At 38.5% G+C, this 144,179-nt stretch overlaps 5 protein-coding genes, 3 long non-coding RNA genes and 1 pseudogene across 10 annotated transcripts; 3 read left to right on the top strand and 6 right to left on the bottom strand.

Moving 5' to 3' along the window:
* The first annotated feature begins 26,343 nt into the window (after window positions 1-26,343).
* Window positions 26,344-36,491, top strand: LOC112186064 (protein ZINC INDUCED FACILITATOR-LIKE 1). Of its 2 annotated transcripts, XM_024324414.2 has the most exons (18): window positions 26,344-26,914; window positions 27,488-27,528; window positions 28,345-28,405; window positions 28,509-28,611; window positions 28,718-28,820; window positions 28,916-28,969; window positions 29,051-29,113; window positions 29,895-29,944; window positions 30,083-30,158; window positions 31,454-31,663; window positions 32,309-32,396; window positions 34,132-34,217; window positions 34,360-34,467; window positions 34,625-34,669; window positions 34,782-34,870; window positions 35,168-35,211; window positions 35,924-36,024; window positions 36,249-36,491. In XM_024324414.2, exons 1-17 carry the CDS (start codon window positions 26,761-26,763, stop codon window positions 36,022-36,024), a joined length of 1,476 nt encoding a protein of 491 aa, XP_024180182.1. In that variant the 5' UTR covers window positions 26,344-26,760; the 3' UTR covers window positions 36,249-36,491. The 2 variants fall into 2 exon arrangements, with proteins under 2 accessions (XP_024180182.1, XP_040365374.1); XM_040509440.1 differs by having other exon boundaries at window positions 26,346-26,914; window positions 35,924-36,491.
* A 687-nt stretch (window positions 36,492-37,178) lies between these two features.
* On the bottom strand, window positions 37,179-37,744 carry LOC121050164. The gene is made up of 3 exons (XR_005802213.1): window positions 37,616-37,744; window positions 37,408-37,446; window positions 37,179-37,317 (listed from the first exon to the last, which is right to left on the bottom strand). It is a non-coding gene; the product is annotated as an uncharacterized LOC121050164 (long non-coding RNA).
* Window positions 37,745-51,710: 13,966 nt separating this feature from the next.
* LOC121048981 lies at window positions 51,711-69,079 on the bottom strand (annotated as a pseudogene).
* A 588-nt stretch (window positions 69,080-69,667) lies between these two features.
* On the bottom strand, window positions 69,668-72,536 carry LOC112194774 (histone-lysine N-methyltransferase, H3 lysine-9 specific SUVH1). Of its 2 annotated transcripts, none has more exons than XM_024335007.2 (2): window positions 72,411-72,536; window positions 69,668-72,169 (listed from the first exon to the last, which is right to left on the bottom strand). In XM_024335007.2, exon 2 carries the CDS (start codon window positions 71,987-71,989, stop codon window positions 69,857-69,859), a length of 2,133 nt encoding a protein of 710 aa, XP_024190775.1. In that variant the 5' UTR covers window positions 71,990-72,169; window positions 72,411-72,536; the 3' UTR covers window positions 69,668-69,856. The 2 variants fall into 2 exon arrangements, with proteins under 2 accessions (XP_024190775.1, XP_040374684.1); XM_040518750.1 differs by having other exon boundaries at window positions 72,402-72,487.
* Window positions 72,537-92,719: 20,183 nt separating this feature from the next.
* On the top strand, window positions 92,720-95,681 carry LOC112180724. The gene is made up of 3 exons (XR_002928444.2): window positions 92,720-93,016; window positions 94,491-94,722; window positions 95,383-95,681. It is a non-coding gene; the product is annotated as an uncharacterized LOC112180724 (long non-coding RNA).
* Window positions 95,682-99,118: 3,437 nt separating this feature from the next.
* LOC112203269 (zinc finger BED domain-containing protein DAYSLEEPER) lies at window positions 99,119-100,636 on the top strand. Its single transcript, XM_024344261.2, has 3 exons — window positions 99,119-99,907; window positions 100,029-100,338; window positions 100,427-100,636. Exons 1-3 carry the CDS (start codon window positions 99,302-99,304, stop codon window positions 100,516-100,518), a joined length of 1,008 nt encoding a protein of 335 aa, XP_024200029.2. The 5' UTR covers window positions 99,119-99,301; the 3' UTR covers window positions 100,519-100,636.
* A 636-nt stretch (window positions 100,637-101,272) lies between these two features.
* On the bottom strand, window positions 101,273-102,227 carry LOC112203258 (ubiquitin C-terminal hydrolase 12). Its single transcript, XM_024344252.1, has 3 exons — window positions 102,106-102,227; window positions 101,851-102,011; window positions 101,273-101,433 (listed from the first exon to the last, which is right to left on the bottom strand). The coding sequence occupies exons 1-3, from the start codon at window positions 102,225-102,227 to the stop codon at window positions 101,273-101,275; spliced, it is 444 nt and encodes a 147-aa protein (XP_024200020.1).
* Window positions 102,228-111,936: 9,709 nt separating this feature from the next.
* Window positions 111,937-114,290, bottom strand: LOC112203252. The gene is made up of 2 exons (XM_040512971.1): window positions 114,174-114,290; window positions 111,937-112,713 (listed from the first exon to the last, which is right to left on the bottom strand). The coding sequence occupies exons 1-2, from the start codon at window positions 114,220-114,222 to the stop codon at window positions 112,052-112,054; spliced, it is 711 nt and encodes a 236-aa protein (XP_040368905.1). The 5' UTR covers window positions 114,223-114,290; the 3' UTR covers window positions 111,937-112,051.
* Window positions 114,291-121,435: 7,145 nt separating this feature from the next.
* LOC121051641 lies at window positions 121,436-122,033 on the bottom strand. Its single transcript, XR_005806318.1, has 3 exons — window positions 121,975-122,033; window positions 121,778-121,876; window positions 121,436-121,631 (listed from the first exon to the last, which is right to left on the bottom strand). It is a non-coding gene; the product is annotated as an uncharacterized LOC121051641 (long non-coding RNA).
* Between the last annotated feature and the right edge of the window lie 22,146 nt (window positions 122,034-144,179).

The raw sequence follows: 144,179 nt of genomic DNA, 5'->3' as shown, positions 1-144,179 counted from the left end.
TAAGAACTGTACTGAAATTCCTCTAAGTGTAATTAAACAAATGGGATAAATAATTATGGGCTAATTACTGTTTAGTACCCTGTGGTTTAGGTCCAACATCGATTCAGTCCCTCGACTTTCAATTTCATCAAAAACACCCTCTGCATTATCAAATCTCATCTAATAGGTCATTTCGTCAATAATCTGTCAATTGGAACCGTTAACTCGTTGACGAGGCATGCCATGTCAGATCATGTGGGCCCCACCTTTCAGGCAAAATTTTAAAATTGCCCCTGCCTCTATTTTACCTCCAGATCCAGCGCCAGCTCCATAGTTGCAGGGGCTTCCCGAAAATTAGATAAACAAAAGGAATACCGACTATATCCAATACATCATAATAGCGCAATCTTTTACTTGCGGTGGAGATAAACATCAATGGTACTGGGGCTCCAAAAATCCCCAGGGAAAGCAGATAAATGTTGGTGCCTAAAACAAAAAGAGTAGCAATGTCAAAAACAAAAGACAATAACATCACATTACAAAACACAGATTACAGCAAAACTTTCAAAAGTAACAAATGACCAGGGAGAACAAAAACATCGACAATCACTACTTCCAAAACATTGTTCAAGGACAAGAAATTCTTCTTGTAAATGGAATCAATAGTCACAGTGTTCGAAAGCTTCCTTCGCTTATACTTCTCTCGCAATTGCTTTACACATTCCGACATTTTCTTCATAGGCTTGTCCCTATTTTGCTCATGCCACGCCTCATCAAATCAACACAATTCCGATCAATTTTTATCATCCCTAATTTTCTCAACAACCAAACACAAACTGAAAGCGAGAACCTAGATCGGCTAAAAACCCATACCCGGGACAGATCGGAGAGCAAAATCACTGCCAGAACGCAACTGGATTAGGCGCTACAGGTCTTGAGAATCCGAGAGGCAATCCAGTTCCAGTTGGGCCAGGCTATCTTCCTCTCATTTCTATTGGAATCCGAGAATGATGGCATCGGTGCCTCGAACTTCGATGGTGGTGTTACCCTCTGCGTTGGGACCCATGCCGGAAAGGACATCGCTAATTCAATTGGAATCTCAGACAACGCTTCTCCGCCGTTGATCCTCCCCGGTGTCCCCCACCGCGCCTTTCAATGTAGCCACTTTTGACTTCGAGAACGAGGTCTGCCGGACCCTCAATCTTCTCGATTTGTTCAATTGCTGCAGAGTGCAGACTCATCTGCACCCACGATGTCAACGACATCGATACAACGTTGGTTATCGATACAACGTTGGTTCACGAGGTCGTGCTGAGAAAAGAGAGCTCTTGGATTCAAAATCTCTTCGCTGTCAAATCATCAAGACCATGAACAAAATTGCATCAACACCAAATATGTAGAGAGAAATTGAAAAGTAAAATGTAAAAGAAGGTTTAGAGAGAGAGAGAGAGAGAGAGAGAGAGAGAGAGAGAGAGAGAGAGAGAGAGTGTGTGTGTGTGTGTTAACTCGGAACAGAGGATCTATGAAGAAATAATTGAAACAAAGAGAGCATTGCATTTTCAAAGAGTTTCGACCCAAATTATGCAGAAACAGAGAGAAGACTCAGAGTTTCAAGCCAAAGCCGAGTTATTCTAGAGCTGGGAGAGAGGCAGGGACAATTTTGGAATTTTGCCTGAAAGGTGGGGCCCACATGATCTGACATGGCATGCCTCGTCAACGAGTTAACGGTTTCAATTAACGGATTATTGATGGAATGACCTATTGGATGAGATTTGATAATGCATGGGTGTTTTTGATGAAATTGAAAATCGAGGGATTGAATCGATGTTGGACTAAAACCACAGGATACTAAATAGTAATTAGCCCAATAATTATAGTACCTTGCTGGGTTCATAAACAATTGTTCCACAGTTGTTGGAGGATATTTATTGTTGAAGAAGACTAATAAAATAACTCAATCATGTCTTTCCTCCTACTAGGCTACTAGAGATGTTCCATCTTATCAGGTACAAAGTTAATTTATAATCTAGAAGATTCCCATAATTCACCAAGAAAGCAAAGATTCCATTTTAAAAAGTTAAAACCAAAGTGATCAGATCATCTCATTTTTTTGTTAGTTACATACCATGCCTTCTTGAATAGAATCCAAAGTGGAGCCTTTATGCAACAAAGAGAGGCGCAAAGAAAGCCAGATCTTTCGTTTCCCTTTCTCTTTCTTATCCTCATCCAACTGCAATACAATGCAAGATACGAGCTGTCCTATCTGCTAAGACCTGTTAAAGATTAAGATTGGATTGCTCACAGCACTGAAATTGTTGTAATTGATACCTGCTTAATTAAAAATGAATACATTTATATTAACAGCAATGGGTTGATTATCACCTCAGTTTCATCATCCAAAATATGATCAAAAGCATCAGAAGCTCAAACTAGTCCACTCAATCCCCTTGGAAGACTAATTACAAGGCTCTTTTTATTGACTTCGGGAAAAACTCACCAAACCTTCATCCTAGGAGATATATTCTGACCATAGGAAAAGCAATTATAAGTACATCAACATCAAAACGCATTTCAGCCAAACACAACTCCAATTAGTCCTAAATGAATAAACAAATAACATGCCAACATCCAAACACATCATTCCCAAATCTCTGCGGCATTATTCTTAAATGAATGAGACCATTTTACTTGCTCAAGCAAAGTAGCTGCATCTACCAAATCTCTACATGAGATTTCCCTTCTAGAATTTCAGTTTGAAAAAAATAACAAAATGGAAACATTAAATATAAGAAACAATGATTATCAAATTGCAATGCAAATTATACGAAACCTTAACCTGCAATCATCAATCACAATTAAATCAAACACTAACCAATTCCTAAAAACTAACGCAAAATCAGAACCCAAAGCCAAAGAGAGAATTTTACCACATCATTCATGCTCCTCAGCTATGAGCTCCTAATCGGCATCACTCATATCATCCGACCTGTAGGCCATGTCGAAGAGCCAGAGAGACTTTCCAGTTGGGGATTTTCGATTGGAGATGAAGAGGCCTGGGCCTTGTCGTTGTTGTCGGAGAATCAGTGCTCGTTTAGGGTTCTGATGTAGGTGAGGTGGAGGAAGAGGCGATGGCGGCGGTGGAGGGCCTCGTCGAAGAGCCGGAGACCATGACGACTTTGTTGTGTAGATCGCGCCATGTCTCCAAGTCGTCACTGGCGATTGTGAGGTATGCAACAACATCGGTTTATCAGTCGTGCCTTTGCCACTAGGTCGTCAGCGGCGAGCAACGAAATCGATTTGGTTTGCTAGGGAGAGTGGCGCCATGCCTCCAGGTCATCGCCAGTAAGCTCGTGAGGTTTGCAACGATATCTCAGTTTGTGAGAGAGAGAGAGAGAGAGAGAGAGAGAGAGAGAGAGAGAGAGGTTTTTTTTTTTTGAAACCAGAGAGAGATATTATAAATTGAGAGGTCAAAAATTGTGGAAGGGTACAATTGTCATAGACTAAAAGTTTGAAGGATTAATTTCATTTTACCCCCCTGAGGTTTGGGGGTGTCATCATTTCACCCCCTCTACTTTCAATTTTGAATTTTTACCCCCTAAACTTTCCAATTTCAATCAGTTGTGTCCAATTTCTACTATTCCTTTGAAATTGGACGTTAAGTTTGACTTTTGAGGGCTAAAATGGTCATTTCAACATAAAAAATTTTTAAAAATTAAAAAATTGTTTAAGGATATCTCTATTTGTGTTTGATCCAAACTCTAGGTTACTTGACCTAGTGATAGTAGGGTTCAATTAGAAGAATCTAGAGATTATATTTCCTTGTATGATTCTAACTCTATGCATTGTAATCCTCTATATAAAGAGGCCCCTATTATCAATGAGAATACACAGCGAATTTCTCTCAATTTCTGATTCCCTAAAACACGTTATCAGCACGAAGCCCTAGCCCTGAAACAAATAGCCAAACCCTGATTCAAGAAGCTAAAAACCTTGAATCCGAATACAAAACCTTGACCCCTTTTCTGCCTCCACCTCACACATTGAAGAACTTGATCCCAGGAGTCCAGAACCGATGGCCCTACCCCAAGAACCGACCGGAAACTTACCGAACCGGCCACCGGAAGCTCCATACAACTCGCAGCAAATATTCCACCAGTTCACCATCTTCCGGACCTCCAATTTCCACCAAATTTTGGTAGCAGAAGCCCATTGATCTGAAGTTTCAGGAACCGGAAGAAAAAGTACAAAAACAGGCCTAAAAAGGCGTGAACCGGACACCTGAGCTGCTGCATCTTGAACCGGCAGAAAAGAAGAAGAAAAAAAAATAGAGAGCAAAAGAAGCCCAGAAGGCCAGAAGCCCAAGCCCACTGACGCAGACCTCACCGCCACGTCAGCACCCTGACCCACTGCCACGTCAGCAAACAGAGACCCACTGCCACATCAGCAAACAGGGACCTACTGCCATGTCAGCAAACAGGGACCCACTGACACGTCAGCGGTCAACAGTCAACCTCCGGTCAACACTTTTCCTGCCGATTTCCGGTGATTTTTCCGGCCACTTTTCGGGCAATTTTTTCCTACCAAATTTTCCAGCGACCTATTTCGAGGTATTTTTTATTAAAACATTCCCGTTTTTAGAGTTTTTAAATTCAATTTCTCTTCTTTTTCGGGGACTTGCAACCTCCCTTCGTCTACCCCCCTTTCTTCTTCATAGGGGAGACCAAAAGCCGAACTGTGGGGGTTCGTGCTCACTCCAAGCTTGGAGCTTGTAGAGTACTCCAAGCTTGGAGTTTGTTGAGAAGAAAACGATCGACCACTTACATCGTTGTTTCGACAAAACCACTCTTGGAATCGGATTTTCTTGGAAGCGACTACGTTCAGAAAATTCCTAATTTCTTGGAAGCGACTACGCTCATAAATTTAATAGTTTTTCGTGGTAGCCTTTTTCGCTCGCGAAACTCACCCTAATCTTGTGTTGTTTTTCAGGATGAGTTATCTGAACAAGTTGAACTTTGTTCCACTAGAGACAACTGGTGCAGGATACCATAGATGGGTCCGAGATGTGCGCCAACATCTTAAGGCTGATGGACTTCTGGAATCCATCCAAGACCCTAGTCAGAACGTGCTCTCCATTGAGCAAGCTACTGCTTTTGAAGCAAAACAAGCTAAAGCCATAATTCTCATGACAAGGCACATGAATGACGCGCTCCAAAATGAATACCTCAATGAGGAAGACCCAAGAAAGCTATGGGTAGAACTTGAGCAGCGATTTGGCAACGTTCGTGACTGCCCGCTTCTTGATTTAGGAGTGCGATGGCATAGCCTCCGCTTTTGTGATTTCAAGTCTGTGCTTGATTATAACTCGGAAGCTCTTCGTATCAAGTCTCTGATGGAGTTTTGTGGCCAAGCCATAACTGATACGATGTTGATCGAGAAGACTCTCTCTACCTTCCCCGTCTCTGCACTGATGATTTCAAAGAATTATCGGATTGATGTAAATGCAGGACGTATCACAAGGTTTCATGAGCTCATTGGCGCCATGAACATAGTTGAAAAGCACGACAATATTCTTGTGAAGAACTATAATGCTAGACCCGTGGGAACTAAGCCTATTCCAGAGTCTAACTATAGTCGCGCCCCCAATGGAGGACGCAAGGAGCGAAACCCTAAGAGTAGGGACAATTCTGGACATTCTGGTCCATATGTTCGCCCTAAAGAGGAAGGAAATCGCCGAGAGAGGCGTGCACGGAACCGTGGAGGTCAACGTGTGAAAAGAGAGAGAGGCGGAGCCTCCGACCATGGTGGTAATGCCACCAAGAGGATAAGTCGTCCAAATCGCGCCCCACTGGAGCCTCAATCAAGGGAGCCTGACCATAATGATGTTTGTTTTCGATGTGGATCAAATCAACATTGGGCCAAAGCATGTACAGCACCCCAGAATGTTGCAAACGCATACAAGACGTATCGTGAAGCAAGGGAAGCAAATTACATGGAACAAGAAGATCAAGATGGCGATCTCGATCTAAGGGTGGAAGACTACAAGGATCAAGACCTAGAAATTGGCGATTTTGATTAAGTCTTTTTATTTTCCAAGAGATGTAGGCAATTGCCATATTACTTTTATAGTAAATGCCAATGATGTTAGTCATTCTTTAAAGTAGGCGTACTCAATGTAAGTGTGATGTCTAGGAAGATTTTGAGATAAGTGGTACTTAAGCGAGCTTTGCTCCACCGACATCTCTCTACTCACCTGGTCACATTTACATTGGAAATACCGAAAGAAGTTAGACGACTACCATTGTTTTGCATTAACTATTTTATTGGATTAGATTTTCTTTGATCAAAGAAACAATGATGTACTCCGTTGGCTTATGAATAAAATTTCTAGTTCCTTTCATCATGACTCAATTTTGATTCTGAGTATATTACTTTGTGATTACGATGGCTGGGCCATTAGTATTAATTCAAGGACATGGAATAGCCCAAGTTCCACTTGCCAAATGGCACCTTGATTACAGCTGTCACAGAAACTCTCTACGCTCTTAGCGCAAATCGTACCCTATGAATAGCTAACGAATTCCATGCGAAAATGCATGTAGAGAACGGAAATGAGTTCCTTTGCAATACCTTTAATGATTGCGAACAAAAGCGCATCTTAGAGAAGTTTATGTGTCTCTCTAGTGGACTCTATGTCACTATTCGAGCTATTAAATCCAATAAAGTTATGAGAGAAGATCTCTTGGATTTAGACACATATTGGCTTTGTCACGACAGGATAGGTCATCCTGGTCATGATATGATGATCCGTCTACTAAAGACTTCACTTGGACATCCATCCTTTTGAACAAAACGAAGCAAGAATCTGATGACGCCATAAAAGGCGCCAACCATGAGCATAACGCCATGGTTGTTCCTCCTTGTGGCCATGACGCCATACATGCTAATTTCCATGGCTCCAACGCCATGATGGGAGATGTAGTCACACATTTTGCTTCTAATAGCGCTACAGACGCTGACGCTCAGGGCCAACCAAAATCCTCATTGGTCGCTTCTAAGGCCTCTCGCTCATTTTGCAAAGCCAGTTCCTTCGGGAAATTAGGACTGAGACCGTCCTACGCAAAGGATATGCAAATACTCATTCTGTTCTTACATCAAATCCATGGGGATTCTATGGACTGATTCAACCAACTTGCGGATGTTTAAATATCTCATGATGTTGGTTGACACGCAAACACGCTGGTCACGTGTCGTGCCATTTTCCACTTGTAATGCTGCTTATGCTACACTTCTAGCACATATCATATGACAACGGGCTCACTCCCCAAATCATCATATTCAGTCAATTGGATTTGACTATGCTGGAGAGTTTACATTGAAGACTTTCGATGGTTATTGTATTAGGACTGATGTTGGACATCATATTTCCATGTACACACCCAATTGGTCTCGCGGAAACGGCTACGATGATAGTCTTGACATTGGTAATGCGCACCACTCTCCTTATATCAGCTTGAGGTGATGCAATATAGCATGCAGCTATGCTAATTCGTCTATGACTTACCGCCACTCAATGTACCTCTGCGTTACAGCTAGTGACAGGGTACACTTATTTTGTACTTACGCACATTTGAGTGAGCCATTTATGTGCCCATTGCGCCGCCACAGCGCACTATGATAGGTCCTTACTGACGAATGGGCCACTCAGTTGGATTTGAGACTCCAACAATCGTCCGCCACTTAATGCCCTTGCAAGGCGATCTCATTACTGCTAGATTTGTGGGTTGTCACTTTAATGAGACAGTCTTCCTGTCGTTAGGGGGAGATAAGAACACGGATTTTCAGTAGGAACAACAGAAATTGTCGTGGCCTGTCCCCACTATGTCTCATCTCGATCCCTATTAAAGTGACGAGATCACACAAATATGCTGCAAACATGCCTGCAAGGAAGGACATCCTTACGAGAGAACGTAGCGCTACCCTACACTGAGGTAGGCATGGCGCCAACGCCAAAGAGAGTGGCACTCTGGCGTTATAGGTCATGGCCCCAGCTATGATGCATGGGAAGCCCGTGGGTTCGAAGGATACATTGGCACAAACTAATCCTTGAATCATCGACACTCAAAATCGGTCTCATGAGAATCTTCCAGGTTATGGTTATCGTTGGGGGACGCCTCAATGTCAGAATCTATCCCTGAGAATATAGAGCTCTGTAAAAATTACACTAGTGTACTTGAGACATGGGATAGAAACTCCATCATAATTGATGATGTAGTTGCACATTTTGTTGCGCATGAGTTTGTTGAGTCAGATGATATCGAACCATGCTCTGTTGATGAATGAATGCTAACGTAGAGAGATTTGGCCTAAATGGAAAGATGTGATCCAGGTTAAGATGAATTCTCTAACGAAGAGGAAGGTTTTCGAGCTAGAGATGCCAACACCTCCTACCATAAAACCTGTTGACTAATGGGTCTTCATTAGAAAGCGTAGTGAGAAAAAGATATAGTAATCTCGCCTTATGGCGCAAGGCTTCTCATAAGACGCCCTTAAATATACTACGATGAGACAAATTCTCTCGTATTGGATGTCATTGCACTCAACTATCCTATCAGTTTGGTAGTTTCCAAATAACTGAACATGCAGCTTACAAATGTGGTCACTACGTATCTCTATAGAGATCTAGATACGGAATATATATGAAGGTTCATGGTGAACTTCATTTACCCAAATCAAGTGGCTCTAGACCATGGAATGCGTTTACAGAGAGGTTGAAACGCTCGCTAAAATGACTACTTGATTGGAAGGGGATATGCCCACGCGTTCCCATAATAAGTCTCGGATTCCATCGCGGTTCATGTTGGACATGATCTTCATTAAAAGCCCTTAAAGACTTAAGGGAAACTGCTGAACACTTGAAATCCGAGTTTTAGATGAAGGATTTTGGGAGAACACGATTATGTCTCGGTTTGAAACTTGAGCATCGTGTCGATAGATGCTTAGGCATTTGACAAGGTCAAGCCTTCAAGCACCCCCATGATCGTCCGTAGTCTTGATCCTGAAAATGATCCTCTTCGTCTAAAGGATGATGACGAAGATGTGCTAGAGGCAGAAGTGCCTTACTTGAGTACAATAGGTGCATTATTGTACTTAGCTCAATGCATAAGACCGGACATCTCATTTGCAGTGAACTTGTTAGCTAGATATAGATCTGTGCCAACGCGACGCCATTGGATTGGTGTAAAAGATATTTTTCGATACTTGAGATGTATGATTGATATGGGCTTATTCTATCCCTACAAAGAGATGATGGATTCGGACCCATCACACACCAGGAACGACGCCAACACTGGCCTGCGTTCTCTATCCCCATCCTAAAACGATATAAGTGTTTTGGAAGGTTTTGCTGATGTTGGGTATCTCTCTGACCCACACAAAGGTCATTCCCAATCCGGTTAAGTGTTCACCATGGGAAAAGACCGTGACATCTTGGAGGTCTACAGAATAGACCCTAGTCACTATATCTTCGAACAATGCAGAGATCATTGCTCTTCACAAACTGGTTCGTGAATGTATATGGATTGGATCCATAATCACGCATGTTCGAACAATTGTGGTATGAAGTCTACCACAAGATGAGCCTACAAGCATTTAGGATAATGCTGTTCGTTTTGAACAAATGAAGCTAGGCTACATCAAAAGCGACAACACCAAGTATAATCAGCAACAACAGACTCTCCTTGAGATCAAAGTGAACTAGATTCAATCTGAGGACAGTGAGGCAGACTTGTTTACTAAGGGGGGTGTATTGTATATGGAATTACTGGCACTTTTAAAGAAATCCATGGAATTTAAAAGTTTGGGTGTATTCAATAGAGACTTTTAACAGTCCATAAAAGTCTGGGTGTATTCAATTAGGATTTTAAAAAATCTTTATGAATTCTACCAAAGTCTAGGGGTATTCAATTAGGACTTTTAAAAATGAATAGAAGTTTAGGGGTATTCAAAATATCATTCATACATACGGAATTAGAAAATCATGGAAAATCATGGACTTTGTAGTGTTAAGTATAAATACCAAATTCCAATATTTTTCCAGCCACCAGAGCAAAGATTTTGAGCGTGGAAAAGTCTGTCAAAGTTCTTCTCTCTGCGCGTTCAAGGTTGGTCCTCCATCATCTCTCTTTCATGATTTCTTTTTTCTTTTCTCTATTATTTTGTGATATCAACCTCTAATACCTAACATGTTCATTGTTGTTGTTGAATTTGATTTTTTTTTTTTTTTCAATTGTGATGCTTGGAACCCTAATATTATCATCAACTCCTAAAACAAAGCCAAATAATGTATATGCCTAATGCTTTTACGGTTCGATCATAGTCCTGCATACTATTGCGGTTATTGCTATTGTCGTCGCTTGTTTGCTGCGTATGTTTCTTCTTCTTTGTTTTTCTCGCTAGGTTTTCTGTTTCTTTTGTATTTGTTGCTGTCCTATATGGCATGGTTCTCTTTTTTTTTGCTACTGCTTTGCCCTTGTGGCTCTTAAGTTCGGGTAGATTAGCCAAACGGTGGGTGGTTTTTTTTTTTTTTCCTTCATGCCAGAACTTCTTTTCTATACCTAATAGTGTGTGTGATTTTACCCTGCATTGAGATGGGACTTATGTTGACAATCTCATGTCAACTTTCTTAAAATGATAGTAATGTCAAAGGTGCGATTTGGTTCAAGCTTTGGGTGAATCTATACAGAGTTATTAATTTTCATTCAAATTTTGCTTTAACCCTTCAATTTGAAGCCAATGTTGGCCACCACTAAAGTCGGCAATGGCTGATAAAATTATGTCAGGTTATTTATTTTCTTTTTCTAAAATTTTAGTGTTCTTTTTTATGCTTTGAGAATATTATATGTATGTTGAGCAGAGCTTTAATGTTAGAAATTTTACTTTGGGATTACAGAGTAGTAGGTTGAGTAAATAGGATCACTGAATGTTCAAAGAGTTAATTCAGCTAAGTTTGTAGTCAGCTGAGAGATAGGAATATTGTTCTGGAGTTTTGATTCATGTTGGTTGGGCAAATTGCCATGATGACAGTTGTCTGGTACCTTGATTCAGTTTTGTCATCTTTATGGACCTCAATTTCTTTAGGATTCAGATTCTTTTTATTTTCTCCTTCAAATTCCCATGGAAACAGATCGTGATCAAGTTTTGGGGTTATGAGAGTCTGATTTGTGCAATTTATGAGTACTGTTTATAATCATATTGTCTGGCATGCTATAAAAAACAAACAAGTGTGGATCAAAATGTAATTGAATGAATTATGAAACAAAGAAAAATTAATCAAAGAGAAGTTGGCTAGGTAATAATCAATATGAACAATGTATCAAAATTTGCTATTTTTGTCTCTGCACCCAATTGTCTGAGTTGGTTCCTTTTGTATGCTTAATGCATGTTTAAAGAAAAGAAGAAAAAAAAAAAAAACCTTGCATACGTTTTGAAGTAATGCTTCTTACCAGAATGATTCCTTATCCCTAGTAGCCAAAATCATTGCTCTTAATATGAATAGATTCAAGCTGATGAAGGATACCAGCAACTCTTCTTTACTTTATTATTTGTTGTGTCAGAAAGCAATTTAGGAGAGTATGAAAACAGGACATTGGTGCATGTTTATATTGATATACACACCTGATAGTTGTGCGTCTTGATAACAGAAGGGTTGTCATTTGTCGGCCAAAATAATCGATACAGTGAAGCTCGGCTGATATTTGAGCGATCCCATTTTGCTGTTAGCAGAAGTTTCAACAAAGTCTTGAAGACCTTGAATACAATAGCACCACAGTTTATGGCTAAACCTGAATCCATACCACCTAACATAAGAGAAAGTACAAGGTTCTATCCTTACTTTAAGGTAAGCAATGCAACTTTTATGGATGGTTAATTATTTATTTCATTGTACAGTAATGAAGATATTATTTCATTTTTTCTTTTCAGCTATTGATATCTTTTTTCATTATTTTAGGATTGTGTCGGAGCTATAGATGGCACGCATATTCCTGCAACGGTAGTTGGACGTGAGGTAAGCAGATATCGAAATCGCCATGGGAAGATATCACAAAATGTATTAGCAGCTTGTAACTTTGATTTACAGTTCATATATGTGATTAGTGGATGAGAGGGTTCCGCTCATGATTCAAAAGTGTTGAATGATGCGATTTCTAGACGAAATGGACTCAAAGTGCCACCAGGTATAGTTTTACGTGCATAAAAAAAATTCAAAGTACTTATTACAATTTATGTCATATAACATATATATAACATACTAATTGCACATGTTTTTTATTATTAGGTAAATATTACTTAGGGGACTACGGATTCCCAAATCGACGTCGGTTCCTAGCTCCATTTCGAGGTACTCGATATCACCTCAAAGATTTTGGTGGTGAAGGAAATCATCCTGTCAATGCAATTGAGTTATTCAATCTTCGCCATGCTTCCTTGAGGAACGTAATTGAGAGAATATTTGGAATATTTAAGTCGCGTTTCACAATCTTCAAATCAGCACCACCATTTTTATATAAGACACAAGCAGAACTAGTTTTGGCTTGTGCAGGACTGCACAATTTTCTTCGACAGGAATGTCGTTCAGATGAATTTCCTCCTGAACCAGAAGAAGATCCGATAGACAATCACGAAGATAATTTTGAATGGGATGATTTTCAAACCCAAGATCAGCAAAGAGAGAATGCTAATGAATGGAGAATGAGTATTGCTACTCATATGTGGACAGATGCCCAACCAAATGCCAACAATGAAAACAATGACAATCAAGAAAGTGAAAATGAGGGAGAAGAATAAATCATATCATTATTTCAAAGACGTCTGCTTATTTGGCATGAAACTTCATCAATGTGTTTTTTTTTCCCTTCTCTTTTTTGGATATCTTTTGGTTTGGTTGATTATATTTGGAGGCTTTTCCTTTATTTTCTTATATGTTTGTTTCATGACATTATTTGAGCTTCTCTGATTCCTACGCTAATGGTCATTAGTTAACATAGCTATGGCATCGTATTTTATTCTCTGACTAATAAACTAGCTTGGTTTTTCTTTTTTATAAGTATTGTGAAATCTACATAAGTCATTCATATAAAGTCTATAGATTTTTACAAATCAGTAAAAATCTGTGCTAAAAATCAGTAAAAGTCAATGGTTTTTAAAAAATCAATAAAAGTCTATGAACTTTTTATAGAATCCATGGACTTTTGAAAAAGTCTATCATTTAAAAAAACTCCACACAAATCCAAATACAATACACCCCCCTAAGTCATTGCCCAAATCCACGTTCGAGAAACATGTGGCAAGAATTGGCTTGCGGAAATTATCTGAACTCCCATGATCGTAGCCATCAGGGGGAGGCGCAGACATCAGGGGGAGATGTCTATATGTTCACCTCGAAACGTGAAGGGTGTGTTGTGCTCTTTTTCCCCTTCGACTGAGGTTATTTTTGCCCACTGTGTTTTTGTTACTCGGCAAGGTTTTTAACGAGGCAACGAGAGAAGCACCGCGTTTGGACAACACAAGGGGGAGTGTTTAAGGATATCTCTATTTGTGTTTGATCCTTACTCTAGGTTACTTGACCTAGTGGTAATAGTGTTCAATTAGAAGAATCTAGAGATTATCTTTCCTTGTATGATTCTAACTCTATGCATTGTAATCCTCTATATAAAGAGGCCCCTATTATCAATGAGAATACACAGCGAATTTCTCTCAATTTCTGATTCCCTAAAACAAAAATAAATTTTTTTTTTCTGTTTTTTATTATTTTTTTTTCTGTTTCTTCGTTTTGTTTTTGTTTTTGTTTTGTATTTTGTCTTCAACCGATACACCACAAGTTATAATAGGTTTATAAAAAAAAAAAAAAATACTCTAGGTGGTTGAAAGCCGCTCACTGGTCTACGATATTTGTGATATATCTCCGATAAAGTGAAGAATTTTAGGATATATCCCCAATAAAGTGAAGAAATATTTGTAAAAAATAATTTTACACTTTATCTGTAAATAAATATATGTATATCCCCAATAAAGTGAAGAAATATCTATGTAAAAATCATTTTTTACAGATATTTATTTACAGATAAAGTGTAAAATTATTTTTTACAGATATTTATTCACTTTATGGGGATATATCATAAATTCTTCACTTTATCGGAGATATGTTACAAATATCGTAGACCAGTGAGCTGCTTTCAACTACCTAGAGTATTTTTTTTTTTATAAACCTATTATAACTTGTGGTGTATAGGTTGAAGACAAAATAAAAAATAAAAAAACGAAGAAACAAAAAAAAAAAAAATTAATTTTTTATAATTTTTTTATGTTGAAACGACCATTTTAGCCCTCAAAAGTCAAACTTAACGTCTAATTTGGACGGAATAGTAGAAATTGGACACGGCTGATTGAAATTGGAAAGTTTAGGGGGTAAAAATTCAAAATTGAAAGTAGAGGGGGTGAAATAATGACACCCCCAAACCTCATGGAGGTAAATTGAAATTAATCCAAGTTTGAATATAGAAGTGGACTTATGCGTACAAGAAAACTTAGGTGGCCTTATGGCTAACGTATTTAAGCTACTACTTGAGTCTTGGAAATAACTATCCTACAAATTAACCTTTTAGTTTCTACTCATTCCTTGATTATTAGACAAGTAGACCTATGTAGATGCAAGCTTAGATTACTTGATTATCGGAAATCTAATCCACACCCACATGATAAGCCCAATTGTAAGGAACCCAAGCAACCTCATTTGATTATCACAAGATTACCATTTCTACATTTGCAACATGCTTTAGTTTACTAAGTTTGTCAAGCCTAGCATACTTCCATGAAATTATCAACATTTACCAACCTTAAGTGACAAATCTAAGATGCATAAATGATGAACAATTAAACTAGCAAATTAGAAATTCATGGCATGATCCACATTAAATTTAACCACATAGTTTGTATATAAATTCGGCTAGGACTAAACCATAGCCCCAAATTTATTCTACTCACAACTCATAATTGCACAAATCTAAGCCACAAACATGTGAAATATCTAAATAAATAAGAAGTAGAGTGGGGAAGTTGAATGTTACCCACGGCTTTGGTGTTTTTGGTACAAAACCGAAAGCACAAAAGCTCAATCTAGCCTCCTAGATGCAATACAAGGTGAGAAATGTTTCAAAGTATGTTGGTGACGAAAAATTCAGTAGAGGAGTCTGACTCACCAATGAATGCGGACTGGAGCGGGATCTGACCGAGAAAGATCTAGAAGCTTCCTTTGAGTGTTGACTCGAAATTTGACCGTTGGCTCAAGGAGGAGGGGGTACCTACAAAAAACCCTCTGATGCCTAAGTCAGTACGTTTCTCAGTAGTGGAGTAGAGAGAATTGGAATCAGATGGATTACTGTTAGCAAAATAGCCACCCTCAAGTATAAGGGCCAAGTTATAGTGTAGGGGATTATGAGTAGGGGATATCATACCCAAGAGATTGGAAAACCCACTCTAGCTAAGGAAAACCTAAAGGGTGCTAGATGAATATGCAAATGTGCAAGTCATAAACAAGAGTTCACAAGTAAACCAAAGTTCATGGTGAATATATGCAAGATGGTGTAGTGGTTTGATTTTTGGCTTTGAAAATGGTTTCGAATCAAATTAACACAAAATGAAACTTGAAATGTAAACTAGGCTATGTTAAAATAGATGAGATAAAATGGATGGAAGTTAGAGCTTTAGGTTGTTCACCATAGCCTCCCTTCCATGCATTGATGTTCAAACTATAAGTAATGCAATCCCACATATCCAATTACCCTCTTAGTATCAATTCCTTACTCCTAGATGCATAAAGATTTGAGTTTAGATAATCAAGCAAGCAAACCAATCCTAAATCTAGGTGATTTTAACTCACTACCCTCACATACACACCTAGTGTGCTATCATGCTTTCAATGTCTAAAGCTAGCTATATATTCTCTAAACATTGTTCATGTAATGACAAATACAAAGTATTCAAATTAGCTAGATTCAAATACAAGCATTCACTTCTTGAATTAGCATGTGAAGATGATCATGGAGAATGCATCAAATAAGACTCAAACATCAATTCATTACAAGTTTGGCTAGGGCTTTCAACCCTAGCTCCAACAAACTAACTACTCACTCATAATCAAATACATAAGCTTCAACATGTTTATGAACATCAAACTAAAAAGTAGGGATAGAGAAGGGACTAGTGATAATCAAGTTGAGGATGATGTAGATGAACTCATGTGATGCTAGACTCCTCTCCTTCTTCTTCAAAGGTTGATGATGGAATATAAGATGTAGAGATGATCAAGTGGTGAAATAATGGAGTAGTGAAGCTTTTTGTCTATGAAATGGAATGGGTAGATGGAAAATATGATGAAGATTGTGGTGGTGGTAATTGAGGTTTTATGAAGGAGATGAAGAGAGAAAAAAGATGTTATGGATTCAGGAATTGGTCATATATGAGTGTAATGAAGGGATGTTTATATAGAGAAGAGAAAGAGGAGTATGATAGTGGAAATAATAATGAAAGTGAATAAATGAGATAGAATATGATAGTGGAAGTATGGAGGTGGAGTATGGATATTATGGGTTGACTTTCTGCTCTTTTATTCCTTCAATTATATATCCACCAAGAATTTGGAATGGGCCTCTGACTTCTTCATATAAAATGTTCCTTCATGAGTTGAGATCATCCTGGTAAAATTTCAGAGTTAAATTCACTGTGGTACATGATTCTGAAATACGTACAGGTCAGGTTCTCCAGTTTTCATTTTTTCAGAAAATTGGACTGACTGTTTGAAAGTTTTCCACTCAAAACTAGCTCTGGAACTCTTCATAACCAATGATCCTTGGGATGTCTAGGATGAAACTGGAAAGTTTCAACTCATTCGGAGTTCGTTCGGTCAAGCGGCTACCCCTCCTTTCTTGTCTAGCTCACTTTCTCCTAGCTGGAGTAAGAAAATGTGCTAAGGTTGACTTTTTAGTGCATTTCCATTCTTCTCCATCATTTCCTAGCATGATAAGGAAAACATAATAAATATATATAAATAAACACAAAGATTAAGCAAAACTACAAGATTAGGGAAATAATGAAATTGGATTAGTCAACATTAAATTTGGACTTTAGAACAAGTAATTTCCATGTTTTAGGGGACAAATTAATATGTATATGAATTATGATCCAACAATTACCTGGACGTCGAGCCTCCTTTATATAGGCAATGACTTAGTTAGGGAACAAACCGCCATTCTTTATGCTTTTATGGCTGCATTTACTACATTTATTTACACATTTATGATGACAAGTATTGATGCACTAATAACAATTAATTATTGCGCATTTATGACCATCATTCATTACGCACTTATAATCGTAATCATTGTGCTTAATTATTGTCGAAATAATCGCCGAATTCATGACTGAAATTTAACGCCATACTAACTACGGAGTTAATTGCCTTAATCGCAAACCCAGCAGAATTTGACCACTCCCACAATGCCCTCAAATTTTCTCTTTCGACACTCGTCCTAAGAGGTAATTTCCATTCTCTGGCTGTTTCGAATCTTGCCTTGAATATTTCCTCGAGCCCTGGCAGTCCCGATTATTTCCCCGAGCCCTGGCTGCCCAGATTCTTCCTCAGGCCCTGGCCGCCCCAATTATTTCCTTAGTTCCTAGCAGCCCCGATTCTGTCCTCGGGCCCTGGCCATCCTAGCCACCCAGAATCTTTCTTCGGGCCCTAGCCGCCTCGATTCTTTCCTCAAGGCAAAGATTCATTTTCAGCATGAGACATGGATTTGCCCCCATTTCCCTTTGGATTTGTTAAACAGTATTTTATTCTCCTTGGCCACCGGCCTTGGGTATTTACTCTGGCCACCAGCCTTACACATACATTTCAACAACACTAACCACATATATTTCAAATATAAAAGGAAAAAATCATAATATAATTACTAAAGGAAAGAACACTAGTCTACGTTACCCAGACTTGTATCACTTCGGGGCTTGTATTACATCACTCCCAATCCTTAGTGACAGAAATGAGATTTCTAATGGTGCAGCTCCCGCCATCACTTTTTAGGGAAAAATACTTCCCACAGATGACGCCACTTGTTGGTGACGAAAAATTCAGTAGAGGAGTTTGACTCACCAATGAATGCGGACTAGAGCGGGAGCTGACCGGGAAAGATCTAGAAGTTTCCTTTGAGCGTTGACTTGAAATTTGACAGTCGGCTAAAGGAGGAGGGGGTACCTGCAAAAAACCCTCCGATACCTAAGTCAGTACGTTTCTCAGTAGTGGAGTAGAGAGAATTGAAATAAGATGGTTTACTTGGACGTCGAGCCTCCTTTATATAGGCGATGATTTACTTGGGGAACAAATCGCCATTATTTCTGCTTTTATGGCTACATTTATTTACACACTTATGATGACAATTATTGTTGCACTAATAATAGTTAATCATTGCGTACTTACGACCGTCATTCATTGCGTATTTATGATAGTCATTCATTGCGCACTTATAATTGTAATCATTGTGCGTAGTTATTGTTGTAATAATCGCCGCATTCATCACTGAAATTTAACGCCATACTAACTACGGAGTTAATTGCCTTAATTGCGGGCCCAACAGAGTTTGACATTCCCACAAATTAAAGTATGGTAATTTCGGTTTCTACAACCCCAAATCACCATACAAATCCACAAAACTCTTAGAAACTATGAAGAACAAGGCTTGAATCTATGAAAGCTAGAGTATGATTGATCAAAGATGTATAGATTCTTCGGTTTTAGAGCTAACCCAAGAAGCTATGCACTTTTCTCTACACCAAAATTGTAAGAACTAACTAAAAGATGAAGAACTAAGAAGAATGGAGAGGAAATAGATAGAGAAAGGAGATGAAAATGGATGAAGGAAGATATGAAAAACGTCCAAAGTGAGGGGAGGGTCTATATATATAGTCCAAAAGTGATAAATGAAGGGTGGAGATTAAAGAAAATGAAGGGTTAGATGTAATGGACAAATGTGTAAGCATGAAATGTGGATCTAGTATTTAATTCTACATAAAAATGACTTAAAAACCTATAGATATTTTGGTGGATGAGATAAAATAAGGGTAGGAGGATCATTGTGTAAGGGAATAAGGCAATAAATGGAAGAAAAAGATATAAGATGTAAGAAGGAGACCACTTGTCATCTTTCAAATTTTGAATTTCAAAACAACCTAAACCATATCTTCCCACCTAAAGTCTCTAAGCCTAGTTAACAGCTCTTCCTTGCCCTCCACGGATGCTATTGGCATGCCAACTTGGCCGGAATCTGGTGTTGACCAGGGTTGACTTATTTTCGTCCTTTTGCGCATTTTCGTCAAATTTACCCCTTCAATTAAATGTCCATCAAGACTTTGGAATTGGCCTTTACTTTCTTCATACTAAATGTTCCTCTATAAGCGTAGATCATCTTGATAAAATTTCAAGGCTTAGTTCATCTTGTTTTGTCCTGAAATTCTGCTGGAATCCGTACAGGTCCGGTTTTTGCAGTTTTCATCTTCTAGTGCAGAAAATTGTACTGATCTTTTGATGGTTTTCTATTCTGAACTAACTTTTGTACTCTTCATAAGAAATGATCCTTAGGATGTCTAAAATGTCTCTGTAAAATTTCAACTCATTTAGAGTTCATTTGGTTAGGCCATCGTTTCTCTTTCCTTGCTTAGCTCGGTTTTACCTAGTGAGAGTAGTAAAAGGTGCTAAGGTTGACTTTTTAGGGCATTTCTAAGCTTCTCTGTCATTTCCTAGCATGATTAAAAAAAAATGTATATAAATAAACACAAAGGTTAAGCAAAAGTGCAAGATTTGGGGAATAATTACTCGGTAATTATGGACCTAACACTGTATAATGTGTGAATAAAACACGTATTGATTTTTTTTACTTTCGTATTTCGTACTTTTAAAAGAAACTCGTTGAATTTCCTGTATTGAAGTCAAAAGTATTATACACATACTATAAACAACTTTTAAATTTTTTCTTTTTCATATTTTACACATATTTTTGAAAAAAAAAAAAGTATATAAATGAATATTTTAATTAATTAATTAAAAATATTTTGTTGAACTTTTCAACAAACTATTTGATGAAATAATCAAATAATATATGTAGGTGTTTTTTGTGTGTTATACGTGTTTCTTGTTTTACTAACTATAGTAAATGGCATTGAAACACAATTTTTGATATTAAGTTCTTTTAAGATGGTGTGCTCCTCCAAGTTGGAACAATATTTAAACTTACTATTGAAGGCTCTAGATTGTCTACTCATGGTTCTATAACAGCGGGGGGTTTTTTTCGCAATAGCCATGGTGATTGGAAATGTGATTTTGCTGTAGGTAAATTTTTGCAGTAGACCTTTGGACTTTATTTTTGTATTGAAGATGGCTTTAAGGCATTAACTCATTGCATCGATATCTGGTAAAAGGAACACCCAGAAATTTTCACTACAAAAGTTTTAGAGAGGAAAAGTCACCCTACTAGTATGCATGGCGAAATAGTGATCCGACTCTATTGTTTAGAGACATATAGCCTAAACAAAAGAGAGTATTCAGTGCATTGACGTGTACTTGCACCAACAAGAATGGACGGTTGGATAACATTAAGTATATTTTTTATTATTAAAAAAAAATTGCCTACAAATATCCAGGGCGTTGTGAGAAACCTTGCGCCACAAGGCGAGCGTTGTACCTAAGGACTTCATTCTTCTCATTATGCTTTCTGACAAAGACCCATTTTATGTCCTACACGCTTTACACTTGGTGGGGTTAGCATTACTGGACCAAATACCTGTCTCTTTGCCAGAGAATCTAGTTCTACCTCGATTACTTCTTTCCATTTAGACCAATCTGCTCTTTGTTGACATTCTACAACAAAGCGTGGTTCGATATCATCGTGCTCTATGATTTCTTGAGCAACAGTGTATGCAAATACATCATCAATGTGTATGGAATCTTTCTATCAACTCATACGCACTCTCAAAATCCTTTGAGATTTCTTTGTTCTCTGGAATCATTTCAAACATCGGAGCGTCCTCCAGTAATGATTCATGGACATAACTATAATAAGAGACAATCTCATGATAGGGATTCTCTACATTGATGATTAATGGATCGGTTTGTGCCTTACTCCCCTCTTCTTCCTTGGGTGAGTGTCAATTGAACCAAGTGGCCTCCCCCTTTTCCTTTGGGGAGCCACGGCCTCAACCACACCTCCACTAAAGTATGGTTGCAGTGCCTCTATCTAGGGCACTGTGCCCTTTGTTGGGGACTTCTAACCTTGCAGGCACATTTGCAGCTAGTATATGTGATCTCGTCACTTTTGCGATATCAGTAAACACATCAGGCATCGAATCTTCTACGTTCTGAAAATCGATTATTCTTTTCACTTCACTTTCACTTTGTGAAGTGCGGGGATCAAAATGAGACACAGTGAGGACAAACCACGAAAATTCCTGTCGTTCCCTTGGAAAATCTTTTTTCCTATCTCCCCCTAACGACGAGAAGACTGTCTCATCAAAGTGACAATCCGCAAATCTAGCAAAAAGTCTTCTTAGGGTTTTGATTTTTTTTTTCGACGGGAAGAAGAAAGAAACTAGAACATTAAGTTTTTTTTTCTTTTGGCTATTTGCTCTGAGCATGTTGATAACGTGTAAAAGTAAATTGAGATTGGAATTGGTCTACTCATTTCATTTCATAACCCCTTTATATAGGGAGATAATTACAACGGAAATATCAATTATAATGATGACATTAATGTTGATTGATCCGTAATCCTTATTGATTGATGGTAATTGCTAATTCCTTGATTTCCTCTCCGTCAATCACTTTGACGAAGGCACATAATGTGTTTTTCCTTTAACAATCACATCACTGTACTGACTAATGGTTCATTTTTATCTAATGTAAGCTACAACCCAGATTAAATATTCCCAGCTCCAAAATGTGGAACGCTTTAAAGTTTAAACAGGGCAAAGTTAAACTAATGGAGGCCCAGGACCCAAACCTCAGAGCCCAGTCCTTCCAATCCCAGCCCACCAGCCAGAATAAAGCCCAGATGACCCAAGTAGAGAATGCTAAGGGCACTCCGCCTTGTTCCTGTTCACCACCTTCACTGATCCACACCCCGCCGCCGCAGCAAACTCCTTCTCTAGGTCGAGTGACTTCACCAGCAAATCCGTCATCTCTAGTACGTCCTCTAACGACCCCTAGCATGTCACCCTTCTTGTGATCTCCTTCTCCATTGCCAAGCATACACCCACCATCGGCACAAGAATCCCAGTGCCAGATCCGTGGTTGAAAATCGATGAAACGCCCACCCCAGATTCGTTGCAAACCACCAGCCCTCAACCAACTCGCCCGCGCTAGATCTGCAAATCGCCAGCCCTCCCTGGATTGCGGCAAAGAGCCCAAAGGCAAGTACTGCACTCCACCACCCATTATCAAAGGAGTCCCAAAGCAAGGCGACCTCCCAAACACCAGAAAAGGATTAACCGTGAAAGTAGAGGCCTTGGCCATTGAAGTTTTGAAATTTTGAGAATTTTATCGACGGCGGGAGGCTGACGATAACCCCCTAGAAGAGCTAGTCAAAGATTAACGATCGACTTTTAAGGTTTTTGAAGCCCAAGTTAACTGGAAGGTTCAGCCGCATATCCGAAATATGTGTACAAAAAAACTTTGGTGGCCTTATGGCTAATTTAAGTTTCAAAATGACAGTTGTGTATAATTTTCTATTAACTAACATAATTAGTCCTTTGGAGATATCCTATAATAGATTACGAGGTATCCCATACGCCATACCCCTCATGATTGAGACACCAAAACAAACAAAAAAGAGCAAGTTAAATTGATAAAATACTCATCACATCACTGTACTGACTAACAATTCATTTTTATTTAATGTACGCTACAGCCAGGATTAAATATTTCCAGGTGCAAAACGTGGAATGCTTTAAAGTTCAAACAGGGCAAAGTTAATGAGTCCCATCCCCGGACTCCAAATCTGACCACAATTATTTGGGTGAAGATGTACAAAAAAACTTTGGTGGCCTTAGAGCAAGTTCACCCGTAGTCAAGAAAAGTCGAGGTCGAAAAGTTGACCAGTCAAGTTACTGTTTACTACCACTGGACATGAGTTTCCACCCGTTTTTTTTTCTTGACCAGTCAAGACTGTTCATTGTTTTTTTTTTTTTTTTTTTTCAAAAAATTTTAAAATTAAAATATATTTGATGTAAATAGATGATAATAATGGAGATTTATGGATAATTAATGTGAGCCCTAGAAAAGTTTAATGAGCTAAATTGAGATCGTTCGATAAACTACTTAACGATCTCGGTAATCATTAAAGTGCTCGAGAATATTTTTAGAAATTTTCACAAAGTGAAATCCTTGATTTAAGGAGTTGGATAACAAAGTACACGACACGACGAGTTCGTGAAAATTTTCGGGGAATTTTTCGGATACCCGAGCTATAAGTTATGATTTTCGGAAGTTTTGGATTGAGGAAAATCTTTTGGAAAAGAAAAGGAATTTTATGATGCAATCTGGACCGTTGAATCTAGCACCACTTCATCAGAGCCGTCCAAATTAATAAAGAAGGCAGTATAAATAGAGGCGGGATCAGATCAGAGGCTCAGATTATTCGAGACTCTCCCAGAAGCTTCGACCCGTTTCGGTAGCTAGATGACCCGCGACTGGGTCCGACCACTGCTCCTCCCTCCAACCACGTCAGGCCGGCGCACCGCCACCAATCTCTTCCTCTCGTCATCGCCGTCACATCTGCGGTCTCAGATCGTCCATGCACTCGATGAGAAAGAAGAATTGACGGTGAGAATGTCTGACTGCTCCGGCGAGTTTCTGCAAATTCCGGCAACTAATTGGGTTGTATGTGGTATGAAAATCGCTCTTCTCGTCATGCTCTACAAGTCTGTGTAATTAGTTTTTCAATTTGATCAAGTTTTGACAAATCGATTTTTGGGTTGTTTAGGGTTCGGCGGTCGTTGCTACCGCAGACAGCTGTTTTGACTTCCTTGGTTCATTTCGGACGTAGTCGAGTATCAATTGAAGTCCAAGGAAGCCCAGTTTATTGAGTTGGCTGAAGTGAGGAGCTTGGGTATGTCCTGCCTCCATCGTAGTTTGAATTTCTTTTGGGTTTAATTTCGATCACAGTGTGTCGACATCAGCCACGATAGGTAGCTGCTGAGCTGGCAGTCGGCGAGCGTGGTCATGAAATATGTCAAGGCTTTGCCCTTTTTCTTGGCCTCGGTCAAGGAAAGCCAAACCTTGGCTGGGCAAAACTACACCGGTAGAGGGATTATTTTCCCCTTGCCCGGTCACCACATCAGTTTTCCTTGCTGCAGCCCGGGCAAAAGAGAACCGCTGGACTTGCTCTTATGACTAATTTAAGTTTAACTCCTAACAATAACATACAGCTAACAGATTCCTTATGTTAATAAAAATGCTCTCTCTCTCTAGAAGCTCTCTCCTAGGGTTTCTCGGCGGCGGCAACAATTTGATTCCTTTGACTCGAACGGGTGGCTACCCTCCCTCTCTGGTCTCTGATGAAGGTGGTCTCAATGCTGTTGTGCGTTGGATCCTCTTGGCATTGGGAGGTCTCGGCTTCCTTTTTCTTGTTTCTGGCGCTCGGTGCTCCTCTGAGTCTCCGGCGATGGGTTATGGTGGCCTTCCTCCGGCTTGGAGTGTTGTGGGTCGAGATCTAGCATGGTTTATGGAGCGCTCTGGTGGTTGGGCTGTGGGGGATCGACTTGCTTCCCTACTATGTCCGCCGGCGTTAGATCTGGAGCTTTATTTGATGTGCGGCGGCCAGGTGATGATGGGGGTATAATCAGCGCCGGGGGGGGGGGGGGGGGGGGGGCGTCGGTTCTGATGCATATTCCTCTCATGGAGGGTTGCAGATATGCGGCTGCACGCATGATGGCTCAGGTGCGATTAGGGTCAAGGTCGCTGGAAGCGGCATGTTTGCTCCCAGCGGTAGCGGTATTTTTTTGGGTGGTGACCGCCGCATGACGGAGGCGACGACAGGATGCATGGCCTTGTGAGCATCTCTAGGGTGCCGGCGACGACGGGAGGTACGACCACTGATGGCAATAGGTTTGAAGTGAATCAAGGGCTGGTTCTGGAACATGGGCTTGTTGGTGCTTGGGCTCGGACATTGGTTCAATATTGGTCTTTTGGGCCTAGAGCTTTTATTTTCATTTTTTACTTGTTCATTGAGCCCGGAGAAGCCCCCTCTACGTAGGGTTATTCTTTGGGAACATGAATAAAATTAGGGAGGGGTCTTGGCTACTTTCGGAGTCTTCCCTAGTTGTGTCAAGGTTACTTGAATCATTGGAGCTTAATCCTATGGTTACATTATGTTTGAGTAGTCTAGGGCTTGCTTTAGACCATTCATTCATGACTCTTTTCTGTCGTTGCCCGGAGTCTGGGTGAGTCATATTTGTAATGTTTCCTACTTTACTATAATGGACTGACACCTCACGCGTTCAAAAAAAAATGACTAATTTAAGTTTCAAAATGACAGTTGTGTATAATTTTCTATTAACTAACATAATTAGTCCTTTGGAAATATCTTATAATAGATTACGATTTATCCCATACGTCATCCCCCTCATGATTGAGACACCAAAACAAACAAAAAAGAGAGCAAGTTAAATTGATAAAATACTCATCACATCACTGTACTAATTAACGCTACAGCCAGGATTAAATATTTCCAGGTGCAAAACGTGGAATGCTTTAAAGTTCAAACAGGGCAAAGTTAAATGAGTCCCATCCCCGGACTCCAGATCTGACCACAATTATTTGGGTGAAGACACCCCCCCCCTCCGCATCATGAGTTTGACAAATCATTCAATTTTGTCTACATCCACATGCGACTCTTTGTAGTTTTGCAAATTAGTATTTATGTCTGCAATCCACTGGATCTGTTGGATTGCTCCAATTACAACAGCCACATAGTCCAAATGCAATTCTTGGTTGAAAAACGCAGAAACATTTTCAAGAAAAAAAGGTTGCGTTTACAAAAAATAATTGATAAGACGGACGAGAGTTATGTTACATGTTACTTCGTGCCTTTTTTTGTCTCTCATGAATATAACGTTGTCTATTGAGTATTGACTAGAGCATTCCCATCGTCCTAGTTGTAGAGAAATTCGGTTTGGCCACGTCGTGGCGTTCTAATCCAACAGAGCACTTGTTTTTGTTGTTACTTGCTAGTCTATTGTTGCAGTCCCATTTGGGTTTTGCTTTCTTTTGTATTCATCACTTCATCGCATACGTAACTTCCAGATTCTTACGAGAGAAAAATAGAAAATTGGCAGAATATATTATTTCCTAAATTGGATTGGTAAATTTGGTCAGGTCCCTCCTGCCCCTGCATTTTGTTAAAAGTAGAGGCTGGAGGAGCATCTGATTCGGTCCCCCTAACTTTGTCGTTCATATTTCTCTTCAAATCATTGTCATGATAACATGATTGTTTCACTCTGCTGTGTCTTCTTTTGCTGACGCATGCAATGAGGCATGCGCCGATGCTGGCAATCATATATGCAGCAGCGCAACATCATTTATTTGAGTGAAAACCCATCGAATATTTTCAGTTCTTCATTGGGTTGAGCTGAGGATATAATCAAACAGGGGGTGGTGGGTGTTTCTTGAATCAAAAGAAAGCAAGGATGGCGGCAGAGAATGAGGAGCAGAGGGAGAGCTTGTTGAAGAAGGTATACAATGAAAACTGCCCGGGTTGTAAGGTGGAAGAGGAGAAGGCGTTGCAACGAGGCCTTCCTGTTCGAAAGCTTGTGGCTATCTGGGGGATCGTGCTCTCTGCTGGTAATTGGTCTTTCATTTCTCAGTTTGTGATGAATCAAATGCAAAATGGCATGGCATATATTTTCTCTTTAATTCAAGCTCCATTGCCTGTTTGGAGAAACTTATGTATTTTGAGATTTGAGATTAAAATCATGGGAAGAACAATGCTTTTAGTATAAGCTTCAATGACAATTTGCAAGCACTCAAAGCTGTTAGCTGTGTCATTACTGGTGACTAAACGACTATAGATCAAGGTTCTACTAAAATTTCTGTTTGTAATTGACTCAGGAGCCATCAATGGGGTGAATATCTGGGTTGTTTGCATATTAAGAACGTGTTGCAAGTGTTGATCTGTGACTGTTTCAATTGGTTTGTCATTCTAGAAATGATCGATTCTTCAGTTTTTTAAGTATCTACATCTGATATATAGTAGATTGTCTGGTCCTTCACTATTCTGTATTTATGTTTTGTATCATCTCATACTTTTCTATGTCTTCTTCTTTTCTTCTTTTTATTTTTTTGGCAAAGTTTCTATGTCTTCTAATTTATTGCAAATTTTCTGATCCTGATTCATTATTTTTTGATATTTTTCAGCGCTGCCAATATCATCTCTATTTCCATTTCTTTATTTTATGGTGAGTGTATACTTATATCCGACTCTTGTTATTTCAGTTGGATTTCTAATGACATGGAAATAAAATGAATGTTAGCTGTCTATTTGAAGATTTGGATTCCTTCCACACAGTCCAATTTTAGTGCAGAGGGTCTATTTATTGTATGCCTTATTAGAATCTGGATAGTGGATATAATTAGTGGCCACTGCGTATTAGATTCATTCATTATTCTTTTCCTGATAGTGAAGCATGCAAAAAATCTTGACTTGTGTTTGGGCTTGTCTTGCCAAACAGGATCTAGAATGCTTCTGACAAATGAAAGAAGTCCTAATCTTGTTTGCTGAATATGTACGGTGACATAACACATCGACTTGGCCCTCAAATATTTATCATCTTGTCATGTTGGTCCCCGAGGCATATATAGGCATATATAGGCTTTAGCTTTCATAATTATAGGAGATGATACAATGCAGTGGTTAGGATATGCACTTGACAACTTAGAATTACCATGGAATACACCAGCTAACATATTCAAACAGATGTCCAGACCAAACAATTTCAAAAACAGTGAACTTAACAGACAGCTGCAAATCCAATATGACTGAAGTGCATAAGCATTACAGCACATCTGCCCAAACCAATCATTTCCCTCTCTAGAAATGTGATGAACTCTGTTTTGTAACAACATGAAAGTTGCTTCTCTATGCTCACTTCTTGTTCTGTGTTCTGTCCTTCTTGCGTTTTATAAACGCTCTGTAACATGCATCCTTCAGAACCCATTTAGTTTTATTGGATACCCTCAAGATTCCAGAACACTAAGTGTTGTTTGCATCACAGATTAGGGATTTTCATATTGCAAAAAGAGATGAAGATATTGGCTTCTATGCTGGGTATGTAGGTAAGATGATTGTCATCAATTTTTCATAGTGACCAAATTTGTTTACTTATCACATTTGAGTTCTTTAACTGGTGTTCTTGACACACTTCCATATATTGTGAAGGGTCTTCGTATATGCTTGGAAGAGTACTGACTTCAGTTTTCTGGGGAATAGTGGCTGATCGCTACGGTCGAAAACCTGTCATAATAATAGGGACTATTTCAGTGTTAGTAAATGCAATTTTAGAAATGAGTTTCTACATAATTCTTCTGCAGTTATTAGGCATGGATGTTTTCAGGCAGACATTTGATATGTGCACATTATTGTCTCAGGGTTGTTTGCAATACTCTCTTTGGACTCAGTGTAAATTTTTGGATGGCCATCATTACAAGATTTCTTCTTGGAAGTTTAAATGGTTTGCTTGGACCAATAAAGGTATCACATTGTGCTATATACTATTAACAATGTGGTTGCAGACTCGTCTATATGCATGGGGTTACTTTCCTTATTTGATTTACCTGCATGACCAGGCATATGCAAGTGAAGTCTTTCGGGAAGAACATCAAGCTTTAGGAATGTCAACAGTAAGTCACGTTGGTTTTTTTTATATACAAGTTTTAAAATTGTACAATTACTACACCAGAGTTAAGACTATTTGTTTTCAGGTTAGCACAGCATGGGGTATCGGATTGATCATTGGCCCAGCTTTGGGAGGATTCTTTGCTCAGGTAATTCTACTTCTTGTAATTTCTTGCGAGGAAATACACTTAAAAATACTATACTCTTTATGTGTGTGTATTTGGCCTACTAATTGCTTAATATGTCCTTGCTTGTGTTGAATTTTGGTGAACTTATTTTGACAGATTCCATAAGGATAAGCATCCTGTAATTATTCTCTTACCTATAATGAAGTGTTGTGATTCCACATTAGTAACTCTGTATGAGTCAAACAGCGGTAGATTGTCTCCTCAATTTGTTTATTAAAAGCCTACTTTGGTTTTGTAAGTTTTTAAACATAGGGTGGCAGAGTTGATGGAGGACAGGTCACAAATTTCCAAAATATGTTTTTAGTTTAATTGAATATCAGAAAGGTGGTATTTAGAAAGAGTATGATAAAAGGAGCAAGTAATAACTGATTGTCTTTTGCTCGCCATCATTCTCAATTGATGTGGGAAAGTTAGATAATTTTCGTAACATATGTTTTTTCTGTCAAACCCAAGAATTATATATGTTTATGCCTACACTTCAAGATGTTTAGATTTTGAAAGAGTATGTTAAAAGGTGCAAATCATAACCTTTTTTTATTTTCTTTCCCATACTGGGTCTTGCAACAAGCACTTTCTTTAAATATGATGACTTTTTAGAGCTATTAGAAAACCAAAGAAGAGATGTGCTCTATTTTTTTTTTCCTATTTGACTCTCTCCCTCTCTCTCTCTATTTGACTCTCTCCCTCCCTCCCTTTTCTTGATTATCAATCAAATGTTTCTAATTTTTCTTTTTAAATTCAGCCAGCAGAGAAATATCCCACTATATTTTCTGCAGACTCTGTATTTGGGAGGTAAGTGAGTTTCAAACTCTTTTCTTAAGTGAAGTGAAGTGAAGTGAAGTGAAGTGAAGTGAGACAGTCAAATATCCTCATTTTTGTTTTGTTTGACTGTTGTACCATGATATTCCAACATGTCAAACTGTGATGCAGGTTTCCATACTTCTTGCCTTGCCTTTGTATATCGCTTTTTGCACTTGGAATAACCATTGCATGTTTCTGGCTTCCGGTACATATCTTCTATCTATTTCTTTGACTACGTTATAATGTTAAATGCACCTGTATCTGACAGACATAACTTTTGCTTACTTTTGCTTATAAGGCCATTTTTCTAATTTCTCATGAGTCATGAACTTTCAATTTTATTTTTCAATTTGTAGTTTGATTTTTAGGTATCACGTTTGAAATGTTCTAAAGAACTAAAAGTATTAACATTTTATTTTCTTGAATAAATTGGGGGCTTCATTTATGTGAAACAAATTAGTATTGGTGTTTGGGTGAGATTTGGGAGCTTCATTTATATGGAAAAAGTTACTTTTGAAATACTAGATGTAGTAAAATCTTGGCTGGCTACTGTATTATGTATTAGTCCAGGGAAATGGACTTTCCATCTAATTGAGTCGGGCTCAAAGCCTTTTTCATTTAAAGTCAATCAATTATATTCAGTATTTTTAGCTTTTATCATTACAGGCGAGTGGGTTGAGTTTTTTTGGCATAACACATATCCTTTTCTTCTTAGTTGCAACCTATACTCTTGAGATGCTTGTGCATTTTATCCTTTTTATTCTTCTGTGGTGGGTTGGGGTTCAGAAGAAGTCTTGATTTGTCAAAATACTGGAGGCAGTTTCTGATTTTTCGGGTGGTTTTAGTTGATTTGAGGGCCTAGCGATATAGGAAAACTGGGGATGTTAGGGCTTAGTTTGGAATAGGTTTTGGTATGGGAATCCACGGCAGTATGAAAGGAGGACATTAATTGCTGTTCTAGACTATAAACAGTAGCACAGAATAATAGAGAACAGAGAAAGAAGAACAAAGTCACACATGCCTGTAATAACCTAACTCAATTAACCAATAAGAACTTACTGACCTAGATAGCTACAGAATGCTCACTGATATTCTTGGTGTCGTGAAAGATTTGGACTAAGATGCCCAATTGAATAAGAAACCAGAAAAAATGCTTCATATAAGTCCCGTAACTTAGTTAGACTAATACATTAGAACTGATTTGTAATAAATGAATATGTCATGAATCCCTTTCTATTTCCACTAGCTTCATATTCTTTATTTAAATCAAACTTCTCGAGGCTCTCCTAAGGATAGACAAACTAAAATCACTTGATTCATCGTAGTTATAGATTGTAATATATATATATATATATATATATATACAAATATATATATATATATATATATATATATATTCACTTATATATACATATAAATATATTGTGTGGCACGTGCTTTGCATAAGACCTGTTGAAACTCCAAGGACTAGCTACTTATTTCTTATTTGGATGGTTGCAGGAAACTTTACACAATCACAATGAAAATGACAGATTACATGATGATTCCTTTGAAGCATTGGAAACTGCATCATGTGGGTCAGATTCAAATGAAATAAAACAAAAAACTGAAGAACAAATACCTAAACAAAGCCTCATGAAGAATTGGCCGTTAATGTCATCGATCATTGTTTATTGTTTTTTCTCACTCCATGACATGGCTTATACAGAGGTAACTTTAATACCTTTTTATGATAGCAAAGCATTGATCTTTTCACAATTTTTTTTTTTTCATTTGGTTTCTTTCCTTTGAATTGTTTCTTGCCATATCATTTGTTTTAGTAAGATGAGAATAGTCAAATATTTAAAAACCAATTTAGTCTGATTGGTTTAAACTTATAATGCATACAATATTTAACATTCCTTTTCATGCTGAGACATCGAACTCTATTTGCTGCATTTAATCAAAATATGTTGGAGTTGTTATATTGGTATGAATGGTAGTTTTGACTTTAGCGGCATACTACAGAACATGGTTAGGTCTTACCTCTGTGGAACAAAACTGCAGAGAAAAACAATATCAGAGCTTGAACTGTAGTTTAAGAACTTGTAGGATTTTGGTGCTACTGTATAACACTTTTAGCATGACAACAACTTCAAATTATCATACAAAATGCTTGTGTCATGATTATTGTGAAATCTTTTTAACTTTATGGTCTCTTAGCATTTCCACCTGGTTAAGTTAAGCTACATGGAAGAGAATTTTGATTATTTCCTATAATTCACTCATGTATTCATCTTTTCTTCTTCAACCACTCATCTCTATCCAACCAAGTATGGCTAATAAGTGACACTTTTTTTTTTTTTTTTAAATTAGATATTCTCATTATGGGCCGAGAGTCCTCGAAAGTTAGGGGGTTTGAGCTATTCAACTGAGGATGTTGGTGAAGTTCTTGCAATTTCAGGTAATATTTAATATTTCCTTATGCTTATCAATTGATCCACATTTTGCATCGCCTACAATGTGATCACATGACATCTATCGTCGTTTGTATTCAATGTCATATTATCTTTTCTGATTTTATATGAGTTATAAAAGATAAGGGTTTTAGTATTAACCAGGAAACATTTAGCAAATAATTTAGCAATCAGTTGATATGTCATTATCATTTGACATTTTGAGGACAAATTTTATATAAAACAAGCATGTACAGACTCTCAGGGATTTCTGGAATAAGATAGGGAACATGATACACCCTTTCAGTCACCTAGATCAGAACTGAAATTTCATTGGTTCTGAAGGACTCAAACCCCTAAATTGATTGAACTGAATTGGATGTTAATAATATAAGATTCTTTTAGAGTGGCTCTTTAATTACATGCCAAACCAGAAGAATATGTATCAAATTTGTGAGAATGGAAAATGGGAGGATAATTTGTTCTGGTTTAGATATTGAGGGACCCTTAAAAATGAAAAAAAGAAAAAAAAAAAAAAAAACTACATGCATCAGGATCCAACTTTAGGGGCTTTACCTAAACTTTAAAGTGAGCTTAATGTGCACTTTCAGAATTCAGGTTTGGGTTACTGGGACATAGAGGAGCTCTAGGTTATATACCATCTGCATAAAGTTATTCCGTTTGAAGGGACTAGTATAAACCAATAGGGTTGAATCTCTAATGGGATCAGTAAGTTAGCCTCCAGGTAAATGGGGTATTTGATTTTTACACCGGGTGAATGGTGTCCAGTAGAGGAATGGAAGGTATTGTAAGCAGTCACAAATGTGCTATGAAGTTGAATAGCAGATGATTACTGTTCCGTGGAGGATGGTTAACATTGTTTTCAAGAATGGAGGAGAACGTTACTGGTTCTTGGACTGCATGTGTTTGGGTAGAGTGGACTTGCCCAAGAAACTGTTGCTCTTTGTTGGCTCAAGATCTCAGAGTCGGGGTCAAAATGAAGGCTATTATTTGTGCCATATATGACACCTATCTGGATTATTTAGTTGCCCCTTGTGAAGGCTTCTAGTGTAGACGTTTTAAGATCCCTGTTAATGTAAATTACCTTCATTGGCCGTGATTATTTTGCTGATTATAGTAACTACCGGTACTGCTTTGAATCATATACATCCCCACGATCCCTGTTAATGTACATTATCTTCATTGGCTGTGATTATTTTCTTGATTATAGTAACTACTGTTAATGCTTTAAAGTCGGTTGGTTTTAATGGATTGCTTGTATAGTATCCCTTGTTATATCGTTGCAAGACCTTCTGAAGCCAATCATGGACAGTATCTTTCTATTAGTTTATTCATATAACAACAAAAAGAATTTTTAAAAAAAAATAACGAGTTGTGTAGCCAATGACGTGACAGATGAAATTGATCAACGCCGAGCTAAATATTAACTGCCGGAGATTGAAACTTTTGTCTTTTTGAATTCTAATTGGAGGAGCCTAAAATCTATGCAAGCTTATGATATTTCTTAGGATGGTAATAAGTTGTAGCTATTACCTGATATGGTTATAAGCCTGAAATTACATTGTAATATTTAGTCACATTGAATTAAATTACATTTATAGTTTATGTCAATTATGAGTTTTTGTTTCCATATATACTATTTACTATAATTGATTATTCCATTTACAACTCACCAGTTACTACATAGTCGGAATAATCGCTGACAACTTAATCAACTTGTAGGTTTTGGTCTTTTTGTCTTTCAAATTACTCTGTACCCGTATGTGGAAAAGATGCTGGGTCCTGTAAGAATTGCTCGCATTGGAGGGGTAATCCTTAGCTCTTTCCTCCCTTCATTTGTTGGACCTTCTGTATTTTATAGTTTGATAAATATCCTTTCACCACCCAATTTCTGGTGGCAGTTATAGGTCACCATCTTTAAGATCTTTTGGCACATGTTTCTGTATGCAGGTTTTGACTATACCTCTTTTGTCAAGCTACCCATTTATAGCATTGTTATCCGGGTTCTCCCTCTCCGTGCTGTTAAATATTGCATCTCTGCTGAAAAATGTCATGTCTGTAAGTACATATATGAGTTCAAGTATCCATTTAGCTAAACCACTGAATCACAAACTTTACTGATGCATCCTAGAAGCTGATATGTGTGGACTACTTGTCCACAGTATGAACTAGTTTTGTATGTTCTTCTGACATCTAAATTTTTCTTTGTAACTAGATCACGATCGTCACTGGTCTGTTCATTCTCCAAAACAGAGCTGTGGTAATTTTATTATTAACTTAATTAATTTTACAGTTTTTTTCCCTTTCCTTTTCGTCTTGAATTGTTCTTCAACTAAAGAACGTATCTTAACATGACCTTACTTGCACAATAGGACCAACATCAAAGAGGTGCTGCTAATGGAATTGCTATGACTGCAATGTCTTTGTTCAAGGCAGTTGGTCCAGCTGCTGGTGGTGCAGTGTAAGTCTTGGATTTTCTTTAATTATATTTGATGTTTGAGTCCATAATTTGGTTAGTAATGATACCCGGGAGCTGGAGTGATTCAATTATACCGTCTCTTATTTATGTGATTATTATACAAAACAGATGGTTGGGTTTGTTTCAGTCTCTAGTCAGATGATAATCCTTGAAATATAGTTACTTATAATTTGTCTTATTCATTTCTTCAATATTTTTTGAGATTACTAGTGTTGTGACGCGAAGAAATCACACAGAATTACCTTTTAAGTTATAAGCACTATGATTTCGTTTCAACAGGTTTTCTTGGGCACAAAAACGCCTGGATGCTTCCATTCTACCTGGTACATACTCGAGTAACTCCTTATCATGCAGTTCTGTTAGCTAGAGTACCATAGGATGTTAGGTGAAATTCCAGCAGAGTACCAAGGTTAAGAGAATTGAGTAAATGATATTTGTCCAAGTTAACTGTTGGATTTTCATCCATTGACTTGGAGAATATTATACTAAATAAAGTACTTGAATATAATGTTTGTTTGGATACTCCTAGGTATTATTAGGCCGAGCTAATTTGAAATAACGAGAGATAACATAGTACCAATGAAGCTCACATTTACCCCAACTCCAAGATATCTGCATGCTTGCACTATATCTAAAGTTTGTATTATATATATATATATATATATATATATATATATTGTGCATTATTGTAGAATGGAGATAATAACTACTTGAGATCTCCTGCTGAACCCTACAATCTTTAAGAGCTAGGAAACTCTAGAAAATAACTAGATAGGTATCCTGAGGGAATAATGGTTGATTAAAAATGAAAGAGATTAGAGAGGTTAATCACTTAAATGAGAATAACCTAGAGGCGGTCAGATATTGCTGTGAATTCTCAGATGTCATTTATTATCAGACTCGGAAATAAATGTACCTTGATTTACATTTTCTCATTTGGATTTCGTATGTGCCTTGTTTCTCAAATTCACTGGAGTATCTGTTTCTTCACCAGACTAGCAATAAATATCGGCTGCTTCATTTATTTGCTTGCAGGTATCTCGATGGTTTTCTTCATCTTGAATCTGGTGGAATTAATTGCAGTTCTCATGACATTTAAACCATTTCTTACTGTACGTGATGATAGACAGGGATGAAACCCCTGTTGTGCGGAAGCGGCAAATGAGTCCCACACACACGGATCCAATAATACCGATACTCCCCCCACTTTAGCCACCCGGTGCAGAACGGGTATGGGGTTTTAATATAAAAGGCCTCGGCATTAGTGTGTGTGGTACCATTCCTTATAACCTAAGGATGACTCTTCACCTTTCTGATGTGGGATTCCAAATGGCTTTAATCTAAGCCACACTTTTCCAACAACCCCATGGTGGAAGTTCAATCCATGTCTAGAAAACAAAAAATGAACATTATTATGGACTCAATGAATGCCTTATTTGTAGTTGTAGTTGTCCCGACATCTATAACAAGATTTTAGAGTAATTTGGAAGCAGTGCTGTATTCATTCAATCGGGAAAAAAAATCCGAGGATTTTATGTTGTATGTGATTGAATATTCCACTTGGGAAAATTTCTATAGTATTATGGCAATATGGTCAAAGTTATGTGGTTGCAGACTTGCAGTAATGGTGGGAAGTGGCTTTATTTGGGGTTGTGTAGTTGAAGTGGACTGTTTAGTCTCTGAAGGTCCCAGAACCCTGTATCAAAGCCGGGAAAAATCCTTGATCATAAATTTCAAAAACAATGACAATCACCCTTACAACATATACTTCCTGCTAGATTTCAAAGAAAGTGGTACTTGAAGAGTTGAAGTGATAGATTCGATTAAATAGATCTAGCTAGTGACTGTTTAACTTCTCGATTATCAGCTTGTTAAGCCCGGTATTTAGAATTTGGCATGAGATCCTGTTGATCTCACTACATTTCCTAGCCTGCCTTGTGGAGGGTGATGGACAATGGCTGGCTAAGGGGCACGACTATGAAGGTTTCTACCTAATCTTCTCTAGATTTTGATTTGGATCTGTTGGCATAAGTATTCTCTTTGTAAGTAGGATGTCATGAGTTGATGAATGACTAGTTGTAAAATTTAGTTATTAATGTAATCAAAAACCCAAAACACTGTGTGCATAGTAGAAGACGCTCCTTAGTTCACCTAGGTGATCATCTAAATATACATGCCAGCCAATTGAAAGACCAGTGTTGCTAAAGTGGCTGTTGAGGGTGTTTCAGGCTATAGCCTATAGGGAGCCAAGATGGAGACCGGGAATCATCCAGTCACGTATTAAGATGAGCTGCCGAGCAGGTTCAAAATAGGACCGATGCTCAGTCTCTATGGTCATGACCCTCTAGAGATAGGACAGCGCCAAGAATTGTTGAGGGCGAACTGTGTTGGCAGTGCCACAAAGGCTTGATGTCCGAGTGATTAGTTTCCTACAGGAAAGAACTGAGACGTGAACACTTTGCCAAAATAACACCGCTCGATCAAACCAAAATAAATGTCTTTTTCTCAAGATTGCATACCTGTAGATGTCAGCTTTAGCAGGGTTTTCCAGAGGGCAACTGCAATTCAGGGAGTAGATTACACTAGCAGTAATAGGTGATAGAAGAGAACTTGAAAGCAACATGCATGTGTTTAAACAAAGTAATGAAACCTTGAAGACCAGGAAGCTGAGGAAAGTCGAGAGGGAAAACAAATGGCATCAAAGGCAAATGAGTGGCATGGTCTTACATGAAGTGATGAGTTTGCTCCTCATCGACACGGTTCCGCTTATTTGCAATTGGTTCTGATGAAGTCGAAGACGTACAACACCAGTGCTGCTGATCTTGATGATCTTCGCCTGCTACTCCGCGAGGTCTCTTCGCTAGCGATGAAGAAAGCCACTGCTCTTGCTCTTCCTTTTGTTGATCTAAGATTCAAAATTAACATCATCGGGACTCGGGAGTCATAACGCCACAATTTTCGACAATGTGAAATCCGCAGCTTTTAAACGACAATCTGGCATCACCATTACTGTGAAAAAATATCAATTGACATATACCACTGCTCTCTGCTCCATTGAAGGACATAAGGAAATAATTCAGGGACACATGGGTCGACTCTGTCTCTATATTAGTCATGTCAAATTGTCAATACATGTCCTATAACCCGTGAATCTCCCGTTATGCATAATATCGACATCTATAGAAAAACGACCACCATTATTTTGGGTAACTTCGAAAACAGCACAGAGAGCCAATCCAAGCTTCACTGAATTTGGAGGAACTGCAATAGAAACTTCACATATATTGAAAACACTAGATGGAACAATGATGCAATATAATTGAAAAGAAGCTCAATCTTTTGCTGACGCAGTGTAAACCTCACCTCTGAGGAAACTTCACTGCGTGGCTTTTATCGTAGCCAACACGGAAAAATCAATCCAATATTAATCAAAGGAGTTTACAATATACAAGTAGTGTTGTTCATAACAACCACTTTCACTTAGCAACAAATGCTAACTTGATTTATAATTGTTCTAACTCCTAAATAGATCAATACAACTTTCTAGACAATCTATCTTCAATCCTTCCTTGCACTTGATCGTATCACTGATCTTGAGAACGATTTATGAGCATGATAGATTTATGCAAGAGAATACATGAAACACAGAATGAGAGTTTTCAAAAACCAATTAAACAAGAACTCAAGTAGTTCAAGAGAAAACAATTTGTGCAACGAAAAACTCTCTTTTTCAGAATAGTTTCAAAACCTTTTTATAGGGAAGCAAGACTCCCCCTCAATCAAATCTTACCTTAACTACAAAATAAGATAAATATGGAAAGGTTGTTTAAAACGTTTTGAACAAGTAATCATGGATATGCATTCAAAGATATTTTGAGATCAATTAAAATCAATGCATATCAATTTAGAATCATGCTAAGATGATATGTATTAAAGACACCTCTATTCTCAAGATCAGTGTATTAACTTGAGTCTCTCTTCATGATTTGATTCTGCGATCTTCTTTCACTTGCTTTAAGTCACCGAACAAAAAGGAGAGATACCCTCCTAATTCTTTGCATGTCTATTATCCTTGAGATCTTGGGAAAGTCATGTGTTAAAGGGAGTAGTCCAATATACTTACAATCTCCCCCTTTGGGCATTCCCATTCAACACATGACTTTTCCATCTTTTTGCCCCCTGCATGTTAGAAGTTTCAGATATGCACTAATCATAAATAAGAGGTTTGCTTGGATTCAAGGAATCAGTTTCCATCCTTTTCCAGATCCAAGCCGAGTATCCACAATATAGTAGTAATAGTAATCATCCAAAAATAAGCATCCCACGAGGTCTGTGCTTATGCACTTACAAACCCAAAACATAAATAACTATTGTCCATGAAAAATTTAAATGCAGAAACATAAATAAAGAGATGGAAATTTTACTTCTCCCCCTTTGAATGGGAAGGAACATCAAACTCCTCCAGCATGTTGGTCACTGTGTCTCGAAACTCCTCGGTGTCCATGGAACCTTTGCTTTCCTCTTGTTCATCGACCTCAGGGACATGCATGGACGGACCAGGAGCGTCAAACCCGGGAGGGTGGCGCTGCATGTTGCGGATTTCCGTGAGGACTTCCCTGAGAGTATGATTGGTGCGAACGAGGAGAGACTGCATGTCATCCATATCCGTTGTGAGACAGGCTATTCTCCAATCAGCCACGAGGATAGCATCCCGAAGAGAGGAGAAGCGAGAGGGATCAGGGGATGGAGATCGACGAAGAGGAGGAGGAGGAGTGCGACTTCGTTCACGTTGCATGCCAGGATGGAGAATGTCGGCCCTCACAGCGGCCTGACGCCCTTCCTCTAGAGGAGGACGTCGCCGGTGTCCACCAAGGCGAGTAGTGATTTGTGTGCGAACCATGGTGATAGAAACAGTATGTGAAAGAACATGCACACAGAGACAACCAAGAGTAAAATCCGAGGGAGACAAGAGAGGCTATATATATTGAGGCAGTAGGTGTAGGGAAAACCAAAGAACACACCGATTGGGATAGCGTCTCAAGAGGAAGAGAAATTATGACAATTTAATTTTCCGAGATACACGCATGCAAATTATTTCTCCCCCTCAGCATAGGCTTAATCAATAAGTAATTTAAGTGCAACCATATGGCAATCAAGGAAGGAAAACGAAGAGACAACAATATTTCAAAACTCAACAGTTATATCACATGATCTTTTCTTTTGCTAAGTATCAGGGCAATGAATGTAGTTGTCATATTGAAGAGAGAAAATATAGCATAGTTTAATCACAGAGAGCACAAATCATGTAGTGAGGTGAACATAGTTCAAAGTATGGAACATGATGTATTCTATCAACAAAGAGAATTGGTACTCATATTCAGACCTTAAAGAGTAACTCCTGTGATAAAGTTGATTAGAACCAGTATGTGGGGCTTAGAAACAAGTTTAGTGAAAAAGAGAAGGAGTGAAATAAGAGAACTAACCATGTGAACTAAGCTCTATATATCTCCTTTAGAAGGAGTAGGAAACATTGTTTCCAAGCACGTATTGTGTTTGAGTCATATACTTCTTTTATTTAGTGACAATTAGAACTCATGTAACGAGACTCTTCTCAGCAACTCCCAGAACAGATGTTCTTAGGGTACTAAACATAACAAGGATGCTCCATGGAGAGAGTCTCGAGTAGATGTCTGCATAATTTTTATTTTACGTGCAAAGATCACTCACCAACTCGTTTCTTGCAAACCTTAGAAAGTTCACCACAACTAAAGCCTGATTACTAGGAGAGATGGGATAGAATTATCCTTTCTCGTTTCTTACAAATACTAGAAAGTTCACCACAACTAGGACCTGATTACTTTGAGAAGAGGAAACGAAACATTAGAGCATTTTAAGCAGTTTGCCTATTTCACTGAATCTCTTTTGATAGTAAACAAGGAGCATGCCACCACATAGGCTATAGGTGAAAGTGCATATGAGAATTAACTGAATAAGATACTAAACATGAGTACACAATTTTTGTCCAGAATAAGACATGACAACAATTGACATAACTGAACATATGTACAAGTCACTAATGACAGTGGTCAAGGTACACTAAGATCACAATGTTCTCTCTCAACAGTGGACATACATTAGAGTACCTTAATACTTAGAACATATCCCCAATGCATTTCTTAACATCTCAAACCTAGCAGTATCAAGAGGCTTGGTGAACAAATCAGCAAGTTGACTTTCAGTGGGCACAAAACTTAACTCAAGTATATTCTGCTCAACCAAATCTCGAATAAAGTGATAGCGAAGATCAATGTGTTTTGTTCGAGAGTGTTGAACAGGATTTTTTGTGATGTTGATAGCACTTGTATTATCACAGAAAATAGACAACTTACCTTGAGAGATGCCATAATCATGAAGCATTTGCTTCATCCAAAGCATTTGCGTACAGCAACTCCCAGCTGCAACATACTCAGCTTCTGCAATGGATAGAGAGATGCAATTTTGTTTGAGAGAGAAACAAGCCTGTGTCCATCTGCTTTACTTGCAATCCAAGGAAAAAGGTTAGTTCACCGCACATGCTCATTTCAAATTCACTTTCCATGATAGATTGGAACTCTTTGACAAGGTATCTGGAGGTGGAGCCAAAAACAATGTCATCAACATATACTTGGGCAATGATAATGTCATTTTTGGTTCGTTTTACAAACAGTGTTTTATCAATAGACCCTCTAGCATACCATTTTCCCACAAGATAAGTGGAGAGCCTCTCATACCAGGCTCGGGGAGCCTGCTTTAGCCCATACAGAGCTTTCTTAAGTCGGTAGACATGATTTAAGTTGTGTGGATCTTTGAAGCCTGGAGGCTGTTCCACATAAACTTCTTCCTGAAGGTTCCCATTCAGAAAAGCAGTTTTGACATCCATTTGAAACAATTTAAACCTGAGATGACATGCTACAGATAGAAGTAATCTAACTGATTCTAATCTGGCTACAGGAGCAAATGTCTCGTCAAAGTCAAGTCCTTCAACCTGAGAGTATCCCTGAGCAACTAGTCTAGCTTTGTTCCTAATCACATTCCCTTTTTCATCACTTTTGTTTCTGAAAATCCACTTGGTTCCTATAACATTGCATTTACTAGGTCGAGGTACCAAGTACCACACATCATTCCTAGTAAACTGATTAAGCTCATCCTGCATGGCACTAATCCAGTTATCTTCCAATAAGGCTTCCTTAATATTTTTTGGTTCAACGATCGACACAAACCCAAAATGAGAAATAATGTTCATGCTTAGCAGATTTTCAGTAATAAAGCATAGTAATACATTCCCTTCACTTACCTCAGAAGTACTTACCTGAGCTGTAGCTTTTCTTCTTGTTGTCGGTCCATCTGTTAGATTTCCGATGATATCTTGAGAGGAGTGGTCCTTTTGAACTTGCTTGAATCCTTTCCTTTGGATGGGAGCTGGTTCAAAAATGCTGTCAGTGACTTCCTCTTCCTTTTCATCAGTTGAAGTTTCTGCGTTTAGTGGTAATGTGATAGAGGAGGGTGATGGATCAGCAAATGATTCTTCCTGTTTTACACATTGATCATCAATAGAGACATTAATGGATTCCATAACAACTCGAGTTCTTTTATTGTAAACCCTATAAGCTCTACTGTTTAGAGAATATCCCAGGAACACACCCTCATCACTTCTAGTATCAAATTTACCAAGATGCTCTCTATCTCGTAAGATGTAGCAAGGACTGCCAAAGATATGAAAGTGTCCAACATTTGGTTTTTTGCCTTTCCACAGCTCATAAGCTGTTTGAACAGTACCTGGTCTGAAAAATACTTTGTTTATTGTATAACAAGCAGTGCTGATAGCCTCAGCCCAAAAGTTTGTGCTTAAACCTGCAACATGTAACATTACTCGAGCCATGTCCAGCAATACCCGATTTTTCCTTTCCACAATGCCATTTTGCTGAGGAGTGATTGGAGCTGAGAACTCATGCGACACACCAAGCTCATGAAAATAGTTAGAGAATGAGGCATTTTTAAATTCAGTACCATTATCTGATCTTACTCTCACTATGCTAGTACTTGATGATTGCTTTTCAATGATCAATTTTTGACTCAAGTTTTTAAAGGACTCAAACGTTTCAGTCTTGTCCTTTAGGAAATTTACCCAGATGTATCTTGAGAAATCATCTACAACTACTAGCATATAGCTCTTACCTCCAATACTTTCAGATTGAGCTGGTCCCATGAGATCCATGTGTAACAGTTCCAATACATTTGTGGTTGTAGTAGAATTCGCCACCCTGTGAGGAGCCTTAGTTTGCTTTCCAACTTTGCAGTCTCCACATATCTTATCAGTTTTGCCCTTTAAATTCGGTAAGCCTCGGACACATTGCTTGGAAGATAATTTCAGCAAGTCCTGATAGTTTACATGTCCCATCTTTTTGTGCCAAAGTTCAAAGGTCTCCTCTGTGGTTTTTACAGATAAGCATGGCTGCAAGCTGGAAGATTCATTAGCTTGAATATGATAACAATTATCAAAAGATCTCTTACCTCCCATGACACCTTCTCCTTTCTGATTTAAGACCAAACATCTTTGTTTGTTAAACCACACATCTTCATAGTCATCAGCCAAATGGCTTACGCTAATCAGATTTGCAGTTAAGCCTTCAACGAATAACACATTTTTAAGATTAGGTATACCTGGGGTGTTCACTGTACCTCGAGCTAGAATATTTGCTTTCCTTCCATCTCCAAACGTGACTGATCTAGTTGTGTTTTCATCTTCAAAGGAAGCAAACCAGGTTTTGTCTCCAGTCATGTGTCTTGAGCAGCCACTGTCGACATACCAGAAATCTCGTCTCTTGTCAGCTAATGCAGTCAAGGCTACCAAACAAATTGCCTCAATGTGAGAGCCTTGTTGAGTTTTTCTTGCACAGGCGAAAAGGCATGTATCATTAGTTTTATCAACACAAGACTGAAGACATTTACTTTCATTTTTCTTGGTCCAGATGACTTTTCTTCTTTCAGTTGGTAGGTCTTTCTTTGAAACAATTTCAGTTAATCTGTTAATGATTTCTTTTTGTTCTTTAAGTTCAAGGCTTAGAGATTCAACAGTGTATTTTTCTTGAGAAAGCTGTGAGTTAGAAAATCTTACATTACATCTAGGTCTGATATGGCCTATCTTACCACAGTGATGACAAGTAGGAATAAAAGTTCTAGAGTTTGTGTACCTGTTCTGACCAGTGAGAGATTCCTGGTCAAGTTTTACCTAAAGGTTTTGATTTGGTTGACCTTCCTTCACAATTTTGACAGAATCATCAGTGGAGACTTCTTTCTTTTCTACAGATGGTCTTGATGCTCTTACGAACCTGGTACATTTTGAAATCTCTCTAGTGTATCCTAATCCACAAGTGTCACGAGGGGCCTTTCCTGATCCGAGCAATTTAGACATGGCAATAGAACTGACATCGAACTTGGTGAACCTTTCTTGAGTTGATTTTAGCTCCTCTTGCAGGGCCTCATTTTTAGCCAACAGTTCCAAGTTCAATGCTTGTTGTCCTTTAACATCCAGTTCCAGCAATTTGATCTTGTTGAGATACTCATTCTTTTCAGTCTTCCATGTCATTATTCCTTGGTCACCTTGTAGATCAGCTGATTCACTTGCGTGTTTGCCTTTCTTCAGTTTCCATGTAGATTGTGAGGATTCCAATAAATGCTCCATTTTTTCTTTTTCGGTTCTTAGAAAATCTACTTCTTTTTCCAAACTCAAGTTTCTCAGCAGGCTTGCCTTTGAAGCTTTGTAGAGTTGTTTGCAACGGACATTTGTTTCATCATCAGAGAAAAACTCGTCACTATCCGAATCAGGTAGAAGTGATGATACAAGAGCCACGTTTTCAATTTCTTGAGACTCATCATCACTCCAAGTTGAAAGAAGAGACTTGTTGTTGCTATTTTCATGCTTTCTATTTCCACAATCAGTAGAGATGTGACCGTAGCCACCACATTCATAGCATTTAGGTTTTCCTGAGTGATTTCCTTTGAAGTTTCCTTTTCCACTCTTGTTGGTGTAGTCGTTATTGCTACCACTGCCAGTATAAGTATTCTTTCTAGGAGCATTCGAATTTCTAGAAGAGTTCTTGCTTTTGAGAAATTTTTTAAATTCCTTTGTCAGTAGAGTAAGATCTAGTGTTTCCTCTTCCTCTTCTGCTCCTTTCACCGCCTTGAAGGCTACACCCTTGTTTTTCTTCTCAGGTTTTAACCTCATCTCATAGGTTTTGAGATTTCCAATGAGCTCATCGAGTGGATACTCGTCAATATCAAAAGAGTCCTCTATGCTGGTGACTTTTGAATGAAATTTTTCTGGCAGGGCCCTGAGTATCTTTTTAACTATCTTATCTTCATCAAAAGGTGCTCCCAGATTACGACACTGACCAGAAATTTTAAGAATTCTACCATGAAAATCATCCACGGTTTCATCATCTCCCATAGTCATGGTTTCGAATTCAAATATCAGTGCTTGCAGTTTTTGTTCACGTACCTTTTTATTTCCTTCATACGTAGTTTGTAGAAGATCCCATGCTTGCTTGGCAGTGTCACAATGACTAATTCTCAATTTTTCTCGTTCAGATAGGGCTGTGAAAATGTTATTCTTAGCCTTGAAATCTGCTTGCAAATCACGAACTTCTTCTTCAGTCCAATCTTTCCTTGGTTTAGGAGTGGCAGTGGAAGAGCTTTCTCCTTTTGCTTTTACCATAGGTATAGTCCAACCATTTTCTACAATATTCCACACGTGTTCATCTTGAGCATAGAGATATGATTTCATGTATATTTTCCACTGAGTATATTTTTCACATCCACCATCGAACCATGGGGGACTATTTATAGATTCGCCAGCAGCCCTATCACGTGAATGTTCCATCTTCCCTGGGATCACTAGAAAGTTCTAGAGCCCGCTCTAATGCCAATTGAAAACACTAGATGGAACAATGATGCAATATAATTGAAAAGAAGCTCAATCTTTTGCTGACGCAGTGTAAACCTCACCTCTGAGGAAACTTCACTGCGTGGCCTTTATCGTAGCCAACACGGAAAAATCAATCCAATATTAATCAAAGGAGTTTACAATATACAAGTAGTGTTGTTCATAACAACCACTTTCACTTAGCAACAAATGCTAACTTGATTTATAATTGTTCTAACTCCTAAATAGATCAATACAACTTTCTAGACAATCTATCTTCAATCCTTCCTTGCACTTGATCGTATCACTGATCTTGAGAACGATTTATGAGCATGATAGATTTATGCAAGAGAATACATGAAACACAGAATGAGAGTTTTCAAAAACCAATTAAACAAGAACTCAAGTAGTTCAAGAGAAAACAATTTGTGCAACGAAAAACTCTCTTTTTCAGAATAGTTTCAAAACCTTTTTATAGGGAAGCAAGACTCCCCCTCAATCAAATCTTATCTTAACTACAAAATAAGATAAATATGGAAAGGTTGTTTAAAACGTTTTGAACAAGTAATCATGGATATGCATTCAAAGATATTTTGAGATCAATTAAAATCAATGCATATCAATTTAGAATCATGCTAAGATGATATGTATTAAAGACACCTCTATTCTCAAGATCAGTGTATTAACTTCCTTGAGTCTCTCTTCATGATTTGATTCTGCGATCTTCTTTCACTTGCTTTAAGTCACCGAACAAAAAGGAGAGATACCCTCCTAATTCTTTGCATGTCTGTTATCCTTGAGATCTTGGGAAAGTCATTTGTTAAAGGGAGTAGTCCAATATACTTACATATATCAAACTTCTCAACATCTTCCTCTGAAGTTGAAGGTATATATATGTAATTTGGATGCTCACGATACTTGAACCACTTTGGAACTTGATTGCATGGGAGTACAATTTCGAAGTCCTCATCACGACAACAAACCAGCTGCAATAATTGACATATTTAGCTAACTACAACTTTGTCATGTTAAAAACAATTGAACACAAATTATACATACATAAATGTGTGTGTGTAAATGTGTAATGTATGTGTAGGGAGACCTGATTCATTAAAAAGCATTCCATCTTTGCCTCGTCAAAGCCATGATTACCACATAGTGTTCGGCAATTCGTCAGCTGCAGCTCCCTTAAGCCCCGGAAGACATTTTGTTCCAATATAATTTACACATTCGGACAACTTTTCAGTGCTGTGCAGCCATACACGTTTACAACTTCTACATTTGGTGGAAGTTCTAGAATATCTCGGAGCTTCTTGCAACCAGACAATTTAAGGGTACGCAAATTGACAAATTTGGTAATGCATGACGGAATACTTTCAAAATTGTTTCCTACGAGATCTAGTGTCTTTATTCGTTAATGTCCACAAGCAATCAAGAGGCACAAGGAAATCACTTTCTGATAGATTGAATTGTGTCATTCTAAGAGATCTCAGGTTGGGAAGTGCGAATAAGTGAGACTTCTCTTGCGAAATAGCTGAGCTAGTTGAAAGTAGCTGGGATTCAGAGTTCATCGTATTTCCAAATGTCAAGAGTTTTGAGCACCCACTTGTCCAAAAATTTTCCAGATGTTGCAACTTATAAACACCACTTAATGATATAGTTGTGAGTTTCACACACCTTTCTGCATGCATATATACAAACTTTCAAGCCCAGTGAGAAATGAAATGGATGAAGACAATTCTCTTATGCCACTCCCTCCCACTTGCAATGTTCTCATCGATTCCATCTTTCCCATTATGTCTGAGAATCTCTCAAGCTTTCTGCAATCTTTGAGACAAAAGGTTGTCAGAGATTTCAAGTAGATTCTTGTTGGAAATATTTCAAGATTAGAGCACCCTTGAAGATCCAAGGTAACAAGTTTGTCAAGCCATCCAACAGAAGGATCAACCTCAACTAAACTCTTACATTCCCCTAGGTCCAGGTGCTTGAGTTTTGGGCTTCCAGACAAGTCAGGTATCTTTGTTAGGACTTCACAATCATATAACTGTAGAGATATCAACTTTGACGAATTCTGTCACAATAAAAAACATAGAAAGGAAGGGATTAAAACTCAGATGGTTGGTAAATTTCAACCAAAAAAAAAAAATCAACATATTAATCAAATTAATAACGATGCAAATCATCTAGAGTACCTGAAATCCTATTCCCAATTGGGTGATTAGACTGCGAGGCATTTTGAAAACAACAAGTTCCTTTCGATGAAAATTGGATGGCAAAGATTGTAACTCACATTCATCCCAATCAAGCAAACTCAATCTGTTGGGGAGATAATCCACTTCTCAAGAAAGGCATGCATTGCGGCTTATAAGAAGTTCAAGATTCTTCGTCTTTGAGAAGCATTTTGCATGCAACTGTATCTTATATGGTTTGGGGAGCCATTTTAAGATGATGCCTTTAACTTTTTCACTTCCCTAATAAGAAAAATGGTATTTTTAAATGTACCCAGCAAATTTCTATGTAGACCCAGCAAATTTTTTACTTTCAGTAAAAAAATAGAATTTGTAATTACACCCAGCAACTTTTCCAACAATACCCTTATTTTTAACTCACACCCAGCAAATCTCACGCTCAAAACTCACACCCAGCAATTTCACACCCAACAAAACCCTGATTATCTCGGCAACAATGAGGGTCGCACCAAGCTCGTTCCTTAATTGAGAGGAACTCGTGCAAAGCATCATTATAGAGGAAAGACTCGGTGGCGAGTCGAGGAAAAAAAGCGCAGTCTCAAACTCAAGAATATCTCCATCTTGTACTGATATTCGGTGGTTGTTGGCCGAATATAGCAATCATGTTCGGTGGTTGTGTTCCGAATATTTTGCTAAATTTCGGTGGTTATCTACCGAACTTTTCTACTTGGTTTGGTGGTTTCCTGCCGAATATTCTAATGACTTTTGGCGTTTCTTGACCGATTGAAGTGCTATAAACTACAATAATTTTTTTTTTTTGGTTCTATGATAAACAAAATACACAAACCTTATTTGACGCCTCCGAAATCATAATTGCAGTCACAACTTGGTCAATATCATGAGTATTAAACCCTTGAACCAATAATAAAGGAAGGAAAGTGAAATTTGAGTTTAAAGTTTTGCTCGAAGAAACAACGTGACAATGTAAACACAATGAAATGATGGGTACAAATACAAAAAAGAGTTGTAAACTTTTTGTTTTCTTTTGTTGTTATTTTTATTGACCATGACTATTATTGTCATTTCGTATGAGGATATAAATGTCTTTTCATACAAAATTGATTTACTGGGCCTACTTAGAAATTTGTTGGGTACATTTAGAAAGACCCTAAGAAAAAACAATAATAAAATTAAAAAAAACCAATTCATTTAACGAAAGAGTGTAGCCTATATTGTTTTGAATTCTGTTTTCTTCAAGATTTCAAACGAAAGTTATATACTTTCTTGACAAATATATGGAATGTAATTATATATTGTAATTTGTACTTACCGTGTTTTTTGTTAAAACCCGGCTGACATAGTCGTGCAACCACAATCGGCTATGTCTCCCAGGATCTATAGGAGATTCTTGATGAACAATATCCTTACCCATTTGTTCTAATAAGTCATGCTTCCGAATGGTATTGTTTTCAATAGTTATGATGGCTTTTTGTACGAGTTCATGAATGCAATCCTCAGGCCTCTTGAGGTTACTATCTTGTAGTATTTGTATCACATAGCTCGTGTTTTCACCATTGAAGAAACATGCAATGTCCAAAAAAACTTGTTGCATGTGGTATGCCAATGCATCATAACTTATTTTGAGTATCTTTTGAATACTTTCATAAGGATCTCCTTCATAACAATATTCTAATGTAGATATCCAACAGTCCATACTCAGGGCCGTCCCAATGGTAAGTGAGGCCTAAGGCGAAAATCATTACCTGTTTTTTATTTTTCTGTATTTTTAGCATATTCTTGCTACTTTACAAACAAAGTATTTGGTACAAGAATTTTGGGTCTCTACTATGAATATAAGAATAACATAACCTATAAATGGAGCCTAATTTCAATTAGTTAACTACTTAAGTTCAAACAAATCGAGTATATATGCATTAGTTAAAGATAGACAAGTACAAAATATACAAGAAACTTTGTAGTAGAAAGAGAGAAAAATTGACGCAAAGGTACGAAGCCTAGTTCTACAAGATCTAGATAAGTTCAAATGACTTGGTAATATGTTGGATAATTTAGAAGTTGTATTCAATTTTTGTTGGGCTTTAAATAGTATAAAGTACAAAAACTTGTTTCAAAGTGAGGCCTAACGCAGTTGCCTTGTCTGCCTTGGGCTAGGACCTGCCCTGTCCATGCTTTCATTTTGAAGATGAGAACTTAAAAGTGTCAATGCCAACGGGAGGTGTTGAGCATGGGATATTGCACGATTTGCGAGTTCCTAGTAATTATTTGGAGGTTCATTCATTTCAAAGGCACTCCAACTAAAAAGCTCAAGAGCCTTTTGGTAATCCAATTTCTTGACCACATAGATTAACTTAGGGCTGGGCACGGGCCGGGTTTAATATATCATTTGCTGGGCCTGGGACCTGCCCGTTTTTTACTGTTCGGGCCCAAAGCCCGTTTTACCTCTAATAGGGATAGGCCCGGGATTGGCCTGTTTCATTTCGAGCTAGGTTTCAAGGCTTTCGGGCCCAAAATACCTTCTTCTTTTTTTTTTCTTTCTTTTTTTCTTTTTCCCTTTCCAGATCGCAGCTTCCAGCCTTCCTCTTGCTCTTTGGTGGTCTGGGAGGACAAGGACGACGGAGTCGGCCTCCCCATTAGCAGCCAGGTATAATCACGATGATCCAACGGCCGAGAACAACAGAAATCCTTCCTCCACCGTCCTCGATCTCACCAGCTTCCAACTCCACGACCTCGACTCGATCAAGTTACCGCCGAGTCTCACCGAGTTAGACCTCACGGCCAACCGCCTCTCCTCCTTGGACACTCGCATTGGAACACTCTCCAACATCACCAAGCTCTCCTTCCTCCATAACCTCATCGACAACGCTGCCGTCCAACCGATCTCCGCCTGGACTGCCCTCTCCGGCCTCGAGGTTCCTCCTCAATCAAATCCTTTTGGAATCAAATTGAATTTGATTGTGCAGGAGTTGGTGTTGAGGGATAATAAGCTGAATAAAATTCCAGATGTGAGCATCTTCAAGAAGCTTCTGGTTTTCGACGTACCTCAAGTCAGTGTCTTCGAATTGGGAATTTGGGATTTGAGTCGTAGGTTTTGGTGTGGGAGCTGAGTGGATGTTGTATGAAACTTAGATTCAGTGTGATCAAGTATATGGAAAGGGTTTTAAGCCCTTAACTACTGCCAATCATATAAAGACACATGGCTCTTTCTATTAATACGGGCCTGATGGGCTTTTCTGTTTTTGAATATCAAGGCCCGGGCCCTGGCCCGAACCGTTTAGCAAAAAAAAAATTTGAGCCCGGACCGTACAAGCCTAGTCTTGACGGGTCGGTGCGGGCTTTCGGGCTAAAATGACGAGTTAGTAATCCCCTGTCTATTGTAGTTATGATAACTCTACTGGTCTCACCAAACCAACTTGGTGCTCTAGCTAACTTGTTTAATTGGTCCAGTTGATTCACATAATCAAGAATTAAGAGAACCTTCTTAAATCCCAGACGTTGCTTTATGACATTTATTCCTCCATCGACACTGACCAAATTCACATATTTTCCTCCTAAAGTCCCTTTAAGAAGAGACTCTTGTAGTTGCAGCAAGCCTCCATGTGGCATTGAACGTTCTCTAACATCTGCTAGAAAACAACTACCTTCAAAGATATGGTTAATTGAAGTGTGAACAGCTTTGGCAATCGTTGTCTTGCCTATTCCTGCTGTGCCCCATATTTCGACCATGCGACAACCACCTTCACCCAGACCTAAATACCGGTGCACTTCTTCCATGCAAGATTGTATTCCAACAGGGTGTTTAGCCACATTCAAGCATGAGCTATTTAGTACTTGGACTGAGATCTGCTCCACTATGTCGTTGATGAACTTAGATCCATACCTTGAAAAAGGAAGTCGTAATTTCAGTGACTCAGCACTATGCAATTTTTACAATGAAAACAATGCGGTAAGTATACAAACATAATCTTTCTGTACAAATTCTTCATTTCAATGATCTAGAACATAACACGTTTTTTTTTAAAATGATTTCAATCATTAAATTAGGTAGCAAAGTAATCTAATTGTTGAAAAATTCAGAACACGTGATGCTCTAAACTATGATCAGAGTTGTCTTCCACATGTAGACCTCTTAATGGCTGGGATTTGGATATTGATCCCATCTGAATCCGTCATTATTGTCACACCCCGAATTTTGAAATAAGGATTCAAATCCGGAACATGACTAATAACAATACAAATAACGTTCTGAATTTTTCTCTCAGAAACAACCACTAGTTTACACCTCTTAATATTACATAAACCAAATCCTCGAGCTACTTATTACAGCACACTCTCACCAAATCAAATTGTAAAACTCAAATGAGTATAATTCTCCTCACAAAACAAATGCTGTAAATCTAATACTAATACTCTAAACTGCACGATCACTGCCCTGATTCTCCTGACCTGTGAGATTACCCGCTACACAATTTGAATAGTGTACCGGGATTGCAACAACACAAAACCCGGTAAGCTTTTTGCAAAGCTTGTGAGTAAACAAGAAAGAACTGTTGATTTATTATGTTACAATTCTTATAACTCAAGTAAACAATCAACAAGTATTGCAGCATTAATATGTGAAATAACATTTGAGCAACACATGCTTGATCACAACCAACAAATATTGAAACATTAATATGTGAAATAACATTAAAGCAATGCATGCTTGATTTTCTTTTTACCAACACCTACACATATTCAAAATATATCATGGATAGATATTTGATCAATTTCACTAACACCATCACATATTCAAATATATCATAGATAGATATTTGATCAACATAACATAAGTCTTTTTAGTGAATTTTCAGATTAACTGGTATCAGATCATAAATCCACGTGTTAGGGTCCATAATACCAAAACACGGGAAAACCAGGTTGACTGGTATCAAATCATAAATCCACGTGCTAGGGCCATAATCCCAAAGCACGGGTAATCCGCAGCATACCAAGGCCACCACCAAGGCATGTATACTCAAAGTAAGCACCCTTCCTAAGAGTATAATAGTGCACTATCTGAAAGGACTAGGGCCCACAGCTTAACAACCACGAAGCATAACCACGAAGCACAACCACGAAGCACCACGAAGCACATTTACCAGTAATTCACTTAAGCACGGGGTTGTTGTAATCACCCGGCTTCATAATTATATTTTTCAGACATAATCAATTTCACAACATACAATCTTTATAATTTTTAGATTGTATAAATGTATATGTACACCCACATAAAGAGACATATTATTTCAAGACAAATCTTTACTTCTTAAAATAATTTCCACATATTCATAATTGGCCATATAAAATAGCTTTCACATCACATGATCAACATTTCATTATTCAACAATTAAATGGGAGATTAATAGCTTGAATAATATCCAATCAATTCTCAATCATTTCATCATGCTAATCACACGCCAATCAACATATATATTTCACGTAAATATATATATACGTAATCATTCGCTCAGGAATGACTACTAATACCAACTATAATTCAAGTATAAAAACCGTGAAATTCATTTGTATAATAAAATTATTTTACTTACCTATGGACCGTAGTTGATCAAGTCCATATGATTTAAAACAAATATTTATTCTATAAATATTTTCACACAATTACCACAAAAATAAAGTAATTAAATTTATTCGGTTCGTAATATGAACCATGTGAGGTTTACTCACCTCTAATCCAGCTGCGTCTTCTAAAAAGTCGAATATATCAATATTCCGAACGCTCGTCAACTCAAACCGTCAAGTACCTAATCAAGTACGGTCTTTGCTTAGTAAACGAAACACGAAATAACCTTAAACGACGATCCAACGGTCGGATTCAAAAATAAAGGTGATCCAACGGTCGGATTCGAAAATAAAGACGATCCAACGGTCGGATCGAAATTATATGATGATCCAACGGTCGGATCCTCACGGATCGCCCTTAGGATCATCCTCCAAAATTATCACGAAGATCCAACGGTCGGATCTTCCTGAATCGTCCTTATAAACATCTCCACAAAATTTCATGAAAATCCGACGGTCGGATTCTCACGAATCGCCTTCCGAATCACTATTTCACAATTATACGAAGATCCAACGGTCGGATCTTCGCCCGTGACCACACAAAGTCATCGGGACAGTCATACGATCATCATATTAAAATTTGAAGTAAAACCGATGGTCTGATCTTCACAGATCGTAAACCGAAGATAAAACGTAAAAACGTTAAATAGTAACGTCAAAACGTAAATCCACTATTTATCAACTTTTTCTAAAATAATCATATAATATATCAAAACGCTCGTATGGATGCATAGATGAATAAACTGAAAACAGAACACAAAAATACGGCCGGACGCGCCGCCACGCGCCGCCACAAGCGGCGGTCAAACCGGCGGTCAACGCCGGGCCAACCACCTCCGATGCAAAAGTCGTCAACTACAAACTTCTTCAAAATAAAAGGGTGATCAACTTTCATACCTGGAGCTAAGCGAGATTCGGTCTAGATCGCCCTAGATCAAGCTTTGAAGTTTGGATTAATCTCAGCCGTCTGATCACATTCCAGATCCAATCAGAGCCGTTAAAAAGGTCAACCTTTGATCTACCGACCTTCACTCCAAATCGTCAAGCATGGAGGATATGAGGATGATCAGCAAGAGGAGGCGATCAAGAAAAAGGGGAGGATCGGTCGTGGGGACGCCGGAAATCCGGCCGGGTCACCGATCGGAGGCTGTGGCTCCTTCGATCCAGCTTTCGGGGCAGCGGCGGAGCAAAGCGACACCAGCGGGAGGCTGGACGTGCGGAGGCGAGTCCAGTGAGGGCCGGTTCCGGGGCCGGAGAACGCCGGAGGAGGAAGAACAGGCCGGGTCGGGTCGAGCTTGACCCGTCGGGTCTGAAGGTCGAGAGAGAGAGATCGGAGGGACTATTCCGCAAAATCTGAAATGTTTCGTCCTTAATGAAAAATTCCGGATTTTCCTCTATTTATAGAAAATTCCCAAATTTCAAATATTCATAACTTATTCATACGAACTCCGAATATTGCGTTCCACATATGCACGCGATTGTATCGACGAGCTCTACAACTTTCATGAAGGAAATTTTCTCAAATTCGGTACGCATAAAAAGTCACTTTTTGAGACCCCCCTAAATAACGTTCGATTTCGAAATAAAACCGTTCGAACTACTTCCACAACTTCTCCAAGCTTCGTACTCGCTCCTAATACCGCGAAATCAAATATACAAATCCACGGAATTTAATTTGGATTTTTCGGGGTATTACAATTATTGCTTTATTGGATGAGCTTGGATTTAATAATTCGATCATTTAGTCTGTTAATAGTCCGGATCCATTATTATGTTAGCGATCTAAATTCATTAATCTGTTAACTTAACGGATCCGTTAATCTTTTAACTTAACAGAACAAACAAGGATCTACGTTGATCCGCGATCCGATAATAACCCGGTCCGTCTTTTCAATATTAAAATATTTATTTGTTTCTATATAATTATTCATTTCAAATAAAAAAATAATTATTATATACAATTTAAACAAAATATTGGCTGAAGTTTTTTTTTTAATTGAAAAGGTCATCAATTATACAATTCAGCAAGCAGTACAATAATGACTTGCCCAGAGGGCTGTCAGAAAGAGCCATTACATAAAGCACATTATACTAGCACACCTCTTACACGAGCATACTACTCAACACACCCCTAACACGCCACCTTTTTTGGTTAAGTGCAAGAACAAGAAACATAGCTGTAATGCCCCGTACCTTAAAGTTTTTACTAGTTACTTTTTACCGTGGTTGATCGAGGAGTGACTTTTTCTTTAGTCCGGTAAATTAGAAAATTTATTTGAGATTGTCGTAGAATACGAAAAATCGAGTTCGTGGACACGTAGTTTGTTTAAATTGGATTTATATCGGAAAAGTTATGACCAAAAATAGAAATTTCTATTTTTGGCATGGTTTTCTTTTTTTTTGTGAGCTTCTATTTGTGGAAGGAAGGGTTAAAAATCAGATGGAAGAGAGAGAAAGGGAAAGAATCAAAAAAAAAAAAGGGAAAGAGAGAGAGCACGGGTAGAACCCGAGTCACCCCCCCCCCCCCCCCCCTTTCTTTTTTTTCTTTCTTCCGTCGCTGCTCTCCCTCTCTCCGGCGATTCCGTCGCCGTCCGGCCACCCCAGGACTAAAGCTTGGGCAAGGCGTGATCCTCGCTTCCTTCTCCTTCTAGCCATGTAAGTATTTCACCTTGGGTAGCTTTGGTTTTGGAAATATGAGGAGAATTGCAGAAATGGAAAAAAATGGATTTTTGCTTTGATGTCCGGTTTCCGGCGATTTCCGGCCTGATTCTTTGGGGGTTTTGGTTGTTGGGGAAGTACTGAACGTGTTCCTAACCTTGTTGCAGCTCGTTTTGATCGGTGGAAGAAGATTTGAGGGTGTTTGAGACTGTGAACAGTACCGTGAACAGTAACTCTCGAATTCTTGGGTTCTTATTTGATTTTTCTGGTTATTTCTACTTGAATTTGGTTGTTGTTTCAGGTATAGGAACTGTTAGTTGTAGTCTATGAATTGTTGTGTTAGATTTAAGGTTGTTGGTTAATGAGTTTCCTTGGAGTTTGATGTTGGTTGTGGTTCTAAGGTGGTTAAGATTATTATCTTGGGTTGAGAATTTGTTGTCACGTTTTTGGTGTTGAGTTGAGAGTGTTGAGAGGTTGAAGAAGTATATTGGGTTTGGAATGTCAAAGAGAAATTTGGAATTTTTGGATGTTTTAAATGTTTTAGTTGATGAATCTTTTGACTTAATCTCTTGGTAATTTATTGTCAATGTTATTGTGGGATTGGTCTATTTTGTTGAGGAATTTGATGTTGAGATTGTGGTTTGGAAAAGAAAATTTAGAGAGGATTTGAGATTTAGAGTTGGATTTGTGAATGGAAATAAGGAAAGTTAAGAAAGAATGTGGAAATTTTGGAAAAGGATTTATATATTATAAAGTGGTGGTAATTTGTGATGAAGGAAGTGAAATTAAATTGATTAAGTTATCGAACGGTCCTTGTGAAGATTTAGATTAAGTGAAGTCTTTGAACGATTGAGAAATCGAATTAAAAATCGGTTGAGCTGTTATGAGTTGGAGGGCATTGAGATTGTAAGGAATTATAGAATTTAATTCCGAATTGAAGAGTGGGGGTTGTATAACAATTTAGGATTAACGGATGTTTATTCCGAGGGGAATGAGTTGTTTTTGAGAGTATTTCATTATATGGTTAATTATATCCTATTCTATTGTGACAGGACGTACTGAGCCCTCGAGCGAGGAGGACACAGGCAGGCAGCAGGGTTAGCTGCGGGACTCACTAGTGAGTGGACCTTTATTTTATTTAAATAATGCATGCAGCATGGTATTAAGTTTTGAAATGGATTGTTATTCGAGTAAATGTGACTTTGTGGAAAATAAAGGATTTAAAAAGGAAGCAGTTGACAAGGAGGCCAGTTTTGGCGCATGCGTATCTTACCTAGTTGGCAGTCCCTTCTAGGTAATAGTCTGGTTGGCAGTCCCTTCCAGACTACAGCTCGGTTGGCAGTTCCATCCGATGCGTCATCTGGTTGGCAGTCCCTTCCAGACTAAGAAGCACCGATACGGATACGAGTATCCGGATACGATACGATCGGATATGTGGATACGGCAAATCTTAAATATAATAGGATACGGGTACGTGAAGGATACGTCAATTATATATATTTATATATATATATATATATATATAATAAAAAAAATCAGAAAAGAAAATATGAAAATACACAATTTACAATTTAATTTTATACATTATCACAATGGGTGTGGATCCTCTATGAGAAAGCAACATGTGTATACCTACTGATCTAAATAATCCCTGCTCGAGGCAAAAAGGAAAAAAAAGTCACAGACTCACGGTCCCCCGCACCCTTTCTCAGTCCCCCCCCCCCTCTTTCATCTGTTTCTTCTTCTTTGCTAGTTTGAGTTTCCAGATCTCGTCTCTCCCTTGTTATGCTTGAACTTTGCTATCGATCTATTATATATATTCGGGAGAGGATCTGTTTATACCAGTTTCCATCAACATTTGGTTTCCAATATGAGCTCAAGTTGATTGATTAAGAGAAGAAGAAAGGAATGATATATAAGAGAGCGAGAGAGAGAAGCAGTGGGCTACGAGGAGAAGAAAGGAGAGAGGAAAGCAGAGGGCTGTGGAGTTTTTCAGGGCAAGGAACTGGCTAAAGAGAGGAGCTCTGATCTGGGTTTGGTTTTTTGTTTTTTTTGTTTTTTTTGTTTTCAGCGTAAAAAGTCACTATTACCCCCGCGTATCCAATTTAATTACAAAAATTCGTATCCTATTCAGATACGGACGTATCCAAACCGTATCCAAATCCGGATCCGCGTATCCGAGCGTATCCGCGCGTATCGTACCCGTATCCCGGATCGATACGGGATACGAGGCCAAAATGGCGTATCCGTGCTTCATAGCTTCCAGATGACTTGAGGTAGTTAGTCGGCAGTCCCGTCTACTACCTGTGGCTAGTTGGCAGTCCCAACTAATCACCGCCTCCTACTCCGGTTGGCAGTCCCTTCCGATGCGTCATCGGGTGGCAGTCCCTCCCCGATGGCATGAGATGCCTAGGAAGCAGTCCTTCCTAGTCATCAAATGAGTTTCTTGGAAAAGGATTGAGTTGGAACTTCGTTGGGTTTAGCTGCATAATGGTTTTGTTAAAAAGAGAAATGGGGAAGCATACCATAAATTGTTTTGATTCTAGTTTCGGTTTTGTCCACTCACTCTAATGGATTTTATATGTTTTCCCCTGGGCCCTTCGTTTTCAAATGCCCAGATTTCAGATTAGCAGAGATCGCGTCTAGGCTCAAGGACTTGGAAATCAGCGCTTCCGTTTTTTGTCCGTAGGTTATTACTTAACCTACCTTGTATGATATCGGCTTAGTTTTAGTGTTGCTCTGATAAGCCTTTTCTTTTGAATTTGATGGATGTTGTTGTTCGGATTGTGGTTGCTTACGGAGGTTATGTTGGGATTTGAACTTTCCGAATGTAATATATGTGCTTGGATTGTAAATATGATATCGTAGGTTGAGTAGAAGTTAATGTTGTAATCATATCCAGGTTTGTGAAATTTTTGGGTAGCCCATATTTAGGGGAGGTTCTGCCGAATTTTCGGTAGGATTTCGCTTAACGTGGGCCCCGCAGGCTCGTATCCAGGTAATTGGGGTGATTCCTGGGTCGGGTCCTGTCAATAGCTACCCTAAGAACAAATGAAATTAACCAAGAAGTAGCTTGTTTCTTGTCTATCTTTCCCACTAAAAAAAAAACAAAAATGACCTAGTCTCCTTTTGTAAAAAAAAGAAGGCAGGCCCAAAACTAAAACCAACAAAGAAAAAACAGAAAACCAAAAAAACCCAAACCCATACAAGGAAGGCCCAATCTCTATCTTGAGGAAGACCGGTGTCCCCTCCCTTGGAAAACCCTAGCCTGCATCATGTTCCCTACAACAGCTTCTCCACCATCAGCAGCATCACCGCGGGCGCCGCTACCATCGTCGCCGGTATCAATCCCAATACATGCAAATCCACCAACACAACCACGTCATCGGAAAAGCTACCGTTTGGGAAGTTGTCAAACTTCACAGCAGAGCCACCAATGCCATAATTGCCACCATCACCGACAGAATGAACCAGACCAACACCAACATCGTCCAGTTCCATCAGGCTGCCAATCCGAACACCAAAATGAAATTTTGGCTGACCACCATCAGATCACTACACCATCACCGCAGCAGATTGTTTCACGGTAGCAGCCCTTTGACCCAAATCTGAAATCAAAACCACAAACCTACCATCAACATGTCTCCAAACCCGAAGTCAGAAGTCGGCCGGAGTTCGCCGGAGGTCTGCCGGAGATCCGCCGGAGGTCGGCCGGAGATCCGCCGGAGTTGACCGGAGACCTCTCCGGAGAGGAATGTTGATTTTGTACTCTAGTGGCATTTATGTAAATATATTAGTTTTTAATATCCAAAATATAACATCTTTTTAAATCTAGTGGCCTTATGAAGGAAAAAACTAGTTGGTGGCTTTATGGCTAAAAAAACATTCTAAGATGCACTTTTATGTAATTAACCCTATTTAAAAATGTAATAATACTAAACTGTTCAAGTAAACCCTAATTTGTGTTTGACCCACACTCTAGGTTACTTGCCCTAATGGTAATAGGGTTAAATTAGAAGGATTTAGATTCCTATTCAATGTACGATTACTTACCTTGTATGATTGAGATTGTATGCATTGTAATCCTCTATATAAAGAGGCCCCTATTATCAATGAGAATACACAGCGAATTTCTCTCAATTTCAGTTTCTCTACAACACGTTATCAGCACGAAGCCCTAACCCTGAAAACCCTAATTTCGTAACCTTCAAAATCCTGCAACCACCGCCCACATATCGAAGCCCTAGTCCTAAGGAGCCCAGAACCGGCAGCGGAACCACCAGAACCGGCCGGAAAACCCCTAAACCGGCCTTCGGAAAAATCAGACCGGCCCTTGCCTTGTGCGGTTGTGCCTGCCATGTGCCTGCCCTTGCAAGCCTATGCCTGCATCTACCGAGACCTGCCGACAACCTCTGCAAGCCTCCTGCCGAGATCTGCCGAGACCTGCCGACAACTGCCGAAAGCCCTGCACAAGCCCCTGCCGAGCCCTGCCGAGACCTGCCGACAGCCCCTGCACGAGCCCTGCATAGCCTTCTCATAGCTTCTGCACATCCCCTGCAACAGCCCCTCATAAGCCCTGCAGCAACCCTGCACCGTCCTGCCTAGCTCCGGCCACCACCTCCTGCCACTTTTCCGACAACCTTTTTCCAGCCACCTCCGTCTTCTTTTCCGGTCAAGAATTCCAGCATCTTTTCAAGGTAAACTTTTCTAAAAGTTCCCATTTTTGAAGTTTTTCAATTTCTTCTTCTTTTCTCGAGGACTTCCAACATACCTTATTCTACCCCCGTTTCTTCTTCATAGGGGAGACCAATAGCCGAACTGTGGGGTTTCGTGCTCACTCCAAGCTTGGAGCTTGTAGAGTCCTCTAAACTTAAAGTTTGTTGAGAAGAAAAACGATTGACTACATACATCATTGTTTCGATCTAATCCAAAACCCCTCTTGGAATCAGATTTTCTTGGAAGCGACTACGCTAAGAAATTTTATAGTTTTTCGTGGTAGCCCTTTTCGCTCCAAAACTAACCCTATTTTCTTGTTGTTTTTCAGGATGAGTAACCTGAACAAGTTGAGCTTCGCTCCACTAGAGACAACAGGCGCAGGATACCACAAGTGGGTCCGTGATGTACGCCAGCATCTTAAGGCTAATGGGATCCTGAGTACGATCCAAGAGCCAACTCAGGACATGCTTACTCCCCAACAAGGGCTGCTTTTGAAGCAAATAGAGCTAAGAGAGAGGTGAATAAAGCTAAAGTCATCATTCTCATGACAAGGCACATGAATGACGCGCTCGAAAATGAGTACCTCAATGAGGAAGACCCAAGAAAACTATGGGTAGAACTCAAGCAGCGTTTTGGCAACGTCCGTGATTCCCTACTTCCAGACTTAGAAGTGAGATGGTATAGCCTCCGCTTCTGTGATTTCAAGTCTGTACTTGACTACAATTCAGAAGCACTTCGTATAAAGTCTATGATGGAATTCTATGGACAGAAAATCACTGATACGATGTTGATCGAGAAGACTTTCTCCACCTTCCCCATCTCTGCATTGATGATAGCCAAAAACTATCGGATTGATGTCAATGCTAGACGCATCACAAGATTTCATAAGCTAATTGGTGCCATGAACGGAGCTGAAAAGCATGACAACATACTTGTGTAGAACTATAACTCTAGACCTGTGGGAACCAAGTCAAATCCGGAGTCTAATTATAGTAGCGCCTCCAAGGGATGACGCAAGGAGCGAAACCCTAAGCATAGGGATAATTCTGGACTTTCTGGTCCATATTCTCGCCCTAAAGAGGAAGGAAACCACCAAGATAGGCGTGCACGGAACCGTGGAGGTAAACGTGTGAAGAGAGAGAGAGGCCAAGCCTCTAGTTATGGTGGTGACGCCACCAAAGGCAATAACCGTCCTCCTAGCACTCCCAAAGCGCCTCGATCAAGGGAACCTGACCATAATAGTGCAATAGGCGCATTATTGTACAGAGAGAAGATGGATTCGGACCCATCTAGTGTCAGGGACGCCACATATGGTGGACTACGTTCCCTCTCCCCATCCCAAAACAATATAAGTGTTTTGGAAGGTTTTGCTGATGCTGGGTACCTCTCTGACCCACACAAATGTCGCTCCCAAACTGGTTATGTTTTCACCATGGGAAAGACCGTGATATCTTGAAGGTCTACAAAGCAGACCTTAGTCACTACCTCTTCAAATCATGCAGAGATTATTGCTCTTCACGAAGCAGTTCGTGAATGTATATGGCTTAGGTCCATAGTTACGCATGTTCGAAGCAATTGTGGTCTGAAGTCTACCACAGATGAGTCAACAAGCATTTATGAGGATAATGTTGCTTGCATTGCACAAATGAAGCAAGGCTACATCAAAGGCGACAACACCAAGCATATATCGCCTAAATTCTTCTACAATCAGCAACAACAAAAGCTCCTCAAGATCAAAGTGAATTAGGTTCGATCTGAGGACAATGTGGCAAACTTGTTTACTAAGTCATTGCCCAAATCCACGTTCGAGAAACATGTGGCAAGAATTGGCTTGCGGAAATTATCTGAACTCCCATGATCGTAGTCATCAGGGGGAGGCACAGACATCAGGGGGAGATGTCTACATGTTCACCTCGAAACGTGAAGGGTGTGTTGTGCTCTTTTTCCCCTTCGACCGAGGTTATTTTTGTCCCACTGGGATTTTGTTACTCGGCAAGGTTTTTAACGAGGCAACGAGAGAAGCACCGCGTTTGGGCAACACAAGGGGGAGTGTTCAAGTAAACCCTAATTTGTGTTTGGCCCAACTCTAGGTTACTTGCTCTAGTGGTAATAGGGTTAAATTAGAAGGATCTAGATTCCTATTCAATGTACAATTACTTACCTTACCTTGTATGATTGAGATTCTATGCATTGTAATCCTCTATATAAAGAGGCCCCTATTATCAATGAGAATACACAGCGAATTTCTCTCAATTTCAGTTTCTCTACAACATAAACGGATATCAAATTATAGAATCGGGTCAATCCGCTCCAGATCTAGTCCATTGACAAGTCACAAGTCTATCTATGTGCTCAGCTTAACAAAACAAGTACACACGGGCAAAGCAAATAATGAAACAATTCGGATAGATTAGTTTGACAATAACAAAAAATCGATAGGAATCATGCGACTTACTCTCCCTTCTTGAAAGTCCATCCAGACAAATTTGCTGCTTGCACAAGAGCTTCTCTCCAAAGGAGCACTCTTTCCGTGTAGTCCTTGTATTTGCATTCTTGAACCACAAATACACCACCAAAAGTACTAGTTTGATGTCTCACATGTGAGGGATCCACCTTGTAAAAAAGTGGCCAAACCATTTGATGGTTTGAATTTTTACACTCAAGAATTTTGACAAGCTCATCCTGTTAGTATAGGTTTGATGTATGTTGGCATTCCTAATACAAAAGCTAGAATCATAGGTCTACTAGAGTTATCAAGTGTAAATTGGAAGAGATATATGGTCATACAATGCTCTAGCTGACTCTTTGAAGCACTCCAAGTAAGAGCATATGCATTTGCATTTCATAAAGGTCAACCTAAATGCATACTGGGATTGCAATTTGTTCTGCAATCCCTGTCAGTGATACACTCTTAGCAAGCATATAATTTAACCCTAAAAATATCATTAGTAGTATAAGCAAGTAGGGATCGTTCTATTCCGGGGATTGAGATGACAAATAAAGAACTAAAATAAGTACAAAGTAAATTATTTACAAAAATAAAACAAAGTATGAACATATTTACGAAATTAAGGGGGGGGTTTTGATTTAGGGTTCCAAAAATTAACTAAGTAAAGAAAATAAATAAAATACAAAAAAATAATTACAAGAATGAAATGAGAGAATCAAAGATCAAAACCAAAGTCATAATCAAATTCGATTCAACCCTAATATATATTGTTCATCTAAGTCATGAGAAAGAGTCGATCATGTGAAATATTTGAAGCAAACGATTTCCCATTTTTTACTTTCCTTCACTAATTAACCTAAGTGAAAGCACAAAGATTAATCCTATCAAACATGCATTCAAGTTCTAGAAAGCTAGGCAATCATAACATGTTAGACGCATGAAGAACACAAGAAAGGATATCAACTCAAGTGTACAACTTAGTATGAAAAAGTTCATCTAATTGCAATCCTTTTCAATTAAATTCGGTTTTTGTCCAAAACCTTTACTACTTTTGATTCAAGTTCACAAAACAATAAGTTGAATCATGTTCTTAAATCTAGCAACAAATATATATAAACCCTATATGTTTCGAACCACATAAGATAAATACATAAAAGATTTCAATCAAACAAATTTAATTAAACAATCTCACAAAAGCAACCAAGAATCACAATATAGGAATCTGGAAATCTCATTCAATCATATAAAATTCGGAATTCGGAATTAAGAACTTTGTTCTAACATCAACGTCAACTAGAAACAACCCAACGAAAATCAAAACAAGGTTACAAAGAAGAGGTTGAATTACACCGTGGATGGAAGATGAGGATGAATGATTTATGTTGTTGGTTTCTTGAATCTCGAAAGCAAGCTCCAAGGATGGTGATTGGTGAATTACTTCACGGCTCCTTCTTCTTTGTTCGGCCTTGCTTGAAATCCGTGGGTGCACTAGAGGATGGAGAGAGGAGGAGAGGCTAGACGTTAACTATGTGATTTTTTTCTGAAAATTGTCAAGTGTGGCACTCCAAACGTCCAATGAGGGAGGATATTTATAAGGGAAATCAAGGCTTCATGACACAGCTCCATCCAATCAGTTAATGCCACGTCAGCTTGTCATGTCACTCAACCAATCAAAAATTTCCACGTAAGCCTTGTTGTGTTGTCTAAAAACTCACCAAAATAATTCCCTAATATTAAGTTGCCGAAATTCCATGAATAAATTATGATTTTCTGATTTATTTTCGGCCACAATATCTGTATGGATGAACCTAGGCTTGATTTTAGCATCTCCTTGTTGTCTACACTTTTTATTTCCTTAAAAACTCTCCCCAATTCTCCTCCAACGCCATCTTCCATATATTCTCTTGATTTCTACATTATTCTCTCTTGATTTTCACGGCAACCACACAATTATCTTTCAAGAATATCTCTTTTCCCTTAAAACTCTCTCCCATAAAATCTCCAAGGCAATCCTTCCTTTTGTGGCGTCAATCTCCTTAATATTTTCTTATTTTCACATTATTTTCTCCATTCCTCCTTGGCATTTAACGGCAAAGCACAATTAAATCTCTAAGAATATCTCTCATGCATCACAAAACCCTAATTTGTTGGGCTTTCATCCATTTTGCCGAAATCCATAATACTCTAGAAGATTCTTGGGCCTCCTTGCATCATATTCAAGCCTTATAGTTTCCTAGTGCCTCCAGGAATCTTCCTCCAACGTCAACTTCCTTTATTTTTCTGCTCATGCTTCCTTGTTTGCTCAGGAGTCTTGCTCTGACAAAGTTTCCTTTTTTGGACAAGGTTTCCTGGTTGAAACAGGATTTCCTGGTTGGACCAGGAAAACTTCATTTCTTCGTTTCAGCTCACTTAGGCAGTCCTTGAGCTCTCTCCAGCGTTCTCCAGCTTTTCTTTCCCTTTTGAGCTTATTTCAGCTTATTTGCTCCAGTGACCTGAAAATATAAACTATTACTACAAATGACAACTTTCTAAAAATAGTAACTTTCCTAAACAAGAAAGATTCATTTAAGGAAATAACTAAGTAAATATGAGGAAATTATATTTAAAACGTCGCATTAAAAATGCTCCTATCAGTCAGGTCAAGTCGTGGGATATTGTTTCTTTTTTTTCACGTTTTGTGCACATTCATTAGTTGCGTCTTAAAAAGATATTTCACTACATAATTTGTTCTGTTAAGTCGTATCGTCTTCATTAAGAATAGAATCATGTTTACTTGTTGAATATCTTTTAAGGATAAAAAATCTTTTTATGATGTGTTCCTTCCATATTAGGAGTCAATTAGGTTTTGGAGTCTTTATTGCCCAAGGTTTTAGGGGGAGTCTAAAATATATATACAACGTGTATAACCATTCATCATGGGACTTTTGAGCATATAAGTTTTGTGCATCTATTGAGTCAAAGTTTTCTCCATTAGCGTAGTGAGAAACCATGTGCTTCAAATTCGAGTCTATGAACTACTTGTTCCATGTTTAAGTAGATCACTGAGTCAAACACATTCATCATTCATTACATTCTTCACATCAAGTGCTCTCGAGGTCAGTTGGAGTCGTTGATGTGCGTGCAAGGTTGAAGGTTGAGGTCAGCACCTATCAACAAGTGAAGAAAGTTCAAAGGTGGTGAAGATCTACAAGAACATGATCAGACAATCTACTAGTGTGTCTAGTAAGTAAGACGAGGTCAGAGCTTTGAGTTGTTTGTAAAGAACTTGTATTCTTTCATCTAGTGATTTGTTTTCATTAGGGTCTTTAACCTTAAAGGCCCTGCAGTTGTTTTCCTCATTTTTGAGGTTTTTATTGCGCAAACAATTCTGCTCTCTTGGTTGCTTGTGTGTTTGTGATTATCTTGGTTTGCCTAGTTAACTTACTGCTGTTTTGGGATCCACACCTGTGTTTCAATCCTGAGTATTGTCTGTTACATTTTGAATTGAAAGAAAGTGTGATTTATGCGAGAATAGCCTATTCAAACCCACCCCCCCCCCCCCCCCCCCCCCCCCCAAGGCATATTTGTTCCATCCTAGTATTTTCACATCCAAGCACCACCTTGATGATGCGTAGTTCTTAGAGAAAATGATGATGGAAATTCTCGACTCTTCAATTGCTTTCTGAAGCTGGGGTGAGATCCCCTCTCCTCTAGGAAGGTCATCATCAATGAAGGTGTGGATTCCCCTAGAGAGCAGAGTATCCTTGCCTCTAAAGCTAGCTCAGAAAAACATCATACGACCATGAATGATCAATGGATCAGGAAGAGGAAGCCATTATATGTTTCTGGTATGGATCACAAGATAGATGAGCAACCTCAAAGAGCTGAGCATTGATATATATACTTGTCTCTCCAAGCTTATTGCTGCAGTTTCCTACTAATTACAATTGTGAGTTGAAAGTTGAGTACTATTTAAAGAAAAGGCCATGAACTTGGGGGGAAGTTTTGCTCTCTTTTGTTGATAAAATTTATTAGTAACACTCATCTATATTATAGTTAAGGACCTGGCTGTGGAGTTTTTATTTTTTATTTTTTTTTATTTAGGTGTTGATCGGTAAAATATATGTCTGCATCTCATATGTCGTCATAAACGCTGGCTGTAAGTTTTAATAGCGGCACCAAAAATTTAATTATGGAGACCACAATAATGGTTTGTCACTTGGAGTACTGACCATTTCAGAAGGTGATGGAGAATTGAGAGAAAATAAAAGTTGATAACATCGTAAACCAGAGAAAAATTACAGTGTATACACATGATTGGACTTTCAAGGAAGATCAGAAATCAATTTCCTATAACATTCACTGTGAATGTGAAAGGTTTAGAAAAACCTTCCGAGAAAAACTACTCAGTTGCCTAAACTTCCCAAAGCAGCAAAAATTAGAAGTCCATAAACAGTCGTATATCTATTCCTTACGAGAAATAAATAATTCAGTTATTCAGACCCCTGTTTCAAGCTTCACTCTAAATATCATACAAATCAGCTACCAATAAAGAATCAATCAGTAATAACTTAATGTACCGTAGCCATGGAGTAATAACTATATATAGTCCCTAAAAAACAAATGTATTGTGTATGTGTCTGTTTTGGATACTCAAGTTGTTAATACTATTACAAGTATCAATATATCTTGTTTTGATATTGAGGATCCTAATGGTAAATTTTCTATTAAGTTAGCTACCTGGTTGTAGTGTAATTTTTAGTCCCATGCTCAGACCAAGAATCTGTTAAATATCTAGAATAAATATGAAGTATATTCATGAATGAAATTTTGGGTCCCCACAATAAATTTATGAGGGACAACATTCATTGGTTCTAGAATAATGTATTATAGTTTCCCACAAGTGTATGTACCAAGATGAATGTGGAAGATTCATGAATGAGCATTTATTGAAGTGGTTGAATGGAGCATTAATGAAGCCATCTAGAGGTTTACTCCTTAGCCAATATAAGGAGAGGTCATTTGCTCATTCCAATCTTATCTAAGAGAAACATATTCATCCAAGTAGAGAGTGAAGAGTGTCCACTTCACGTTGAGAGTGTTGTAGTTGTTAGGTAGCAAAACAAGTGTGAGAGAGTTTCCTTCAAGTAGTGTTCTTGAAGCTGTGTATCTCTTGTACTCACCTATTATTTCATAGTGAAAGTTTCTGTTGTTGCTGCCCCGTGGAGGTAGGCACTTTGCCAAACCACGTTATATCTGGTGTTCCATTTCCTTTACTCTTTTACCAATTTGAATGTTGAAGAACATTTTTAATTTTTAAAATTCGTTTAGAATTTGTTTGTTTTTGAGTTGTCTGCTTTGCCAAAAACATTTATAAATAAAAAATAAAAAAAAAACAAATTCAGCTCCTGGCAAGTCCACCTAACAAATTTGCAACTTCCTTGAGAGCTCCTCTCCATTTGGGCACTTTCTCCATGTTATCCTTGAAATTGCATTCACAACCAGCTAACAATGAAGAATCAATCAGTAATAACTTCAGTACTGTAGCGATTGAACAAGTATCAATATGTTCAAACTCCGGAATGAAACTCACAAGCCATCGGATAGAGGACCACTCCACACTTTGACACAAGTATTCAACATACAAGTTTCCCCTAATGCACTTTCAGGACATACAAAAATCCATACATCTATTCAACTATATTTAGAAAACGACGGATCCACATTAAAACAAGTTTTGGTGAACCAAGTGCTTGGCTTGTAACCTAAGTCAATGCGAGCAATCAATTTGGTTTAGCAAAGCTAGCATGCAACAAAAGGAACTTTGCTATGACATGTATCAGGATAACATTTAAAAAAAAAAAAAAAAGGATTAAAACTTTTAAACTGTGCTAAATGAACCCCAAAAATTCAATAAATTAAATAGATTAGAACCAACTGTATGAGCTTAGGTAAATTCTTCTCACATCTCAATACCAGATAGCTTTCATACAGTTGCAGGCAACAAGCTTTTAAGATGAAGCGAAAGGCTAAATTAGATAGAACTAAGCAAGCATGACTTCCATGAAGGTGGAAAGATTAAGAGTTCAAAAACTTACAGACTTGATGAAGAGTCCAAGTTTCTAACCAGGACAGGTTTACAGGTACAATGATTATTAGCTAATAGACCCTAAAAACATCAAAGTTGGAAAGATACAACAACAAAATCAAAAAGTTAAGCTAAGTTTCAATACATATAAACATGGTGCAGATTGCAAACTAAACAATCAAAGATTGAAAGATACAAACATATAAAGATGGGAAAGATTCCAAACATTTTAACCAGTGTCAAGTTTGCTGGCACCATGCTCCTCTGTTGGTAGAAACTACACAAACCATCAGCCAAAATAACCCCGGCATTTTGAGGATCCACACAAACATTTCTTTTTCCTATGGAGGCCATTGTTATTGGCCGCTTCATCAGACATTGAAATCCCATAATCATATGTCAGTTCTGTCAAAGGGGGAATGTGTCTGATGGCAAAAAAAGCAATATGGAGAAAAGACTGATTGTTCTGTTCATATAGAACTGGTTGCCAAAAAACATTTGGTGAACAACCGTGATTGATGAATCGAGCTACATTCCCAGCATTCTTGGCACTTATGATAAGGGGATATGGGATGCTATAATCCTCAACAGAATCATTAGGACTATCCTCATCTAGTAAGCCAGGTTCATAATTCCACTTAAAGGAGTCATAATCGCGCCTTGTATCAAAAATATAGTCATCAGTTTCACCTTCATCCCCTTTATTTTTGAATTTCACTTCATCTATAACTTCACCAGCATACTCACAAATAAAAGTACCAGCACGAATAGAATCCCATGACCGTAGGCCCCAGCCCCTATCCTTTGTCCTAAACACTTCCAAGCGCACTTTTACACCACTTTGGGATACCCGGTTTTTGCAGTTAGGAGGGCATGAACATGTAGCACCACATTCATGCACCAACTGTTTACGGCTGACTAGAATCCCATTACCAGTGTAAGGAAATTCACCTTCATTTTTCTGAATGCAAGAGCAATTCATATCACCTGGGAGGCATGCACTACGGCATTTGCAACCGAGAGAAGGCTGTGTTAAAGTGAAAGATTTAGAATACTTGAGCGAAGGGAAATACGTGAAATAAGCAGGCCCCTTTTCATTATCAACTTCATTTACAAGGGAAACAGGTATACGTTCAGCCCCTGAAGTGAGGTCTGGAAGAACAAGTCCAGCCCTCGATGATAAACCGTCCTTCCACTTTCGGATTGTTTGCAGAACTGAAAAGGCATCAGGCTGTCCAGGCACCCTCACTAACTTGTACTTGAACATATTGCCACCAGATTTTCCCCTCTCCGTCCATGACTCTTGGATTTTGTAGAGGCCATCATAGACATAGACCTTGGAATTAAGAGTAGTATCATCTTTCAACCCTCGAATCACTCTTACTTCATTGCCACGTTGCAAGCTTCTCTCAAGAGCAAGATTACCCCTTTCAAGCTTCTGATCAGAGACAGCCACCTGCTTATCTTTGTTGTTGGTATTCCCACCCTGACCACTATATATCAAGACATCGCTGCTATCTGTTTCATCCTCGTAGCCTCCTGAAGAAACAATGCTCAAGGCTATGGGATCTTTTTCCAAATCACCCTTGAGAGTCATGTAATCAATACCAGCCATTGATGGAGCATGTAATCCCACCACACACATTTCCATTCTGAAAAAGAAAATGTCCCCAATCTCAACTCCAGGGACAACTCCAATTCTCCTCCTCATGTTTGTTCGAACCTTTTTGGTCATTGCAATATTACCAGCTTTTAAATCTGCACGCTTAATGGTGTCGGTGTTCTTTTCCTTGGTATCTTCAATCTGGCAGATCCTTCTCCGGAGTGCATCAAAATTCACGAGTACATAATTAACCAACTCCCTGTTACCATCTTCTAGTTGAACTGGACTGATCAAAGAAACAAAGTTCACGCTCGATCCTTTGTTTCCAACAAAGATCAATGCATCAGCATCTCCACTTTTCTTAACCTTCTTTCGAGATGAACTAGCTCTGTTGGTCTTCTTTCGAGATGAACTAGAACCACGATGAGGAGCCACGTCCTTATGACCATCAAAATACCCATCTTCATTGGCCGTCCCACCCATTGACGACTCCCCGTCTCCGTTGGAATCCTCCGGAAAGTCATGGGGCAGTGCTCCAGATGGGTTCGGGGCTCTGTACGACCGAAGTGGAGCCGGCATGTGACCAGCTGGTGTTTGCATTCCGGGAGGACTCACATGATTGAGATCAGGTGACTGTTGAGTGGCCTGTGGTGGTGCACTAAATGGGAAAAATGGAGAGAACCCATTAGGAGTATGCCCAAAGGGAGGCATGCAGCCAAAGTTAGGGGCCTGAGCGCCGGTTGGGAACACCGGCATCAAAGTACGCAGAGGTTTAACATCCAAAACCCTTGACTTATCAATACCATTCAGAGATTCCATAATTACAAACCCTTCAATTTTCTACAAACCAACACAAACTCTTGAGTTTCCTCACTTTCCCCACAAACCCAAAAAGCCCATTTCTTTTGTCTTAAACATCCTGGTAGGTTCTCTAAATCTCAATTCACAACCATATAATCACAGACACACAAATTCCTTTTCCGCTTTAGACATGTTTCTCTGCATGAAAAGATTGCACACTACTAAGCTACGAATTATTCAAACAGATACATAAGTTGAACACAGGAACCAAAACAGAACCGAAAATCCTCAGATAATGAGATCTAGAAAACACAGTAATCAAGGGGGTGTTTGGTCAGAAAACTAAAACATTAGTTGGAAAGATTCAAACATAAGAAGCAGCAGATTCAACATGCAAAGAAAATTCAGCAGGAGAGAAAGAGAAGCAAACCCGGTTTACCTCTCATCGATTTCTGGGCTTGCCTTGGAGTGTTTCAGAGAGAGAGAGAGAGAGGCCAGCGCACTAGCACAGTTGCGGTGTTTTACTCTCAGGACCAACAAAGCTTTTTAAAATATACCCAGTTTTAATTTTTGCGTCAGGCTTTTATTTTAATTTTTTATTTTGGGTAAGTTACTGTCTCGCTGTGGTCGAAAATAGTAACGCGACGTGTAAGCCTATTCTTGGGTGGTAATAAAATGGGGTCATGTCATCAAGGCTAAAGGGCTGTTTCTCATTCTGAAAGGGTCCCACCCTTTATTCCCATTTTGACGTAAATAGCGTCTTGGATCCTTGGTTTGGATCAGTCGAATGTGCAGTGAAATTCGGCGTGCTACTACATCAGCAAAATTCCTAGAATAATTGAATTTAATTTGCAGTAGAATACAGCTTCAGGCCTTCAAGTCTTCAATAGAATGTCTAAAACTAGAAGGAAAACACACATAGTATTTAATCTTAAAAAACAAAAGAAATTTTAATAAAATTATTTTTGAGCATTTAATTGGAGGAACTGTTAAAGTGACTGCATGGCAGTTTTGGAGAGCAAATGGATAGTGTTTATTTTCAATTTTTTTATCTTTTTTTTTTGTTTTTGCAATTTACAGTTTAATTCTTAAAGATTTAAACTTTCTCAAAGTTTTTTAATATTTGAAGGTTATTTCAGTAAAAAAAAAAAGTGTTTTAACTGACAAGTCCTATTCTCTTAATAATAATAGAAAGTGAAGATAATGTTAATTTTGACTCTTTTTTCTTCAAAGTAGATAATTTCATTAAAGAAAAATATCTCAAAAGTCTTTTAAGAATAAAGGATGCAAAGGGAAAGTAGAGATTATTTGTATATCATTAAATGAATATGAGCTTCCATAAGTACATGATTACATGATACAACATGGTAGGTATCAGATTCCTATTCCTATATATCCTAAGTCTAATATCATAATCTAGAGGGAAAATGACTCAAACAGTGTCCCACTTTTTTGTCATTCTAAACTTTCGTACCTCAGCTTCCAAAACTATCTGATTGGTGTCTGAGGTTCTCATCCCGACCCAATTTCGGTATCTTGAGCCGTTAGCTTAGTTACGGTGTGTGCCACAGGGCATATTTTGAAGGGTATTTTCGTCCCTTCATATTTTAATCTATTATTCCTTTTTTTCTTTTCTATAAGCTTTTCTTTTTCTTCTCTCTCTGTCCGAAACTCGTCACTACTCTAATCATGGTTTAATTTCTGCTTCTCTACATTTTCGTTCCCATCTGAATCTCTTGCTTCTCTGCCACACTCTTTTTCTCTCTCGTTTCTAATCATAATGAAGGAAATTGTGGGAAACCCTCTTCATCTAAAATGTCTGTTCCGGGGTTTGTCCCAATCAGAAAGCCTGGATCATTTGATTTTGATGGGGCACCCGTCCACCGCTTTTTCTTCCTCTTCTTCTCTGGCTGTTGCCAAAAGTGATACTAGAGTCGTCATGGGCAATCTTCCGAAGACGACAAGCAGGCTAAGAAGGTCGATTCCGTCAAGCCCAAGGTTGAGGAAGACATGCGCATGATTTCATCAAGTCCAAGATTTTCAACCTCAGCAGGCCGACAATCGTGATTGCATACATAGAATAGACATTATGTTAGATTGATATTTATGAAAAGATTGAAAAGAGATAGAGGTCTGGAAATCAAGGGACTAAGAAAATTCAAAGAATACAGGTCGTCGGCAAATTTTATGGTTCACAGGCTTTAATCTGGGCTCTCTGTGATCTTGTAAGCCCAGAAAGCAGTCTTCAATGCAGTGAATGGATTGAGTTTGGTGAAGATTGTGGACCTTCAAAATTTAGTGTCGATGTTAGAAGTCGTCGCTAGAGCCTCAGAATCCAATTTGGTTGTTACCGATTGTAGTGGTGGGCGGGTTGGACTAAGGCGAGACAGTTGTGGCGGCGTCGGTGACGAGTTCGGGTTACGGGTCAGGTTCTGGAGCCTTGGCGGAGCCTTTCTCGGAGGGTTGGGTGGTGGCCATTTGGGGAGGGAAGGGTTACGGTTAAAGGTAAACAGTGACAGATGGGAGAAAATGAGAAAGGGGTTTTGGTGAAGCCCAATATTGCAGAAGAAAAGATTACCCACAACCTCTCACTTTTAAATCTGGTCTCATCACTAAACTTTTAATTCTGCCTAGATTGTGGGTTGCATCTAATATCAGAGAACGATGCTGCAGAATTTGTTCAAAATTTAATAAACCTGATTGTTATTCAACACCTGGATTTCAATTTTGATCGACATTATGAGGAAATTTTAGTGTTCTTTTTTCTTATAATCTGATGATTGATATAACGATGAAAATTAAAATTGATCTTTGTTTGTTTTAGTATTGAAATAGAGAGAATTGGGGAATATGAAAATTAGAATAATTTTTTTTTCTTTAATGTGGGAGTAAATGATGAGATTTCTTTGTTCTTACATATATGATGAACAAAGGGGAGGAAGGGAGGGAGGGAGAGAGAGAGAGTTCTTGCATCTGTATACGATGAACAAGGGGAGAGAGAGAGAGAGAAAGAATGGGAATGGGGAATAACGGGGGAGGGTTAGATGGTTACAGACATAAGGTTGAATAGACGAGATTGCCCTTGCACATTTGAATTTTGGATGGCACCGTAACGGAGTTAACGGCTCCAGATACTGAAATTGGATCTGGGTGAGAACCTCATATACGAATCTGATATTTTTAGGAGCTGAGGTATGAAAGTTTAGAATGGTAAAAAGGCAGGATATTGTTTGGGCCATTTTCCCTAATCTAGAAGGATTCAATTTCCTTATTCTATACTAGATATGATTACTTCTAGTTTGACTAGGCACACACAACAGGGTTTCCTTGAATACTCCTCCTTGTGCCACCAATACTAGGTGATGCTCCTCTCGTTGCCTCGTTAAAAATCTTGTCAAGTAACAAAAACCCAGTGGGACAAAAATAACTTTGGTCGAAGAAAAGAGTACAACACACCCTTCACATTTGGAAACTAGCATGTGGACGTCAGACTCCCTCTGATTCCTACAATCATAAGATCTCAGATAACTTAAGCAAACCAATACTTTTTACATGCTTCTCAAATGTGGATTCAGGCAAAGACTTAGTAAATAAATCTGCCACGTTATCCTAAGATCTAACTTGATTTACTCTGATCTTGAGGAGCGTCTATTGTTGTTGATTATAAAAGTAATTAGGTGAAATATACTTGGTGTTGTCGCCCTTAATGAAACCTTGGTTCATTTGTTCATTACATGCAACATTATCCTTAAATGCTCGTAGGTCCATTTGTGATAGACCTTAAACCGTATGTACTTCGCATATGCATAATTATGGACCTTAACCATATACATCCATATACATTCACGAACATATTCATGAAGAGCAATAAGTTATGCATGATTTGAAGAAGTAGCAACAAGGATCTGTTTTGTAGACCTCCAAGATACCGCAGTGTTTCCCTTGGTAAAGACATACCCAGTTTGGGAATGACCTTTATGTGGGTCAGAGAGATATCCAGCATCAGCAAAACCAACCAAAACATCACAGGGATTTTGGTGGTAAGAGACGAAGGTGACAGCTGATTTATGGCCACTGGCGGTGACGGTAGGGATGGGGTCCAAACCCATCTTGCCATAATTTCTTACCTCTCTATAGTACAAGCATCAATCGTACCTTTCAAGTATTGAAAAATAGTCTTTATACTAATCTAAGGGCGTTGCGTGGGCACAGAGTTATACCTAGCTAACAAGTTCACAGAAAAGCAGATATCGGGTCATGTGCACGGTGCCAAGTACAATAATGCGCATATTGCCCTTAGATAAGTCACCTCAACATCTAAAATGTATTCATTATCATCCTTAGGATGAAACGGATTCTTCATTAGGCCTAGGCTACGACCAATCACTAGAGTGCTAGCAGGGTGGACTTTATCCATATTAAAAAGCCTGAGCATCTTTTGGGTGTAAGCTGATTGATGAATTAGGATCCCACTATCATGGTGCTCAAGTTCCAATCTAAGGCAAAACCATGTATTCTCAAGATCTTTCATCTCGAATTCGGATTTCAAGTATTCAGTAGTTTCTTTCAACTCATCAAGAGTCCCAATAATATTCATGTCATCAATATAGACCGTGACAATTGCAAATTTGGAACTTGTCTTCTTAATGAACACGCATTGGCATAATTCATTGTTGACATATCCCCTTCCAATCAAGTAGTCACTTCGATGGTTATACCATATCCGCTCAGATTGTTTTAAACCAGATAGTGAGTATTACAATTTAATGGCGAACGCGCTCTGTGGTTCAGGGTCATTTGACTTGGGTAATTTAAGTCATTCGGGGCCTTCGTATAAATATCCGTATATTGATCCTAATAAAGTATAGAGATACGCAGTAACCACATCCATAAGCTACATATTCAGTTTTTCAGAAAGTATCAAACTGACAAGGTAGCGAAATGTTATAACGTCCATTACGGGAGAATATGTCTCCTCATAGTCAATTCCAGAGCTTTGTATCTTACAATCTTGTTTTTCTCATTATGCTTTCTATCAAAGACCCATTTGTATCCAACAGATTTTATTCCAGAAGGTATCGGCGCCACCAGTCCAAATATTGTTCTCTGTGCTAGTGAGTCCAACTCAACCAGGATCACATCTTTCCATTTAAGTCAATTAGCTCTACATTGGAATTCCTCAACGGAGCGAGGTCCAATATCTTCGGTCTCAATTAACTCTCGTGTAATAGAATATGCAAACACATCATCTACTATGATGGAGCTTTTATCCCACGTCTTACGAACATTAACACAGAGATCTCTATATTCTCATAAATATGTTCTAACGATGGAGCGTCCTCCAAAGATGTCTCTTGGACATAACCCAAAATGTTCTCATGAGACGGATTTTAAGTATCGATGGTCAAAGGATCTGTATGTGCCAACGCAACCCTCTTTCCTTGGGTGCGTATCCTTCGAACCTTGGAGCCTCCCATGCTTTCTCGGCGAAGCCATGGCCTGGGCCACTTCACCATCAAGATTGGCGGAGGCGCAGATGGCCAGTCCTCTTATAGAGGTAGCGGTGGCGGCTTCAAGTTCTCTTTCAGGGACTTCCATCCTTGCAGGCATGTATGTAGCATGTATATGTGATCTAATCACTTTAGCAAGATCTGAGAAAGCATCAGGAAGAGAATCGGCTACTTTCTGAAGGTCAATGATTCTACGCACTTCTATTTCAGTATGTGCAGTAGGGGGATCATTATGGGACAGAGTGGGGACATGTCATGACAATTCCTATCATTTTTGCTTAACGTTGGCGTTCTTATCTCACCCCAATGATGGGAAGACTATCTCGTCAAAGTGACATCAGCAAATCTTGCAGTAAATAGATCGCCTATCAAGGGTTCTACATAGCGGATAATAGTTGGAGACTAAAATCCAATATAAATACTCATTCGTCGTTAATGACTCATTTTAATATGCAGTGGTGGGGTAATAGGCATATAAATAGTGCACCCAAATATGCATAAGTGCGAAATATTTGGATCATACCCAGTCACTAGCTGTAACGCAGAAAATGATTAGGTGGCAATAGGCCTCAAATGAATAAGCATGACTGCATGTAATACTGCGTGACCCCAGGCAGAAAGAGGGAGGTTGGTGCGCATTACCAACATCCTAGTAACCATTTGTAACCTTTTAATGGCAGCTTCTGCGAGAACATTCTGGGCTTACATATGGGGGACTAGATGCTCAGCATCAATCTTAATAGATATGCAGTAATCATTGAAAATTTTTGATGTAAACTCTCCAGTATTATCAAGCCTTATTGATTTAATAGGATGATCCGGGCAGTAAGCCCACAGGCAAATTATCTGTTCTAGGAGTTTAGCATAAGCAGCATTATGAGTGGACAATAGCGCGACATGTGACCAGCATGTCAATGCGTAAACCAACACCATAAAATAGTTAAATAGTCCGCTAGGTGGTTGAATAGATCCATAGAAATCCCCTTGGACTCTATGTAAGAATGGAAGAAGTATTTTAAAATCCTTTGCATAAGACGGTCTCGGTCCTTATTTCCCGAAGGAACAGGCTTTGCAGAACAAGCAATGAGCCTTTAAGGCATTAGAAACATAGGAGGCATCTTGATTCAAACCTGAATCAGGGTTAGGCCATGAGGAATTTCCCATGGCATAAGGGGATGGCTAGTTGACAATGACATTCCGGATGCATCGATGTTGCCAGCAGCGATCTTCTCTCCTTGAATCAATTTTTTATTCTTGTTTCTATTAGCTCGATAGAATGGATGTTTGTGTGAAGTTTTCAATATACAGATCATCATATCATGACCATGATGACCTAACTTGTTGTGCAAAAGCAATATATGTCAGAATCTAAGAGATCATCCCATATGATATTAATATATTCAATAGCTAGAATAGTGGACAACCCACTAGAAAGACACATAAGTTTTTCTAAGATTCACTTCCTCCCACAATCATTAGAAGTAATGCAAATGAATTCTTTTCCATTTTCATCATGCATTTTAGCATGAAATACGTTGCCTCTTATATCCTTAAAGCTCAAAAGAGTTCTATTTCCTCTTGGAGCATAGAGAGCATTTGTGACATTAAGTAAAGTGCCATTGGGCAAGAGGAATTGGGCAGTTCCTCTTCCTTGCACAAGTTTCGATGGTCCTGCGATCATAGTCACAGAGGAATGTGTAGGCACCATGTCTAAAAATAATTGCCTATGATGCAATATGGTGTGCATAGTTCCACTATCTACGAGACATTCAAGTTCTCCAGAATCCATTCCTAAAAGCTCAGAATTAAAGTCAAGTTTGGGAAGAAAAACTCAAATTTTATTAACATAATAGCCAACGCTTTACATCAAAGTTCCAATTGATCCTGAATCAACTAAATCTAAAAATAAACTAGTTAATGCAAAAACAATGGCCATCAGTTAACTTCTTTCAGTAACTCCAAAATAAACATAACTAAATAAATTAGAAGAGAGGTCAGTGGAGCGAGGCTCTTTTAAGTACCACTAATCTCAACAGCTTATTTAGGATTACATCTCTTTTGGGTGAGCCTATTTAAAGAGAAATTTAGGCCAAAGTGCATCTACTAAAGTTTGGCAAATTTGCCTTATTACAATACTTGAAAAAATATAAAGACCTAAGTAAGCAAAAACTTTAAAGTCTTGAATCCTCTATTCTTGAATCTTGATCATCGATCTTTGCGGCTACCTCCTTATGTGCGTTGCAGACTCAGGCTCATTGATCAATATCTCCATGTCAGTTATAGACACCATGAATAAGATCTTCCTTTGATTGAGACGTACTGGCATAAGGTATATAGATCCAGGAACTGAAAGGTGCATAGGGTACTCATACTAGACACCGGCGGTAGTAGCGTTAGCATCAGCAACGCCGCCATAGATGGTAGCAATTTGGTAGTGGCCGGTAGCATCCCTCCTATAGAGGTGTCGGTCCCTCCTTTCTCTTCTCTCACGGGATCTATGCTCACGTGGTTGCCTATCTTCACGGTGATTACCTTTCTTAGCACTGCTATCATGGGAATGATACCTATGATGAAAATCTATTTCCTTAGGAGGTGCTCTTGGTGACTATCGTCACTAAAATCTGAAAAGTTTATCAATAGGCTAGCCCTGCATTGTTCAGCTTCATTCATCTCAACAATGAGATGATGAAATTTTGTTATCCATCCTGAGTTTACTAAGGATATAAAACTCACAGCATCGGCGGGAAAGGTGGAGAGTGTCTTTTCATAGTAGAACATCATGGTCTAGATTTGGAGAATTTTTGAGTTGTAGTCTAGGACCTTTTCAGAATTGGAGAAGCGAAGACTGTCCCATTTTGCTTCTAATTTTGGGATGAGATCATTGCAGAAGTTCTCAAAACGTTTGCGTAGCGTCACGTTTGACATCATGAAATAATGGAGAATAAGAATAGGATTGGTTTCGGAGTCTAGGTACTTCCAAGAAAACAATTAGGGTTTCTTAGCAATCTTTGCTCCTAAGAAATGATTTTCCAAGTAGTTGGATTTAGATGAAACTTTGACCTAGATGGTCGTTTCAAATCTCTTCTCTATATTGATTCCCCTTTCGGACATAGCTCGAACCCCCACAGTTTGGCTATAAAGATCCCACATTACAGAAAGGTAGGAGGAAGAAGAAGGAAAGTTGCAAGTCCCTGGAGAAAAGAAGGATAAATTGAAAGTACGGAAAGTAGCAACTTTAATCTTAAAACTTACTTGTAATTTGAAGCTTTGTGGAGATTGTAGTAGGGTTTTTTTTATTGTAGTTGTATAGGATTGCAGACGGTGCTTCTATCCTGACGAGCAGGCGATACTTCGATCCTTGTTATGCATGCGTACGGTGCTACACTGGTAAGCACAGGCGGCGGTGTAGAGGGGAGCCCTAGGTGATCCTAGAGAAGGTTTCTAGGGTTTTGCGCAGTCGGATGCTTTGCAGAATAAAATTTGGGTTTTTATTTAGGGTTAGAGCTTGTGTTGATGATGTGTGTTAAGAATAAAGGATACAAAGAGAAAGTAAAGAGAATAGGTGTATATCATTGAATAAATAGTGGCCTCTATATATAGATCGAGGATTACATGATACAATACGGTAGGTATCAGGATTCCTATTCATATTCTAAATCTAATACCATAATCTAGAAGGATTCACTTTCCTTATTCTATACTAGATATGATAGTCCTAGTTTGACTAGGCACACACAAATGGGTTCTCCTTGAACAAAAGTCTAATTATACCAGTTTGTTCCTCTCAAGTTGTACTTAAATAAGGTTTTCTCAATAAGTCTATATTTTTTTTTTTCATTTTGTTTCCTCAGAAGCTGTTTTTTTTTCCCCAGTTTTTCTTTATTGTTTTGCCCTCCCTCATTTATCTCTTAGATATTGTATGTGGTGCTTTGGTCTACCCAAAGAGATAGAGACCTTGAAACTTCTCTGTAATGGAGTTCCAGCTCTGGACTCTGAAACTTGTACTGATCCTCAATATTTTATTAAGGGTCAATAAAATTTTTAGTGAAGATCAGTAACAGTTTTACTAATCTAAAATAACTCTTTACCAACAAGAAACATTAGGTCGAACACCAAGCATGAAGAAACACACCAAGGAAACTGTTGATGTTTCAGACCATCAATAAAAACTTTTATGGATTTTATTGGCCCTTAATAAAATTTTTATTAAGGGTCAATAAAATTTATGATTCACCTTAACCATCTCTGCTTCTCTCTTCCTCTACAGTTGTTAGGGCATCATTGATCATAATTAAACAATCAAATATGCGTGCAATGTGGCCTACTTCCAAGCGTAGAAGGCCAAGTTTTAATATGGGAAAGTGAAGAGTGTCATATCCAAAGGATTGTGGGAAATTGAAACCTACCTAAATTTCCACAAGAAAACCTAGAAAAACATGTAATCTAACTTTTAGAAGTTCACAACTTTAGCCCTTTGGAAGCTAAAAATTGTAAGGATGGTATTAAACGGCTTGGTTGATTTTAATTTTAAGATAAACTAAGTTGCACAAGAAATTAAACTAAGCTAATAAAAGTATGGAGAGTTGGAGACTAAATCAATGAGAGGAGTAGGACTTAGGTATCATACCTAACCTTACTTATGCACAAAATGTAACCCATATTTGATGTAATAACATGCTTTGACAAATATCTCCTTAGTGCTTTGGTGAAGCTACCAAGAAACCAACTAATCATGCAATTCAACAAACTTTGGTAAAGCTAAATTAAATCACACAACCTTAATCCCATTGATATTTCATTAAAACACAAGTGGGCTATAAAACGCAAGCCTAACACCCCCTTAGAGCAATTAAACTAACGATTCATGCATTAAGTTTAAAGTAAGAAATTCAAGCAACTTAACAGTTACCATAGGAATCATTAAGCCACCACCTAAAGGCTACTCATGCTCACGGATTCAAGAAGTGGTCAAGTTCAAGTTTCTAATTAATTAGTTTTCTAAATATGCTTTCTAGGTGACTAAGCTAGCAAACACATTTAGCAACATTAAAGTTTAGAAGCCCATAGTGTAGATACCTCTACTAGCAAACTAGTTTGCTATCTCACCAAGCATAAGTAACACCCTCTTAGGGGGCCCAACCGCTACATGCATTCCGTAGCCCGACCGTGGTAGTCGGAATAGGCCAAGACCTCGCCAGGGTCGCCGGGAAGCAACCTTCCCGGCCTTGCCAAGTTGCCTTCACAACATACTTTTGAAGACTAGAAAGGGGACTTTGAGTCCCACATTGGAAAACAAGTGTAAGAGGGGAGGCTCCCTTATTTATAAAAGGGACCTCCACCCACTTAGAATCCTACTCCATTACAAAATCTTGTAATCTTCTTGGGCCGCAAGGCCCAAACACATAGTAAAGCTTCAAGTGGATGTAGTCTCCCCCAAAATGGGAGATGAACCACTATACTTCTTGTGTTAAGCTAACACTAACCTTTCTCTTCTAAAGGTAACTAGACCCCACAGATTTTAACATTAACATTGGCGCTATCTGTGGGAAGCCGATACAAAGGCTTCATCACCTATCATTCTTGAGTCCGTCACGGCCACTCAACACAAAGAAAACTTTTTTAGTGATCTCATTTGATTGCTCTCTGGGCATCAGCTGTCCTTCATTACTGTCAAGCACCACAACTCATCACTCCTAGCGGTAAACCAAAAAAAAAAAATTTGCATCAACATTAACTTGTGCCCAGTGCTTGCAAAATTCCAAATCAAGGTGAAGTCAGCGACATGCTTTAACGCCAACTTCATGAAGCAACAACTCTAGCGTCATCTCATCCTTGGCAGCAACGCACCCAAAAAAAATAAAATTGGGTGCCTATTTACTCTGGACGCCCAGGAATATGCTCTTGGTACCCAACTTTCTTTTTTTTCTTTGCACCAGCTTTCTTCTTCAGAGCTTAGTTATGGAGCTTCTCGTCACTAATATTGACAAAGCTTCCTAAACGCCTTCATTGCATCCAACCACCAAATCTCTCCATCGATCATCGATGGCAAGAGGCCAATGTCAAGCCTAGGCCCAAGATAAGCAAACAAGGGTCTCATCCCGCTAACTCTGCTCGACGACTGACAAGAGCCTATGGCACATCTGTCGTCAATCACTGCCAACAGCTCCACCAACAAGCTTAAAAAAAAAAAAAAAATTGCAGCAACAAGCTTCGATTCCTTGTGGCCTGTCAACCAGTGCTCCGCCAAAGTTCCAAACAACATTCGCCAATAGCGACAACCACCATCAACTCCTCTTCTTGACGTACTGGACAATTGCCCACCGAAGTCGCTGACACCATCCACGTTGGCATTGGGCCTAGTTGGCAGCCGGCCAAGATGGGTCAAGATCAATGTCACCCTGCTGCCCTTTTTCTTCGAATGGGTCACCAGCATTCATGAAGAAGCCAGTCAACAATCAACCGGTGGAAGCCATTTTTTCTCCCATGGAGGTCACCACCTCACCTTGCCCAGTTGGAGATTGGTCAAGAGGGCACCGGTGAACTTGCTCTAAGATTGAGTGGACCTTCAAATAGGCCCATTGCCAATATTATTCAGATCCATAGCAACTCTTTTCTCATCCAAAGCCAAGGAAGTAACAAAACTAGCAGTGTCGGAGTTGATCGATGCCATGGGAGAGATGGAAAGATAGGGATAAGGTTTTTGCTAGAGACAAGAGATTGAGAGAAAAATATTCTTTTATAGAGTTCAATTGAGAAATAATAGTTTTCTTGTTTGTTTAAGTTAAACTTTTATTAAAACCACTTGTAATATTTAGGACTAAATACTGTTTAGTCCTTGAGCTTTTGACCATAAAACACTTCAGTCCCTGACCTTCTAATTTCACACGTTTAGTCCCTGTAGTTCAAAATTTCAAACCACTAGGTCCTTGGCGTCTAAAAGTCGCGGTGAAATGTCTATTATGCCCTCAGTTTTTTTTTAATTAATTATTTATTTTATTTTATTTTTTGGAAAAGGAATTTTTTTCCCCTTTCTTTCTTTCTGTTTATTTTTTTTTCCCTTTCTTTCTTTCTGTTTGGAAAAAAAAATGAATAAATAAAAAAAGAGAAAGGAATAAATTTATTTTAAAAAAAAACTGAGAGCATAATAGACATTTCGCCGCGACTTTTAGTTGGCAAAGACCTATTGGTCTGAAATTTTGAAGTACATGGACTAAACGTGTAAAATTGGAAGGTCAGTGACTGAAGTACATTATTTAGTCCTAATATTTAACTAGAAAATTGTGAATTTAAAGCTATAATTATATTTTTCTCACTTCTTTTCTTTTTGCCATTTTTTTATAATTGGATTCTTTTTGCCACTTGTTAACTCACTTTTAATTGAAACTCGGGCTTTACTTGTAATTCAAACCATATCTAAATACGTTAACTCTCTCTCCTAGGGTTTCTGATGAGAACCTTCTACTTGCTATCTCCAATGGAGGTTCCCTCGTGGAATTGTCGTGGCATCAATAACGATGCAGCAGTGCAAGCGTTACGCTGTTTGGTGCAACAGAATAAGACGGACTTCGTTTTCCTGTGTGAGACTAAGGTCCAAGATTGGGGCTACATGAATAATCTCCATTTGGAGGTAGGGATGATGAACTGTGAAGCAGTGTTCTCAGTCGGGCAGAGTGGTGGATTGGCTTTGTTTTGGAGAGATGGGCTGGATGTACGATTTCGTTCAAAATCTTCATATCATATCAATGTGGAGGTTCATGAAACTAACGGGTCTGATATACGGTGGAGGCTAACTGGTTTTTATGGCCATCCTACCACTGCCGAGCGCCACCATACTTGGTCGCTGTTGCGAGATTTGAGCGACGAGGTGTAGCTATCGTGGGTTGTCATCGGCGATTTCAATGAGTTGTTGAATGTCCAAGAGAAGGAAGGAGGTGAAATAAGGCATGAAGGCCAAATGCAACGTTTCAGGGATGCTCTTTCCTACTCAGAACTGATTGACTTGGGGTTTTTTTGGGTCACCTTTCACTTGGAAGGGGTCGGGGATGAGCATGCAGCAGGTTGGATAGAGGAGTAGCGTCGGCTTCATGGCTTGATGTGTTTCCAAAGGCTAGGGTTCAGCACCTACTTCCTATCCATAAGGATCATATTCCCATTTTGCTAGGGGTGGTCCGAAGGCTGGTGCATTCCAATGCTAGGCGTAATCGGCAGTTCCGATTTGAGTGTCATTGGACGCAGACAGACAGTAGTTCTGAGGTTGTCTGTAAGGGCTGGGAACGTAGTTCTGATGGGTTTCCTATGTTCAAAACGGTGCAGCAAATTCGTAACACTCGGTTTGCATTAGCAGATTGGCAACGAAACACCTATGGCAACAAAGGTAGAGAAATTGAGGCCCTGCGTGGCAGATTGCATGATCTAACTTATCTTCCTTTATCAAATGTTAATCAAAGGGAGATCTTTGAGTTAGCTTTGAAACTAGATGGGTTATTGAATGATGAGCATGCCTATTGGAAGCAGAGGGCGAAGGTTTTTTGGCTTCGAGATGGTGATCAGAATACCAAGTACTTTCATAAGAAGGCCTCTAATAGGAGAGTGAAAAAAAAGACTACAGGGATTGTTTGATGATTCTGGGATTTGGCAGGACACGGATGTTAGGATGGAAAGTGTAGTTATGTCATACTTTTCCAATATGTTTCAGGCTTTAGAGATTGATCATGCTCATATGCGTGATGTTGTTGACCTAATTACAGATAAGGTCACTCTTGAGATGAATGCAGCTTTGTGTGCTGATTATTCTACTTTGGAAATCAAGGAAGCTTTGTTTCAGATGAATCCTACAAAGTCTCCTGGGCCTGATGGTATGTCTCTGCTTTTCTTTCAGCATTATTGGTATATCATTGGCTCTGATGTTGTTGCTGTGGTGCAAAATTTTTTGCATTCTGGTCAGTTGCTTGGAGAAGTCAATTATACTCACATCCGTTTGATTCCGAAAGTGCAAAATCTAGTGAAGGTTTCTGATTTGAGACTGATTGTTTTATGTAATGTTCTGTATAAGATTTGTTCTAAGGTTGTGGCTAATAGGTTGAAAAAGATTCTGGCATTGCTTATTTCTCCTTTCCCTAGTGCTTTCATTCCTGGCAGACTAATCATAGATAATACCTTGATTGCTAATGAAGTCTCTCATTATATTCATACATGTTTGTCTTCTGATGGTGTGATGTCACTGAAACTTGATATGAGTAAAGCATATGACAAGATGGAATGGAAATTTCTAGAAGCTGTGCTAGTTAGATTCGTGTTTGCTGATGCATGGGTTCGAATTATTATGCAATGTGTCAATACAGTGAGATATTCTTTTCTGATCAACGGACAAGCTAAAGGTTATCTTACTCCTACTAAGGGGTTAAGGCAGGGGGACCCTCTGTCTCCATACTTGTGTTCTCTTATGTGTGGAAGTTTTCTCTGCATTACTTGATAAAAAAGCTTCTCTTGGCCTACTTAAGGGTGTTTAGGTTTGTGAAAATGCACCTGTTATCCATCATTTATTGTTCACTGATGACAGTCTTCTCTTTGGGGTTGCATCTGTGGAGGAATGTTTGCATATTAAATCTGTCCTTCATGATTATGAGAAGGCATCTGGGCAGTTGGTTAACTTTAGTAAAAGTAGTGTGGTGTTTAGTAAGAAGGTTGATCCTCTTTTGCAACAGTCTTTGGCTGCTTCTTTGGGTGTGGAGATTGTGGGAAAATATGAGAGTTACTTAGGGCTTCCTACTTATGTGGGTCATAGTAAGACAGAGCCTTTTGCTTTTATTAAAGAGAGATTGAGTAAGAAGCTTGAAGGTTGGCAAGGAAAGTTGCTTAGTGGTGCTGGGAAAGACTTGTTGATTAGGGTAGTGGCTCAGGCCCTGCCTTCCTATTCCATGAGTTGTTTTCTGCTTCCTAAAGGATTTTGTGCTGATTTACACCAAATGTGTGCCAAATTCTAGTGGGGCAGCAAGTAGGATAATAGAAAAATTCATTGGATGTCTTGGGAGCATCTTTGTAAGCCCAAGGAGCAGGGGGGGGGATGGGCTTTCGAGACTTATATGCTCATAATCTGGCTTTACTAGTGAAACAGGGTTGGCGTTGTTACGCTTCCCAAATTCTCTACTAGCTAGGCTTTATAAAGCTCGATATTTTCCTTTCGGTGATTTTTGGTTAGCTAGGGTTTCAGGTTCTATGTCTGCTTGTTGGTGGGGCATAATGGCAGCTAACGCTGTGTTGATGAGGGGTGTCAGATGGCAGGTGGGTGATGGTAATTCTATCCGGATTTGGTTTGACCCTTGGATACCTCGGCCTTCTTTTTTTCGTCCACTATTTCGACCGAATACTCCTGTGACTTGGGTTAGTGACTTAATTTCTGATTCTTGTTGGGATGCTGCACTTATTAATAATATTTTTGAACCTGCTGATGCCAATTTGATACTAGCTATTCCCTTGAGTTCAAGGTTAGTCTCAGATAAGCTTATTTGGCATTTTGATGCTAAAGTGCTTTTTACCACTAAAACTACTTATGCTCAAGCCTTTAACTAGCTGCATTCTCCTGCTTCTGCTTCTAGTAATGATTCTGCTACCTTGTTTTGGAAAAGGTTATGGGTAGCTAAAGTTCTGGGTAAGGTTAAAGTGCATACTTGGAGATTTTTTTTCTTTTATTCTACCCACTATTTCTCAGCTTTGAAAAAAGCATGTTTATATTGAGGGTGGTTATGCTTTATGTAACAATGCGGATGAGTCTGTTGAGCATGTTAGCTAAGATTGTCACTTTGTTAAGAGTATTCTATGCCGGTGCCCGGGGTTGGGAGGCATTTTTGCTAGCCATTCTGAGGCCTCATGCTTGGATTGGTTGCAGACTTGCAGGTATGTTTCGATTCTCTTTTTGAAGATCTTTTTTCTCTTCTCTTAAGGGGAATCTGGTCTATTTGGAAAGAAAGGAATAAGAGGGTTTGGCAAGATAAATGGTCTTATCCTGAGCAGGTGAGGCATGGTATTAATTCTCAACAGCTACTTTTCAAATCATTTGGACTGAGTCAGAGGCGGGTTGGGAGTAGGGTAATTAAACCTTGGTCTCCCCCTCCAGTTGGGTGGTTGAAAGCTAACATTGATGGTGCTTTTGATAAGAATTCATGTTCTGGCAGTATTGGTGTGATGCCTCGGAAATTCGTATTTATTTTCCGAGGATTTTCCAGAATTTAAATTGTGGGCATCGGGCGGTTTTGTGGCTCGTGGATGGAGCGGAAGTGTTTCGAGCGAATAATTATTCAGGAAGCGTCGTTTTAGGGGGCACAAGGGTTGACTTTTTATTCGTTGGGATTCTCCAAAAACTTCCTTCACGAAAGTTGTAGAGCGCGTCGATACGAGTTCGTGGACATGCGGAACGCGAGAATCGAAATTCGTATGAAGAAGTTATGGGCTTCGAAAAAACTTTCCATTTTGGTATAAAAAGACGAAACTTTCCGGAAATTGCAAATAAGGCCAGATTTCCAAAAATGGAAACCCAGCTCAGTTTTCTCTCTCCCCGAGCCCGAGTCGCCTCTCCACTTCGCCAGCTTCGTTCTCCCTCCTCCGGCCACCATAGGACGCGATTCAAAGTGGGTTCTCTTCGCCTCAATCCCCTCTTGAGGTCTGTGGAAGAATTGGAGCATGAAACGAGCTGTGGAGGGCGGTGAAAGGCCGGGAAGTTTGGTAGCGGCGATGTTTCGAACCCAGATCAGAACTTCCAATTCCGGCCACCTTTGCCGGTGATTCTTGAGGGCTTTTGAAGCCCATAGGAGGTTGATGCTTCTCCCAAAGCGGCTTGGGACCGATTTCACTTGTGGAGGACGAATCGAAGCTTTGAAATTTTAGGGTTCATCGAATTTCAGTTGTTGCGAGGTAAATTCCTGCCAAACGGCTATGATTTAGACTTTGTGTTAGTTATGAAAGTTTAAATTGGAGTAGAGATGAAGAACTTTGGTGTTGGGAGTTTTGTCAAATTCCGACTTTGGTCCGGCGGTGGTGCTGCCACTGTGGTGGTGTTTTCCGGCGGTTTCCGGCCACCTGAGGGATAGTTTTTGTTCCTGAGTTCGATCTACTAGTCGATACGAGCATTTCAATATATTGTTTGTAATTTTTGGAGATCATATGAGCATGTTAGGGTTTTTACGGTTTCGGACCGTTCGATGTTTCGATCCGTGAGGATTCGAGCGTTCGATCAACTTGTGGTTTTGACATATTGATCGTAGATGTATTATGGAGACATTGGGCGGTCTCAGATGTGGTTTCGCCTCAATTGGCGTCACTTTGGGGATTTTAGTTCAAAACAGGGGTTTCAGACTTAGGTACTTGACGAAGTATTCTTGGACGGTCGTTTTGTGGGTTGGCTGCTTTGTTCTGTATTGAAGACGCAGTAGGAGTTTTGAGGTGAGTAATCTCACGATGTTTATTCACGAACGGGTTTACCATATTGTCTTGGAGTTATGAGATTAATTGTGACTATAGTTGGTATTAGTGGCTTTTCTGTGTGGATGACTATGTGTGTATATATATATATATATATTATGGGATGTATATATATACATATATATTCATGTATTAGTGGCTTCGTGGTGAATCTTTGTGATGATTGTCATGTAAAGCTTGTGTAGAAATATCTACGTGGCTTGTGTAGGAATATCTGTGTGATGAATTGATGACATTAGTATGATGAATCTTTGTGATGATTGTCATGTAAAGCTTGTGTAGAAATATCTACGTGGCTTGTGTAGGAAGATCTGTGTGATGAATCGATGACATCAATATGATAATCTTTGTGATGATTTTCATGTGAAGCTTGTGTAGAAATATCTGTATAGCTTGTGTAGGAATAATTGTGAGATGATTGCTATCTGTGTGATGACTAGCAATGAATCTATGTGATGACCGGCGATATCTGAGTGATGATTAGTTGGATGATCGCTATCTGTGTGATTACCGGCGATATATGTGTGATGATTAGTTGGATGATCGCTATCTGTGTGATGACCGGCGATATCTGTGTGATGATTAGTTGGATGATCGCTATCTGTGTGATGACTGGAGATATCTGTGTGATGATTAGTTGGATGATCGTTATCTGTGTGATGACTGGCGATATCTGTGTGATGATTAGTTGGATGATCGCTATCTGTGTGATGACTGGCGATATCTGTGTGATGATTAGTTGGATGATCGCTATCTGTGTGATGACTGGCGATATCTGTGTGATGATTAGTTGGATGATCGCTATCTGTGTGATGACTGGCGATATCTGTGTGATGATTAGTTGGATGATCGCTATCTGTGTGATGATCGATGAAATCTATGTGATGATCAGTGTGATGACAGCTCGGTAGCAGGTTATTAAGTTAACAAAGATCGAGAGAACTGCTGTGATGGTTGGGGCTACCTACAGACGTCAGAGTGTAGGATTTCTATGATTTGAATTGCTTGACTTAGTGTGACCTCCTGAACTAAATTATATGCAGGGGTTACCATGACTTGTTTTGCTTGTTTTGAATTGTGATTGCCTTGTTTTCTTCTTGATTTGATTGATTGATGGTTTGATTTATCTTGAAAACCATAGTGGTGACGATTGTGCTCTGTGTGAGGATATGAAGGTGATTCATTGTTTTCACCTTGATGTCATGTTGATGACAAGGTTTCCGGTGGGAAGGAAATGAGTGCGATCCTTGTGACTCACCGTTGTGCGTCAAGGGATCTTCAAACATTATCTAAGGAGGTTTTGTTTGACGGGGAATTTGTGTAATGAGATACTAGGTTGAGAATCTGAGCATCTAGTTTAGTCACGAGTTGACATACGTAAGCATGAGATGGAAGAGTGAAGCAGATGGCTGTAGGTGTGAGATGTATGCTTATCGTTGTTTAGGTTGGAGTGACTTAAGAAATGTGTTTTTCTTTGTGGTTTTGAGTTACTCATACGGGCTTGCAAAAGCTTACCGGGTTTGTTGTGTAGCAACCCGGTACACCATTCCAACGGTGTAGGGGTTATTTCTGCAGGTCAGGTTGATTGTGGCTGATGCTGAGGTAGCGTGCTTGCAGCTTAACGGTAAGAAGTCAATTTTGTGATCTTACCGTTATAAAGACTTCCGCTTGTAGTGAACTCTGAGGAGCATTTACGTTTTATTTTGTTGTTGACAATTTAATTTGTAAACTCGTGTGTTATGTGACTCTGTGGAGCGAGTCAATATTGAAATTGTGGATTCAGGGCATCAATATGTACTTGGGTTAAAAGGGAATAAGTTTCTAAGTACTTTGTATTGATGGCTGAACGATTCACGCATATATAATTATGGGGTTATATATCGATTTTTATTGTGTATAAAATCAGGGGCGTATAGTGAGGAACTCCGATGGGTTAATTGTGGGTGGTTGTTACTGCAAAGTTAATAGGGTTTTGTCTCCGGTATTGGTGGAGGCTCTAGTTGCTAGAAGGGCTTGTCAACTTGCTGTGAGTGATAGCCTTTCTCCTATTCTGTTTGAGTCTGATTGTCAGAAATTGGTGAGAGATATTATGTCTTAGGAGGAGGATGCTTCAAGATATGGAGGTATTGTGGAGGATATTATTTTTATTCATGATTCCTTACCTGGGTCCTCTTTTACTCATGTGTATAGAGAGTCTAATTTTGCGGCTCATATGTTGGCTAAATTGACTCTTAATTCTAGTTTTGATGTTTCTTAGAATGGTCAGATTCTCCATCAATAAAAGCTTGACGTCCTTCTCTAATAAAAAAAAAAAAAAAAAACTCGCTTTTAAAAAAATATTTCATAATTCTGGTGGAGAACTATTGTTAAAAAAAATAGCTATATTTCTAAAAAAACCAGGAAAAAAAAGGTCTAGCCTCCTCCCTCTTTTCTTCTTCCTCGAGGATTTAGCATAAGTTAAAAATAGTTGCTGTTAGAGGTGATTTTCAGATGGAGAATGGGATGGCGGAGAGGAACCTGTTGAGGTCGGTGGATATGCAAGTGGAGTTCGCAATCAGTATGAAACAATTAAGAGACTCTGTCATAATCGGTGGATCAGTAAGTACAGATTGCAATCGTGTAGTGCAGATAGAGACCAGTGGTCCAATCTACAATAAATAAATTAATAAAATATTAAATAAATAATGTCATTTCTCAGAGAAAAAGACCCCGACAGGTGGAAATAAACATAAACATTGAATTGTGTTTTGATCTAGAGAGTAGGGACCCAACAGATAGACTTGCTTTAACGTCGCTGGGACTCAAAGGCAGCGTTGAGACGACGTCGTCTTCCGGTTCTTCCGTTTTGGAACTTGAAAGCGCGCATAACCTGTCTTTTCTTTCCTTGACAATTTCACATCTTCCCCCGACAACTCGAGAAAATTTCTCACCCTAACCCCAAAATTTTGTAAAACCGTTTACAGCCCATAAGTTTTTCTCAAGGATTTATTTGGCTATAAAGGAGGCTCCTAATACAGTTACTTTTGGCACTTGTTGCAGACTTGCAACAAAAGATTTCAAGGTATGAATCTTCGATGCTCCTACAGTCCGTGGATTTCGATGGCCATTTTCGAATCAATCTTGCTGATGTTCTGTTTGGAATGAAAGATTGCTCATGTTCTTTACTTCTATCTCGATTTTTCTAATTTGCTCATGTTCAAAAGTCATAAACATACTGAACAAACTGACCCGAGTCCATAAGATTGCTGATACTGATAACTGAATCAATTAATGAATTACTGCCATATTCCAAACTTTGAAGTTTGAATTTTTTTTTTTTTTTTCATTCTTTGATGATAACGGAACTTGGAATTGATTTATTCTTGTAAATGATATGTACAATAGTATAATTGAGTAATTGGAATGTGGATTTGCAGGCAACTATATATGAGTTCTAGCTTACTTATTGTGAATGAATGACAATTAATAATGTTCATTTTCTATTGTATATACACGACTTATAATTACAGGTTCTCCCGAAAATGTTTTAAAACATTGGTATATGTTCTTTATTCCAAGCTGAACACATACCCCTTTCAAGACCTCATAAGAGAGCTCAATGGATTTTCCATTCCAAGAAAATAAGATAGATGACTCTCCTTTTTATGTAGGAATGACAGAAAGGTTCTTGAGCCTTCATTATTCCAAGGTTGAGCTTCTGAGGTGCTCCTGTTGGGGGGGGGGGGGGGGCTTGTTCAAGAACCGCACATTCTTTTTTTCTTTTTAATTTTTTTTTCTTCTGAAAATTGTGACATATTCTGCCCTTATCCCAGCTGCATTTGAAAATCAAATGGCTGGAAAAGTTAATGGATACTCCATTTGGCATATTCTAGCTGCATTTTATCACCTTCAGTTCTCTTCTCTTACTTCAATATATGTGGTCTTCTAGGTCTGTTCCATGGAAGTATATGTTCTTAGTATATTTCAGAATGAGCTTGAATAAAAAGTCTGAGAGGGGGTTTGCAATACATATTTAGCTAGGATAGGGTTTGGACCTACTCAAGATCATAGTTGGGTCAAATGAACATGATTTTTCAAGTGAAAGAGGTTGAAGACGGGTATTTTGGTCGATATCAATCCTCATTATTAATTATGTTGCAAGATGCAAGTATTTACCTGTTATTTTAAGACTTTAAGATTATAAATGTCCATGTTACTTCTGGCTCTTTCCCACTCTCTTCAATTAAATTAAGAACTAGATATTCTTTGCTTCGTTTTTGTTTTATTATTGATTAGGATTCTTAAATTTGTTATGCTACTGGCCATAACCTGTGTCATTCTCTCACTCTGTTCGTCATTTGTGAGTTGGTCTGTTCTCCCAAATTAAGCACTAGTTGAAGCATATTCAATGAGAGCTTTGTGAAGAACATAAATATTTGCATTAGATATTTGATATAGATTTATAATTGCTGGACTTTTATCTCTGTGATATGATGGTCTTGATCCTTGAAATTATTTACAATAGATATTTCCTCAGCTGTTTATTTTCTCTTCAGCTTCTTCATATGGATGCGGATGCTGCAAAAACAGCCCGGGAGTCTCTAGACCTAGCATTTCAGATGTCCAACATTCTTGACACGGGGCTTGATCGTCACACCCTCTCCATCCTTATTGCACTCTGTGATTTGGGTCTCAATGCTGAGTCGTTAGCTGCAGTTGTCAAGGAACTCCGAAATGACCTGGAGCCACTTACACCACAGGATGCTGCTCCGCATGGACCATGAACAGGTTTATATATTTGCATCTCCATTCTTGCCTGGTTGGGATGATTCATTTGTGGAATTTATAAATTCATAGTGTAACATTCATATAATCCTAATGGACACCGTTTTCTGAATTCAGAAGATTACTTGAACAATGACACAAACTAGTACATTAAGCAGGACCAATTTTTATGCTGTATAATTGCATTTCTAAATAGTGACAATGTGTTGCTGGTTAGAGAGGAAGTGAATGTCTGGTATGAATTAATTTCTAAGAGTATTGTGGAGAAGTCAAGCAATTGCCTTTTCCACATGAGTTATATAGATCGAGTTATTATCTTATAACTTCTGTATTGCATTAGAGTGTAGTTCTGAAAAGTGAAAACACCAATGAAACTTTTTCCAGCATAAGCAGGTGGCACGTGTCTCGCGACTTTATAGTATGTGAACAAATGTTAAACTTAGATCTTTGAGAATTTGGTCTGCATGCATTTCCCCTGAAAAAGTACACCCCTTTGTGTCAATAAGAGGTTTCTTTAATGAAGTATTGTAGGAAGTATGACTTGCACATTTTGAAAATCTCTGTATTTCAAACATTATGCCTCCGAAGTTTACATGGTGAAATTATCAACTTTTGACATTATTGACATGTATAGCCTCTGCTAAATTTTATTCTGTTTTACAGGACCATTTTGCTGAGAAACTAATATGCTTCTTTGGAGGAATGATGCACACACATCTCTGAGTCGCTTTTTGTTCCTCTTTCGGTTCTCCTGTACAACTGATGGATGTCTACAAAATGTATGTGTACTTTTGGAGGTTGGAGGACATCACTCGGTCTCTTGTTCTTCCTTGTTCTGTTCTCATGCATAACTGATGGATGTTTACAAAAATTTTATGCTATTTTCCTGCTGTGGTTTGTGTGTGAGGGTGAAATTTGTAAGTGCAGTCTTATGAGCAAAAAGAATTTGATGTCAATTTCAAGGTTGTAGCTCTTTAAAAATTTTGTATCTCACTGGTAGGTCCCTTTGTATTTGACTCAAAGTTTGTATCTCTCTGGTAGGTCCCTTCGTATTTGACTCAAAGAATACAAATCTGTACCTTATGATTCGTGTGATGGTGCAAGGGCAGAATTTTAATGTTGTAATAGATTTGGAACAAAACAATTCTCCCTTTTTATGCTATTTGATTTCCATGAGACTTTTCAATACAGAACCTATTGGTGCTTTGCGACTATTCTCTTTAATGTGTAGGCGTGTAGCAGCTTTATAAGATGTGTAAAATTTTGCGATGAGCTTGTGTGTGTTGCATTGATCAATGCTTCTCTTTTGAATAAATCTCAACCTTCCTGAATGATCAAAAACAGATACTTGCTCTAATGGTTTGTGTTAACCTTGCCATGTTCTTCAAGGGCAAAATCAGAGCTAGCTTAACTATGTCAGATGAAGTGAACAACAAAGTATAACTCAAATTAACACAACCAAAACATTTGAAACACTCATCATTCAGTCGTATCAAATTTCACGTTATCTTCATCCAGGGTTGCGACAGCCTTCCTTTTTCTGGAAATAGTACTTTGGTCATCTGTGAACTGAGCAGCTATTCGAGCTCTTAAATCTTCTGGGTCTCACCTTTGCTCTCTCCAGAACCTGAAGTTCATGGGAAGCAGTCATATGGCTGAGTTCTATATCATAAAGGAGAAGAAACCCCCCATGTCTATAATACTTTTGATGCATTACCCGATGGCCACCGTACAGATATGTGCTTCCAAGCGCTTGAATGGCATTTTCTGCCTCTTGCAAGACCACCGTGCCTAGACCACCGTACAAGGGGTATTCGCGGGGTTAGAACTTAGCAGGGTTATCCATCGAGTATTCAAATGGCTCCAGTAAATACCTTTTACCCTACCCTCTATTTGCATATCAAAGTGTGAAATCGTAATTCTGTGATTAGTATATATCAATCTAGGAATGTGTTTACTCAGAAACTGAAGAAACTCACTGCCAAAATATATATAAACTAACCAGACGCTAGAGTAGTGATGCCATAAGCAACGTCGAAGAGACGACACAGAGAAGAGGAAGTATATCAAAAACCTATCCGTGCCAAAGGGCGCCGACTTGAAATTTTGCCACCTTCTCCTTTATTAAAACCCGAGCAGAAAGTGAATCCACTAGTCTAGCTAGTTTTGGCAAAAGAAACAAAAGAAGAGGGAGAGGTATGTTTGTCTTTTATTTTGGTATGAAAACTCAGTCTACATATTTAAAACTATTTGTCCATCCTCTAGGAAACTTTGATACTCTCTTTACCTGTGTACTTAGACTGTGGCACTACTCGGAAAAAGTCAAGGACAAATCACCATTTGAATCACAATATTTGGCACAAGTGAATGAATTGTGGGGTAGAAATATGTATAGGGAAATGAAAGCTCGATCAACTAAAAATAATGAGAACTAAAGAAAATCACAAACCGAGAATATTGTTAATTTGGTGCAAACATTTCAGAACTCACTAATCCTGCTGGAAGCAATACAATACAAACATGGCATATCTGTCTTAAACTCTTAATTGACAATCTACTATGGCAATAGAGAGAATTCGAATACTACATTGTTAATTTGGTGCAAACATTTCAGAACTCACTAATCCTGCTCGAAGCAATACAATACAAACATGGCATATCTGTCTTAAACTCTTAATTGACAATCTACTATGGCAATAGAGAGAATTCGAATACTACATTTAAGCTAGGCCTGGCATTTGAGCCCGAAACCCGCACAGAAAAAGCCCGCACGAACCCGTCCAATTATCAATTCGGGCTGAGAAAAGCCCGCACGCCAAAAACCCGTTAATTAACGGACCGGGTCGTGCTAAACCCGTTAGGCCAGTTGGAACCCGTTAAGTAATTTCTGAAAATTAAAACCCTTTCTACTCTGCTGAAAGAAAGCGATCCATGACTGCATCTGTCTTCTTTGCCGTGCTCTCTGTCTCTCTCGTAGACTCCATGACTGCATCTCTCTCTTCTTCATCCAAACCCACAATTTCAGAGCGAGAGAGATCTGAGCTGGGATTGGCCGATTGGGTTCTGAAGTGCTTATTGGGATTTGGGTGGAAACAAGGTAGTGAAGGTACCATCTCTGATCTCTCTCTTCAGTTCTCAGTTTTTCTTTATTGCTTTTATTAATTTGTGCTCTTTTGTTGTTGAAAGTATGGATCTTGAATCCTTGATGGATTAAATCAATGAAATATATAGTTTGTTTTTGTTGCTTACAGGTAGTGAAGGCAAACCCGTAATCTGGGTTGTTGCTTCTCTCTCATGTCTTTACTGTTTTGTTGCTTCTCTCTCATGGCTTTCTCCTGTCTCCAATACCCACAATTCCTTTTCTTTGAAACCCTTTACAGTTTTTGCAGTTTGGTCAGTTTTTGGATATGGGTTATTGTGTGTGGTCTGAAATTTGAGATTAAAGTGTTTTACTTTGTTTGAGATTAGTATGTGTTTGAGAACCAGAGCGACAATCCCAAAATTTTATGTGTTTGAGATTAGTATGCAGAAACTGTGAGGGAAATCGTGCTTTCTTGGGCAGTGACAATCCCAGCTGGTGCTTTCTTTTCTGTTTTCTACACATGGATCTTGACCAAGCTGTTATCATATGTTTTGTGAGTGTTGTCCATTTGATGATAGAAGTGATAAACAGCTCATGTACGTCTTTTATTAAAAAAACATACATCCACTTCTTTCAAAATTGATCTGTATAACTAATGTTCTTGTGCTCAATGTCTTGATCTTTTTTGAGTTCTGTACCATGGCGTTTCTAGTCTATCATTTAACCTATGAATCAAGGATGACATGATTCAGTTGATTCAAGTAACATGAGCACAAGTAACATGTGGTTTGCATTTTGAGTTCTGTACCAACTCAAAAAAAAAAAAAGCTTTGGTGATTCACATGCCAAGCTCATGTTACTTGTACTCAAATCAACTGCATATAATTATCTTTTCAGTTGATTTTGAGTTCTGTACCAACTCAAAAAAAGATGCTACTCAAAAAAGATAATGGTTGTTACTTGTGCTCATGTTACTCACAAGTTACCTAGCTATACATAAGACCATTGTTTAATCTTTAATTAAACATGCATTGTTCAGGGAGGAGTGTGTAGTCAGGGAGTATTGCAGTACCATTTTTTAATTATATGGATTAGTGTGTAGTCATGTGTACGTATGACTGGAATTGCACATGCATTGTTCATTTAGAGTTATGTCCTAAGTTGAATACGAACAAGGCTGAAGCCTTTAACTACTCTCACCATTGTGCAATTATACTTGAATTGGTACGATTAGAAGATTAACCTCAGTATGTTTCTTTTTTTTTGTAGATGAGTACAAATGATGAGTCCCAATTTATATATACGGAGGAAAGAGGAGAAGATGTAACAGGAAATGTACAAAGAGATGATTTGCCTTCTAGAAGAAAGAAGAGGAAGAAGAGTTCTCAATGTTGGTTGTCTTTTGAGGAAATTCCTTTGGGTGAGGATTTGATTGAGCGTGCAAAATGCAAGAAATGTGGAGCAATACTCAAATGTGATTCGACAACAGGGACAGGTAGCATGTTACGTCATCACAATTCGTGTTCTACTTCCTCTGCTAGTAATGTTGTTTCACCACAATCTGCCATACGTTCTACTAAGTTTCAGTATGAGAGATTCTGTGAGTTATTGATAGAAGCTATTATCAGACATGATTTACCTTTCAGCTTTGTTGAGTATGAGGGTATTTTTATGAAGATCACCAATTTTTTGGGGTATTTTTATGAAGTAACGTGTCTATTTTCTGGAACAAAATACCCTACTTCAAACTTGTTCTTTCCGAAAGTGTTCATTGTTCAGCATAGTATACAGGAAGCCATGAGGGATCACGATAGTTTCATGAGGCGGATGGGGATGGAGATGAATCTAAAGTTTGAGAAGTACTGGTCAGATTATAGCTTGATTCTTGGAATTGCAGTTGTTATGGATCCTAGGTTTAAGATGCAATTTGTGGAGTGGGCTTATGACAAACTTTATGGTCCAGATTCTTCACAATTAGAGGTCTTTAATGATACATTGTCCTCTTTATTTGATGCATACGTGGAGAAGAGTTTTGATCCTAATGATTCAAATTACTCGATAGATGAGGGTTCTTCTCAAGCACAAGGCGATCATAGCTTACTTGAGGTAAAAAAAAAATTAAAAAAAAACTTATTTGAATTTCCATCTTAATGATTCAAGTTGATATTTGAGTTTTAGTAATATCTATGTTGTTGCCATATATGTGTTGATAGTTGGTCATTGGCAGGCTTTTGATAATGCTTACAAAATTGGTTCGAGTTCAAGTATGAAGACAGAATTGAGCAAGTATTTGGATGAAGTAAGGCTAGAAAGAAAGCAAGAGTTGGATGTACTTTCTTGGTGGAAAATGGAGCAAATTCGATATCCTATTCTTTTTCATCTAGCTCGTGATGTGCTCACAATTCCCATTTCTACCGTTGCATCTGAATCGGCCTTTAGCATTGGCGGGAGAGTTTTAGATCAATACCGCAGCTCACTGTTGCCTGACACAGTTCAAGCTCTGCTTTGTACTCGAGATTGGATTTTTGGTAACAAAGGTAAGCTCAAAACAACTTGGTTCTATTCTCACTTTATCAATCTTTATGTTATTCTAATATTTTTCTTTTTTGTTTGTTTATATTTTAGAAAAAGAGCGCGCTGAATTGGAGGATCTTACTGAAGACGTATTTGATTTGACATTGCAAGATAGATCTGGAGAAGGAGAAAGCCGCAATTAAGATGACTTAGACGTATTTTATTTAGTACATTAAAAATGTATTTTATTTAGTACATTAAATATGTATTTCGAACCTATTGAAATATTTAATTATATCTACTAGCTTAGCTCAACCAACATATGTATATATTAATTGATCTGAATATATTTCTCTAACAGTTGATCAAAAAATGAATCAAAAATTACATAAGTCTTAACGGATTTTAATGGATTTGGGAATAAAAATTTATATACATAAGTCTTAACCGGTTCTAGTTGTTTTAAAAAAAAATAATTAAAAAAAAAAATTGTTAACGGGTTCTTAACGGGTTCCAACGGAAAACCCGCAAACTCGTCGGGTTTAGCCCGCGAAACCCGTTAACTTAACGGGTTTTTATCGGGTCGGCCCGTTAAAAACCCGGCCCGTACCCGCACTATACCCGCACGTTGCCAGGCCTAATTGTGGGCTAAATTTTGGATGGGGACACTTATTGTGTGGCTAAAATTTTCGATAGGCACATATGAGCACAAGTGTGCCTTTTTATCAGTTTTGGGGACACATAACTCATCTGTCCCTACATATGTGTCCCCTTAGCCCTCTTTTGTAGTAGTGCGGCCCAATGTTGTGAATGCGCATTGAACAAATGTACGGCTTCTCCTCTGTTGGCACTCAATCAACGAAGGCTGTGACAAACATAGTTCCTCTAGCAGTGGATGAAAAGCCAACTCTATTCGTCCTAAACCCTTAAAATCCATAAGCTCCCCAGTTTCGTTTTCTAAGATTTTAATATCACCCGCTTACGAACTGAAACATTAGCTTCAACAAGACAAGTATCATTCACAAGATAGCCTTTAGAAAGGTCATGGATCTCACTTGCAGGCATGAATTTCGTGAATCCCCAGTCACACTCATTCGCATTGAACTCATGCTCAGTGTCTATCAAAACAAAAAGATCAAATATCACAAACTAATATAGCATATGAAGGATGAAACCACATCATTCTACAGGAATAACAAATTGAACACATATATATGTAGCCAAAAAGTATATTATATGCTTCCAATTAAGTTATCAATGATCAAAACCACATAAATAAAAAAATGAAAGAAACTTATTTAAGAAAATTGCCTTGAATGAATTAATGGTAAGTAGACAACATGAACAGTAACGAAAACAGAAAACGCAAATGGGAAGTAAACAACTTGATTAACATGCAGTAAGCAGCATAAAAAATATTAAGAAATAAAAAAAAAAAAAAAGATAAAAGATAAAAAAAAAAGAAGAAGAAGAAGCATTCAGTTAAATGACAAGGCAACAGATATATAGAGAAAATGGGACATTATACATTATACCTTCTGTTTTTGACAGAATTCTGTCAAGTTGATTAACCAAGGTGAAACTGAATTGGGCATATCTGGTCCACCCAAACGGCAATGTTGAGGAATCTGCAACATCCAAATACATGGATATGAAGGTTTTTCCTTTGTTCCCTTTTGGATATAGAAGAACCCGCCTGACCATGCATGTAGAGTCAAAAATAAAGTACGCATATCTCAGTTGCATATACAGGAGAAAACTAAAAAATATATATATACACACACACGTACCATTTAAAGCCACCGACGACAAAAATATCAGAATAAAACTCGTCGCCATTCAAGTTAGAGAATTTTTTGATTTTCCACGTGAATGTTCCAGATACAAGATCATCTTCTTCCTTCTTTTCCATTCTGCTAATTAACTGAACATGCATTTAAAACCCTTTATAAACAGCAAAGATGATCAACCATAACAAGAACTTTCACAGAACAGAAATTCGTTTGCAAGATACCACATATGTACAAGTACTGTGTATATATAATACAGCATGCAAGAGGAGAATACAAACGTACAACAAATATATAGTTGAGAAATGAATGTACCTTCCTGTCAATCAACAGAGGGAGAGAGAGAGATTGAGAGAGACTACTTGGATAAGAACAGAGGAGATTAGAATTTTGACATTTATAGTATATTGAAGATCCCAGCCGTTAATTGGCTTAATTCAAATGTTGGCAAGGGAAGAGAGACAGTCAATATATTAAATATAGAAAATTAAATAACTCTCTGATAAAGAGAGTGATTACTTGAGAAGGCGTGGGGTTGTATTTGAGAAACAAAGCATTTAATTAATATTACATTTCAGTTGAAATAGAAAAGGGTTGTGGAGAAGTGTGACTACTTATCTATTAGAGCAAGTCCACCAGGTTGGCAGGTTAATATTATTCACTGCTTTTTGCCTTTCATTACCATCATTTAGGTTGTCATGTCAGATACTTTTCACAAAAGTTCACCGAATGTCAGTTGGCAGGTCAAGAAATTGACTCAGAAAGTGACCAAAAGTGACATTTTATGAACAATATATGACATTTTAACCTAAATAGTGGAAATGAAAGGCAAAAAGCAGTGAATGCCAACCTCAACGGGTGAACTTGCTCTTAGTTGTATGATATATTGAGGTCTTAGCTAGGTTGGAATTCACACTCCCAAAAATTCAAATATTTGCCTAAAATTTGGACTTTGGAGTGCCAAAGTTGCTCCTACTCTTAAATGAAAACCCTTGCAGGCTTGCACCCTAGAAAATTGGCTTATCCATCGTTACACCATGCCATTTGCAATGTAATCATTTAATTTTGGTTTTTTTTTGGAAGGAGTAGATGTCAATTCATTAAAGATGGTTCTAGTGGAATCACCACATTTGCTCAATCGACTTCCCAATAAATTTAAATTTTTAAATATCCAATTTTATCCTTGTGGAGGAAAAAATAAAGAAAAAGAATTGAGATGAATTTCGACTCTCTCTTTGATGTGCCCACAAAGAGTTGAGATGTAAATCTAACTCCACCAGGTCATCGACCTCCTTGCAGGAGGACAGACTTCACACCTCCTCAGCTCCTCTTGCGTGTTTTTCCTTTTTCAATTTTCAGTTTTTCTTTCTAATTTATTTAATATGAAGGCAACATGGTTTGTAAAATAGGAAATATGTATAGTACCGAAAAAACACATACATATGTATTAATTTATTCAAACATTATGTTTTTATACATGTATTAATTTATTCAAACAATTTCATATAATATATAGCACGACGAGAGGTATCCGTCCTTCATTTGTTACTACTGACGAGGGCAGCTCCGGCGTGCGCACCGGATAGTGGATAGTGGTGTTGATTAATAGTTCGGCAGAACACTGCTATTGTTCCTTCTAGTTGTGGAGTGCGTCGCAAGCGTGGGGAGAATGATGGAGTCTCTCCTAAAAAAAGGTCAGCCTCAGTTTGGCTATGGGACGAACCAATCTGGATGCAGTGTCTATGGGCCTGTGCGCTGTACAACCAGTTCAAGCTGTTTACAAGAAGAGAGGAAGGCCGAGAGGAACCAAAAATAAAACAAAGGAGCTCAAAGTTATCCACCCTTCACCTATGAAGAAGTCACCTTCAAAGCGACAATAAAGTTTCAAGGCAAGAAAACCTAGTGAATGGCCTGCCGGAATTTACCATTATTGATGCTGTAGTTGGCTCAAACCCCTCTAAGGGCAAGACACCTATAGTTGCTTAGTAGTATTATTTGTGTCTAGAATAAATGTCTACTCTAGGTAACTATGAATCTTGTAGAATTACTTAGTTTTGATGTATCACAATTGCGTGCTGGGCTTGTGAAGTTAGGTAATTTAGATTGCCTGCAAGGCGAGGTATTTTGTTTGGCATAAATTGCTCTGAGCTATGATTGTTGAAATAAAGTGGTATTCTGTATTCTTTTTTATCTATGAAACAGGGACATACTTTTTGTATGATCTCCTTTCATAAAAAAATAAAATAAAATAAAAAATAAAAACTCTTCTAATATATAGCTCGTTAAAAAGTTCTGCGTAGCATTTTAATTAATTAATTACTGTTTAAGGATATCTCTATTTGTGTTTAATCTAAACTCTAGGTTACTTGACCTAGTGGTAATAGGGTTCAATTAGAAGAATCTAGAGATTCTCTTTCCTTGTATGATTCTAACTCTATGCATTGTAATCCTCTATATAAAGAGGCCCCTATTATCAATGAGAATACACAGCAAATTTCTCTCAATTCCTGATTCCCTAAAACACGTTATCAGCACGAAGCACTAACCCTGAAACCTAATATTCGTAGCCTTCAAACCCCAGAAACCTCCTCCGCCCACCTTGAAGCTCTCACCTCCAGGAGCCCAGAACCGGCGGCGCTGTCCCCAGAACCGGCCGGAATCTACCTGAACCGGCCACCGGAAGTGACCAAACCGGCCCCCCCCAAGAAGAATCCGTCGATCTTCTGCCTGATTTCGCATCCTTCCCGTCCACCGATCACCGCCACCTTTTGTCAGAAGCTGCCACGCCACCCCAGGATCCAGGAACCGGTGGAAATTTTCCAGGAACCGGTCGGCAAGACCCCGAACCCTCCAGTAGATCACATGACGTTTCCTTGCCGGTCTGCATCTGCCAGATTTCCTCCAGTCAAGCCCAACCCAGTCAAACTGCAGCGCGGCCCAGCTGATCCAGCCCTACTTTCGGCCCAAAAGCAATCAGACCTAGAGGCCCAGAAGACGGAAGTAAGCCCAGCAGCCCAGAGGTTTGCCACGTCAGCGTCCACACAGTCAGCATCCAGTCAGCCTGCCACGTTATCATCCGGACTACCACGTCAGCAACCCCGGTCAACGGTCAGTCAACGCCGGTCAACCCTCCGGTCAACGGCCGGTCAACACTTTTCCGGCCACTTTCCGGCGACATTTTTCCGACCAACTTTTTGGTCGATTTTTCCGGCCACTTTTTAAGGTAATTTTTTTTTCTAAAAGTTTCCTTTTTTGAAGTTTTTTTTTAAAATTTTCTTCTTCTTTTCTCGGGGACTTCCAACATCCCTTCTTCTACCCCCCTTTCTTCTTCATAGGGGAGACCAAAAGCCGAACTGTGGGGGTTCGTGCTCACTCCAAGCTTGGAGCTTGTAGAGTCCTCCAAACTTAGAGTTTGTTGAGAAGAAAACGATCGACCACATATATCGTTGTTTCGATCTAATCCAAAACCCCTCTTGGAATCGGTTTTTCTTGGAAGCGACTACGCTAAGAAAATTCCTAATTTCTTGGAAGCGACTACGCTCAGAAAGTTAATAGTTTTTCGTGGTAGCCTTTTTCGCTCCAAAACTAATCCTAATCTTGTGTTGTTTTTCAGGATGAGTTACCTGAACAAGTTGAACTTTGTTCCATTAGTGACAACTGGCGCAGGATACCATAGATGGGTCCGAGATGTGCGCCAACATCTTAAGGCTGATGGACTTCTGGAAGCCATCCAAGAGCCTAGTCAGAACGTGCTCTCCATTGAGCAAGCTACTGCTTTTGAAGCAAAACAAGCTAAAGCCATAATTCTCATGACAAGGCACATGAATGACGCGCTCCAAAATGAATACCTCAATGAGGATGACCCAAGAAAGCTATGGGTAGAACTTGAGCAGCGATTTGGCAACGTTCGTGACTCCCTGCTTCCTGATTTAGAAGTGCGATGGCATAGCCTCCGCTTTTGTGATTTCAAGTCTGTGCTTGATTATAACTCGGAAGCTCTTCGTATCAAGTCTCTGATGGAGTTTTGTGGCCAAACCATAACTGATACGATGTTGATCGAGAAGACAGTCTCTACCTTCCCCGTCTCTGCACTGATGATTTCAAAGAATTATCGGATTGATGTAAATGCAGGACGTATCACAAGGTTTTATGAGCTCATTGGCGCCATGAACGTAGCTGAAAAGCACGACAATATTCTTGTGAATAACTATAATGCTAGACCCGTGGGAACTAAGCCTATTCTGGAGTCTAACTATAGTCGCGCCCCCAATGGAGGACGCAAGGAGCGAAACCCTAAGAGGAGGGACAATTCTGGACATTCTGGTCCATATGTTCGCCCTAAAGAGGAAGGAAATCGTCGAGAGAGGCGTGCACGGAACTGTGAAGGTCAACGTGTGAAGAGAGAGAGAGGCGGAGCCTCCGACCATGGTAATGCCACCAAGAAGATAGGTCGTCCAAATCGCGCCCCAATGGCGCCTCGATCAAGGGAGCCTGACCATAATGATGTTTGTTTTCGATGTGGATCAACTGAACATTGGGCCAAAGCATGTACAGCACCCCAGAATGTTGCAAACGCATACAAGACGTATCGTGAAGCAAGGGAAGCAAATTACATGGAACAAGAAGATCAAGATGGTGATCTTGAACTAAGGGTGGAAGACTACAAGGATCAAGACCCAGAAACTGGCGATTTTGATTAAGTCTTTTTATTTTTCCAAGAGATGTAGGCAATTGCCATATTACTTTTGTAGTAGATGCCAATGATATTAGTCTTCCTTCAAAGTAGGCGTACTCAATGTAAGTGTGATGTCTAGGAAGGTTTTGATATAAGTGGTACTTAAGCGAGCTTTGCTCCACCGACATCTCTCTACCCACCTGGTCACATTTACATTGGAAATACCGAAAGGAGTTAAACGACTACCATTGTTTTGCATTAAACTAGTTTATTGGATTAGATTTTCTTTGATCAAAGAAACAATGATGTACTCTGTTGGCTTATGAATAAAATTTCGAGTTCTTTTCATTATGACTCCATTTTGATTCTGAGCATATGACTTTGTGACTACAATGGATGGGCCATCAATATTAATTCAAAGACATGGAATAGCCCAAGTTCCCCTTACCAAAAGGCATCTTGATTACTGTCGCAAAACTCTCTACTCTCCTAGGGCAAATCGCACCTATGAGTAGCCAACGGATTTCATGCGAAAACGCATGTAGAGAACGGAAATGAGTTCCTTTGCAATACCTCTAATGATTGCGAACAAATGCGCATCTTAGAGAAGTTTATGTGTCTCTCTAGTGGACTCTATGTCACTATTCGAGCTATTAATCCAATAAAAGTTATGAGAGAAGATCTCTTGGATTTAGACACATTTTGGCTTTGTCACGACAGGATAGATCATCCTAGTCATGATATGATGATCCGTCTACTAAAAACTTCACACGGACATCCATCCTTTTGAGCAAAACGAAGCACGAATCTAATGACGCCATAAATGGCGCCAACCATGAGCATAACGCCATGGTTGTTCCTCCTAGTGGCCATGACGCCATACATGCTAATTTCCATGGCTCCCTCGCCATGATGGGAGATGTAGTCACACATTTTGCTTCTAATAGCGCTACAGACGCTCAGGCCCAACCATAACCCTCATTGGTTGCTTCTAAGGCCCCTCGCTCACTTTACAAAGCCTGTTCCTTCGGGAAATTAGGACTGAGACTGTCCTATGCAAAGGATATGAAAATACTCATTCTGTTCTTACATCAAATCCGTGGGGATTCTGTGGACTGATTCAACCAACTTACGGACGTTTAAATATCTCATGATGTTGGTTGACACACAAACACGCTGGTCACGTGTTGTGCCATTGTCCACTTGTAATGCTGCTTATGCTACACTCCTAGCACATATCATATGACAACGGGCTCACTCCCCGAATCATCATATTCAGTCAATTGGATTTGACTATGCTAGTGAGTTTACATCGAAGACTCTCGATGGTTATTGCATTGGGACTGATGTTGGACATCATATTCCCATATACACACCCAAATGGTCTCGCGGAAACGACTACGATGGTAATCCGGACATTGGTCATGCTCACTAATCTCCTTATATCTGCTTGGGGTGATGCAATATCGCATGTAGCTATGCTAATTCGTCTACGACCTACCGCCACTCAATGTACCTCTGCGTTACAGCTAGTGACTGGGTACAAGTATTTTGTACTTACGCACATTTGAGTGAGCCATTTATGTGCCCATTGCGCTGCCACAGCGCACTATGATAGGTCCTTACAGACAAATGGGCAACTCAGTTGGATTTAAGACTCTCACAATCGTCCACCACTTAATGCCCTTGCAAGGCGATCTCCTTACCGCTAGATTTGCGGATGTCACTTTGATGAAACAGTCTTCCAGTCGTTCGGGGGAGATAAGCACACAGATGTTCAACAGGAACGACAGGAATGGTCGTGGTCTGTCTCCACTATGTCTCATCTTGATCCCTATTAAAGTGACGAGATCACACAAATATGCTGCAAACATGCCTGCAAGGAAGGACGTCCCTACGAGAGGACGTAGCGCCACCCTACACGGATGTAGGCATGGCACCAATACCAAAAGAGAGTGGCACTCTGGCGTTACAGGCCATGGCCCCAGCTATGATGCGTTGGAGGCCCGTGGGTTCGAAGGATACATTGGTACAAACCAATCCTTGATCATCGACACTCAAAATCCGTCTCATGAGTATCTTCCGGGTTATGGTTATCGTTGGGGGACGCCTCAACGTCAGAACCTATTCCTGAGAATATAGAGCTCTATGAAACTTACACTAGTGTACATGAGACGTTGTATAGAAACTCCATCATGATTGATGATGTAGTTGCACATTTCGTTGCGCATGAGTTTGTTGAGTCTGATGACATCGAACCACGCTCCGTTGATGAATGAATGCCAACGTAGAGAGATTTGGCCTAAATGGAAAGATGCGATCCAGGTAAAGATGGATTCTCTAACGAAGAGGAAGGTTTTCTGAGCCAGTAATGCCAACACCTCCTGACATAAAACCTATTGACTAATGGGTCTTCGTTAGAAAGCGTGATGAGAAAAAGAGATGGCAATCTCGCCTTATGGCGCAAGGCTTCTCACAAAACGCCCTGGAATCGACTACGATAAGACATATTCTCTCGTAATGGATGTCATTGCACTCCACTACCTTGTCAGTTTGGTAGTTTCCGAATAACTGAACATGCAGCTTACAAATGTGGTCACTACGTATCTCTATAGGGATCTAGATACGGAATATACATGAAGGTTCATGGTGAACTTCATTTACCCAAGTCAATTGGCTCTAGACCATGGAGCGCGTTTACAAAGAGGTTGAAACGCTCGCTAAAATGACTACTTGAGGGGATATGCCCACGCGTTTCCATAACAAGTCTCGGATTCCATCGCGGTTCATGTTGGACATGATCTTCATTAGAAGCTCTTAAAGAGTTAAGGGAAACCGCTGAACACTTGAAATCCGAGTTTGAGATGAAGGATTTTGGGAGAACACGATTATGTCTCGGTTTAGAACTTGAGCATCGTGTCGATAGATGCTTAGGCATTTTGACGAGGTCAAGCCTTCAAGCACCCCCATGATCGTCCATAGTCTTGATCCTGAAAAGGATCCTCTTCGTCGAAAGGATGATGACGAAGATGTGCTAGAGGCAGAAATGCCTTACTTAGTACAATAGGCGCATTATTGTACTTATCCCAATGCACAAGACCGGACATCTCATATGTTGTGAACTTGTTAGCTAGATATAGCTCTGCGCCAACGCGACGCCATTGGATTGGTGTAAAAGATATCTTTCGATATTTGAGATGTATGATTGATATGAGCTTGTTCTATCCCTACGAAGAGATGATGGATTCGAACCCATCACACACCAGGTACGCCGCCAACACTGGCCTGCGTCCAATATTCCCATCTCAAAACGACATGTGTTTTGGAAGGTTTTGCTGATGTTGGGTATCTCTTTGACCCACACAAAGGTCATTCCCAATCCGGTCAAGTGTTCACCATGGGAAAAGACCGTGACATCTTGGAGGTCTACAAAATAGACCCTAGTCGCTATATCTTCGAACAATGCAGAGATCATTGCTCTTCACAAAGTGGTTCGTGAATGTATATGGATTGGATCCATAATTACGCATGTTCGAAGCAATTATGGTTTGAAGTCTACCACAGATGAGCCTACGAGCATTTAGGATAATGCTGCTTGTTTTGAACAAATGAGGCAAGGCTACATCAAAAGCGATAACACCAAGCATAATCAGCAACAACAGACTCTCCTCGAGATCAAAGTGAACTAGATTCAATATGAGGACAGTGAGGCAGACTTGTTTACTAAGTCATTGCCCAAATCCAAGTTCGAGAAACATGTGGCAAGAATTGGCTTGCGGAAATTATCTGAACTCTCATGATCGTAGTCATCAGGGGGAGGCACAGACATCAGGGGGAGATGTCTACATGTTCGTCTCGAATCATGAAGGGTGTGTTGTGCTCTTTTTCCCCTTCGACTGAGGTTATTTTTGTCCCACTGGGTTTTTGTTACTCGGCAAGGTTTTTTTAACGAGGCAACGAGAGAAGCACCGCGTTTGGACAACACAAGGGGGAGTGTTTAAGGATATCTCTATTTGTGTTTAATCCAAACTCTAGGTTACTTGACCTAGTAGTAATATGGTTCAATTAGAAGAATCTAGAGATTCTCTTTCCTTGTATGATTCTAACTCTATGCTTAACTCTATGCATTGTAATCCTCTATATAAAGAGGCCCCTATTATCAATGAGAATACACATCAAATTTATCTCAATTCCTGATTCCCTAAAACAATTACTTAATTTTTAAATATAGAATATTGAAGTTTTTTTAAAAACACATCGGTGAGTATAATTAGCATACTAAAAGCGAAATTACTAATTTTGGTGGACACGTGCCTAGTGAGTCATTATCTAAGCTACCAGAATATCCTAACGTAAGATCGCCTTGGATAGCGCTAAAGCCCCAAGTAACTAAGGTAACCTCACACTACAAAGTCTCGGAAAAAACAAGTCATGATTGAGACCTAATTTATGTAGAAGGGGTATCCAGGGGTTAGAACTTAGAAGTACCCTTAACCTACTCAAATGGACAAATGGCTTCAGTAAGTACCCTTAACCTATCCACTATTTGCATATCAAAGTGTGAAATCGGAATGCTGTGATTAGTATATATCAATCTAGGAATGTGGTTTTACACAGAAACTCATGAAACTCCCTGCGAAGAATCCAGGATACATAATTAAACTAACCAAACCCTAGAGTAGTGATGCCATAAGCAGCGCCGAAAAGACGACACAGAGGAGGAAGTATCTGAAAAACGGAAAAACCTACCCGTGCCGAAGGGCCCGACTTGAAATTTTGCCCTTTATTAAAACTCGAGCAGAAAGTGAATTCACTAGTGACCTGGTCTAGCTAGTTTTGGCAAAAAAGAAACAAAAGAAGAGGGAGAGGTCTGCCTAGTCTTTTATTTTGGTATCAAAACTCAGTCTACATATTTAAAACATGTAGTATTTGCCCATCCACTAGGAAGCTTTGATAATCTCTTTATCTGTGCCCTTGGACTGTGGCTCTACTCAGAAAAAGACAAGGACAAATAATTACTTAGCACTGTTAGAAAGCAAGAAATTCAGACTCCTTCAATCACAATATTTGGCACAAGTGAATGAATCCTGCAGTAGAAATATGTATATGGAAATGAAAGCTCAACTAGAAATAATGTGAAGCAAAGAAAAACACAAAGCAAGATTTTTGGATGCAAACATTTTATGACTCACGAGTCCTGCTGGAAGCAATACAATGCAAACATAGCATTAACAAACTAGTAACAGAATAGAGAGAATTTGAACTCCACATTTAAGCCATCGGATAGCCTATTACACAATCCACATCACCTGTCTTTTTAAACCCTTGTTCTGCCTTTACCAAATCTTCTTTCGCTCTCTCAAGGTCGACCTCTGCAGCTGCTAGCATAAGCCTCCGACTCTTGATTTCATTCTCCAAAATTTTGACGTCTTCTCTCATTCTATCAACTCTTCCGGTCATGTTCTTCATACCAAAAACAGATTGAACATGAGGCTGCAGCCAAGTCAAGTCAAACTTGAAGCACTCGAGCTCATCCCATAAAATTTGAAGCCTCTCATAGCCATCTTGGTTCAAATTCTTCACCTTTGTAGTCCTCAGGAAATGTAAGAGTCGGCCCAATGTTGTGAATGCACATTCGACAAATGTACGGCTTCTCCTCTGTTGGCACTCAATTAATGAAGGATGCAACAAACAGACTTCCTCCAGCAGTGGAAGAAAAGCTAACTCTATTCGTCCTAAACCCTTAAAATCCATAAGCTCGCCAGTTTCGTTGTCTAATATTTTAATATCACCCTTACGAACTGAAACATTGGTTTCAACAATACAAATATCATTCATAAGATAGCCTTTAGAAAGGTCATGGATCTCACTTAAAGGCATGAATTCTCTGAGTCCCCAGTCACTCTCATTCGCATTGAACTCATGCTGAAGGCCTATCAAAACGAAAAGATCAAATAGCATAAACTAATATAGTATAGGAAGGATGAAACCGCATCATTCTACATGCAGGAATAACAAATGAACACATATATGTAGCCAAAAAGTATATTATATGCTTCTAATTAAGTTATCATTAATGATCAAAACCAAGTAAACAAAAAATGAAAGAAACTTATCTAAGAAACTGTCCTTGAATGAATTTATGGGAAGTAAACAGCATGAACAGTAACAGAAATATACACTTTGTGATCTACTTGCTGCTGTCAAGATGATTAACGTACAGAGAGCAGTTAAAAAAAAAAGGGAAAATTACTAGTCCCCCCCTGTATTTTTGAGATTCGACAGTTCAGTCTATGCTATTCTAATTTTAACAGACAACTCTTCAAACATTCAAATTTCCAAAATGACCATTTTACGCCTCACTTATTCTTTATTTATTTATTATTCTTCTCTCTCTCTCTTTTTATATGTATGTATATATATGTGTGTGTGTGTATTTTTTTATATTCTTCTCTCTTTATATATATATGTGTGTGTGTGTGTGTATATTTTTTTATATTCTTCTCTCTCTATATATATATGTGTGTGTGTGTGTGTGTGTGTGTGTGTGTGTATGTAGTGTGTGTATATATTTTTATTCTTCTCTCTCTTTTTATATATATTTATATGTATATGTGTGTGTGTGTGTACATATACATATATATATATATAGATAATTAGATATATACATACACATTAGATATATGTATATGTATGTATACATATATATATATATATATATGTATGTATCTAATGTGTATGTATATGTATATGTAGATATATAAATATATGTATAATTTTATACATATGTGTGTGTGTGTGTGTATGTATGTATGTGTATGTAGATATATGTATATATGTGTGTGTGTATTATATATATATATATATATATATATATATATATATATATATATAAGAAAGTGGAGGGGTAAAATGGTCATTTTGGACTAAATTGTGTGAAATTTGCATGTGTGAGGAGTTATCTGTTAAAATTGGAATAGCAGGGATTGAACTGTCGAATCCCAAAAAGTACAGGGGGGGCTAGTAATTTTCCCAAAAAAATATTAAGAAACTAAAAAAGATTTTTAAAAAAAATGCATTCATCAAGATGACAAAGCAACAGATATATAGACAAAATGGGACATAGAATATGAACCAGAAAAGTATGTATACTTTTGGTTTTTGACAGGATTCTATCAAGTTGATTAACCAAGGTGAAACTGAATTTGGCATATCTAGTCCACCCAGACGGCAATTTTGAGGAATCTGCAACCTCCAAATACATGGATATGGAGTGTCTTACTATGTACCCCTTTGGATATAGAGAAACCCGCCTGGCCATGTAGAGTGACCAAAACTAAGAACACAATTATAATCACCCCAATATTTAAGATTTTAGCAAAAATAAATATACCATTTGAAACCGCCAATAACAAAAACTTCAGAATAACACTTGTCAGCATTCAACTTGGAGAATTTGTCAATTTTCCATGTGAAAGTTCCTGATGCAAGATCATTTTCTTCATTCTCCATCATTCTGCTAATTCATTAAAAAGAAAAGCCACCAATGTCACACCACAAATACATAGATGTCATGCAACATTGCAACAGAAGTAAATTATACGTCAATATCATTCCAAATGAATAAAATGATAGGACTCTGATGCAGTCGGATTGATAATTAGGTTTACCAGCAATAAATCTAACAAAAAGATTCTGGAGTCCACCAGAGAGAAAAGAGAAAATTCTCAATTTTGGTTGATAATATGATAAAAGATGATAATATCGTTCTGTAGCCATTTAAGGTTGCTTATATATGAGAAAAGAAACCATAGGGCGACTAACAATGAAACCCTAAAGCCCATGGATTAAAACAAAACAAATCCAAAATAAACTAGAAAACCTAAAATAAAAAGAATGTAAAACTAGCGTAAAAATATGAAATCACGAATCGGATAATTAAGACGATACATTTTGGCCTAAATCTGATAGGGCTCACTAAAGTGAGTCTTGAAGATTTCGTCGTTCCCATTCTGAAAAGCTATCATGCGTCTCAAACGGACATTCTGGCCAAAAGTTAGTCAAATCTGATTCAAAATCAAAACCTGACTTTTTGTACGAGTAACTCGAAAGGTCCAAAATCAAATCTTCTTGAATATTCCAGCGGCTAATAATCTCATTACGCGTGAGTTACCTATTTTCCAATCACTCTTCTTGATTCTACGCCACTTCTTTGCTTTTATGGTTTTCTGGCTAAACTGGACATATTCTCGTCCTACATCAGACTCTTAGGAAAACAAATAGATAATGCGGGAAAAGAAACCACAAAATAAGCTAAAAGTTTCATAACCCTTTTACTGTTTGCAATCACGGGTTGCAAATAGACAAAGAACTCAAAAGCATAATATCCTAATAACATTAGCATGAGATAATATTCTGGTCTAAGCTATTGTAATTCGTAACCTACAACGATATCAAGTCCAGGTAAACTGGGTAACTCAACATAAAAGGACAATTAGTCGAGGAGAGTACCTTAACTACAGAGAGAGAGAGAGAGAGAGAGGGTGATGCCCTAGCATGGGGCTTCCGCAATCTTCAAATCCCGGCTCCTTATAGTCAAATGAATGAATATGTTTCTATATTACTAGTTGCTATATCTGAAGTTTCTATAATTCATGTTGCATTTCAACCAACGACTTATAGCAGGTTCTTTTTTTTTTTCCTTGGCAAATTCAGTTGTTTCATTTAGAAGGAAATAAAACAACAAAGGATGGAACCCAAAAATGGATCAACAGCAAGCTCACAAAGAGCAAGAACCCGGCCAGCAACCTATTACAAGAAGGAAGGTAACAACACAGCCCTTCAAGAAAGAAACAAAGCCTCAACAAAGACCAAGAAACAAGACCAAACTAACAGGTTAATTTGGTTTTAATCCTTTCATTGCTGTGACTATTCAATATGATGCCCATAAGATTTAAGCAAACAAATATTAAACGAGCAATCATAAACGATTAAAAAAAATCCCCAATTGCAATTGATTTAATCTAATCAACACTCAGATACCATCAACCAACATATTCATGAACATAGTTCACTTTCAGTTTTGGGTCCCCAAGAAAAAAGAAATTGATCCAACAACGCTCTGAAGGGAGCTCAAACTGGAAACAATCAGCCTTGACATCATAAAGACTAAAAATCAACATCATTCTCATTTACACACCAAACCCTTTTGAGGGATCAGTTAGACAAGGTACCTGACAAAGAACAAAATTAATCTTCCCTCGTAAGAACCATTTGTGCAGGGTAAGAGTGACTGTCATTTCTATTAGTTTTTTATTTGAAATTGAAGTAATTGTTTTACTCACGAATCCCAAAGAAATTAAGCTAGTGAGTAAGCACAAGGCCCTATTTTTAAACAATCAGAAACGAAAGCAAAAACGGAAACAAACAAAGCCCATATTCATAATCACTAAAAAGGAGCAAAACCCAGATGGTAACCAACACCTAGAAGATCAGATAATCCCAAAAAAAAAAAAGAGAGAGAGAAGTTCAAGATGAGAAAACTCACAGGTTGAGAACTCAATATTAAAGCAGCAGGAGAGACCGATTCCAGAGGGAGATTTCGGTAAAAACTGTTGGACTAAAAGAGTGTTCCGGTTATGATTAGCCACAGCCGTCAACTGTGGCAGGTGGAGGACTCCAATGCGGGCCTAGACGCCGAGAGCACGACAACCTTCGAATCCGATCTCTTGTATGACACTTGTCGTACATCTTACTGATTCTTTCTCTTCCAAGCGCACAATCCAGGTCTCTAGTCAGTCATATGAGATTCTTTTCTTTTCTTCTTCTTCTTCTTTTTTTTTGTTTTTTTATTTTTTGAGATGAAACCCGTCGAACCGTTTGAACTGATGATCAAAATATCTGGTATCCAGGAGAAATTGATATTTTGAAAAATGAAAATTTCGTTATTGATAAATTTTTGAAAGAGAATATGGAAATCGGGAGAAAATTATTCAAATTTTATATGGAACTTTGTGAATTGCTTATTTGATCAATTATCTACTAGTGTTACGTTCATGCAGAAAGACCGCGCGTGTGGGTAGTGTCTGTGTCTGAATTAGTATTGTCATTTCTGTATTGGTTAGTGGTCTACGATGTATCAAAACTTAGATTTCTGTTTTAGAGAAACGGTAATTAAGAGAAAGTTGTTGTATATTCTCATTAATAATAGGGGTCTCTTTATATAGAGGATTACAATGCATAGAATCTGAATTATGCAAGGAAATGTAATCATACATTGAATGAATATTTATAAGATTCTCCGAGATTATCTCTAATTAAAACCCTATTACCACTTGGTCTGGTAACTTAGAGTTTGGGCCAGACACAAAATAGAGATTTACTTGAACAGTCCCCCTTGTATCGCCCAAACGTGGTGCTCCTCTCGTTGCCTCATCAAGTATCTTGTCGAGCAACAAAAACCACCCTGTGGGACAAAAATAACCTCGGTCGAAGGAGAAAAATAGTACAACATACCTTTCACGTTTCAAAATCAACATGTAGACATCTCCTCCTAATGCCTGTGTCTCCTTCTGATGACTACGATCATGGGAGTTTAGATAACTTCGGCAAGCCAATGCTTACCACATGTTTCTTGAACATGGATTTGGGCAATGACTTAGTAAATAAGTCTGCCACATTGTCCTCAGATCGAACTTGGTTCACTTTGATCTTGATGAGCTTCTGTTATTGCTGATTGTAGGGGAATGTGTGCTTGGTGTTGTCTCCTTTGATGTAGCTTTGCTTCATTTGTTCAATGCAAGCAGCATTATCCTCATAAATACTTGTTGGCTCATTTGTGGTAGACTTCAGGGCACAATTACTTTGAACATGCGTAACTATGGATCGAAGCCATATACATTCACAAACTGCTTCATGAAGATTAATAACCTTTGCATGGTTCGAAGAAATAGCGACTAAAGTATGTTTGGTAGACCTACAAGATATCGCGGTCTTACCCATGGTAAATACATAACTAGTTTGGGAATGACCTTTGTGTGAGTCAGAGAGATACCCAGCATCAGCAAAACCTTCTAAAACACTTGTATCATTTTGGGATGGGGAGAGGGAATACAAACCACAGTGTGTAGCGTCCCTAGCATATGATGGGTTAAAATCCATCGTCTCTTTATAGGGATAGAACAAGCCCATATCTCTCGTACCACTTAGGTATCCAAAGATATCTTTAACACCGGTCCAATGGCGTCGTATTGGCACATAGCTATATCTAGCTAATAAGTTTACAACGAATGAGATGTCTGATTTAGTGCATTAAACTAAGTACAATAATACGCCTATTACACTTAGGTAGGGCACTTCTACCTCTAGCACTTCTTCATCGTCATCTTTGGGATGGAATGGATCCTTCTTCGGATCAAGACTACATACGACTATTGGGGTGCTTGAACGCTTAATCTTGTCAGTATTGAAATGCTTAAGCATCTTTTGAGTATAAGTTGATTGATGCATCAGGATACCATCTTCACGGTGCTCAAGTTCCAAATTGAGGCAAAACCGTGTTTTCTTAAGATCTTTCATCTCAAACTCGGATTTCAAGTATTTAGCGGTTTCCCTTAACTCTTTAAGGGTACCAATTATGTTCATGTCATCAACATAAACTGCTACTATTGCAAATCCGGAACTTGTTCTTTTATGAACACACATGAGCATAGTTCATTGTTGACATATCCCTTACCAATCAAGTAGTCACTTAGACGGTTATACCACATCCATCCAGATTGTTTCAATCCATATAGTGAGCATTTCAACCTTATGGCAAACGCGCTCCGTGGTTTAAGGCCACTTGACTTGGGTAACTGAAGTCCATCTGAGGCCTTCATGTATATCTCTGTATCTAGATCCCCCATATATACAGATATGCAGTAACCACATCCATAAGCTACATGTTCAGTTTTTTAGAAACTACCAAATTGATAAGCTAGCGGAACGTAATGACGTCCATTACGGGAAAATAGGTCTCCTCGTAGTAGATTCCAAGGCATTGTGAGAAGCCTTGTGTCACAAGGCAAGCTTTGTACTTTATAATCTCGTTTCTCTCATTACGTTTTCTAACGAATACTCATTTATGACCAACAGGTTTGGTATTGGGCGGTATTGGCACAACTTTTCCAAATACCTTTCTTTTCGCTAGAGAATCAAGTTCTGCTTGGATCGCATCTTTTCATTTTGACCAATCAGCTCTACGTTGGCATTCATCAACGGAACGTGGTTCGATGTCATCTGTCTCAATAATCTCATGCGCTACTAAATACCCGAATACATCATTATTGATGATGGAGTTTCTTTCCCACGTCTAATGTACACTAGTGTAATTTACAGAGATCTCTACGTTCTCAGGAATAGGTTCTGACATTGGCATCCCTCAATGATGTCTCTTGGGCATAACCATAATTCGGAATATTCTTATGGGATGAATTTTGAGTTTCGATGAGCAAATGATTTGTTTGTGCTTCATTCGCTCTCTTTCTAGGGTGAGAATCCTACGAACCAACTGGTCTACCGCGCTTCCTTGAGGGACCTGCGGCCATAGATGCCACATCACTGCCAATATTGGTAGTGGCTCCATCTCCTGGTACCTTAGGAGAGGTGTTACGTCCAGTATTTGGGACGTCAATCCTTGTAGGCACATTTGCAGCAAGTATATGTGATCTCGTCACTTTGGCAACATTAGAAAATGCATCAGGCATAGTGTTTGCCACGTTATGGAGCTCGATTATTCTTCACACTTCAAGTTTAGACGCAGTATGGGGATCGAGATGGGACGTAGTGGGGACAGATCAAGACAATTCCTATTGTTCATGTTGAACATCTATGTTCTTATCTTCTCCTAACGACAGGAAGACTGTCTCATCAAAGTGACAATCCGCAAATCTAGCGGTAAAGAGATCACTTGTCAAGGGTTCAAGGTAGCAGACGATAGTTGGAGATTCATATCCAACATAGATTCTCATTGGTCTCTGGGGACCCATCTTAGTACGTTGTGGCGGCATAATAGGCACATAAATGGCACACCCAAAAATGCGTAAGTGCGAGATATCAAGTTCATACCCAGTCACTAGCTGTAATGCAGAATAAGGTTGGGTGGCAATGGGTGGTAGATGAATAAGCGTTTATGCATGCAATATTGCATATCCCCAAGCAGAAATAGGGAGATTGGAGCGCATAACCAAGGTCCATGCTATCATTTGTAGTCATTTGATAGCGGCTTCCACGAGACCATTTTGGGTATGAAGATGGGGAACTGGATGCTCCACATCAATCTCCAGTGACATGCAATAGTCATCGAACGTTTTCGATGTAAACTCCCCAACATTATCAAATCAAATTGACTTAATTGGATGGTCAGGGTAGTGCGACCGTAGACAGATAATCTGGGCTAAGAGTTTAGCATAAGCAGCATTTAAAGTAAACAACAGCGCGACATGTGACCAGCGTGTCGACGCATCAACCAACACCATAAAGAACTTAAAGGATCCGCATGATGGTTGAATTGGTTCACATATATCCCCTTGGATTCTCTATAAGAATGAAATTAGTATTTTGGGATCCTTTGCGTAGGACTGTCTCGGTCTTAATTTTCCTAAGGAACAGGGTTTGTAAAATGAGCGAGGGGCCTTAAAAGCAACCAATGAGGATTTTGGTTGAGCCTGAGCTTCTGTAGCACTATTAGAAGCAAAATGTGTGACTACACACTACTACAAAAACTGCATCACACAACGGTGGAAATCTGTTGTGTGATGTGCACCATGTCTGTCGTCTATCTCGATGTTGTGTGATGAGTACACTCACACAACGGTGAAACACCGTTATCTGAATATCATAGACACAACGCATTGCTTATAACCGTTGCACCAGTTCTGCGCATGCCAATGCCAGAAATTGGATGCGGCGCATTTTCGATGGTGATCAGACAACAAAATTAAGTACACGCTGTTGTTGGTTAACTTCTCACACAACAGAAACATAACACTCAGACAACAGTAGTAAGTACACACTGTTGTTGGTTAACTTATCACACAACAGAAAAATACGGCGACTGTTGCTGGTTGTTCCTTCACACAACAGGTATCATAAGTAATTGTTGTATGTGTGAGGCTCAGTGTTGAATTCTTCACAAATCATACAACATCTTATTTCTATACCGTTATGTGATTTAACATTGGACAACGGATATGTATTCGTTCTGTTGTGTGAGTTTTAATTGGACAACAGATATGTATTCGTTCTGTTGTGTGAGTTTTAATGAGACAACAAAATTTGGTTGGTACCGTTGTGTGATTAAAATTGATTTGTTGTGTGATTAACGATATATACGTATTCATACAACGTAATCTAATTGACTGTTGTCTGATTATTTTCAATTCTTTACCTGAAATATTTCCATAAAAATAATGCACAATATATAAGATTTAGGCATTCAAATACTCTAATTCAACAATCTAATGTACCAAAAGAGGTAGCATTCATATACATATATATATATATATATATCCATCCATTCCATAAAACCACAGAAGGCATTGTAGCTAATTACATTGAAAGAAAGCAAAAGCTAATTACATTGAAAGAAAGCAAAAGCTTATACAACATGTAAGTTCCAAAAACATGCACATATGCTGCATGTGAATATATGTATCAGCATATATATATAACTGAACAAACTGCCCTCGATCTCCTTCAACCAATTACTTGATGGCTCCTACATATATGACTTGACGACAAATTTTGCCCACTCATTCCGGATTACATCAATGTCCTCTTGGCTATACATGTAGTTGCTTCTCCTCTCCCACTGAAACAGTTTTAAGTTAACAACCCAACATTACCATACAGATCATTCAAACAAATAGAGAATATCAACTTTAGTAACACAAGTATATATATATATATATATATATATATATATATATATATATACAGCTCATTCCTAGCGCGTACCTTACGAACAAACGATAGATCCTTATCTTCAATTATATCTCGCATGTATCTCATCACGAAGTAGCCACACTCCGTAGAGCTAGGTTGGGGAGGAATACCCTAAGCAAGGCAGATACATTTAACAACAAAAGAACATAATCAAAATCTGCAATAGTTTAAAAGGTAATTCAATTCCAACCTAGCTCAAACATACTTACCGCTAAATTCTTCCACAAAATTGAACTCCTGCCTTTCTTGCCTCTGTGTGCATTATACATAGCAATGACACTAAAGAAAAAAACAAGCACATTATCACTTGCACACATGATTTTTCCCAACACCATGCAAACAGTGATGTATATATTGGTTCAAGTATAAATAAATTTTGGAGACTATAAACATGAATTTGAAATAAGCAGGTACTATATATATATGGAGACTAGCTATGACTTACGTATCAACAATTGATCTCCATTCTCCAGTGGGTAACCGCCTCTTCAACGGATCCATGAAATAGACAGTGTTTTCCTCCGGATTCACAACAGTAAGCATCCAATGATTACTACATATAATGAAATAATCAGATTTGTATTCTCCACCCATGTTTATCAATACTTACACACAAATGCAAAGTTTTACGTATATAACAAAGAACCTTAATGAATCACTTACTCTGCGTTATAAGGCAGCAAGAAAATCTGGTTTGGTTTTGCCGTTAAAAGCCTATCCTTGATATGCTGGGACTAGGCATGACCATCCCCGTACCGGATTGCACCGATCATTGAAGGGTCAACAAAAGCAACCATATCCAGCATTTTATATCGAGTCAATAAATCAAGAAGGTACCTAACATTCCAATATACCAAGTTTGAATTCAGCAACAAGAAATTCACATCTATACATGTAAGGAAATAGCGTATATTACAAAGAATATAAACATCAGTTTCTATTTACCTCTGGTATACCACTATGCAGTTTCCAGTAACTTCCCTCATGCTAGCAATTCTTTCAACATCTGATCCTAGTATAAACGTCTTTCGTTGATACCCAAATACTTCAGACTCCATTTCGAACGTGATAGCACGCCCATCTTTAAATGCCTCTTCACCCCAATTGCAAAGTATCTTCAATGGAGCTGGCAAGGAAGGTGCTAAAGACTTTAAGCTAATTTGTACCTTAGCATTTTCGTCTTCTTCCAGTACCAATTTTTTTCTCTTCCTCTTCTCAGCTTTATCCTTGGTAAATTTCTACAACAAATTGAACTCAACTGATGTAAGATTTTCAAATCTTTATAGCTACACAATTGAGCAAATAGGGTTCAAAAATGAAACCTATTTGTTATCAATTATAATGAGAAATTACCTTGTCATGTGACATTATGACCAGCTCTTTTGGCCATGCTACCCAGCTCCCCATGGCTTGCCTAACAGTTAGTATTTCATCGGCCACAGGAAATGGAACTAAGGCTTTCTCATCTACAACACAATAGACTGAAACTCGCACATTATTATCCCCTAGTGGATAACCATGACAAGTTTGAGAGGAGTCATCGCATTCCATAACAGTAGCTAGAGCTACAATATGGTCAATTGACCCTAATGCCAACTTGGCATCAATCTCAACTCCCATAACCTGAAACAAACAACAATACACTCGGTTATAACAAACAACTCACACCATATATTCATTCATAATTTCCAAGTCATATATAACTATACTACTTTGCACTAGTTTCATATACCAACATATATACCTTTGATTTTTCTTGCTTTGTTGTCAAATCTATATACCCTATAGGGTCATCATGCACCTGAGCTTGATCTTCTTCCAGTTTTGCATTATCTACCACCTCAGCCAACTTGCCCTGGTCATTATGTTTGTGGTTAATGGGGACAGATTTGGCATCCTTCTCCTTCTTCTTGGAAACCTTTTTAAGCACCAGCTTTTCTTCCAATGCAGCTAGAACTTTTTGAACTGATTTCCAATCAAAACGAGTCGCTGCTTCTTTCATCACATCACATCTCACTTCACCAACACCGGGAATATCGGTTTGTGAACAACTACCCACAGAACCATGCAGATTACTTTTGTCGCTTGTCCCACTACGCCTTCCATCTACCTTTGCTTCTAGCTCTGCAAATTTAGCAATCCAAAATGCCCTTTCTTCTGCAATTATCTGCTCCTTAGCATTTTCAATGATCTTCTCTTTGTGCTCTTGTAAAATCTGCTCCTTGGCCTATTCAATGATCTTCTCTTTTTGCTCTTGTAGAATTTTCTGCACACTCACTTTCACCGCCTCTTGGATGCTCTCCTTTCTACGTTTAGGGAAGTGGAAGTAAATGGAGGGGTTCACATAACCTCCCACGCCTCTCACTCTTCCAGGATGCTCAGGAGTCCCCAAAGCCAACGTCAATACATCATCACTTCCGCTAGTGTTTAGTTCTCCAATAGCAACCTTCTCCTTCAAGGTAACCTGACACATTTATAGTATAGAACTTAAGCGGCTTAGCAACATAACATTACATATAGGCATTGATCTGAATCTTGATTGCACTCACAATTTTTTTCAGCGCACTGCTTTGTCTCTTCATCCTTGAAGGTCCCCTGCTTGGTCTGACGTGCTTTAATCCATAGTGTTGCTCTATCAATTTCTTCCTCCTCCATTGATTCAGACTACCAAAAAGAATAGTTAATAACAATCGAAGCTCAAAATAATCAAGTACCTAACTTGGGAGAAATATTGTTAACTAACCAGCTCATCCTCCAACCCAGCATATCCCTTACGGGACATTCGATGCGGATATTTGTTCTTGCGGCGCCGCAATTGTTGGGTCTTACGCATTTCCTGCAAAACAAATGCACTTAACTAAATATCTTTTCATATTCATCCATTACAAAATTAGGCTGTAACAACTATAATGTAAAACATACCAGAAACTTTTCGTTTGTCCGTTCAGCCACAAATGCAGTCCAATGATCTGCATTAATAAATCTGTAATCATCTGGAGGATACTTTAAGGATTCTGGGTCATCCAAGAAAGGGATAATGTAATTTGTAGTGAGTCGAGACTTGAACTCCCTCCATTTTGATGCAGCAGATTCAATTACCATTTTTCTGTTTTCAGGACCAAGCACAAATGGCACCTGTTTACACAAAGCATACAACAAAAGTCCCTATAAGTTTCAGCTCTTCCTTCAATATATAATGAATCACCAACTGGTCTTACGCATAAGGAGAGACCAATTTTAATAAGCACCGCATAAACATCACATATCCAACACTATATACCTGCACACGTTGCCATATTTTCTCCTTCTCCTCGGGTGTCACTTCTCTCTATGTTTTCCTTATTAATGGTATCTTTCTGCGAGCTAACACACCGATGTACGATTGCATTTCCTTTGCCACTTTCCCACATGGAGTCCCTTTTCTGTTAAAGAGAACTATTTTCTTTTGTCTTAAGCTTTTGCACTTTGAAATACGAGACATTGTGACACAATGCAGCTTCAGAAGTTTCAATCCCCCCGTCTCTTGATCATCCTTCTTCTTCTTAGATTTCCTCTTCTTCGAAATAGATGCTTCAGAGGATCTTGATGATGAAAAGTCCCCTAACTTGGACTTTGTCTTTGTCTTCTTTGGTTTCAATGTCTTATCCTTGGACTTGCTTGGTAATGGGGCAGATTTAGATGGCGCCATTTTCTGCACAAACATGAAGCACATTAGGGACTTATAACAAAAGCAATTCATCAATTACCAATGATCATAAAAAAAACACAAATATACCTGGACAGAGTTATTTAAGGCACACAACATATTCAAGAAAGGTAAAGCAAGTACAAGATCTGCTAAGCAACATGCACTATAATATATGAAGCTTAAGTTTCATTCAATGAAGTTTAAACACATATCAGAATTCATTACGAAATAAATAAATAAAACAGCACTATAATAAAAGCAACTGCCATATTATCCATCGACAACTATATCTTCTTTTCCAACTCGCAGGTAGCCCATTTCTTCCTCATCAGCTAAGTGACCAGAGAAGTCAATAGATGGCATCGCAGCAGCGACGGGATGGTGATCAATTAAAATGTTACCAATCTCATCATCAGTTTCAAAGTCATAGTAATCTCTTGTTGGGATTCTAATAACAACTGACCACAATGGATCAACAAGGTCTTCAACATAGAAGATCTGCTCAACAAATCTTCCCAAAACAAAAGTGTCATTTAGGTGACCCTTCCTATTCAAATTCACCAGTGTAAATCCAAGATCATCTACTTGAACACCCCTTCCATTCTCTGCCCAATCACACTTAAATATAGGGATCCTAAATTTTTCATAGTCGAGCTCCCATATTTCATTGATCACCCCATAGAAGCTCATGTCATCAGTAACTAGCCTTTTATCCCTAGCACTTGCAACTTGTGGTGTCTCAGCAAGCAAGTATACACCACTGTTTTGTGTCGATCGAAGATCATCACAAGCCTTTGTGTTATACTGAACTCCCCTTATTTTGTAACCACTAAACTTTGGAATTTCATTGCTTGGTTTATCTACAAGCCACCTCACAATCTCGGGGATGTCACAACCTGGTTCACTGAGTTGACCAGCAACTTGCATAATTAGCAACATAACAGTTAATGTCTTATAATTAGCAATTTATATGAGGTAATGTAAAAACAAAAAAAAAGGGTGATTTAAGGTAAAGCTTATTGAACTACTGAAAACATTTACCTAGTCTTTCAACCAATCAGCAAATGTTTTGTTTTGCTTGTCCGTAAGCCACTTTTTATTATTTTCGAATCTTGGAAACTCATTCTTCAAATATTCCATGTGTTCACTGCAACAACAAACAAACAGGGTATAGTTAGTGAATATAGTGTCCACTTTACTTAAAATTTTAACATAAATCATAATATTAGATAGAGGGGCAGTAAATTACCTAAAGTAGCTTCTGATTTCATCTGTGTTTTGAAGCACACAGAGATGAGCTTGGTCAAACAACTTGCCATAGACACTGACAACCGTAGCTCCTGAGGTCGGCTTGTCTTCTCTGTTTGGGGCAGTTGGGATGCCAATAGTATTATCATTGAAAAAAGTTTCTGCTATAAATTCAACCGCCTCTTCCGCAATGTAACACTCGGCAATACAACCTTCCGGCCGATTTCTATTGCGAACATATCCTTTACACACCTTCATATACCTCTCGAATGGATACATCCATCGAAAGAAAACTGGTCCACATAACTCCACCTCTCTAACTAGGTGGACCGTTAGATGAACCATTATGTCAAAAAAGGATGGGGGAAAGTACTTTTCCAGCTCACACAATGTTTCAACAAGATCGCTTTGGATTTTTGGCAGCCTTGACACATCGATAGTCTTGCTGCAGATTTCGTTGAAAAACAGGCATAACCTGATCACAGCAATTCTCACCGGCTTTTCAAGCACACCTCGGATGGCAATAGGGAGGAGTTGCTGCATTAAAGCATGACAATCATGGGATTTAAGTCCACTAAGCCTTAAATCATCCATGAAACCAGATTTGATATGTTGGAAGAATAGTCTTCAGGAACCTTCATATTAAAAAAAGACCCACACATACATCTTTTTTCATCTAGAGTTAAGTTCCAGCTTGCCAATGGCAAGCGGTGTTTTTTGGGACCTTTAAAATTAGGCTGCAGTCCTAATCTAATACCCAGTTCCACTAAATCCAACCGAGTTTTCACCCCATCCATTGTTTTTCCAGGAATATTTAGCAAGGTCCCTATTAGGCTATCACATACATTTTTTTCGATATGCATCACATCAAGGCAGTGCCGAACCGGTAGAAATTTCCAATATTCAAGTTCAAAAAATATAGACTTTTTCTTCCAACAAGGCCTATTTTCATCCTCGGCACCCTTATACGGAGGTTGAGGATATTTCTTCCCAAAAGGCCACTTCAAAAACTTCCTCCTCTACCCTACACAATACCTCTTCACCAGTCAAAGGCACAGGAGGAAGTGAATGCTCAGGGAAGTTGTTGAAGGTAGCCTTTTGCTTTCGATACGGATGGTTTCTGCCCAAAAATCTTCGATGCCCAATGTAGGCCATTTTCCCTCCATTAACTAGCCTTGTAGGTTCGGTTTTTTCAAGGCAAATAGGGCATGCATTATACCCCTTAACAATACTCCCAGAAAGGTTACCATAAGCTGGAAAATCATTTATTGTCCAAAATAGTAAACCCCTAAGAGTAAAGTATTCACTTTGTCTTGCATCATAAACTCCCCTAACTCCTTCCCACAACATTTTTAAGTCATCTATTAGAGGTTCCAAGTAGACATCGATGTCATTTCCTGGTTGTTTTGGCCCCGATATCAATAATGTTAACATCATATGTTTCCTCTTCATTATTAACCATGGAGGCAGATTGTAGGTCACAAGAATTACCGGCCAACAACTGTACTTGCTACTTAATGAACTATGGGGATTGAACCCATCAGATGACAATGCAAGTCTAAGGTTTCTAGGGTCAGAACCAAAGTCCGGCCATTTTTCATCTACTAACTTCCACGAAGCAGCATCTGCCGGATGACGCATCAAGCCATCATGTTTTCTATCAGTAGCAAGCCAAGTCAAACTCTTACATGTTTCACTTGATTGAAACATTTTTTTGAACCTAGGAATAGGGGGAAAGTACCATAATACCTTTGCAGGCACACCGTCCCTCTCTTTCGAGTTTTTACCTATTTTCCACCTTGAAAGACCACATCTAGGGCATTCAGTTTCATCAACATACTCTTTTCTATACATAATACAATCATTTGGGCAAGCATGAATTTTAGTGTAATCCATTCCTAGAGCACTCAAGGTCTTCTTTGCGTCATACACAGAGGCAGGTATCTCATTGCCTACTGGAAGAAACTCTGCAAAGGCAATCAACCAATCAGAGTAAGCGATATCACTCATACCATGCTTGGCTTTCAAGTTGTAAAGTCTTACAAGGACATTCAGCTTTGTGTGCCTATCACAACCCGGGTATAACGGTTTATTGGCATCATCAACAAACTGTCTAAACTCGTTACACTCATTTGAAAGCCCTTCATCCTCATCATCTTCCAACTCCACGTCACTACCTAATTCTACTTCATATTCTGCCCCCTCATTACACTACACAGAATCAGATTGATCTGAATCTGTTTCCATGCTATTGGTATCTTCATCTGTTCCTGAATCCACGACAGCCTCCCCATGATCAGTCCATTTATCATAACTCTCATCAATTCCATTTACAAATAAATGGTCCCTAATTACCGAAATCGAAAAATATTCTACATTTCCACACTTCGTGCAAGGACAGCTAATGTGATTTGGGTCTCTAGCATTATCCAAGGCAAACTTACAGAATTGAATCACCCCTAACTTATAATCACGAGATCTCCTATCTGCAACTATCCATGTTCTATCCATCTTTACTATGCACAAACAAAAAAGCAAACATGAAGACAAGCTTAATCAATGCTATATCAAGAAAACACAAAAGCAAATTGTACCTATTATAAGCCTTGTACTAGAACCAGTTTTACTCATACCTTCCGGAACAGTTCCTATTATAATTAACAAGTGATTCGCAACAATTATACAATATTACATGACTTAACTATGTTTTAACAGGCCAACACACTGCACAATTACAAAAGTAAGAAAGAGATGCAGACAAAATTATTTCACATCAAACAATACACTTAGAATTAATGATCATACTATATCATAGTAATAAAACTAGAAGCACAACATGTTAAAGCAACTGTAACAACAAATGATTAAGACAAGCTATATACAACAATAGTCCAATAAATTTAAACCAAACAAATCAATCAAAAACATTGATGTTCACCTGCAGCAATAGTCAACACCTTCTCTAATAGTCCGAAACACCCTCCAATTAAGAAATCCCTGTGACAGAAAGACATTCATTATATAGGAGTGCATGTACCTTCAAACCCCTAAAGCTATCAAGCTGAAAGACAAACAAACACCATGACTCAAAGTTTCTATCTCTAAAACAAAAGGAAAACAGAAAGGAAAACAAAAAAGCAAAGTACAAAATTGTAAAACCTTAAATCTGTAGCAAGTACCAAGCATTAGTAACTAGCAATATTTGGTCTTTGAAATGAATATACTTCCACAAGTACAGTAGGCCAAAACATTTTCATATTCATGAATGGAGAAGTTATGATGTTTAAAACAATAACCATGAAATACATAGAGACAATTCATGAAGCACTTATCAGGGCACACAAGCCATAACATACATAGAAAGTACTGTAGCAGATGACGAACAATTATAGGAATCAAAGCCATTAAGAAAACCAGACACTTGATTCAGACTTCAGAGTATGAACAAAATAGTCCAGAGGAAAAGGAATTTTACACAAACAAACATGAAAATGAAGAAATAGAGAGCTTAAAACCAAACATGAAAATGACAAATAAAAAGAGCAATGAACAAATACTAGAAAGAACATATAATAATCCAATATTCAAGAAAAAGAGAAGGAGAACGTACTAGGTATTATCTCTAATGTGAAACATCAAAAATTCAATGTTCAAAACTATATATAGCTACATATAAACCAAAAACCCCTATCTTCTTTCTATCATACAAATTAATCCCCCAACATAACCCCAAATCAAGCAAGCAATATAAGTAGTTAAGATTTTAAGTCCAAGAACTATAATTAAACATTTAAACTACAATTTGTATAAAGGACAAGCCTTTAAAATTTCGTATGGGAAGCAAGCATGTATAATTGGAATACTATATCCAACCATTATTACCATTTTTCACGGATCTAGCACAAGTTTAATAATTTACTATGAAGTTGACAAATATTCATCAACAAATATCTTGTAATTAAGAACTGCATTGTCAGAATTTCATTTTCTAACCCTTTCCTGATCTTAACTCCGATCCGAAGAGATCTCCCAACAACACAATTTCAGTACTTTCTAAAATGGTCAAGGTGTCCTACAGCATTACAAGCAATTAGCTTTACTAATCAAGCCTTGGGCTTATTCCAGTCCAAATAAGTCTACAGCATAAATTCAGTGCCTAATCCAACAAAGCATATTCAATACCGGTACCTTTCAAAGATTATAACTTTCAATACCAAATTTAAATCCATATAATGAAAGCAATAACTAATAGTCTTCATGATAGATAATCAATATCATTCACCACTAAAAGCACATCAAAGATCTTCGTAAGAACAACACACCTTTATTCTTTGGTAGACGTAAGCAAACTGTTATAATAACACAAAATAAAAAACCCAGAAATGGAAAACAATATCAAGCAGCTAAAAAGAACCTCAAAAAATCCAACAATTAGCTCAGATAATTGCTATTGTCTGTATCACTACAAAATGAAAGTAGCCTAGAATGACCAAAACTCATATTTGACATCCACCCATCTTAATTGCTATTGTCTGTCTCTGAGCTAAATATTCTCAGTAGTAATCTGACACAAGTGTAAAAACAAACAACAATTATATAATCAATGTGCCCATACTTGACATTCAAATCACTAATCAAGTATAAACTCGTCTACTCAACCAAATCAGCAATTCACCATCCAATTGTCAATCTTTTAGGAAAAAATCCAAAATGAAAGTAGCCTAGAATGACCAAAACTCGCAGAGAAACTTAATCAAACACTTAATCAAACACTCAAGAAGAAAAGAATGGGCTGAAAATTAAGAAAGCATACCACAAATCAAACACTCAAACAAACAGAAATTGAGTCGCCTAGACTTGTCAATCGTCAGTTTCTATAATCCAATCTCTCTTCTGTATGTAAAGCTTTGAGATTTCCCTATAATCAACAAACCCAGTAAACAAAATTTCAGATTAAAGAATTGATAGAGGGATCGAATTTAATAAACAAACCCAGTAAACTAACCTAATGGTGAAGCGACACCCTCCCCCACGCCGTAGTCGGCGTCCTTGAGCCTTTGGTGAGATGGGTGGATGTCAAATCGGTGTAGACTCAAAGACTGTTTCTTGACTGCGGGTTTGGGGTCGCCGAAGGCATCATAAAGGCAGTTGAGGATGACCGGGAGGACGTCGGCGGCGAGGGTCTGGATTGTTTTCTTGAGATCTTCGACTGCAATTTGGTAACAGAAGTCAGACTAGAAACCCGATATCTGGGTTTGGAGAGCGATTGAGAGTGATTGAAAGTGTTCTGACTCGAGCTAGAAAACCGGGTATCTAGGTTTTGAGAACGATTGAGAGTGATTGACAGTGTTCTGACTCGGGATAGAAAGATTTGATAGTGATGGAGAGTTCTGATAGAGTGATAGTGATCGAGAGGGGAAAGAAAGTTTCAAGAGGGAGAGTTCTGATAGTGGATTAGTGGGTTCTTTTTTTCTTTCTCTCGACAGTTTGCTTGGTAGGTTTGGCTGGTGAGAATATTTGCTTGGTTTGGTAATAAGACTTGAATACTTCAATAAATTTGTCATAGAAGAATTAAGTTCGTCACACAACAGATGATGAAACAACTGTCGTACAAGAGTATATAATGTCAAAGTAGAGAGGGAAATTTGGCTGCCTAGCTAGCTCGGTTTGGAGGGAGCAATTCAAATAGATTTGAGCCTTCACACAACAGATTGTCTACATTCTGTTATACCATTTGTTATATCATTCACTAGATATACCTAGTAGAAGGTGCCAACTTTTTACAACATTGGAGCCTAGTCGAAATTTGGAGCAAAATTTGGCGCCCAGCTCTAATCATACAACAGATATAGTAATACTGTTGTATCTTGCAATATTCACACAACAGAACATGCATAATTGTGTTGTGTGATTAAATTGGTGAACTTGTCTTGGGTGGGAATTTTGAGCTCAGTGATGGCGGGATATATGCCGCTAAATTTTGTGTCATTCAGATAACGGAACATGCATAATTGTGTTGTGTGATAGAACTCTGAAGAAAAAGTTCTTAATTTAGTAGTATTCCCACAACAGAACTTCATTAATAGCGTTGTAGGATGGAATTCACGTTATCAGACGACGATCAATTTTTAATCTCTTGTCTGATAGGTGTTGTGTGATGCATATTTTGTAGTAGTGACATCACTCATCATGGCGTCATGGTCATGGGGATTAACATCTGTGGCGTTATGGTTATGGTCATCGGTGGCACCATTTGTGGCGTTGTCAAAGGGGACATTCGCTGCCCTTTGGCCGCGGTGGACGACGGTGGTGGTCACACTAAGTCTGGGAATCAATCTTTGATTTTTTCTTCGTTTCGCTCTAAAGAATGGATGTCCACGTGAAGTCTTTAATATACTAATTATCATATCACGACTAGAATGTCCTAGTCGGTTGTTGAATTGATACACATTTACGCAAGCGTACATATCGTTGTCAAGATAGGGAAATATTATGCTCAAAGTTATCGTACCACGGGGATTAGTGGCTAACCCACAATCCTTGGATAATCGGAAATAAAGACACTTAGCAAACAAAAGAAAAAGAAAATGAAAAGAAATAAAAATACTACTCTAAGGCACCAAGCCTTAGCAATGCTCGGCTTTGGTTTGCACCAAAGCCTAATCAAAACTATTGGCCTAGTGATGACTATGTACAATGAAGTAGAAAGTGTCACCGAAAATGTAATTTGCATTTCTAATAATTAAAGTGCAAGAATTTAAATGAAAACTTTAATAACAACTAAATTAAATAAAGTAATGCAAAGTAAGAAATGATATAGATATGGGATTGGTAGTTAGGGATGAATCCTAACCCTAATTCAATGCTCTAGATGTTAATTTGATTTACATGCAATTTATTAAATATGATAGAAGCCGTACCCAAGGCTTTTCAAGACTCAAGGGTCGAAATTTCCTTTTATGGTATTCCTACTCTGGTTCAAGGGCCGTAGGAACTCACTTGACATGAATTAGAGCCGGTTTAAGGGTCACTAATTCACATCAGAGGCCTTGAGTTCTAGGAATTAGGCAACCAAGCTCACCATAATTGCGATCAAGCTAATCATGTAGTGAACCATGCTTGTACTTCCCACGAATATTAAATCGGGGTTCTAACTCTAAAATCTAAGGATGTCTTCCCCTAAATTTTAATCTAGACTTATTAAAATACATACCCAAGAGTTGACAATTCCTAAGCATGCATTCTAATCAATTATCACAAAACACAAGCATCCAATAATTAACAAATTCCATATATAAATTAAATTAAGCATCCATTACATCAAATTTGGGCTAGGGCACACAACCCTAACCCCCAACAAGGAAATTACTCACAACCCATAATTATAGACATCAAAATTACAAAATTCAAAGAGAAAATGGTATAAAAGTGTAGGAGAAAACAAGAATAGTCACAAATAGCTAAAAAGCTAACATGACTAGTCTTGATTTACAACTTCCACAATTACCCAAGTCTTGAGTCTTGTAGAGAAGAAGTCTTTGATGAATCTTTGAAGCTTTGGGTGAGTAAATCCTTCAAATCTCTAAAATAAAATTAAAGAAAATATGAAAAAATGGTGGAGAAGGATGGGAAAGAGAGCAGCCCAAAGAGGCTGCCTCTGTTTTGGTGCGGCGCTGTAGTTCTAGGGTTTTCCTCCAACAGAATGAGGGTGCTTCAATATATATACTGGGTTGGTGGCCATTCGTTCTGTGAGATAGAGGGTTGGATGATTAATTGAGGTGATCTGCTTGTGTGTGGTCTCGGTAAAGAAGAAAAGGAGGAGATGATGAGGTGTAACATGGTGGCTGGTCCATGTAGGAAGAGAAAGAAATGGGCCATCTGATGGTTGCCACGTAAAGGAAAAGAAAAGCTTGCCTAATTAAGGTCAGCATAATTAAGATGCATGCTGCACGCGCATGAATGACTGACTACCACATAACTTGATTAATTAAGTAACTAATCAATTGATTAATTAGCTTAATTAATTAAGATGCATTTCCGCATATATTATCAGAGGTAATTGGATTCCGCTCCTTTGATTGCGTTGACTACGGTTGTCGCGCATTAACTATTTCGTCTCTTTCTTGGAAACTCCAACTAGCTCCAATTTTACATCATTTCCTCACGTTTCCGCAATTCTTCTTATTTCCTACACAATAAATTAAAATGGATTAATTACATAATAATAGCCTTGAGGATTAACTAATTCTCGTGTTTTAGATACAATTTCATGCATAGAAATGCGTGTGATCAGTTGTGCTGAAGCCAATATGTGTTGGAATCCAAGAGATCTTCTTTTATCACATTATTAGATTCAATTGGTCAAATTGCAGTGATGTAAAGTCCACTAGATTTACACATAAGCTTCTCTAAGATGCGCTTTTGTCCGCAATCATTAGAGTTAATGCAAATGAACTCTTTTCCGTTCTCAACATAAAATCCATTGGCTCTAATATCTTTAAAACTTAATAAGGTTTGATTTGCCTTAGGAGCGTAGAGAGCTTCTGCAACATTAATCAAGGTATCATTTGGCAATAGGAATTGGGTCATTCCATGTCCTTGAACTAGACCTGATGGCCCAGCCATCATATGTAGGCGACATCTCCAAGAATAATTGCCTATGACTGAGAATGATGTGCGTAGTCGCACTATCCGCAAGACATTGTAGTTCTCCATAATTCATTCCTTGAAATAGGTCGCCGGAAAAATTCACCGGAAAAAGTTGCCAGAGATGTGGCTAGAAACTGGTGGTCGACGGTGGTCAACTGTGGCCAAAGCTATGCTGGCGGTGGTGTTGAGACTAATTTTTACTACATTTTTAGTGCATTTCTCTCTACAATTTTCTTATTTATTTCCTTAATAATGTCATTTCTAACTTGTTTTGTGTTTTTAGGTAGTTTTGAGTATGGAAATGGAAGGCAAGGAGTTGTACACACAGAAATGAGAATAAATGGAGAAATGAAGTTTTCCTACTTCTACCAGGAAAAGGAATCCCAGTCGAAGTAGGAATCCTAACTCAACTAGGAATGAGCTCGGAAAAATGATGTTCGCAAATGAAGAAACCTGATGACATTAGGAGTCCTGATGCTGCTAGGAGACTTGGTGAGACTCAGAGATGCTGTGTCTTGAAGATGACTCAAGATTGTTCAAGAATGTTCTAGAAGAAGCAATATTGCGTCACATTTGAAGATGGCTTTCGAATTGGATCATTTGGAGAAGTCTGGCCCGAAGATTGAAGCATGTGACTTGCACATGAGTCTTTAGAATCATCCATGACATCTTGAGGAGTCCATGGCCCATTAATATTGCTTTTTGTCATGACATATAGAGGAGATATTCAAGGAATTTCTGCAAAATCCATTTTGGGATAGTTTTGGATTTCTATGAAATTTTGGAGAAGAAAATAAAGGAATAAATATTGAATTCAGATTCCTGATTCCATTCTACTTACTTGGAGGCCGAAATAAGGTCTAGGTTCAAGGAAGAATTCGGCAATTACAAGGTGACTTGCTCTCCAATTCCCATGGAATATTTTCATTTGTCGGATGATGTAGATTTCAACCTTGATACCCTAGTCCTTGTCGTTCACTATATAAAGGAGGTTTGTAAAGCCATTCTATACACCACAAAATTCAGAATCAAAAGCCACAAACACTTCCTCTTATCTTCCAAGTTTCGGCAACCATTCAAGAGTTCAAAGTTCAAGGCCATGAAGCATCCTCCTCTCCATTCAAGCATCCTTGCCATGATCCTCCTCTATTCCACCACCTTTTGAAGCTTCTTGCATCCTTGAAGATCAAAAAGTATAACAATGAACACCTTTTTATGTTTTCGGTTTTGGTTTCTTTGTAAAACAATTTTCGATTTTAATATGATTTCGGGTTTTGTTTTATTATTCTATGATGATTTACAATTTCTATGGTTGATGAAGTGTTGATTTTAGATATGTAGTTTTGAATATTATGAAGCATGTTTTAGGTTTTAGGTTTTTAAATTGAAAAATTGTGATTTGAATATGTTGAGCATGATTGTTAATTTCAAGCTTCAATCCCATCTTTTATGTGTTAATTGATCTTTGGATGCATACTTAGGTTGATAAACATGTAATTGAATCCATATTAAGGTGCTAGCGTTCTAGGCTTTGATAATTTAAGCGGAAAACCTAAAATTACTTAGGTAAATTAACAATGAGTCTTGCATGCTTGATTAGCGTTCTAACTTGTGTTCTTGTCTTAAATTGATCAAACGTCCATGATACTTTATGCTTTAAAAGTTTTTTGTTAGTGATTAGCTACCACTAGTTATTGCATGCTTAATAGGGTTAACTATGGTGCATTCATCTAGTTAATTTAATTAAGGGAAGTAAAAAGAACATTGTATGCGTTCATCTTTGTTCTTGATTGATTCTATACTATAACATATTTTGATTCGTGATTTGATGTTTGAAACCTTGCCAACGTGTTAATAGTAGTTAATTACATCTAATTTCGTTCCATCCATATAATTCTACTTGATTCTGTGTTTTGATGTGTCACATATGTATATAATTACTTAGTTGTTAAATTAGAAAATAAATCCTAAATCCCCATTACTTGTATTTTCGTAAATATTGTTTATAATATTTATTTTTTGTTTTTCAGGATTTAATAAGGCCCTAATCCCCGGTTAAGAACGATACCTTACTTACTCTTTTAAATTGAGCACTAACTTTTGTGCAGGTAAATTTTTGGCGCCGTTGCTAGGGATTTAATTCTTTTTATTTCTTGGAAATGGCGTTGGATATTGTTAATATGTAATTAAAATGTTTTTCGAGATTTGTGTTTGATGGTGATTTATTTGAGTTTAAGTTTAATTATAAGTTGAAGTTGATTGGAATAGGTGAAGTCTCTTTTGTTAATATTAGCCTAAACCTTTTAAGGGCACCTAGTCCAGGTCCCTTAGAGTTGATAGCGGTTTTTATTAACACTTGTTGAACTATCTTCACACTTGTGAAATTTCTTATCTAAGTAAGTATAGCCTATGTGGAGTGGTGTCTAGAAAGGGGACAACGTCCATGACGGGTTTTGAATTCAGAAGTGCATACTGGGCTTAAACCACTATGTGGGATTAGCTCAAGCCAAAATGAATTCTACCTCTTGTGTTCGTCCTCCCCCACCTGACCATTTCAGTAAGTTTGACCAAAGGATTTGAAAGGAAGCATGTGTCTAGATGACTATACTTGGGTCGTACATTCAATCAATTCAAAACTTGTGGTTGGATTTGAATTCTTATAAGTTGCTTGATTTCACAAATCCACCCCTAAAATTGTGAAAACCCGTTTTATACTTACACAATACTTGTAAATTTTTGTGTAATTGTATAAAATATACTTTTACGTTTGTATGTATTTATGTAACGTTAACTTTGTAAAAATAGTTAACTTGTATTTCTTTTATTGTAAAGTTTACTAACTTATTTAATTTTTAATGTTGTTCAAGATTTCCATGAATGTCCGAACTTTCTAAAACCCTGGTGCATGAGAGATTGAAGCAAGCCTTGAAGGTTTAAAGAATCCTCCAAAACTCGAACACCGAAGACCTTATCCTTTGAAATTCAAACCATACACAATCAACTATCAAGGGAAGAGGATCTTAAATTCTTCAGAGGAATACAAATCACCTACACCAACTCCATCTCCACCATATTTGACGCCATCACCATTTGTATCATCCAACTCACCATCACCTCAGATCACACCACCTCTCTCACCTTCACCACCCTATACACCACCTTCTAAAGAACAAGAAATAGCCGATCTTGGAGGTAATAATGAGGCTAACCAGAGTATCAAGGACCTCTCCACATCCACTGTTGAAGGAAGGCTTCCTCTTTCCATTGTTTTCCCAGTTGATGCAGAGGGCAAGTTTGCCAACTTTGAGATTAAGGGTGGACTTCTTCATAGATTACCTACTTTTCATGGACTCTCCATAGAGGATCCTAACAAACATTTGAAGGAGTTTCAATTTGTAGTTGGAAGCATGACGCCACCTGAGGCAGATGAGAACATTTTCAAGCTGAAGACATTCCCTTTTTCCTTATCTGATAGAGCCAAAGATTGGTTATATGAACTTCCAAATGGACATGTCACTTCTTGGGACGCCATGACGAAGGCATTTCTTGAGTAATTCTTTCCTGCTTCAAGAGTTATCACTATGAGGAAGAAGATTACTAGGATTCAACAGGCTGAAGATGAGTCATATCCTGCGTACTATGAAAGGCTTCAAATCCCTTTTGGCGCAAATGTCTCCAACACAAGTTCAAGGATGAAAGCCTCTTGCAATACTTTTATGAGGGTTTACTCCCTCTTGAGCGTCAAATGTTAGATGCTACTAATGGAGGTACTTTTGTGGACAAGACTCCAGCTCAAGGGAAGGCGTTGATTGGTAATAGGGTTGCCAATGCTCAACAATATGAGGGCATTAGGACTACAATTCGTCAAGTGAAGGAAGTCACTATCAACTCGGATCTCAATGCTAGGTTGGATAAGCTTACTTCTTTTATGTCACAAGTGTTAATGCCAAAAGTTCAGGGAGTAGCTCAAGCTTGTGGGATATGCTCTACTCAAGGGCACATGACTGATCAATGTCCCTAATTGATAGAGAATGATGGATAGGAAAGTGTGAACTACTTAGGGTTTCAGAACCAGAATTAAGGGCAAGCACGTCCAAGGAATGACCCTTTATCTAAAACCTACAACCCAGGTTGGAGGGATCACCCTAACTTTAGGTGGAGGGATAATGATAATGTTCAAAGTGCTAATCAGAACACCTACAACAGAGGACCTTAGGGAGCATTCTATCAGAGACCTCAAGCTCCTCCTCAAGCTCAAGGAACATCCCTTAATTATGACAAGATCATTGAGACACTTAATTCCTCAACTCAAGCTTTGTTTCAAGGGCAACAGAACCATGGAAAGGATATAGCCGATCTCAAGAAGCAAATAGGACAAGTGGTGGACTTTATGACCAAGTTCCATAAACAAGGGAAGCTTCCAAGCAACACAATTCCACAGGGAGGCTTTGAAGGCACCAACACTTAAGGAGCAAGAAAGGCCACGTCTAAGCTGAGAAGACGTTAAAACCAAGTGCTACATGGGAGGCACCCCAAAGAAACCAGATTTGATCTCTTTACCTTTCTCATTATTTTTCTTATATTTTTCGTTAGTCTATGTTTTTGGAACGATTATGTGGTTAGTTATTTTGTAATTTTTGGTTATTCAATAAAGTTGGTTAGTTGATTATCCTTTATATGCTTATTTTGTGCTTTGCATGCTTTGAATTGTTTTACATTGAGGACAATGTATGATTTAAGTGTGGGGGGGAAGGTCAACGTTAACTTTATTGGGTTAGTTAAAAATATAAAATCCATAAAAATTGAAAAATCAGAAAAAAATATAAAGTGTCATAAAAAAAATCGTTTAGGTTTTTAGAGTCGAAATTGTTTGTGTTTGAGTCTTTTGTTTTGTTTTTGAGTCATAGAATCGCCCTTTCAACTGTCTATGATGAGTTTATATATCTGAAAGCATGTCTAAAAGATGATCACAATATTGAGATGAAGTTTGTTATTTTTCTTGGGTTAAATAAGATGTATATGTGATATATAATTGTGTAGTGGCTATGGATTTGTTGACATGGTATAGATTATGAGCATGCTAAAACAAGTTTTGAAATGACAATGTTAAGGAAATAACTAAACAAAATGTAGAGAGAAATGCACTAAAAATGTAGTCGAAATTAGTCTCAACATAATAATTACTAACTTTTTTATTTCTATTCTGTCTGGTTGAAAGATGTTAAACTCAAGCGCTGCATGTGAGGCAACCCATTTCAACCGTATCTGTGGAGGAGATCATCAACGCAGATTTGCTTTCTTGAACTCTTTCTACTTTATTTTAAAATTCTTATTTTTGGTTTTTAGGTAACTCTGTGCTCTCCACTAGTACAAAAATTGAATCAGACGATGGCTAAAAACTGTCGTCTGATACGGAGCTGACTGTCGTATATCTCGCTGCCGTCTGATGAAACATGATTTGGAGAACCGTCGTCTGAAGAACTCGGCATCCATGTCGACAGCATGTCGACAGGCTGTCGACAGCATTAACTGTTGTGTGAACGTTACTCAGACGACGGGCAACTTAAGAACCCGTTGTGTGATTGTGATTCAGAAGTCGTTTCTTTTTATAACCGTTGTGTGACTATTATTCACACAACTAAAACATTGATAGCATCGATGATCTATATTAATCTCAGACGATAGTTTTTATTGTATGACTGTTGTGAACATATGATAGTTTTTTGTGCGGTTATTGTTGTCATCCTAATAGATTGATTCAATGCATTATATATGCTGGAAGTGGAATCAAAAATACTAAATTAACAGTAATATATAGCAGAAATTGTTATAATCCACATCACGCACCAAAATGGATGTGCAAAGGTAATCTTTTATCTACAAAAGGTGTAGATCTAATGGTACTCTCCTAGCAATATACATCTAGAAATTTATTTAGCGAGTCTAGCTTTGCAAGCTCTGCCGCTCTCATGGCCTCATTGGAACAAAGCCTTGCTTTATTGCATGTATACATCCTGGCCCCCAACCTTGGCAATGCCATCTTTTCCTGCTAAGTCTACCATTTAAAAAATGTTGATCATAGCTCTTGAAGGCCACCATCCCATTACACCTGGTGGCTTCCCTTGGGGATCATGTAGGAGCCATAATTTTCCCTTGACAGCTTCCTACACAGAAGCATGCATGATTAATACCAAAATAGGGGAGAATCAAACATAACATGTTAAAAGGAAATCTCAATTAAGATGCCAGATCCTTGCAGCGTGAGCGTAATCCTACATATAAGACACAACTTGACATGAATCGCCATCACCACCATTATCTTACCACATGGCAGTAGCTAAATCCTCCTCAAAAAAGGATATGATCAGTTTCATATGGATGCAAGAGGCAGCTGACATGCTTCTATGAATGCAAATAATGATATTAAGCTAAATTTAGATAAACAAAGGTTTCATAATCCACAAGTCTTTGCAAGATACTAAATACAACTGTAAACAAAGTAAATAAAGTATAGCATATATGATCCTACTCCCTTTTAAGAGTGAAAAATAATATTCTATATACTTGCATAAACAAAGAAGCTTCTAAAGTACTGAGACTTCCAGATTAATGGATCGATTATTAATTAAATCATACCTTGATAGTGTGTGTGCTGACAGAGGTATGATAGTGTGTGTGCTGACAGAGGAGCAATCACAATTACATCAGCCCAATCGCAGAGATGAATGGGGAGCACATTGTCACCTCTAATGATATTGTGAATCTTAAACTCATCCTCATCAGCTTACTTCCACACAACTAGCCAACCAGAAAAGCAAAGATGAAATCCATACTCACCAGCATAGAGTAATAGTCACACCTCATTGCTGTTAGGCCAATCACAGAAGCAGTGCCCTCGGGAAAGAGATAAGTAGGCCTGTAAATAATAAATCCATCAGTCCCCAAAAGCAAGAAAAAGATTATCATCAAGAAAAACTTATTTAACATGAAGAATACCATGAACACCTTCTCAGCAACTTTATACAAGCCAGAGCAAAAAAGTAAAACAAAAGGAATACTATGAACACATTCGCAGTCAGATTTCCTCCATACCCAAAGAATATACTAACACACACACACACACACACTAACTTCTATGAAAAGAAGAGGTAGATCACTTCAACCAACTCAAACTCAACTTGTCGATCTGCACCATTGAAAGAATCAATCTAGTAACTACCACAAGCCACTACTAATCATTGTTGCTGAAAAAAATCTACAGATCCACAAAATCAACCACCTAAACCAATTAAACAAGCAAATCCAAAATCTACCCATATAAAAAACATGTCCTTTTTTTCACCACACTTGATCCAACAAAAATGCAACAGCATATACAAATTGTCTATACAATTCTCAACCATAAACACATTTGATCCACCAATAAGCAGCAGCTTACTAAGAGTAACAAGTCCAAATAGTACTAGTACCAAACGCAAATCAAACCACAACAACATTCAAGAAAAGGATGAATTGCTATTAAGCCCAATAGTAGTTGAACATATAAAAAATAAAAGATACAGTTGGTCATACTTTTCTTTTGATTAATTAACTTACAATCTTTTATATTCAATTTAATAAGGTTTGGTTCAAGACCTAGCTTTCTCAAAGAATGCAGTTTCTTGCGAGAGCTGATGCATTGTCCTTATAACAACCTTTTGCTAACTCAACGTGGTAAATAAGGTCATGTACCTATACACACAAAAATAATCCCTAATTACTAATAAGAAGTATGTTTGTAGAAGACCAAAAATGAAACCAAATTATAATGTGTTTATACAAATGTAACGTAGTAAGGAAACATAGTAAGGTTAAAAGGGTTATCATATTACCAATCTATCTGATAAGACCTGAACACCGGTAACATCCTCAAATGGATTTACATACGCTTGATGAAAATGTCGAAGAGGACTTACACCCATCCTTTTACCCTTTCCTCTAGCCAAAAGAATAACTGACACGCTTTTCTCTTTCACTACTACAGACTCCGGTTTCTACATTATATAAATAACATTTTTTGTTTGTTTGTTTCAAAATAACAAATTCACATGACCAAATTAAACAAGGAAGAAGTGCCACATACTTACATCCTCCTGGGCAAGCTTTGCAGAGAAACAAGTGAAGCTGGAGGTTGCAATTCTAACCTTATGATGCTTTTCCTTGAAATTGAATTGATGACCTGTAAAGGCATTCAAGTATGAGATAGTAGTAACAGAGGGAACGAAAAATTGAGAAATAAAGGAGGTGGGAGTTGCCCACAAATCTCAGGTTGGAGTGTGAGATTGGTGAAATTCGGAGGTTGTCATTTGAGAAGAGCAGTGAAGAGTCAAGTGCATGAACCAAGAGCCCCATTGGCAGCAGCTTCACAACTCTACTCTGTCACAGTTGAAGCCAAGAACCCAATCAATTTAATAACACAAATTCACACAAAAATGAGAAGAAAGTTAGTAATTAGAGAGAAGAACACCACGAAATGTAAAAAAGCTGAGAAATAACCATATCAATTTATCAAGCAAATAGAAATAGATTGACTGAAAAGCCTTAATACCCACTTACCCAGAAACCTTCTTAGTTACCTTCTTAGCCCCAATTTGACATTTTGCCTTCAATCCCAAATCCACAGCTCCAATATTCGAATTCAAATCTCAGTTACCCATAGCTAAATTTCGATTCCGCCAAATGCAACACACCACTGTCGAAAGATCTGAAGAACCCTAGAGGTTACCCATTAGGTTTTCTACTGCCTCTGAACCAGCAAACCCCAAATCAATCAGTTCACACAATAAACGC

This window comes from Rosa chinensis, chromosome 1 (assembly GCF_002994745.2).
Source record: "Rosa chinensis cultivar Old Blush chromosome 1, RchiOBHm-V2, whole genome shotgun sequence".
In the NCBI taxonomy this organism is placed as follows: domain Eukaryota; kingdom Viridiplantae; phylum Streptophyta; class Magnoliopsida; order Rosales; family Rosaceae; genus Rosa; species Rosa chinensis.
The sequence above is the reverse complement of the archived record's forward strand: the minus strand, read 5'-3'. Positions and strand labels throughout refer to the sequence as shown.

Bases quoted from the DNA above. Each gene is read 5' to 3' on its own strand.
- LOC112186064 (XM_024324414.2), top strand. From the start codon at position 26,761: ATGGCGGCAGAGAATGAGGAGCAGAGGGAGAGCTTGTTGAAGAAGGTA. The intron at 30,159-31,453 runs GTACATATCTTC...GGATGGTTGCAG, and splicing joins TTGCATGTTTCTGGCTTCCG to GAAACTTTACACAATCACAA. The intron at 34,670-34,781 runs GTAATTTTATTA...CTTGCACAATAG, and splicing joins TTCTCCAAAACAGAGCTGTG to GACCAACATCAAAGAGGTGC.
- LOC112194774 (XM_024335007.2), bottom strand. From the start codon at position 71,989: ATGGAATCTCTGAATGGTATTGATAAGTCAAGGGTTTTGGATGTTAAA.
- LOC112203269 (XM_024344261.2), top strand. From the start codon at position 99,302: ATGTTACGTCATCACAATTCGTGTTCTACTTCCTCTGCTAGTAATGTT. The intron at 99,908-100,028 runs GTAAAAAAAAAA...GGTCATTGGCAG, and splicing joins GCGATCATAGCTTACTTGAG to GCTTTTGATAATGCTTACAA. The intron at 100,339-100,426 runs GTAAGCTCAAAA...TTTATATTTTAG, and splicing joins TTGGATTTTTGGTAACAAAG to AAAAAGAGCGCGCTGAATTG.
- LOC112203258 (XM_024344252.1), bottom strand. From the start codon at position 102,227: ATGGAAAAGAAGGAAGAAGATGATCTTGTATCTGGAACATTCACGTGG. The intron at 102,012-102,105 runs GTACGTGTGTGT...ATGCATGGTCAG, and splicing joins GTCGTCGGTGGCTTTAAATG to GCGGGTTCTTCTATATCCAA. The intron at 101,434-101,850 runs GTATAATGTATA...TTGTTTTGATAG, and splicing joins AATTCTGTCAAAAACAGAAG to ACACTGAGCATGAGTTCAAT.
- LOC112203252 (XM_040512971.1), bottom strand. From the start codon at position 114,222: ATGCTGACAAGTGTTATTCTGAAGTTTTTGTTATTGGCGGTTTCAAAT. The intron at 112,714-114,173 runs GTATATTTATTT...TCGTTTTGATAG, and splicing joins GTTATTGGCGGTTTCAAATG to GCCTTCAGCATGAGTTCAAT.